General features: G+C 39.5%; 1 protein-coding gene across 1 annotated transcript; it reads right to left on the bottom strand.

The window, feature by feature from the left end:
• Positions 1-21,825: 21,825 nt before the first annotated feature.
• NOX3 (NADPH oxidase 3) lies at positions 21,826-79,630 on the bottom strand (the record flags this gene model as incomplete). The annotated part of the gene is made up of 13 exons (XM_082855477.1): positions 79,541-79,630; positions 78,828-78,923; positions 78,601-78,711; positions 77,516-77,600; positions 69,114-69,259; positions 66,464-66,645; positions 62,830-62,959; positions 57,623-57,715; positions 55,457-55,710; positions 49,025-49,187; positions 37,671-37,817; positions 32,805-32,929; positions 21,826-21,952 (listed from the first exon to the last, which is right to left on the bottom strand). The coding sequence occupies exons 1-13, from the start codon at positions 79,586-79,588 to the stop codon at positions 21,826-21,828; spliced, it is 1,707 nt and encodes a 568-aa protein (XP_082711603.1). The 5' UTR covers positions 79,589-79,630.
• Between the last annotated feature and the right edge of the window lie 49,752 nt (positions 79,631-129,382).

Here is a 129,382-nt window from a genome sequence, read left to right as displayed (position 1 = left end):
AGAAAATTGAGGTATAGTTGATTTATAGTACTATACTAGTTTCAGGTGTACAACATAGTGATTCAAAAATTTTATAGATTATACTTCATTTATAGTTATTATAAGATAGTGGCTATATTCCTGTGCTGTACATCATTTTAGCTTATTTATTGTATTCTTCATAAAATATACCTCTGAATTCCCTACCCCTATCTTGCTTTGATCATTTCTTTGAATTAGTTTGGCCCTTCTTAAGGCAGGACTGAAAATGCACAGAGCACTCTAGCTGTGGATATACAGTTCTTTTTGAGAGTGTAATATTGGTTTCTGCATAATTTTTCATCTTTTAGTTGAATCAGTACATTGTCTTTAAGGTACAGTCTGTAATGATGGCATGCTCCATGTTCTAGGCGGTGACTAAAACCTTGGAATCCATCACTTTTCTAGGATAATTGGTCTTACACTTCCCTAAATGTATTCTCTTATACTTGCCTATAAGGAATTTCATCTGCCAGTTTTCTGCTCCCATATGCAGTCTTGTGAAAATTTCACAGCTTCCTCTGCATAAGTGGCATAATATTTCATTATTAAAAAGAACTTAGTGTCATGTGCAGACCTGAGGATTTTATTGTAAACAGTCTCTTGTTAAGATCTTAGCATCCATTTGTGAGTTGGCACAATTTAAAAAATATTTTTCCTTTCCCTTCTCTCCTTTTTGGGAGCCAGTGTCAGTTCTCTTCTAAGATAAAACAGTTAATTAAATTCTGTGTTTGGTCCCAAATAATATATGGCAAAATATCAACAGTGGATATCTCTGGTTAGCTAGATTATGGATGATTTTAATTGAACTCATTTTGCTTCTCTGTGTTTTCCACATTTTCTACAAAGAATAAATATTGCTTTTGTAATTAAAACTATCAAATATGCATAATTTCTCATGGACTCGTATCCCACCCAGGCCTACTGAGTATTTAAATGAAGGACATTTATTGCATGCTTCCGTCAGAATATTAGGGAGGTGTAATATCCCTTTCAGAAGCTATCTTGCCTTACTCTGCAGACCATCTTATTCTTAAATGCACAGGGAATCATACCCTTTGGTCCTTACTCGTGAATGCTCGTCACATTAGCAGCTCCATTAAATTGATCTGTCTACACAAGTTTCGGTGGATCCCAAATTTCACCCTTGAAATGTCTTCTAAACTCTTGGGTAGAGCCCATTTATTTCCAGTGATTACTCAAGTTTGGGAAAGAAAATTGTGACAAAATGCATTATTGATTCAGCCAAGACATCTAGTTTATTTATTGCTATTTGATTTTGTATCTGTCACTGATCTGCTTCAAAAGTTAATTTAGGGGCTTCCCTGGTGGCGCAGTGGCTGGGAGTCCGCCTGCCCATGCAGGGGACCCGGGTTCATGTCCCGGTCCGGGAAGATCCCACATGCCGCGGAGCGGCTGGGCCTGTGAGCCATGGCCGCCGGGCCTGCACGTCCGGAGCCTGTGCTCCGCAACGGGAGAGGCCACAACAGTGAGAGGCCTGCGTACCGCAAAAACAAACAAACAAAAAAGTTAATTTAGGAGTGAGACTGTCACTAATGCTTTCCTTTATAAGATGATTCATTCTGCTATCTCATTTTCAGACCTGCACGGACTTCTCATTTTGTGATCATCACTCAGTTGGTCTCATTGATTCTCTTGCTATCTTTCTGGCTCCCCTGTTTCTAACAAGTATTTTAATACTGGGGTTGGTTCCTCAGACCTGTGTCCTGATTCTTTTTTTAGCTTAAAAATTTTTTTATTTGCATCTTTTCTGCTATGTATGACATCACTGATATTTTTCTACTCAGGCACATTTATTTTTAATATGATGCCTTTAAAACAATACATTTCCTTTTAATTTATTTATTTTTATTTATTTATTTATTTTTGCGGTACACGGGCCTCTCACTGTTGTGGCCTCTCCCGTTGCGGAGCGCAGGCTCAGTGGCCATGGCTCACGGGCCCAGCTGCTCCGCAGCATGTGGGATCTTCCTGGACCAGGGTATGAACCTGCGTCCCCTGCATCGTCAGGCGGACTCTCAATCACTGCGCCACCAGGGAAGCCCTACATTTCCTTTTTAAACTTCACTTAGATTGCAGGTTATGAGGAAATAAGCTGTAGGCTGGATTTGGCCTATAGGCTGTTGTCTGCCAAACTCTGATCTAGATATTTAAGTATGGCACTTTCTATCCCCAGTGATTCTATCATATTTCCTTTGCTCATAAAGTTCTGCAACTTGTCTTTGTTTAAGAGGCCCTAAAATACAAAGCCATATCCCCTCCCGTGTGCTTACACCATATTCTTCCTATACGGAGTTTTTGTTTGGCAGCAAGAGGTTATCTGGTTCCTTACTTGCTAATTATATCACAGCCCTCATTTGTTACCATGTATTTCCATCTGGCCATTTGGTCTGATAAGTCTTTAATGTTTATGTGAAGCAGTTATGCACACTACATTGGTCTTTCACCACTTCTCCCATCTATTAGTTCTTAGGTTGCAGCATCCTTATTTTATTATCCTTATTTTGCTCAGATATGTTCTGCACTTCCTCCTTGATTGCTTTATTTGAATCTTGGATAATTCAGATATTATGTTTCCAGCCATTTTTCTCCCCATTTCTTAATCTTAAACTTTCTGAAGTTTGAAAAGTAACCCTAACAGTCTGGTGCTTTTATCTCAGATGATAGCCTACTTTTTTTTTTTTCTTTTCTGTATGGACTCTAATTTTCCAAAAGATATCCTGGTTCTTGGTGAAATCTATAAATCTCTTCCTTTTACCATCATCTTCTCTACATATTCAGACACTGGGAATCTGCTCTCTTAAAAATTTATCATAGAATCTACCTTACTTCAGGAGGTTGGACTGAAGCTGTTTGCCTTGTAACTTAAATTTGACCCAGGCATGATTCAAATTAAGTCCCTATAATTGTTAATTGTTTATTGTCCCCAGGGACTGCAGCTTGTTTTACGAAGGGCACCATAGGTGTTATGATGGGCATTTCAGTACATGGATCATGGCCAACACAGTCTATTTTCGAGCCAGTTGTCCAATCAACTAATGAAACTAGCTCCTATCCAAAACTAGCATCCTTCATCTTGGAGAAGTTTGGTCAGGCAAGAGGACTCTGGAAATGTCTTAGGAGTTGGATTCTAACTAAAGACCAATTTCTTTCCTCACTATTTAGGTATTTTTATTTGGTGTGAGGGAAATAGCTTGAAATAAGATTCAAGAGATGGGAATTTTTATTCTAGTTACATGAACTTAACTGAGTTAAACTAGTCTGGACCAAAGTTTCCTCAACTGAAAAATGAAGAATTTGTTGTAGTTGGCTTCCAATTCTGTCTCCAACATTCTGAGGTTCTGTAACAAACTGTGTATTAAGAATAATGATGTGCCCAAGTGGTATATAAGAATTGACATCTAGAGATGCGATTTTCAGGACCATGACACTTTCATATGAAGTAAAGTCAAGATTTAACTGCTTAATTCTTTAATGGAAGATTTTTTTCAGTGATTATGAAAATGACTATGTCTGTCAGGACTTCAACTCTGAACTCTGAAACTTGAAAATTACTGCCTTGACTAAGAATATGAAGAATCTGAGGCACAGAAAGGCAGACTCTTCCCAAAATGAGAAACAATTAATTCTTCTGGGACCCAGAATTAATTACAAAGTTTTATATACAGTAATATCAGTTTGAAAAATACATTATTATTAGTTCCTGAACACTGTTTCTAATTATGGCTTCATGATATTCAGTGTGTGCTATTTCAGGGCCAAAGGTCAAATTGGTTTTGACTTCTTATTCCCAGCATCACTTTTCCTAAGAGAAACAACTATCCAAGACAAAAGATCCCTCTTTCCTCTCGGTCCTAAGACCTGGGTTTTTGTTTCTTAATATAAAGCAAGGTGTTTAAATAGAAGAAGTAACACTTGAATTAAGTGAGATTCCATTCAGCTTTTGGATTTGGTATCTTCTGTTGGTAGAAATGAGACGATTAAGGAATATGATTTAGTTTAATTTAATATTAAACAATAAAAGTAGAGAGAATATAGAATATTTTCTTAATATGTCTTATACACTGGACACATTTTGCTGGTAAAGGGCACCCTCTGACACACGTGATGCCTTGCTGTACTCCAGCGGAGCTACTGAAAATGCACAGTGGATCTTCCTTCAGTTGAGACTTCTTTGTCTGTGATGTTGCCTGTTGACATCTTTTGTTGACGGCTTTGTCTCCAGACTCCTGACTGCTTATTTTTACTCTCTGAGTCTGGCTTTGGTCGCCCCTCTTTTTGGTGTCTGCTGCGCATGACCCAGGCTGATACCACGTTGAGGAGGCTTCCAGAGATTGGTACAGACAAATTGGAGAGTGTTTTGATCTTACAAATTTAACTTTGAACAAAGAAAACAGGCTATGGCACAGAGGCCTTATTTGACATGGTGATGGCTAAATGCAAAAGTCAAGTGGAAAGAGGTGGTCTTCTGAATGTAAAATTGCCTGGCTTATGTGTTGGTACAATTGCTGGGTGGGTTATTGGGCAAATACCCATGGCCAAGTGTACATAAGTGATGGGCAGAACACAGGAAGGAAGCCACGTAAAAATAATTGTCTTTAGTCACAAAAAGACAAATACTGTATGATTCCACCTATAGGAGGTGCCGAGAATGGTCAAATTCATAAAGACAGAAAGTAGAATGGTGGTTGCCAGGGGTTGGGGGGATGGGAGGGAATGAGAAGTCATTTACTTGGTACAGCGTTTCAGTTTTGCAGGATGAAAGAGTTCTGGAGACGGATGGTGGTGACGGTTGCACAATAATGTGAATGTACTTAATAACCCTGATCTACCCTTAAAAAATAGCTAAGTTGATACATCTTATGTATATTTTACCACATTTAAAATTGTATCACAAATCATTGTCTTTAGTTTATTTGGCTTACGTGTAGGTGTTTTCTGCTCATATCAAAATCCATTGTATCAGTTGTTTTACCTTAAGAATTTGGTGACGTATCCTCCTAGGAAATATATCTCCTGATAGTTGAAATAATTAGGCAAGGAAGAGCAAGTTGAGATGGTTCCTGGAAGGGCATCCAGTATTTCAACTTCAAGATTAACTTTAGTTGGACTTCCCGGGTGGCGCAGTGGTTAAGAATCCACCTGCCAATGCAGGGGACACGGGTTTGAGCCCTGGTCAGGGAAGATTCCACAGGCCGCGGAGCAACTAAGCCCGTGCGCCACAACTACTGAGCCTGCGCTCTAGAACCCGCAAGCCACAACTACTGAAGCCCGCGCGCCTAGAGCCTGTGCTCCGCAACGAGAAGCCACCGCAATGAGAAGCCCACGCAACGCAACGAAGAGCAGCCCCTGCTCACCACAACTGGAGAAAACCCGCGTGCAGCAATGAAGACCCAATGCAGCCAAAAAATTAATAAGTAAAAAAAAAAAAGATTAACTTTAGCATTTAACTCAGACCATAGAAAAAGTAATTACTAAAGGACTTACTAATTCTATACTTGTAGCATATGGATCTTTGTTCTCTTCCTCTTTCTAATTTGAAACATTAGAATATCTAGGAGAACTAATAGCAATCTCATATTTCACTCAGCTTCACTCAGAATGTTCTCCAACTTGAAAATTTCTTATAATTCATATAAAACCCATTTGCCCAGCCCTTTAAGTTTGATAACTAGTAATCCCTAGTATATTGAGCTTAGTTAAAACGCATAGAACAGAAATCCCAGATCAACTGTGTTTTCTTAATATGCAGGCATTACCGGGCATATCTGCATGCCTTAGAGTGTAGAGTGTGCATCTAGGATCTGGGAAAGAACTTACCTCAGTAGGAAAATTAGGAGCTCACGTGTTCAGCGCAGGATGTTGGGTTTGAGAAAATGGACATATAGCGCTCCTTTTCTCTTCCATGTGCTTTGAAACTAAACAATAAAGTGGAATAAGGAGCTGGAGGAGGAAATAGCAGTTTTTTGGGTGTTTTATTGCTCATTTTTTTATAATACTGAAGAACATGGCTTTAGAGTGGCGACGTGGACTTCCATCTTGAATCTCAGGATTGGACAAATATCCTCCCAATCACAGGTGACACTGCAGGCTCCTCCTGTAGGCACAGAGCCTTTGCCAGCAAGCCTTGGCATGTGGAAAGCCTAACACATAATGTGTCCTGCACAGGCAGAGGCTGAGCTGTCCATGCCTAAGTGCTTGCTCCTGAATTTGCCAGTAAGATAAAACAATCCTCCTTGTTGGAGAAGAGTGAGCGAGGAAGAGGAGTATATCAAAATTCACTGGTGTCCCTTCATGGTGAAGATGAAGCCTGGGCCGGGACCCTTCCTTCCTCCAACCCGCACCACCTCCAACACAGCTGGCTCATCAGTATCTTCATAGCTGTTGTCTGAATAGAGCCCAGGACCCACCACACAGACTCTTCTCTGGTCCAGTTTCCAGGGAACAGGATGCATTAAGAATGACCAAAATCTAAAAAACAACAACAGCATGCGTGTTATTGAGAGCACAGGCCTCAGCAACACTGGTTTTCATGCTTAGACAGGGACTGGAGACAGCAGTCCACACTGACACCAGTGCTCTGGGCTTTGGGGGGCAGCGGCCTTCATGGTAATGTTGGCAGGCATTGGTAGCAGCACTGACAACTGGAAATAATAAAAACAATAATCGTAGTAAAAGCCAATATTAGTAAGCATTTACGGAGTGCCAGGAATTCTGTTGAACAATTCACATGCATCATATCATCCTTTAAAATTTTCTTTTTTATAAAAACTTACATGCTAAAAAGTAGAAAGTCAAAATTAAAATTATCCATAAACCCATCATCTACATTTATTTTTAAAATTTATTTATTTGGTTGCGCTAGGTCTTAATTGCGGCTCCTTAGTTGTGGCACGCAAGCTCCTTAGTTGTGGCATGTGGGATCCAGTTCTCTGACCAGGGATTGAACCCCGGCCCCCTGCATTGGGAGCACGGGGTCTTAACCGCTGTGCCACCAGGGAAGTCCTCATCACCTATATTTAATAGTTATTCATACTTTTCTGCACTGGTGTCTTTTTTTATTTTGGTGGAAGTACTTCACGACGTTACACTCTTAAGTATTTCAGTATGCACCTCCAAAATGTAAGGACATTTTCTACATAACCATAACATTATTATCATCCTTGACAATTCTCCAATATCTAAAACTCAGTGTATATTCAAATTTCCCCAATTCTTCTCCACATATGTCTTTATAGCTCTTTTGTTTGAACCAGAATTAAATTGTCACATCTATTATGTATCTTTAAATACCTCTTGATCTAGAAAATCCTCCCTTTCATTTTTTTTTACAGTACAACATTGCTCTCTCTTTTTTTTTAAAATCATGACTTAGGCTTGAAGAGAGCAGGTCTTTTATCTTTAAAATGTCCCTCCTTCTGTATTTGTCTGATTGTTTTCTGTGGTGTCATCTAACCCATTCCTCTGTCCCCTGTATTGAAAAGCCCAATTAGATTTAGGTTGAACATTCCGGCAAGAATGCTTCACAGGCGTTGCTGTGTATTTCATTTTACGTTACATTGGGAGGTACCTAATTTCTGGCTGTCGCACCATTAGTGACACTAAAATTTATCACCGGGTTAAAGTGGTAACCGTCTGATCTTCCTATGGTGGCATTTATCATCTGAGTCTCACAACTGTGGTTATTTTACACATGTGACTGGCATGTGACCCCAGATTCTATGTGCTTAACCCCTCTCCTGTCTCCTGTCAACGGTGTCTTTAACTCAGGTCCGAGGCATGGCCGACCTTTTGTGAGTAATACATGTCACCACAGTGAGCTGATGCAAGAAGAGAGGAAAATGGCAGGGAACTCTTCTGAGTATTCCAGACCCATCTGATAGAAATTTATGAGCGCAAAATCAGAAAAAAAGTTTGTGTAAACTGGTATCATAAGTTTAAAATTTTTGTTTACTTTCTTACTCGTAAGTTATTTTGGCCTGAAAAAACATGGGTAGACAAAACCAAGTGTGTTAGTAATCAGTTTCCTTCCCCCTCATGGTACAGATGTGGGAGTGAGTGGGTTAGTAGCTGCTGCCAGAGAAAGGGTGCTGGGGCTGTGTGAGCGTGAGGCGTGCTCAGGGAAACCATTTGCACAAGCATTCCGTTCTCTTAATCACATCCTACCTTGGGCCATTTGTTCTCAGCTTGTACATGCTAAGTGTTGTTTCCCTATTTGATGGTAAGCCCTTTGAGGTCAGGCTTAGACCTTCTGTTTTTCAGCAACAATGCTTATGTGGAAAGAAGCTGGCCTTTGGAGTCAGACCTAATTAGTCTTAAATATGGGTAATTGTATCCACGTGTTGTGTGACCAGGTGCAGATGGTTCAATCTTTGAGTTGAAGTTTCATCATCAGTAAGATGAGGTAATGATACAAGTCACAGAGTTTGCTATAAAGATTCATTCATTCAACAGGTATTTACTGAGCATGTTCTATCTGCCAAGACCAGCTCTAGGTAGAGGGGATACAGTTTTGATTATATGACGAGGCCCCTGCTCTTGTTGAAATTCCATGAATCAGATGTGATAACAGGTGAAACCTTTAGCATCATTCCATGGTTCTAGCACAGAGTGAAGCTCGGAGCTGATTGTTTTCTTTGCCCTCCTCTTAGCCTTACTTCGCCTTCAGCACCATGCGGGGTGTGGGTGGGGGTGGGGGTGGGCACAGCCGGTGGCGGGGGCATCAATTACAACTTGAATTGACAAGGAAAACATCTAGAGACTCCTTTATGCTGCTGAGAGTGGGATGTGAAGACAAAGTCTTCCACTCTCACTTCTGTGGTCCGGAGTGTACCTCTGACATGGAGAAAGTCTTAGAAATAAGGAAACAGAGACTTCCTAATTGAGTGTGTTAGGATAAAAAGGTAAAAACATGTATCATCTATGTAAATAAAATGTTAATATATAGGTGTATATGTGTAGATATACACACATACTCACAGACATTCTGGAGAGAGTGGATAAATTCCTAGAATACTCCCCTTAGAATTTGGGTCATTTGAGCAATTCATTTGAAACCCACGCCCACCCCGCAATTCTAATTCCCTCTCTATCTGTGTTTGTTTTGCCTGCTGAATTGGACTGTAAGCTCCTTGCAGACAGTACTGCTGCCTTGCACATTATTTTGCCCAACTCATCAGCTGTGGGTATAATTCGTGCTCAAGGAGCACTTACGCCCAAGTCACAATACAGGATTAACTATTCTGAGGATGCCAGGGTCTGGCCAGCATTGCACTGTTTCCAGTGGACATGTGACTTTCATGCAAACCTGCATAGTTCTTTGAGACTCTGCATTTCGGCCACTGTTACTATTCCACACCTCCAAGCATTTTCTGCTACAGAAGCTGACTGAGCAAACCCATGGAGATATTTTTCATTTCCTCTGATGGAGCATAGTGCTTTCGTATATAAACACAATAACACAGTCATCACATATGCACTTACATTATTGTAGCGGCTGTGTACTCAGCAACACTCCCGTCCAGGCAAGGAGCCCAGTTGTTCTATTTTCCATTCTGATCTAAATTATGTTCATAATAAAAGAGTTTTCAATCAAGGTAAATACAATTTCCTCCCAGCATAACATCTACATTCCTGCTCTCTCTGTCTCTCTTTTTCCCCCCCCTTTTTTCCTTTTATTCTAGGTCACTCACCCTGCTATGCAGGAGATTCTCCTCTGGTAGGGATAAAACCTGGCTCCTCAATGAACTATAACAACGGCTCTAAATGCATCTCCTATAACATACCTCCGTGATTTGCAAAAGTGGGAATAAATCAAAGCCAGGAAGAGATGCCACGTTAGGCCAGAAGCTAAATGTTACATCATGTAGCGCGAGGCTGGGGGAAGAGAGAACCTGCTTTGTCCTGGCAGCACAGTATCTTTGTGCTTGTTACCTCTGCCACAGCCCCATTAAACAATCTTTCCGAATCTGTGGGACATTGTCACCTCTTTCTTCCCTGCCACAGCAGCTGGTATTGGAGGCTGCAGACATTGCTCATTCCTTTCAAGGTTCTTAACGCACGCGTGAAAAGGAAAATGAAGCTTAATTTGTTAAAAAAGAAAAAAAAAGTGTCAGCTTACCCTCAGGCTCAGTGCAGGCACCAGGGGGAAAAAAAGCAAAGATAAATGCTTCGAGGTGAACTGGCACCAACTCTAATTCTCCACTCACTCTGCTGCTCTCCTGTATGTATCACATTAATCATGCTGGATGGAGCGACATTTCCAAAATGTAAGCAATTTTCAAACCAAGATGCACCATTTCAAACAATACAATAACACGACTTTATTTTGTAACGCTTTCTTTGTACCAGCAGTGAATCTGAACAATGTGCTGCAGATGTTAGTACAAATAATTAATACCTGGGTGGGGACAGGAGGGAGAGGTGGGAGGAAACTGACAAGCGTACGAAGAAGAGGAACAGGCAGCTGCCCTCCCCTTTCTCTTCCTGTGACTTTCCCCAGGTCACAGGAGCTAGGCTGGGTCTTGCCATTCACCGCAAGGCTGAGCTCTGCCCTGGTTCCAGGACCAATTCAAACAACAGATGGGCAGAATTTAAACAGCTCCATCGCTTCATCCCATGGAACTGAATATTCCAGCTTCCCAGACCCCAGAGAGCCCTGTGATGTTCCTGGGCTCCTGTGTGCTCCACTGCTGAGAACTGAGCTCTGTTTCGGTTCTCGCTACCCTGCCATCCTCAGTCAAGTCCAGGCACCTCTGCCTCTGATACCCAGTCCTGCAGCCAGTACTCTGATTCCTGGGTGTGAAGCTTCCTGTTGATGACACTTGCCATCCTCAATCCAATGTGCTACCCATCTGGGATTTCTACTATCCTGGTCTACTTTCCTTCCTGGGACATGCCTGTCTCTTGGAAGTCTTAATGTCCACCGTTGCCCAACCCACAGCCCTTCTTTGGGCACTACACTTTGTCTTCCTGCCCAGCTGCTCTTGCACATAGGTTGGGTCTGTCTCCCGGCCCCCAAACTGCTGTAGTGGGGGGGGTTTGTGCCAGATCCCTTCTCATATTTTCTTTCCATATTGTGTTTTTACCATATTCTGACACTTACTCCAGGGTTTGAAGAAAGTAAATGAATAGAAGCAGAGTGGAGGGCCCTAGAACTCAATACTGTGTGATGGTGGCCAAGACAGGGAGTGTTAGAAAAGGACATCTTTGTGGACTGGAGGATCTTGGTGTGTTGTCCTAAAAATCCAAATCCCACAGTGACTGGGCAAGTGATCATGTGGGTTGGGAGATGGCAGTGGTGGGAGAGGCTAAGACAGCCTGGGTCTCTTTCACCACAGACTTCTGGAAAAGTTCTAGACATCTGTTGTTGAGAGACAAGCCAGGCTTCCTTGACACAGACACAATAATGAATTGAACATGCCTTCCTGGGTTCCAGAAAACCAAGTGTTTTCAAACCCTTATCTTTAATATATGGGATAAGTGCATAAACCCTCAAGAAGGAGGAACTTGGGAACCTCCATCTACTGAGGACAATCCACATGTCCCCTGATAACTTGAGGAGTCATCCCTTGCCTAGCAGAGCAAAGAATCTACCAAGAATGTCTTAATATTATGAAATATATCAGGTGCATACAAAATTACAGCTTAAGTAATACCTATTAAAAAATCCAACTTAAGAAGTAAATATTACAGAAACTATTGAGGTCCTTCATCTTTTTCCTCTTATTAGAAACAAACAGCGTTCTGAATTTGGGGTGCATAATTTAATTTCTGTACACTTACGTGCATGTGATTATGTGTGTGTATGAGTAAATAATATTGTTTCGCATGTTTTATAATCTTATTTGAGTAGTTCCACACAATATCTATTCTTCTACACCTTTTCTTTTCTCAATACGATCTTGAGGCTTATTCATGTCCTTCTAATTCTGGCATCGGCAAACTACGGCCCATGGGCCAAATTTAGCTGGTGGTTTGTTTTTATACACCCCTTGAGCTCAGAATGGTTTTTACATCTGTAAAGGATTGAATAATAAATCAAAACAGTAGACATGACAGAGGTGGACAAAGCCTAAAATATTTATTTTCTTGCCCTTTGTGGGAAAATGTTTGACGATTCTTGTTCTTTAATTTCATCTGGGTTATTCTTATTCCTGTATTCTTCTAAATATTTTTTTTTCAATAAGCTTATCAAGATTCATAAAAAAACCTTTTCAGAATTCTGATTGAAGTTACTTAGAATCTGTGGATTGTTTTGAGGAGAATTGACACATTGATAACATTGCACCTTTCTATCTGTATCCGTTATCCATTGCTGCTGTAACAAATTACCCCAAATTTAGCACCTTGCAACAACATAATGCAAATTTATTATCTTACATATATATATATATATTTAAATTAATTAGTTTAAAAAATTGAAGTATAGTTGATTTACAATATTATATTAGTTTCAGGCGTACAACATAGTGATTCAATTTGTTTGTTTGTTTGTTTGTTTTTGGCTGTGCTGCAAGGCATGTGGGATTTTAATTCCCCAACTAGGTATCAAACCCACGCCCCCTGTGGTGGAAGCACAGAGTCTTAACCACTGGACCGGTGGGGAAGTCCCAGTGATTCATTATTTTTATAGATTATACTCCATTTAAAGTTATTACAAAATAATGGATATATTTCCCTGTTCTATACAATATATCCTTGTTGCTTATCTATTTTATATCAATACATAGCAGTTTGTATCTCTTAATTCCATAACCCTATCTTGCTATCTTAAATTTTTTTAGGTCAAACTCCAACATGAATCTCACTGGATTAAAATCAGGATGTTGGTAGGGCTGTGCTTCCTTCTGAAGGGTCATGGGGAGAATCTGCATCCTTGCCTCTCTCAGCTTCCAGCGGCTGCCTACATCCTTTGGCTTGCAGCCCCTTTCACCTTCAAAGTCATCCATCACATCATTCCAACTTCTGTTTCTTGACTCTGACTTTTCTGCCTCCCTCTTCCATTTCTAAAGTCCCTTTTGATAACATTGGGCCCACCCAGGTAATCTAGGATGACCTTCCCATCTCAAGGGGATCATCTCAAAGCAACCATCATTTCATCTAGAATTTTAATTCCCCTTTGCCAAAGAACCTCACAAGTTCTAGGGATTAGGATGTACGCATCTTCAGAGCCTTATCCTACCTACCACAAGCCATCTACTGAGTTTTTTTTTTTTGGTTATTATATTTTTAAGTTCTAAAACTTGCATTGAGTTCTTTTTGTATCTTCTATGTCTTTGCCGAGACTATTTATTTTTGCATTTGTTTCACAGTGATTGCAGTTGCCTGTTGGAACCTCTTGATGATAGCTGCTTTAAAATTCTTGTTAGATAATTCCAACATTTGTGTCATCTTGGTGTTGGCATCTGTTGATTTTCTTTTCTCATTTGAGTTGAGATTTTCCTAGTTCTTCGTATGACAAAAATTTTGGATTGTGTCCTGCACATTTTGAGTATAATGTTATGACACTCTGGTTCTTATTTAGATCTTCTATTTTAGCTGGCAGTTAACAGGTTTGGGTTCAGAACACACATCCTGGCCCACTTTTGTGGTTTGTGGTTCCAATATCAATTTAGTTTTTAAAGCCTTTGCAATGCTATTCTGGTATGCTTCACTTGTGTGCAGCCCAGAGGCCAATCTGAAAACTGGATAATATTCCTCACCAGAGTACAAGTCTCAAGTCATTTGCTGTTGATTCTGGTTGGTTTTACACACTGGCCTTTTGGGAATTTGCCCAGGACTTTAGATGTAGATTTAAGAATCCTTTTCTTCAGCAATCTTAGTTCTGGGATACCCCCCTCTCCACCCTCTCCCCAGGCCCTTCTTCTCAACATTTTCTAGATATTTGTTTAGTGTAGGGCAAGAACACTTGACAGGTCCCCACCACACAGTCTCAAGGTGGAGGTGGGGCAGCCAAGGGGTAACACCTCTGTTCATGTTAGTGTGATGAGGATATGGTTGATAGAGTTTTATCATTTTCTTTGTAAAGCTTTCATGTATTTTGCCAGAATTATTTATTGGCACCATATATTGTTGATGCTGTTTCTACACACTCCAAACATTAAAAAAATAAAATTGAATTTTGAGTTAAGTTGGCTAGAGATTTGGAGGATGTGGCACAAGATTGTCACATAAAAAATGTAATGGTGATTGTCCTTTCCTTAGTTAGTGGATTATTTAGTTGAACAGTAAATCAAGACTGGATCATTATTGAGCTGTTTTCTTTAAGATCAATCAGGAAGTTTTGTAATAAACTGAAGGTGTTTGGAATTGATAAAGAATTGTTAAAGCAGCTTTTCTTCTGTTCAGTCTGAGGGAGAGAACTGAGAAAAAGCAACTTAGACAGATTCAGAATTTGTATGAAAATTGATAGGGAGAACAATTTAAGAATTCAAGAAAAGAAAAAAGAAAAAGAGGAGAGGAAAAAAATCCAGCATGATAATTGCTGATAGATGTACAAGAAAACACTTTAGATTATTTGGTAATAAGGTGACCTGTGTAGATGAAATGCACAGCTAGGATGTCATCCACCTCTTAGTGAAGGGAAAGACTAGTTAACCTGATGATCAGGCCTTTCTTTGTGCCTATATGTGGATCAGCTTTGCCTATAAGTATGGACAGATTGCCTGAAGTTGGACTATCCATAAGCATTAACCAGGAAGTTTCTATTGTACATATTTGAGGTCACGAAAGCACTACATATGCTTTCCTGAAATGTTTTTAGGAAAAGATGGAGAAATAAGATGATGAAACAGTGGTTTGGGATAGGGATTTGAGGGCATGATGATAAAAAGAGAAGAATTAAAGATGACTCAGATGTATTTAGCATTTTAGCATAGGCATTCCGGTAGAGGACGGTGGCATTAACTGAAACTTAAAAACATGGAAGAGCAGGATTATGAGGAGAAAAATAAAGAGTTTGGTTTTGGATATGTAAAATTTGAGAGGCTTGTTATACTTCCAATGGTGGAACAGGCAGTTGGATATATCAGACTGGAATCCAAAGAAGAAGTCTATAATGGAGTTTTAAATTGGGAACTCATCAGCAAACAGTGTTCAAAGCCATGGCAATGCATGCGATCAGTCAACGGTAGAGGGGAGACAGAACGCGGCAAGAACTATGATCAAGTCCTAGGAGACTCCAACATTTTAAAGTTGGACAGAGGACCCTGAGAAGAAAACTAAGGGGCTACTATATCACCAGAGTCAGAAGAAGGGAGAAGTAGTCAACTGTTTCAGTTGCTGCTAACAACAAAAAAGAGATGAATTTCACATTCTGCAGGTATGTCTCTTGAAAATAGTTATAGCTGTGGAGATAAACAATCCAATTGGAGTGCGTTAAGAGAGACCATTGTGGACGTTCAACCACAGAGAGTAGATTGATATTGCCACAGTCACACACACATTCACCCATAGACAAAATAAAGGGCAAATCTAATCTAATAAATTTTAAAAACTTGTGCATAAGACAAGACACAGAGGATTCCGGAGCAGAAAGGAGACCAACAGTATGACTTGGATTCTACCTCACTCTACTCCTCTGAAGCTTCACTCCTGAGTCACTAATACTCTTATTTCTGGAAAGAAGTGAAGAGAAAGGGTATTCTTATCTTTTTCCTCTTCCACTAGGAAGCTATGAATGGAGAGGGAAAGAAATCAATAGAGCTGACTTTCCCTGTTGGAAGAGACAGATCCAAGCTTCACACTTAACTCCCCCAAAATGGTCTGAAGCCTGGGAGTATCTCCCCATGGAAATACACTACACCCTCCCTCACCCAGTTAGTTGGAGTAAACCAAGATACAAGACAGACAGTATACTCTTAGAAGATAAAATGGAGCCCAGGAAATCTAAGATAGTCTGTACACCACTCAAGCTGAGCTTCCCTCCTCTCTTACACTGTGCTCCAACCCAGCTGCTGTTCTCTCAGATGACAGAAAAGTGGATAAAACATGAAATACTCAGGCTAAACCAAACTCTGGAGGAGAAAACATGATTCACACAAAAATCTGCACATGAATATAGTGTACATTCTGAACAGTGACTGCTAATTGACATGGGTTTTCTTTTGTAATGGTAAAACTGCTGTAAAATTGATTGTGGTGATGCTTGCCCAACTCTGTTAATATACAAAACAACTGAAGAGTACACTTTAAGTGGGTTAATTTTATGGTTGTGAATTATACCTCAATAAAGGTGTTACAGTAGAGAGAGAGAGAGAGAGAGAGAGAGAGAGAGAGAGAAAGGTGGTTTTAGAGATGGCATGGAAAAAGAAAACCCAAGAAAGTATTCATAATATGGAAGAATCAATAAAATAACTGGACAGAGTCAACTAACATGAACAAGGTAAAAAAAAAAATACAAGGAGCATAGCAACTTTGCAGACATACTACAGGAAAAAAGAGAAAACAACCATAAGAATGAATTAACCAAATCTAGTAGAAATGATAACTCAGGTAATTCCTCAATATTCCTTCATGTAATGGAGAACTTAATGAGCACATTAATTTAATAAGAAAGAGAAAAAAGACAGAATTATAAAACAACAAAATGAAATCAACAGAGATACTGCAGGTCTAAAGTAACAAAGGGCTCCAAACAGCTTCTTTACAGAACTAATTAAAAAATTGTCAACAGTAAGATTTATTGCTGAAAGCATATTCCAAGCCCATAATCTCTCCCTAAGCTGAACTTTCAAAATTTTAAAAATGAAGAATTTTAGAGGGTTTTTCTTGGTCACCTACTTGGCAGCATAACCTATCCTGAACAGATATGAAGTTACTTATGATCTTTATTTATCCCACTTAATTTGAATATTCATATTTATACTTTTCATTGAAAAACATTAAAGCTTTTGAGTGCTGGGTGCTGCCCCTGATTCTCCTGGGAGTTTATGCAATATATGAAATATACATTTATTTTCTACAATACAAAATAATTTTGAATTCCAAAACATATATGGCTCTAAGCATTTCAGAAAGAGATTGTGGACCAGTAAGAAGACAGGAGAAGCCACAAGTAAATTAAAGAGACAGTGAGATTAATTAGAAAAATTCACGTACAAGAAAAAAGATCCAGTACAGGGATAAATGAAGTCTCTGAAATAAGAAGACAAAGGAAATAGAAGTGTATCCAAAGACCTAATGCAAGAAAATTCTCCTGAAATGAAGAAAAAATATTCAGAAAAGCACACTGTAATACAGGAAAAATCAGTATGAAGTATTCAATACCAAAAAGTTATGAACTTCAAAGATAAAGAAGAATTATTTAGACATCTAGGCAAAAAAGGGAATTTATTTTCAAAGGGAAAAGAATGTAATTGGCCTCATACTTCACCACAGCAATATTAGATGACAGAAAACACCAGAGTAATACTGCAAACTTCTGAGGGGAAAAGAATATGGTCTAAGAGCACTAGATGCAACCAACTGTCAGCTGAGTGAAAAAGCAACAGACTGATATTCTCAAATATGAACTAAGGGAATATAACACTCATGAGTCCTTCTTAAAACATATTGCTTGACAATTAATTCAACAAATTAGTCATTTAGGCTGAATAAAAACTCAAGAATAGAGAAATTATATTACAAGGAATGGTGGTGAGCAGGGAATCCATTTCAGGTTATCCCTTTTAAAGTTATTTATAGAACTTAATAAAAGGCTACATTTAGTCAATATTTCTTGGATACTCCCGAACAATTCTATATGGACCTTAGAATCCCTCAATTCTAGTGTCATCTTCCCATTTTCCATATTATCGTTATCCAGTATTTTAGTTTTGTTTTTTAAAAGCATTCCTTCTGAAATAATCATTTATTTATTTTACAGCCAATGCTTAGAGAGTTTGACAAAATATTTCTCACTGTCTTTGCTCATCACTGCTTTTTGTATCTCATTAACTGAATTTCCTCCTTCCTTAAATCTATCCTTTTGTAGTTGTTTCAGTGAGGGAGATAAATTACAGGATTTTCTTTTGTTTGAAAATATCTGTATTTTGACTTCACTTTTTTTTTAAATTAATTAATTAATTTTTGGCTGCGTTGGGTCTTTGTTGCTGCATGCGGGCTTTCTCTAGTTGCGGTGAGTGGGGGCTGCTCTTCGTTGCGGTGCGCGGGCTTCTCATTGCGGTGGCTTCCCTTGTCGCGGAGCACGGGCTCTAGGCGCACAGGTTTCAGTAGTTGTGGCACGCAGGCTTCAGTAGTTGTGGCATGCAGGCTTCGGTAGTTGTGGCTCGCGGGCTCTCGAGGGCAGGCTCAGTAGTTGTGGTGTATGGGCTCAGTTGCTCCACAACATGTGGGATCTTCCCGGACCAGGGCTCAAACCCGTGTCCCCTGCATTGGCAGGCGGATTCTTAACCACTGTGCCACCAGGGAAGCCCTTGCCTTCACTTTTGAACAATAATTTCACTGAACACAAAATTCTCAATTGTTTTCTTCAGCACTTTGAAGATATTACTTCAGTATCATCTGGTCTCTGCTGATGCTTCTGAAAGGCAGCTGTCCAATTTATTGTTGTTTATTTGTAAATAACAGCGTTTTCTCTCCGGTTACTTTACAGTCTTCTGTTTTACAGTGATGCTCTGGATGTTGAATTTTCTTTTCCCTTCTCTTCCTTCTCTTCCCTTCCTTTCTGTTCTGTTCTTTTTTTTCTCTCCTCTCCTTTTTTCTTTTCTTCCCTTTGCTTGCTCTTTTCTTTCTCACATGGTTTTGCTTCTCTGTTGCTTATATATTTTCCTAGGTAAACTTTAGCATATCTACCATTTCAAAAAGTTTTAAAGAGAATTTAAATTTCGATTGTAATTTTATTTAACCTATTAATTAATTTGGAACAAATCAATATTTTTGGTATGTTTAATATTCCTATTTAGGAACATGCTATTTCTACCCATTTAAAAATCTCTCTCTGTAAATATTTGCTCATTATCAAGTCATCTTGCATAATTCTTGTTAAATAAATTTATGTTTGCTACATTTTTGTTTCTACTTTGAATGTCATACAGAGTGAAGTAAGTCAGAAAGAGAAAGACAAATACTGTATGCTAACACATATATATGGAATCTAAGAAAAAAGATGTCATGAAGAACCTAGGGGTAAGACAGGAATAAAGACACAGACCTACTAGAGAATGGACTTGAGGATATGGGGAGGGGGAAGGGTAAGCTGTGACAAAGCGAGAGAGAGGCATGGACATATATACACTACCAAACGTAAGGTAGATAGCTAGTGGGAACAGCCGCATAGCACAGGGAGATCAGCTCGGTGCTTTGTGACCGCCTGGAGGGGTGGGATAGGGAGGGTGGGAGGGAGGGAGATGCAAGAGGGAAGAGATATGGGAACATATGTATATGTATAACTGATTCACTTTGTTATAAAGCAGAAACTAACACACCATTGTAAAGCAAAAAAAAAAAAAAATCCACATTTCCTATTTGATTATTGCTGCATTAAAGAAATCTACTGACTTTTTTTGTAATTTTTCTATCTAGATAGGTCAGATTCTACATAGTATGTAGAGAAGTAACCTAAAGCTCAAAACTAAAAAGCGATGCAAACAGCAAAGATTTTAAAAAATGCAGAAAAATCTTTTTTTTTTAAAGTTTATTTTTTGAACAGTTTTAGGTTTATAACAAAATTAGGAGACATGTACAGAGATTGAAATCTATTTTTAATGACAAGTATACTTATTAGACAAAATTAGGTGACCAGAGAGAGCATTTTATTTACAAATAGACAGGGAAAGAAAAGTAATAACTGAATATGATCAAGAGAAAATCTTTTAATATATTTAATTTTCCTGCTAAAGATTTTAGATATATACATTTGACTGCAGAAATTCCTAGTTGTAAAGCCTGAATCAAGTTTAAATGGAGAAATAAATAGAAAGATTAGGTATATTAAAATTAGTGGAGTTTGAATAATATTCACCAAGGAATACTTAAAGATACTAATAAATTCCAGTGCAAAATTAGTAGAAATAATTTTTGAGACATCAGGGAATATACCCAACTTTTTTCCTAGAATATAGTTAAGTATATACCCTAGAAATTATAGAATCAACATTAATATCTGAGGATAAAGTAAAAGAAATGATCAATTTATAATTTAGAAATACCTGAAAGAGCTTACGTGGTTGCCTAACTTTGTAAAAACAAATCATGTCATACCAATTTAATTCTGTTCTATGGAAAAATGGCAGTCTACAAAGATAAGAAGCATTTGTAAAACAGTCTATTTTCATTTCAATAAATGCTTTTGTTTCATTGTATATGACACGTTATTGTTAAGCTAAGAAAGTATAGGGTGACGTGCCATTCTCAATGGCTAGTTATTACTAACATATTCCCAAGTGGGTGCTCACATTAACAGGCAGTTACAAGAATTCATGATGGAGTTCTTTGGATTTGATCCCTTGAATCTAAACAAAAGAATCTAAACTTGAACATCTAAACAAAAGGTTTGAGATATCACTAATTAAATCTATAGATATTACTGAGCTAAATACCAGTATTAGTCACTGGTGCTAGACTTGAAAACAATCTCGAAATATTAGAAAGAAAAGTTCTAAAAAAATAATTGATAATAGTAGAGAAAACCATACGATATGAGGATTATTTTGTGAACACTTGGGGGTAAAAGAGCTGCATGGCATGGAAAGACTGGCTCAGTGTGAGTATATAAAAAAAAAAAAATCCCAGTATGTTTGTGGGGCAGAAGTTGAGTTGGGGTATAAGTGTCAAGATGATCATAGATCAAGATGTGATAGTAATGAAAAGTATTTGTTAAAAGAGAGTGAGAAAGAATGTGGAATCAAGGAAAGAAGGAAGGAAAAAAGGAGAGGCAAACAGAATTTAGTCGTATTGAAAAGCATACGTCACACAAGCTCTAAAAAGAATCACACTTCTAGCCACTACTAGTCATGCTTAGATTAGAACGTTGTCTCATTTTAGTCAACACATTTTAAAAGGATGTGAAGAAATGAAAATGGATTTGAAGAAGGGCAACAAGAATGATTGAAGTGCTAGCGTATATATCTTAGGCTGAAAAGTTAAGAGTTCAGTATTGTTTGGACTAGAAAAGGGATAGGTAAAGGATGATTTTATTATCATTTTCAAGTATAGAAAGGATTTTTGTGAAAGATAACCTCCATTGGTGATTTCTCAGATCTATAGAGGATGAAAAAAAGCACAAAGGAGCTTAAGTTTAAAGCAGAAAAGATCAGGTTTGGATACAAGACAGATGTCTCTGCCATCAGGGAGATGAAATTTGAAATGACTTCTAAAGGAGGCTTCGAGCCAAGCAGCCATGCTGGTCTCCACTTGGACATATTGTTAAGCATGAAAACAAGCTTGGGAAAGATGACCTATATCAGGGCTCAGCAAACTACCTCCTACAGGCCGAATCTGGCCCACCGTTTTTTGGACAGCCCATGAACCAAGAATGACTTTCACATTTTTAAATTGTTGAAAACGAATCAAAAGAAGAATATTTCATGACAGAAGAAACTACTGTGAAATTTGATTTCAGTGTCCATAAATAAAATTTTGCTGGAACACAGCCATGCCCATTTGTTGAGGTCCTGGGGCTACTTTGGTGCTTGTAATGGCAGAGTTGAGTAGTTGCCACTGAGACCATGTAGTCCACGGAATCTGAAATAATTATTACTTGGCCCTTTATGGGGAAGTTTCCCGACTCTTGACCTATATGATTGCAGCCACTTACACAACAGGTGGATTTTTTTCCTCCAAAGTCTAGAAGCTTTCTCTGTTATAATGAAAATGAATGCCCCTGGGGTCAGCTGATGAATATAAGCGGCACATTCTTTGAATTATCTTTGAGAGAGCTTTGGGTCCACAGAAGAACACTCCAATGTTACTGCTGCAATAGAGGTAAGACAAGGGTAGAATGTGTTACACAGGGCACGGCCAGCCAGGAGCCAAGACAGAACGATACAGTCAGTGAGTAGCTGCGGTTGTGACTTTATGTATTTGTTTTTCTCCACCCACTTCCTTTTTTCTTAGACTCTTTTCTCCTACTTTCAGTACCACATTCTCCCACAGGTTCCCAGAGTCCTGTTATGCCCTGCATCACACAGGTAGGTGAGACCAAGAAGATTGAGGCTGGCAGGGGCCATGAGGGCAGGTGAGCGCGTTTCAATATAGAGGTGATAACGCCTGGAGTTCTGGTCCACCTCTTGGATTGGTGATTAGAATGTTAAGCTCCCTGAGAGCAGGCATCTGGTCTGTTTTACTCATCACTGTAATCCTACCACTCAGAACAGTATCCAGCATACAGTAGACACTCAATACATGTTTGTTGAAGGAATGAATGAAGGGCTCTGCTCACTATTATCTGCGTGGTCTTGAGTAAGACTCGAAACCTCAATCTCCGCATGATTAAAGCCAAGATAATAACGGCTACGTGGTATGTTTTATCCCAAGCAAAATGAGATGATGCATTCCAAAAGGTTTTAAAAGTGTTAGTTATTACTATTGTTCAACCCTGCCTTTTCATAGTTGATAACATTTACACAAAAGTTCTAGCAACTTAGTTTATTTCTCCCTTTGGAATTACTTTACTTTTCAAGGAAGGTCAAAAAGAAGAGGTGGAAAGGAAAATCACATTCCTGAAAATGGAGTCACCCCAAAGTTGTCATCTCTAATTATGGCATTTCAGAAAACAGTGTTGAAGAGGTGTTTCTGCATATAGTGACTATCCCAGGGTTGCTCAACTCCCTTGTAAACACAACTGACAGCTCTCGTTATATATAAACAGTGAGTCAGCACCAGGATTCAAGTTGTCTCTGGGAATCGGGAGGGGCCGGTCTCTACAGGGACTTGTAGAGACCACGTTTTCCCCTTATCTTGCATTGAACTATTCCTTGTAGTATTTTTGCAATCTCTGGCACAAGCTTAATTAGTTGCTCTAGTCTGGATCAAAAGTTCTCATACTTTGCTGTGCAAAAAGTTATCTAGGCAGACTATTAAAACATAGAGTCCCAGGCTTGAATTCAAGGAATGCATTTTTAGCAAGGCCCCCAGGTGACATTAAAGCACATGGCACTATGAGCTACACTTTGAGAAACACTGTCTTAGAGAAATTCCTCGGACTCCGGGACCAGCTCACTGCACCACCTTTACGTCCTCAGACCGTTTTTGTTGGGAAATGCCTCTACAGTCTCATTCTTCTTAGCTTGTATATTAATATGGTTCCGTGCCATGTATTGAATCCACATTTAATTATGTGTTCCAGGACCATAATATCCACGGTAGAAATTGATGGTTCAATTACATTTCAAACTCTAGCTTCAAAGGAACTTATCAAGTGGATTCATTTGTAAATGACAGTATGTTTAAAATGTATGAGTATTATTTTTAAAGACATCATTCCCATGGCTAAATTCGAGAAAATACTTTTTCAGAAAGTATTGCCCACTGGAAAAATTATGTGTATGACTTAATGAAGCACTTTCAAGGTGTTTATGGAAATATCACCCAACGGTTAAGAGTGCTACTGGTTCCACCACTTCGTTGCTGGGAAACTTAGGGCATATTAATTCATCTCTTAAAAGCCCCCCTTTCTTTATCTCTCCATGGGGACAGTTCTATGCCAAACTCCTAGTGCCTCCGTGAGGGTTAGATCAGACTTAGCACACGGTGAGCTCTTGGGAACCGCTGTCTTACGTTATGACCCACACGATGTCTGCCTGCTCCGCAAGGCTGACCACAAGGTGCGATGTGGGCTGTTAACCCAGCAGTGATTACAGATTTCCTGGAATCAGCACTCTTGCACTAGGTTTTTTGAGCTCTGGACTGCAACATTTTGAATGATACATGGGTCAGGCAAAACGCTTCCCAGTGGGCAGTCTGCTGCCCTGAGGCATCCTTGCATCTATATTCAAAGACATTGTTATGGGTGGTGATATTTTTCCATTAGTGTAGGTGTTACCAAAGAGATTGCCCACTGGCCCATTCCCAACAGGCTAAGATTGCCCTTTCGTTTGCAGCCATGGTGACTGTTTGCAGATCGTGAAGATGCTCTTTGATGCTCTGCCTTTAAGACTCCATTTCAAAGGATTCTGATTGCTGGCTGCCAGGTGTACCACTGATGTCTGCAGCAGTTCACAGTCACCCTGCCTCTTGTGAAGTTGTGGCTACTACATTACATAGCTGAGTACACACGTTTCTGTATTTATGTAACTGTCATGGTTACGCAATGACCAAAAAGTCTCACAAAGGCCATTCATCATCTGCCTTCCACTAAGGCAGAAAGGCCGGTGGTTCACTAGCTCTCCCTGCATCACTGTCCCCACACATGGCATTCTTTTGCTTGTCTTGCTTCCCCTCCTTGGCGTTTGTGGTTTCAAGTACGGAGCTTTCTCATCACGAAGGCTTACTGTGAAGCGTGGAGCCGAGAAGCCCCACAAAGTGGTTAAGGCACAGATGCGGCAGCATTTTTTTCTTTTATGAGGCAACGGACAACTGCAACAGAACCCTAATGGGGTTGGTAAAGAAAAAATTCTTCCTTAATTATCCACGATTGCTCAGAATGAAAAAAAAAAAGATTCTCTCTAAAAGAAGTATAAAAACACAAGGCATTATTCTTCAGTTTACAGCCTGCAAGCTGCAGAGTTTGCACACCCGGGAGGCACTGGATTAGGGACAACATTAGCGGCATCGATCAGTTTGGGCTGCTGACTTTCATGGGAAAAAGACAAATTTTACACAAGCTGCAAAGATGGTTAACATTAACAGCATTATTTTTAGCTCTGATAAACAATAAGGAAAATCCTCCTGTCCCCCCTTATTTGCTAAATAACTATTGTGCTCTTTTTTTGTGGGCTTGATGCATTTTTCAAAACAGTTCAGCTATGCCATGCCTGAAAGGCAGCCAAAATGTCACCTCCCAGGAGATTTCCGCCCAGCAGATATACGGGAGGGTGGGTGTGCTTGGGAATAATCCCACCATCTTGCCGGCTTCCCAGGTTCTGCTGCCTTGAGCCCTGCTCTCTTTAAATTGTATGTTTGTTTTTCTGTGTTGGCTTTTATGCTTGGTAAGTTATAACCCTGTAGGGGCAGACCCTAAACCCCATTTAAAAAAAATCAAATTACTTTATGCCCTGAGTGCATTCTGCAAATAAAATCGATAAACAGAAGCTTCCCATGGATTTAGGGAGGCTTAGAAAGGAGACAACAAGAGCTACAAGCTCGGTATCAGACAATGGACACAACTTCTGGTTAATCTTTCCTAGAGAATGTTTTTCATTAGAAATGCCTCCAAAAGATTCAACACATAATTATATTTTGTACAACACCTTCTTTTTCATAACCACAGATGATAATTGTGTTGGCCTTTTTTTTTTTTTAAACCCATCTCCCAACTGATTTGTAGCAGCCTGCTCTACTACTTTTTCTGCATCCTAATTATTCAGTTGTTGATTAGGGGCTACAGGCGTCCCTAATGGTGCTTTGCTCACGGCTGAGGCACTTCTCTAGCTCTTCCCACCAACTCCATCTTCTTTGGCGAGTCAGCACTCCTGTCCTAGCTTCCTCATCCCTCTTGGGGTCCCTTCACTTGCTGAAGCTGGTTACTGTGCTTGGCTCTGAGGAGCACAGATAAAGTTGCTGCCCTTGAGGATGTCACAGTTAAAGAGGGGAGAGAAATGAAAGCAGTTGACTCGTAGTATTGGATCCCTGGGAATGGTAGAGCCATGTTTCTGCCAATCTTGTCCCCTCCCCTTCTGATAAAACACTAAAAAATATACACCTTCACACTGATATACTTCACTCAGAAATATCCAAATATTTTTGCCATATCTAATGATTTGACAGATAATATCACCAAAGAAAATTTGCAGAATAGTGATAAATCCACCCTGTGCTCACCCACCTCCCTAATCCCACCTGCCACAAATGGAATAGTGCCAGTAATTTTCGTTGAATCTTCACTTGATTATAACTGGAGGGCTGGATGCCCTCTGGTGCAAAGGTATATTTACGTATGCTAATAATATCCAGTCATAAGTTTATGGTGGCTTTCTTTTTCTTATGAAGCTATAATTTATTTTGTGTGGGATTTCCACTTAAGTCTATTTCTTTGAATATTCTGAACAATTTAGTCATGTAAGGAATGTTTAGGATATCCTTTTAGATAGGCAGACTTGTGTGCTATAATCAGAATGTTAATTTCTTAAAAATATCATTTGAAAACATTTTGCACATATGCACGTACAAATGAGAATTGGAGGGTGTGCACACAAGCAAATGTGGTTCCAGATGGACACATTTACTCGATTTAGTATAAAGGTATTTTTACATTTCTGAAAACAATGGGTGGTCTAAAATACATTCATGCAGCATGGATTAGAAGCTCCCAATCTTATGGTAAATTGGCACCTTCCTCCTTCACAGTTGGGCTGGGTTGTGCTGTTCTAACAAATGGTAGTATTCTTCTTTATTTTTTCCTTCAAGAGAAAAGAAACGCTTCTGCTGAAGTTATGAAGAAAATGGCCAAACCTTCAAAGTTTTTATGGTAATTAGTTGCATAAAGTTTTATGCCTAAAAGGCATGGTGAAGTTATTAGTAGATAAGTCGAAAGTGGCAAACTATAAATATTATGTGAAATGTAAGGTCGAAGATTGAAGTCTTATGGAATCATTTTATTCAATTAATTAAAAACAACTGATCTACAAATCCAGAAGGTTGGGTACACGCATAATGTGTGTTTATCAAAAAAGTAGCTAGATGTGATCAAGATGTATTTATTTGCATTCTGTCTACCTTCTTGGAAACGATTTCCTGATTTTCTGAACATTTGCCAAAAGCTTGGGAACATATTGAGAACATCTACAAAAAATGAAATATAACTTCTATTTTTGTATAAGATGCACATTTCTAAAGATTAATAAGACATAGGTATCAGGGTATGTATTATATGTATTTAATTAACCTATTTATTTTAATTAAGACAATAATTTCCATTGTTTTTGTGTTTAGAGTAATTTTCTGTGCTTGTCTAACTTAAGCAATACACAACAATTGTCATATGTGTGTGAGTTTGGCCGTATCAGTAAAAGACTTACATTTTACATATCCACTTGCTATTTATTGATCTTCTTTTAAAAATATACTTGTGTTTTTGTAATACAGCTGATACAATTACGAAAATTAATTGCACATAAAAACAACAGAATATACTTTCCTATTTTCTACTCTTGGTCTTTGATCTCTTTTTAATTTTTTCTTTCCCTTTCCTTATTTGTTTTCATTTTGATGCCCATCAATTTGTTTCTCTATTACTGTTATTATTGCAATTTTCTGCTTCCTTTATAGCGTGCACTGTTCTCTTTGATCTGCTTCCCTTCAAGCTTTATTTTTGGTGCTGTTTTTCATGTTCTGTAAAAAAAACATTTTTGCCCCTCTTCCCTTTATTCTTTTGATTCAACTCCTTCTTCTTATAACAAGAACAGAGTCCAGCTTTAAGTGAACAGGTAAATGTTTCTAAAAGAGTAAGCCCTAAGAATCCTTGGCTTCATGCTGATGAGTAGAAATGGTTGAGAGCCTATTTCAAAGACCCTCAAGAACAAAGAACCTTTTCTGAGGCCACGAACAAATACACCAATTCTTTATGGCCCATCTTTGCCAAAAGATCTGAGCTAATGACAGGACAGACCTGTCTTATAAGAGTAGCCAAGAAGGCTTGGGAGGGAACAAACATCTCCTTGACATAATCAGGGGAAAACATACCGTTTATCTCTTTAATAACCATCTTGAGGAAAATTAATGTGACCTTGTCCTTTGTGCAGAACAATAATTGAATTGTGTGTTTTATTTATATCTGGACAAAGGCCAGGATATTGAAATACTTCTCAATATTAGATTTTCTTTTTAAAAAATTAGATTCTATTGGCATTCTCTTTCTGAGATTTCTTCATTAAAAGCTTCATTAAACATAAATCTTCTTTACACAGCAGAAAACAAAATTTTAAGGAGGACATTTAAAAGGTCTTTTGGAAGAGTAGCGCTAAGTGTTTTACTGGTGACTTGTCTCTTCCCAGGGATCCGGCATTCCATGGATAAAATGATAATTGATCTTTGCCTACACATGTCTGATATTAGTTACATTGAAAGTTGAAGCTATATAACAAGTTGCAGTGTTCTAGAGTCTAAACCTATTACACTATTTTTAGAATTTGGGGCTAGGGAGTATGATATAGAGGCTTAATTCAGTGACATCCAAATCTTGGGGCCTCCTTCTACTCTGGAAGGGATGAAGTCATCCATTAGGAAGAGAGAGATTCCACAAGTTTTCAGCTGTGCTGAAAGATTCAGCTGGGCTTTAGGTACATATATGTACTACACTTTGATTATGGCTTTTGAAAAGGAATGAACACACTCCTCACAAGGGCAACGAGAAAAGTGAGAGCTATATAGTTTTCCCACCTTCAAACTCTTCTGTACCCATCACTCCCTGCAAAATCAGGCAGACTCACTTTTCAGCATGATGCAATATAATTTTGGAGACAGCGTGTGTGCAAACTCAGTTCCACTCTTGGTCTCTTGATGCTGTGTTTCTGGTTCACACCTTTCTGAGGGAAGGGAGGTAGTTACATGGTTTGATCTGAAAGGCCTTCCCACTGGGCTGAAAACTTCATGTGTAACACAAATACAAATGTGAGCAGTCAATGAGGGACAATCATAGCAAAGAGCAGTCTCATCTATAAAAACTTAAAAACCAAGATCTATGTGTCCGTGTCAAAAGCCTGCAACGTGGGAACATTCACCCCATGATAATTGAAAACTGAGGGTAAAACATTTATCAGATGAATAGATTTGTTTTCCAAAAGGAGAAAATACCAATGTGATTGTAACATAGAAGCTTGTAACATTTTGTTAGTTTTCGACCTATAATTTTTAAAGGAAACTGCAGATATAATAATCCAGTCTCTGCCTCTGGACGAGAAGTACTGGATGGGTGTGAGATGAAGGGTGACTTTCAGGGCTCAGAGGAGGCTGGGAGTCTAGGAGCCAGGACTGGGTGTTGAGTAAGGAGCACAGAGGAACTGGATTCTGAGGCTCCAGAAGCCGGGATGGGTTCAAAGCACCACATTTGGACGGATGGAGGGCGAGAATTGGATTCTAGACCAAATGTCAGCAAGAGTCAAGGCAAGAGGTGAAATGAAGCAGCTGGGTGTCAGGAGTGGTGCCTGCAGAGTCCCAAGGCCACCTTCATGGGGCTTGGCCAGCCTTATAGGGTATCTGAAGCTGAGCCCGAGGTGAGGAAGAGGTAGTGCAGCTGGTCCACTCGTTCCTTCCCTTAATCCTGAAGCCAAAGGTTAAGCTTTTCTTGGCTTTTCCCTTTGGAAGTCTTTTATTCTCAGGACAATTCAAGACCAGGAGTAAGTCCCCACAAGCACTCCTTCCGTCTCTTCCCCGGGCTGACACTGGCATGGTGTGGTCAGGGGTTCAGAGTGTCCGCAGTGAACACTGTTTGGGGTCCAGGGTTTCTCCCAAAGGCTGCCTGGGCACAGGGTGCAGAAGGGTTGGCTGGGGGCCTCACAGCGCACGACAGTTTAGGTCAGAGTGAATTCACACAAAGGAAGCCATTGGAATTGGATAGGTTATGAACCTTGGGCAGCCATCTGGTCCCTCTTGCACACCTCCCTCCTCACCAAACCTCCTTCAAATAGCTGGTCCAGGGAAGTCTAACAGATTCAGTTCAATTAATTTTTTTTTAAAAAAGTAGAATAGTTCTGGCACAAAGAGAATATAAGAAAAAGGATAAAACAGCATCCAATTTGACCAAAAGAGGAATAATATTCACCAGAAAAGTATTCCAGAGAGCAGAAAAGTGCTAGGGAACTACAAAAAGTTTAATGAAGCAATAACCTCTGTGAAGGAAGGCCACAAAGCATCAATGCCAGAACTGGGGGGAAAGATGTGAAGACAACAGGGAAATCACAGGAAATGAGAAATTAGTCAGAAATACCTTAGATTTTTGTTTTACTGTTACTGGTTCAATACTGATAAAATGGATAGAAAATAGGTTCTACAGAAGACCTAAACAACATGATTAAATAAAATAGTGATGAATAATATATATTGAACTCCATAACCTGCAAATAGACAATATAATTCCCTATCCTCCAAATACTGTGGTTTTTGGAGCTCTCATCAATCCATATTTGCGTCTTTCTCCATCTCATCTAGTTTCATGGCCCCAAACACAATTTATATGCTCACACCTTCCAAGCATGTATCTCCAATCTGAACTTCTCCCGTGAACTCCTGACTCATATTCATCTGCCTACTCAACATCCCTGCCTGGATGTATAACAGGCAACTTAAAGCTAAACATGTTGAGAAACTGGACTCCTGACATCCCATGCCTGCCAACCACTCCTTACAGCTGTCCTCATCTCGGCTGTTGGGAACTCCATTCTAGCTTGGGCCATGTTTCCTATCCAACCCATTAGCAAGCCATGCTGGCTCTACCTTCAAAAAATATCCAGAATCCAAAGGCTTCTCAGTACCTCCACTGTGGCCCCCCCTATCCAGGCCACCTCCTCACTGGCCTCTCCATTTCCGTCCAAGGCCCCTTACAATCTCATCTCTTATAGCAGCCAGAGGGATCCAATTAAACATAAAATGGATGGATTATTTCACTCTTCTGCTCAATCCTTCAAGTAGCTTCCCCTCTCAGAGTAAAATCCAAATAAAATGACCTGTACTATTCCCTAGTTGTCTCTCCTAAATGCCTTCTCCTGCTACTCTTTCATTCAGCCGCTGTGTTCCGCAACCTCACTGGTCTCTTGGATCATGCCAGGAACAGTGTATCCTGCCTCAGGGCCTTGGCACGTGCTGCCCTTTTGCTCTTTCCCAGTTGTTCATGTGGCACACTCCCTTGCTCCCTCCAGGACTTTCCTCAAATGTGGAAACTATTCTTTAAACAAAGACCATATTAGGACAGGCTACTTTCAAGATTTTTAGATGATTGGGTTCAAAACAAAGACTGATTTAGGCGATATATAGTAACAACAACTATTTATATTAGTGCTTGGCCCTTTACGAAGCTCTTCAACATACTATGCACCTTTAAGATATGAAAATAACACTGTGGATGCATAGAATCATTCATGTTTTATAATGAGGCCTTGTCTAAGGTCACATAGCCAGTATCTTCTAGAATCTTCTAGAATCAGCCTTCACTCCTGCCTTATAGTCCCAGAGCAAATGCTCTTCTTCCTCTACATATAATGGTCATAATAGTAATAATTAAAATAATAATATTAATGATAGCAGCTAACATTTACTGAACTCAAAGCACTGTTTTAGGCTCTTTATAAGTATTCTCACATTTAATCCTCACAGAAGCCTAGGAGGTAAACAGTTTTATTATTTGCAGTTTACGGAGACGGGGACTAAGTCAGTGCCAGGTTAAATAACCTGTTCATGGTAAATTGGTGGTAATGGCAGAGGTAGGATTTATACCCAGGCACTAGGACTCCAGTTCCTGGGTACCTACTACCACCCCAAATCCCTGCTTGGTTGTAGAGTAGTTTTGTCTGCTTTGCTAGATATGCTAGATACAGTTTACAGTCTGGCATAAGTGAGTTCTCCAGTTGAGTAATTAGAGGTCAACTGTGTTCACCCAAGATTTCTTGAAGGCATAGGGAGTTTAAGAAATAACATCTTGGGCTTCCCTGGTGGCAGAGTGGTTAAGAATCCACCTGCCTGTGCAGGGGACATGGGTTTGATTGCTGGTCCGGGAAGATCTCACATGCTATGGAGCAACTAAGCCTGTGTGCCACAGCTACTGAGCCTGTGCTCTAGAGCCCACAAGCCACAACTACTGAGCCCGCGTGCCTAGAGCCTGTGCTCCACAACAAGAGAAGCCACTGCAATAAGAAGCCCGTGCACTGCAACGAACAGTAGCCCCGAGTACCCGCAACTAGAGAAAGCCCGTGTGCAACAATGAAGACCCAACACAGCCAAAAATAAATTAATTAATTAAAAAAAAAAAGAAAAAGAAATACCATCTTCTGGACCTGGAGATGATCATACTAAGCGAAGTAAGTCAGAAAGAGAAAGACAAATACCATATGATATCACTTATACGTGGAATCTAAAATACAACACAGATGAACATATCTATGAAACAGAAACAGACTTACAGACATAGAGAACAGATGTGTGGTTGTCAAGGGGGAGGGAGGGTGGGGAACGGAAGGACTGGGAATTTGGGATGAGTAGATGCAAACTCCTATACGTAGGATGGATAAACAACAAGGTCCTACTGTACAGCACAGGGAACTATGTTCAATATCCTGTAATAAACCATAATGGAAAATAAACCATAATGGAAAAGAATATAAAAAAGAATATATATATGTATAACTGAGACACTTTGCTGTACAGCAAAAACTAACAACATTGTAAATCAACTCTACTTCAATAAAATTAAAGAAATACCATCTTCGATTGGGTTTAAGTGTGAAAAATTTCAATGGAATTGATAATTGTCAGATGTTGTAATCTGCTTAAGCAGAGGTTTGTAGTTCCTGAAACATCCCATGACCACCTTTTCTAAGGTGGATGTTTTATCTCTAAACAAGATGCCCACTGCTGCAGATTAACCAGTTGGTGCCCGAGAGCTTTCCATTCCAGCAGCAATGGAGGCATTGTCTCTCCACGGAGGCTCCCAACAGGCAGAGGAGAGAGAGCTGCCTTACCTGGGGTGACTGTAGGCTACCTGCCGGAACTCGTGATTCCAGTTCGGTCTTCCATAGAAGGTTTTCTGCCTTAATCCCGTAATCACGTCAGTATTTTCATCCCAGTGTAAAGCTATGTGAAAGGCCTAAAGTAAAAATTGTGGTATCAGATGACATTTAGAGGGAAAAGAAAAGGAACCTCTAATAAATGAAGGATGAAGTAATTATGCTCATTTGCAGATTTAATACACAACTTTTTATAGGAAATTCTTTGTAGTCTACCTTGGGCACTATTGAAACAAAGTGCTTTCTATGTGGTTGATGTGCAGAAACGTGAGCCTGGAAAGAAGATTTTTCTTGAAAGGATGAGAGTAATACGGTAAAAAGGGGTAAAGGAAAGCAAGCACTAAGCTACTTCCTTTTTTTTTTTTCTGCCCAATTTCTCAAAAAGTAATCTCTAGCTCTGTCCCCATTCACTTCACAATAAATCCTGGGGATGTGAGAAGGGCCCTGACAGATTAAAGTGATAGAAAAAGCCCAGGGTGAAGCTGGATTTTATGGTGAGATCTGCCTACTGGAGTGAAACGGTCTGTGTCCAGGTTCAAGTGCTGGGAGGATGTTGAGTCTGGCAGGCAGAGAGGTGGCCAGAACTAGCAAGGGGCATAGCTGGAGCTCTGTGGCCAACGGCTTGCCTTCAAATTACACGAAAGCACCCAGGCATCAAGTGGTCGATAAATAAGAGTCTGGGGAATAGCCATGCCTAGTGATGATATTTTAAGTTGCTATGATTTGTTTCAGCCCACGCTGAACTCTGGTAGGTAAGAAGGATTCTTGCTTCTTACCTCCTGGGATATGTGTCTGCTCTGCTCAGATCCCGCCACAGCTCTTGAGCTCATGGGTTTTTACCCTTTGGTGCTTCATTTGCTTACATCCTCTGAGCAGTATGGGTAACAACCCTGCTGGGCCCAACTCTTACCCCACGATCCTGCTGCAAGACTGGCTTCCCCGGCTGGCCTTCACATCAGTCTAGGAAAGCAGCCAGGGGTAGGCAGGCTGCACCCTAACAGGCAGTAGATGGTGGCAGACTTTGGTGGAGTCTCAGATATCCAGGCTGCAGGAAGTTGGCACCAGGCAAGTCTGAGCCTAGGTAGCAGGGCTACTACAGGAACTGAATTTGGGAAGAGGACTCCAGGCAAGAGAGGGAAAACTGGCAAGAGTGGGGCAGGACCCCCTTCTTAGGCAAGTTTTTCAAAGCACGAAATATGAGACAAGAGTTCAGGGATAAGAACGGAGGTGGTAGTTGAGGACAGAGCCTTGAAAACTGGCGGAAGCCGCATTATCAGAACTGGAACTCAGGGTCAGAGTTGTATCGGCCTCCGGATTAGAATGGCAGTGTTGCATTTGTTGTAGGCTTTTGCTTAACAGTAGGATGGATTGGTGCTCTAGAGGAAGCTGGTTCCAGCAGTGGGCAGAATAAGAAGGCAGAGACAGTTGACTCCCTTTTGACTAAGTGCCAAATCTAATGACCAACTCATTAGATTTTCCTTGGCTTCTCCACCATGTGGTTGAACATTGCTTCTTCTTGATTCTATTTGCATTACAAAATCCTAGTTCTTCTATTTCTCTCTGATTCAAGAAAGAAACAGTAGTTGTTATTTTCTTATCATATTCTCCTGTCTTGATATGTAGCTGCCTTCTCAGTCTCTAACTCAGCTCTCTGCATCTCTTTCAGACCACTACTCCCCAAAGAGCTTCCATTTTCACAATCCAATTAGCATAATCTACAAAGATGAATTCAAACTTTCTCTCCCAAGCCTTCCTCTTCCTGCTTGAGTAGAATTCTGCATCTCAAACTCCCCAAACATATTGTTATGGAGAATTCTTTCTGTTCTTTCAAATTGACCATCATAGCTAAAAATGAATCATCTCACTTTCCAAATAATTTGTGACTTCAAGTTACTTCCACGTACAACTGTTAAGTGATTTCCATAGGCAGGCAGAGTGCTATGAATCGAATGGAACAAAGAAGACAGACAGAAGGTCTCTGCTCTGTGAGGCACTGGTCATTGGAGGGAGAGGCAGACCATGTGCACAATTTCTATGCCCTGATTCAGACCACCACCCTTCTTTACCAGAGACAGAAGCGAAGTGCTCTGGAGAAGTAAGCATGTTACTCTGGTGAAGCCCCAAGTAATTTTGCCTAAGAGAACTGGGCAAGGCCTTAGTGGGGACTGGTCTTGAAAGGATGATTCCATGCAGTAGTGCAGCAGGTGGGACAGAGGGCACTGAGTGACATGTCAGGGAAAGGAAACAGGATGAGGGGAGATGGAATTAAGAAAGTCCTTGGTGTGATTGGAGAACATGTATTGTTTGGTGGCTCTGGTGCCAGGGGAAAATGATGGGAATTCTATAGAACAAGTGGGTTTTGCCGTCAGGTCAGGAGGGGCCTGGAAATATCTGCTAAGAAGTTTGGGCATTATTCAGTAGAAAAAAGAGTTTTTCCCACTTCCGCCCATGGTACCTTCCAGCTACCAATCACTGATGTTCAAACATTTGGAATTATGTTTGCTCCATATTTCTCAGCCCAGTGTTCAATTAATTCTCCAAACCCTGTTGATTTGCCCTTCATAATAATAATAATTTGCCCTTTTCCATCTGTCCCTTCTGTTCTTGTCATTCTGCCACTTTGAGGTTGTTGAATTCAGTTTAGCAATTGGCTGTTTCTAAAACAGCCTCTTGATTCCTGACTGACAGCATGTACCAATTATTTTGTCCTGAAATTTAAGCATCTCAAGAATTTCCAACATGTCATGGCAAAAATTTAAGAACATGTCTATTTTAATTTGCTCGTATTCAGAAGAAAACTATCTCTTAACAGCGTACTTTTGGAAGTGGCAGGGATGGGATGGGGTAGAGCTGTGTTGTCACAAAATCAAACAGAGCCTCGGTCTTGCAACTTCCAAGTGACTGGGGTTGCTTAAGTGGACACTCAGGATCGATTCACTTTAGAAGCAGAAGAGCCAGCACAGGACCAGAAAGCAGAAGACAAAGGCTTGTTTGTACTTCACCAAGTGGATCATTAGTCAAAAATCCCATTGAATATGAAAAAAGTATTTGTTTGGAAAATATAATTAACACTATTTAATTCATGAAGATGTTTCAAGCCTAATTCCCAGGAAACCTCTATTTCAGAGTATCCCAGAGGAATAAATATGTAAGGCCGACTGCAAATAAGACCCTAAAAAATTGTTTAGCTACTGAATTTCAAGCAAGTCTTATTCATTTGCAGAAGCACAGAGTCAAATTACAGTGATGTTCTATAGGGCCAATTTGTGTGTGTGTGTGTGTGAGAGAGAGAGAGAGAGAGAGAGAGAGAGAGAGAGAGAGAGGCTCTCAGGAGTGCATTCATTTGTAAATTTAGTAACTAATGCAAATCTCTGGTTCAAACACACTTTCCTTAAATATCTATAGTAGCTGTCACAGAAGTGCTGATTAGGACATAAATGTCATAACCTAGTAATCACTTCATTGTTAGCTTCCATATTTGAGGAGTTAAAAAAGATTGGAAATGTAATAGTTATCATTCAATACCATCAACACTGAAATAGTACCATAGTGCAATATTTTGATATGCATTATTTTTGGTAAACTCAACCTTAATATGTCATTAATACATATTAATGGACACAGCAGAACGCCTGCCCCAACAGAAGATCATTTTGATCTTAGGTGAATAAACATACGTGCACACAATTTCTAAGAATGCCTTAAGAAAAATAAATCTCTAGATAAATCATGTATTCATAATAATTATTTTCTGTAGGAACTCACATGGTTTACAATACAAAATGCTGAATGTCAACACCTGTCAGTTTTTTCTGTTTAACTCTGAACAGCTCAAAACATAGAATTAGAACCAATTCGGAGCTCAACGAGACAATATAGCCAATCCATAATGTTTGCTTGATGTTACTAAATTTCAAATGCAGCTTTTAAAAAAAATTTATTTATTCTATTTATTTTTTATTTTTGGCTGCATTGGGTTTTCGTTGCAGGGTGTGGGCTTTCTCAGTTGCAGTGAGCGGGGGCTACTCTTCATTGCAGTGCGCGGGCTTCTCATTGCGGTGGCTTCTCTTGTTGCAGAGCACGGGCTCTAGGCATGCGGACTCAGTAGCTGTGGCACACAAGCTCAGTAGTTGTGGCTCACAGGCTCTAGAGCACAGGCTCAGTAGCTGTGGCACACAGGCTTAATTGCTCCGTGGCACGTGGGATCTTCCCGGACCAGGGCTCAAACACGTGTCCCCTGCATTGGCAGGCGGATTCTCAACCACTGCGCCACCAGGGAAGCCCCAAATGCAACTTTTAATGACATAATTTCTCTTGGATTTCCAAACTTGGGGTTTTCTCCCTTTAACCAACCTCTCTTTCCAATCTTCTTTTCTATTCCTCAGCAAATTAACTGTAGCTTTTTTTTTTTTTTTTTTTTTTTTTTGCGGTACGCAGGCCTCTCACTGCTGTGGCCTCTCCCGTTGCGGAGCACAGGCTCCAGACGCGCAGGCTCAGCGGCCATGGCTCACAGGCCCAGCCGCTCCATGGCATGTGGGATCTTCCCGGACCGGGGCACGAACCCGTGTCCCCTGCATCGGCAGGCGGACTCTCAACCACTGCGCCACCAGGGAAGCCCAACTGTAGCTTTTATTGCTACAATTGAATAGCTCTTTCTTATCTGTTTTTATTTTATTCTCTTTTTCTTTTAAAGAACATAAAAACAATACTTCCATGCTGCTAGATAACCATGTAGCTCATTATTGAAATTATTCCTCTTCTCTTTGCTCTATCATGACACAAGTTAGATAATATTGCTCATTCTCAAAGTCTTATCTATACCTGATTTTCATCCCAGCCAGTAAGAAATATATGATAACTCAGGAAGTGAGTTTTCCCTTGCTCACTCATCCTTGTTTCCAGCGAGAGTAAGAGATCGGCAAACCACTCAAAGGCTCCTGGATCTCGGCAGATCCAGTAGAAGTACACCTGTTAAGAGAGAAGGCAAGAAAACAGATCTGTCCCTCTTTTCATAATGTGCTGATAATCGCAGACTACTTTATCTCCACTAAATTATTTGAGCCCAAATGGGCACTTCTGCAAAATAACACGCTTCCCTCTGCCAGAGAACAACTAGTCACACTGTGATTTCTTTTGAAAAAATTCACATTGTGTTTGAAAGGGCCCAGAATGAATTCAGAGTCAGGAGCCTGTGGGCTGTTGCCAGTTTCACTGGATGAGGATCAATTTACCCCATTCCTGGCTGTGTTTCTTCTGAATGAGGTTAATAATCATAACTAGCTGTGCCTTTCACTCTTCCCAAAGGGGGATAAACTGTTAGACCAACGCCCTTCATCTTCACTTATGACCTAAGCTCTGGATTTGAACCTTCTCCAGAGACCCAAAGGCTTGTTCACTAATCCACTTCACCAGCCATGCCCTCCGGAGGGTGGAGATTATGGTAATTGCAGAATCAAGCCACACAGGCCAGAAGTTTCCCATCAGCCAGACATATCAGTGTCCAAGGAAGCTGGTGGGTGGTGGCAGAGGTTGTGTGTCAACTGCTATAATGAAATTACATTGAGGAACATTTCTTTTTTTCTTTTCTTTCTTTTTTTTTTTTTTTAAACTCTCTGTGTTTAGCAAATGGCATGTGATGAGAAGTAGTTTGGCTTTGCTAAAATAAAGGCTTAGATTTTGTGCTTTGAGTTTCAGATAATTGTATCTAGAAGAAACCACGGGAGATAGGTCTATTAATTCTCCTCTTTTTCTCACACTCCTACCCCCTACTGCCCACTGCTCTTTCCTGCACCCCCTCCCAAGAGAGATGCTGATTAACAGGATAGAGGAGGGGGCCGGCCTTGATCTCCACCAGGAAATATCGTCTCCAATAGCCAGTGTTCTCACCCTCCCCTCCCCCGCCAGGCTGCAAGCTCACCATCATCATATAATGAAATTTACAGGCGAGATTTAATTAACAGATCATATTCATGAGGAAAAAGAAATCACAGAACGTGTTTCCAGGCTAAGTATCTTGCCTATTCTCTCCAGGTTTGTGCAGGAATTTATGAAATTAATACTCAAGAAGAACAAAAGCTTAGAGCCTACATATTTGTTGGACAGTTGCTGCTTGGAAGGGTTCTTGGAATATTAATCTCAGGACTACTAATAATCCCCAGGTATTTTAGCTCCCCTACCCCAAAAGGAGCTTCTTCTCAGCTGTAAAACTGAGTCAGTGGGGCCCTCCTGACAATCGTGTTCATCCTTGTTGATTCAAAGAATTGAATTGAATGTACTGAACATTCTGAATCCTCACTCCATGTTAAGACTGTTTTCAGCTCTGGAGCTAGAAGAGCAAACAAAGGAGACAAAAATTCCCTGTCTTCATGGCGTCTGCATTTTAGAGGGAGAAGAAAGATGATAAACTAACAACTAAAATATAGACTATGTCAGAGGGTGATTGGTACTCTGAAAAAAAAAAAAAAAAAAGGCAGGCTGGAAAGTCCTGCAATATTAAGTCAAATGGACAAGGAAAGAGGACATTGAAGCCAAGACGTGGAGAGAGTTGAATGGTTAGAGGAGAGGCCCGGGGTGGGAGCTGTCAGAGGGGAGCCAGGAGCTGGTGGAGTGGAGCGTGGGGTGGGGGGTGGGCAGCGAGAGGTGAGGTCTGAGGGGAAGGCGGAGAGGTGCAGATGGGGGCTGTGAGGCCGTCCTGACTTTTACTCTGAGTGAGGTGGGGAGACACTGCAGGGTGCCCAGCAGGGGAATGACGTCATCTGAGGAAGGATCCTGGGCCCGACCATTCTGGCAGCATTTTTATAGACTGGGCGGTGAATCGGGGAGGGGGAGGGGAAGGAAGGAAGAATGGAGGCCAGAGGCTGATTTTATATGCTGTGTAGGTGATGAATACTGCTATCCTCTTTCTTTCCACCTTGTATAGTGCCTCATTTAAATTACTTTCAAAACCTCAGCCCTGCCTCTAACTCGCTTTGCTCCCTGTAGAAATCAAAACCAACTAACTGAATTTAATGCCCTTCTCACCTATGCTCCTCCCCTCGTTCCTGCCCCTAGTAGCTTGTTTGATAGAATATTAACGGTGCATTTGGTATAAAACAAACAACATTGACTTATTTTCTATTATTTTCACTCTTTAAGAAACATGCTAAAAATACATTCATCTGAAACAACAAACCAAAAAATCGTTTTTTTTAAACATGTCAATTTCAAATCCAGTCCCAATCACCCTTACTTGAAAAACAGTCACATCTTAGCTTTCCTCCACTTACTGACCCTTATTCTTTCAAACAGAAATCATTCCTGTCCTTACTTTCCTGTGGCTTAGCTGTGTGTCAGTGTTCTGAGGGTTCGCCAAGCCTTTTATACGTTCTGCTTCCTTGTAATGGCTTTGTGTGTTTTTCCCTCTGTAACTGACTCACAGGTGACACTGGGCAGCTTTGGTGCAAGAGGCAATGGAGGGGCACTGAATGGGCTCTGGTGAAGTGCCTCGGGCAGAAAGAGAAGAAAATGGACTTTGAAGAGAGGAAAAAGCACATTTACTTTGACTCCCTTTCATCTTTCTAATAGTGAGGGACGCTCACTATGAAGGGACAGAGGCTTCCCACCTCTGTGTTTCCTCCAGTAGGAAGGGTCTGGTCAATGGTAGAACAAACGTCCCAAACAATAGGCTACACGTCTGTGATCTGTGCTTCCCAACTCTCGCCCCGCCTCAGTCTCCAAAAATAAAACCACCCTAAAATCGGTTACCTGTATAAAGCATGGCTTTCAGAAATCTATAGTAGATAACAGAGGCCTAAAATACCTCAGGTAACTTTAAAAGGTTTTGTTACACAGAAAGTCATCCTCAGTAAAATGATGAAAGTTCTGAACTTCTGTAGTAATGAAGTTTTCTTTTACAGGACTCAGCCCACACATTTTTGTAGATCTAATGGATCCCCAGATGTTGCAGGGCACCGCTCCAGGACGTTGTTATGGGGTTAGGGAGTTCTGTATGCATGTGGCCTATCACAGGCCTTCGCTGCCACATCGTTCCTAGCACGAACCACGAGATAAACTCAGCCAGAGCCAATCTCAGGGGGGGCCTGGGTCTCAGCTCCAGCTCATCCCCACCTTTCCCACAGCCTGGGCTTCTCTTTAAGAGAGTGTGGACCAGGTCATCTGGGCCCAGTAGGAAATGTCCCCGTGCTATTTTTGGATAAACAATTCCAGGAAATGAAATAAGAAAAGCTACTTATCTATTTTACTACCAGAGCACCAGACTCTTCCATCAGACATTCCCGTGCCATGGCCTGGATAGGTACCCACAAACACAGCAGGGGACACATCCTCAAATACAACCTGCATTTCTTTAGACCCAAAATCAATTTCCTGAGGGTGGAATGGGGACAAAAATTACCTATCTATCTATCTATCTATCTATCTATCGCCGAGAGCACCCAAGGGGCTTTTTCCTTTCTAAGGAAGGAAATTGCACATGAGGGTGCAGGTTGAAGGTGTAATATAACATAGTAGTTAACCATTGTGAGCATGGAGTCCTGCAACCTGTCCTAGTCTCCTGGCTTCACCACCTTCAAGCTGTGTAACTGCGAGCAGGTTATGTAATTTGAGTCTAGATTATCACACATTGAAATGGCAAAAAAAACCCAGAACAAAAACAAAAACACAGAACAATAATCCATGAGATTATTTTGAAGATGAAAGGATAGGTTTCATGGAAGCATTTAGCTCAAAGTCTAAAGATGCAGTAAGTGCTCTGAGATGTTAGCTGAGATATTGCTACTACCTCACTGTCATCTGGAGGAGCTTACAGAATGAATGCCACATGTTTATATTAGAGAGCAAAGAGGGACACTTGCCTTACTTGGGGGTCTGTGTCCACCATCACTCCTGAACTATAGAGACGGTGGTTATTGACAGGAGGTGAAACCAAAATCTCTAGCACCAGTCTCGAAACCTCAGCATTGGTCATAAAGATGTAGTTCTGAAAGAGGAACCCATTCACTAGTGAAAGGTACTCTAAGATCCATGTTGGGTGCCAGGGTTGACCTTGACCTTGAACAACAGCTCCCTCTAGGAGGCCAGTGGGATTGCACTGTGACCTTGCCTCCTCCTGGGCAGCATCCTATGTTCCCCACTGTTATGGTATGAATGCATCCCCCCTAAATTTGTGTGTTGAAATCTTAACCGCCAATGTGATGATTTGGAAATGGGGCCTTTAAGAGATGGTTAGATTTAGATGAGGTCATGAGGGTGGGCCCCCATGATGGGATTAGTGCCCTTATAGGAAGAGGAAGAGACCAGAGCTCCCTCTCTCGTCATGTGAAGACACAGCAAGAAGGTAGCCATCTGCAAGTCAGGAAGAGTCCTCTCCAGAACACAATCATCCTGGCACCCTGATTTCAGACTTCCAGCCTCCAGACCTATGAGAAAGGTTTGTTGTTTTAAGCCACTCAGCCTTGGTATTTTGTTATAGTAGCCTGAGCTAAGATTCCACGCTCCCTATACAATGTAACAGAACTGATAGAAGCTTCAATCAGGGAGGGTGATGGTGACTTTCCATGGAGGGACTCATGAATATTTTCTAAAAAGAGAACTTTTCTCTTTGAAAAGATAAAGACTGAGACTGATATTTAGAAAACATAATACCTCCTCAATAAATGGTAACTATTATTGTCCTGGTTTTTATTTTGTGGTTGCTGTTACGAAGGTCATCGTGGGTGAAGACAATAGCAAACAGATTTTGAAGCAACTAGTTTTGAGAAGCTTCCCTAACATGGCTTCCACATCTGGTTTTAAAGAAATAAAATTATAAAACTATTTTTCCCATTATCCATTGTAATACTAAGACCAGCCTTTGTCAATCACTTTTAGTCCTTAAGACTATTGTTTAAAGCCATTATCCTTAATGTTAACTATTTCATGGCTATGCTGCTGCTTTGCCCTTTGACTGGGGCCTTAAGTTTATTGTGCCTCAGTTTGCTCAAATTATAGTTGTTGGACAACTGGAATGTTCATTAATAAAAGAATGATAAAATCAATTGTGAGATAGTCATACTACAGAATTCACTGAAGGCACTAAATAAAATAAAGTCAATAAATAGGCAGTGACACTTGAAGGAGCGCCAGGCCATGTTAGAATGAAAAACAAAAACACAAACTGCACACCTTTCTTTCTCTCCCTCCTTCCGCATCCCCATATCCCTATTTATGTAAAAATAAAATAACACCTTGCATATGTGTGTAGGTGCGTATGTGTACACAAAAGTGCAGGAAAGGAATGGAATAAGATGTGCTCAACCGTTTCAGGTGAGAACCCTGGAGGGCCAAGTGGTGGCGGTGGTTAATTTGGGAAGGGAGGTGAATAAAGGGAATTTTTTTTTCAAACTGCTAAATCAATTTATTTCTAAACAGAAATGAGGTTTAAAAAAAAACACAGCTAAATGAAGTCTTGATGTCTTTCATTGCAAGGGTCCCCAGAACAGTGCACTTTGCTCTCTGTAATGCCATGCTTCCACATTCTTTTTTTTTTTTAATTGAAGTATAGTTGATTTACAAAGTTGTGCTCATTTCTGCTGTACAGCAAAGTCACTCAGTTGTACATACATATATATACATTCTTTTTCAGATTCTTTTCCATTATGGTTTATCTCAGGATATTGAATACAGTTCCCTGTGCTCTACAGTAGGACCTTGTTTATCCATTCTAAATGTAATAATTTGCATCTACCAACCCCAAACTCCCAGTCCATCCCTCGCCACCGCCCCCCACCCCACCCCCAGCAACCACAAGTCTGTTCTGATTGAGATTTTTGACTGAGTATTTTATTTGACTCTTTTACAAGGACCCTGTAGTCATGTACGGCTTGTGTGGTTAATAAACCAAGATATTAAAAATATTAATACTGGTCATTTCCCCACAGGGCAATGGGGAGACCTCCTGGGGGACTGGAGTCTTTTGAGGCTGTCTAGTGAAAGGTGAGAAGCACGTGAGTCTCCTGGAGATGCAAGCTGGCCTCATGTTCCCTGGTTCAATTTATCAGGACACTCTCAGCGGCTACCAGAGATGATCAGTTCCAGGAGTAGCCAGAGCAGCAGGGTGAGGGAAAGTGAAAGTAAATAATTCCTCAAAACAAATTAAACTAAATGCATTTTTCATTCATTAGAAAAGAGAGCAGGCCCTCCTTTGTTTTATTAATATATTTAAGGAGAGTATGGATTTTTGCCTTTCTTGGCCTCTTTGCCTTGTTCCCACTGGCCCATGCTGTCTTTTTATTTGAATTATCTGTTTATTATATTAGGTTAAGAACCCAAAGGCCATTTTGCGCGGGACACACTATAAATACTCATTATCACGGTTATGTATTATTGAGCTGATGAAGGAAGACCATTTATGAAGAAATTAGGTTATCTCAGTTTTTCTAGAATCTATTTTATTATCATCTGAAGATTACATATGCAGTTAAGAAAATGAACCAAATCATCCAGTTGGCCGTCCTCTCGGGTCTGACTGCACGGCTGTGATATTAGGGAACTAAAATGTGGAGGCCAATACATTTATGTCAGCAATCTGCCCCCTCCCCACCCCTGGTTTGTACACACCTATTTCCATTCATCATTTTGACAGTTTGCACAAGCAAACTGTCCTAACTTTTTTCAAGAGCTCTTTTCACAAATTGAGTGTGATGTAGAATTAATCATCTCCGTTAGGCAGGAGCTGGGGGGACATTCATCCCCAAGGGGCATTTTAACCCTCGGCTTCCTCCATACTGTATCACAGGGATGTCCCAGCCGCTCACACCCCCTTCCTTCATCCCAAAAGAGCACTGGGTTCTCATGTGCCTCCAACTAAGTGAAGTGTGGCTCTTACTCTTGGGTTGGAAATATCCCTCTAATATATTACAACTTTTTCCCATTTTCTTCACAGCAGGGCATCATTATCTTTATTGTTATTTTGCCTTCTTGGGAAGTGTCCTCCTAACCACTTCTCTCTCTTCCTCTGCCGCTCCTCACCACTATCTTTAGTAATAACACATAGCTAGAAAAAACGCTAGCGTCAAACAGAAAGTGCTACATATGACCCCAAAGAAGATGCAGGAGTCCTATTGGATATCCTTTTGCATTTTACTTAGAAGTGTTCTAGAATAATGTGGCAGAGGAGAAGGAGGAAGAGATGTAGTTTGCAATGGTCACAACTAAGAAAACTTTGGTGCAAATTTTTTACTCTAGACTTGCAGTATAAGCCTTGTTCATAAAACGACTGCCTTTATGCCAACTTTTACACAGGAGGGAGAAAATCCGAACCAATTGCAGTTAACTATTTAAACTTAAAATTCCAGCTCTGAACCTCTATGCTGTTTTTTCCCCTTTCCTTGTTGCAGAAAAGAACACTCTGAAAACTATAGCCCAGATCTATAATTGTGAAGATGCTGTTAGATAAGAATGTACTGCTTTGCTCTCCCGCACTTAAAAAATTATAGAGATGCTGACAGTTTAGTGGAAGGAGTAGTATTTATATCTCAAAAGCATGTGGGCGGCCCTGACAAATATTAGTTACATAAGCCTAATGTTAGCTGTACTCAAATAAACACAGAATTGCTTTAAAACAGAAATTTCCTAAGCTTTTTCTCAAGCATGCAGATTCTGAGGAAGTGGATGTCAAGTGTGATTTTCAGCCTGAACTTTCTGTAGCGTGAAACCTCACTTCTTTCATAAAAGCGCTTTGAAACCAGAAACACAGGCTCCTGTCCTGAATCAGTGGCTAGCCAGATAGGGACTTTGGACCAATCACTTCCCACTGTAAGTATTGTCCTATGCAAAACTGGAAGGTCAAGCCCCTTCGATTTTGTGATTTCATGCTTTTAGCTTCTTTTCTCCCATATACTATAACTCCTGCCTTTAATTTTCAGTTGAGGGTTGTCTCAATATTACCCCCAATTTTTATAAGTCATTAAAACAGTGTGTTTTATTTCCAATTCTATGATCTCTGTTTTTTGGACTAGAGATCAAAGCCCCTGTTTTATACTTTTGTGGTAAATCCTTAGCCCTCCCACTGAAACAGCTTTGAGAAAGCCCATAAACAGCCTGGGAATAACACTGAAATGGTGAGAGAGAAGGTGGTATTAATATTCTGTGGGTTCCAATATGGACTTTAAGATTTTGTGGATTCTTAGAAGAATTTTCCTATTTGTGATAAAATAATTGGAATGTATTATTTTAATTATAAAGTTGCTGAACTAATAGCCTTTTGTTTAAATTAAAAAAAATTAATCTTAGTAACCTAGAATTTTACAGAAAATTGTGCAGAAGCCATTTGTTAATTCTTTTGGCCAAGTGGACATTTATTCACTCATTGATTTATTCAAAATTTATAGTGTGTGTGCATATATAAATATATATCTCTCTAATAATGGAGATATCGAGAAAAGCCACGCTTAAGGAGCTCAGAATCTGTTAAGGGAAATAAAGTACTTTGTGAACGTTAAAATAAAAAAGAAGGATAAATGATATAAAAGGAGAACAGCACAGGGGTAATGGATGTTGAGAGAAGGGTCAGGTACTGTGAGTCTGGTGAGAGGAGAGTGATAGGCTTTTCAGCCAGTACGAGTGGGGCTTGGCACATAGTAGGTGCTGCATACTCATTGAGTGAATAAGTGAATGAAAGTGAGACACACAATTCCATCACCATCTCCATGTGAAGCATAATGTGACCTTTTGTACAGTGAGAACCATGAAGCAATGAGCCGCTGCTATAAGTGGGTCTGACTTGGTAGACAGCAAGAGGAAAGAGCTTACAGAGATGGAGAAATCAACATAAACCATAACAAAGCTTTGCCGTGGAGTCCAAATGTATGAAACAGTGTCTGTTTTGCTTGCTTTGTGCCCTAGACTGAATGTTTGTGCCCCCGCCCCAAATTCATATGTTGAAATCTAATCCCCAGTGTGATGGTATTTGGAGGTGAGGAGTTTGGAAGGTGATTAGGTCATAAGGGTGGAGCCCTCTTGAATTGGATTAGTGCCCATCAGTGTCCAAAAAACTTGCCCTCTTTTGCAGTGGAAAGTTAGAGCTAGAAGATGACCGTCCATAAACCAGGAAGTGGGCTCTCATCAGACACCAAGTCTGATGCTGGTGCATTGATCTTGGACTTCCCAGCCTCCAGAACTGTAGGAGAAATACATTTCTGTTGTATGTATGGTATACCACCCCATCTATGGTATTTTGCTATAGCAGCCCGAACAGACTAAAACACTTGGTTAATCTTATTGTGGTATAAAGGAAAGAAGATGGGATTTAGCTTAAGAAGAACCCGGGTTCAAACTCTCATTCTGATATTTATTAGCTCTCTGTGCTTCTGTTTCCTCACTGGTAATCTGAGGATACTACTTATCTGAAAGAGGTATTATAACAATTCAATGATATGATTCTATCATTCCTATTAGCTTTGTGATCCAGCTTCAGTTTTCTCATCTGTAAAATGGGAAAGTGGTAAGTAAAGATGATGTGAGATAGTGTGTGTAAAATGCCTAACTCCCTGCCTTCTAGGTAGTCAATGATTGATTAATCTAGGGCATTAGTATTAGTACTAGTAATTTATATCTTTGGCAGATATAATTAATTTAATTATAATCTTATACACATTTAATATAATCATATACACATTTATACAGTAATGTTTCTACATTATTTATTTGTCTTATTTGGTATTAAAACTCCCTGATGGATACGGACTCTTATTTCTCCATCGTGTATATCAGGAAACCTAGCTCCGAGAGGTGAACTGATGCACTCAGGGTGATGCTTCTAGTGAGGGTGGAATCAGGCTGAGGTAGATTCTCTGACCAGGAATCCCACAATCTTCCTACAATACAGTAGGTGGAAGCCATGTCTACCATGTGTTGGTTATGTCAAACCAGAGAGCCAAATGCACCTGAGTTCAAACCCTGATTTTGCCCTTCATTAACAGTGTATTTCCAAGAAAGTGACTTTAGTGTCTCTAAAGCTTCAGAGGCCTTATTTGGAGAACAGAGCTTGTGCTATCTACTTTCTAAGGTTGTTGGGAAGATTATAAAAATAAAATGAAAAAACATATGTCAAGCGCCTGTCACTTGGAAACTCATGAAATGATAGCTAATTTTACTCTAATTTCTTGGTTGAGAAAGCCCCACCTGTAGAGATCTTCCCTTCTGGCCTTGCCCCAGTGCTTCGCAAAGTGCCATTTCTTAAAGAATGATAGATGAAGAAAGTTTCCATGGCTAAATATGCTTGGGAAGGGTGGGTGAAATGAAACTGAATGAGTTTCTTTTCTGCAGAATTTATTTAATAGGCTAATAGAAGATGTGAATCTTCTAAAGGGGGATCTGTGACAGCATTTCTGAAATCATTTCACTACACAATTCTCTTTAGTGGACCTTCTCATATGACTAACGTCCCATAGACATGCTGACTTAATCAAGCATCTTCCTGGGATAGACGAGGAAACTGCAGCCAAAGTGTCAGTCAGAGAAGCGGCAGAACCAGGACCAGAACCAAGTTTGCCCGATGTCCTTGGCCCTCCTGAGTTGACACCATTTAGTGTTAGCATGGCTCCCTTTCTCCTGCTGCTCTAGTGTCTGCTGCTGATCCTAAAAGGGTTAAAACATGGGATACACAAAGGGAGCAAGGGAACCATGGAGGCAGCTAGTCAGAGAACATACAAGAAATGACAAAAAGGAGATTTGGAGCTGGATGGCAACACCAGGCAAGCAGACAAATGAATCCCAACTGTGGCATTTTTGCTTCTCAGTTAAGACCCCGAGTCCATGAGATGAAGATATTGAATAGTACACTTGCAACCACAGTATCAAGCTCGAGTCTAAGGCTGCCTGTTAATAGTACTCACTGCAGCGCAGTCACATAGCCATTTGCAGCCTGTCCATATTTTACTGACATGAGCAATTACATGTCCTGTAATGGCAACGAAGCAATAAAATTTATGTCTTGTCATCTTTAACAAGATTAGACATAACCCTTCTCATAAATGTAATACTGAATGGAGATTTTTAAGAACATAAGTATAGTTAAGGATCCTTGAGTTTATCCCTCATAGTTAATTAAAACCCTCCCCAGGAATCGGCAGATGATAGATGGAAGGATGTTGAACCTTTGAATTCATGGAAGGGTAAGCTGATGATATTTTCCATACCTTGCTCAGCTTCCACTGGGTTTGTGACTCACAGCATTGGTACCAGATAGATTTCAGAAGAGCGGCAAAGGGAGTGACCCCTATTCCCGTGGCAATGCACATGCTCACTGGATAGTGAAACACATCTGTCAGTGCAGCTCCGAACGGCCCGTCCACCGCCAGCCTGCAATCACAAAGTGTGCCGTTTGACATTCAGAACACTCCGCTCTTGAAAACAAAGCCATCCTAAACGAGTGCTTTGTATAGAATGTGTTAGCAAATGTGTGCAGGGAAGTTGGCTCTGTGCTTGAGAATGCCCTATTTGGACACACATAGTGTAGGGCTGTGGTGGCCGGCCTTATGGCACAGCTCTTTTTTACAGTTCTTAAGAGTTTGTTTTGCCTTCAAGCATCATGAGGATTGGTAGAAGATGCCTTTTCTTTTCCTTTTTTTCCCCATCTGCCCTCAGAGGGAAAAAACAGAATCATCAAGGTGGCTTAGAAGGCTTATCTGTCCTTTTGCTAATATGATTCTCCCCATTCCCACCTCTTCGTATGTTTATATAATTTTAGTCTAATGGAAGCCATTCATTTGGAATAAACATAATTTTGGAATAATTTGTCAGTTGTGTGGAATTTCTAAAACTCATTATTTTAGATTATGTGAACTCAAAAATCTGTGATAATTAGGCCAGGGGTTGCACTGATGTTTCGTCTTTGCTTAGCAAATTTTTCTTTATAAGGATAATGCATATTCATTGAATAAGTGCAACTGTCTTTAACTTGGTCCTAAATGGACTGACCCCGGATTCTGCTCCATCTCTCATGGCCAGTTCTCCACACTGGCTTTTCTTTTGTTTCTTAACGTACGCAGGACCCTCTTTGGCTAAGGGGCCTTTGCACATGATTATCCAACTAGTCACTTGGAATGCTCTGCCCCAAGTTCTCTCCTATCCTCCTATTTGGTTCATAGTTACCCTTCCATTAGGTCTCATCCCAATTATCATTTCTCTGGGGAAGTCTTCATGGATTTCTTAGACTAGGTTAAATCCCCTCTTAGATAATTTATAACACCATGCATCTCTCCTCTCTAGTCCTTATCACAGTTGTAATTTTATAGTTGTTTTGGGTGGTGTGTGTGTGTGTGTGTGCATGACTTAATTTGTGTCTGTTTGGTCACTAGACTCTCAGGTCTGCAGAGGTAGGGACCATGTCTGTCTTTGCCCATCACTGTATCCCAGCACCTTACATGGAGCTGTTCAATAACAATTTATTGAATAAATTGTAAAGGGAATGTTTAAAATATTTCAGTCAACGGAATGTATTAAATAACCTCAACTATTCCAAAAGCACACATTTACATAGGAACAAAGATATGCTAATTAAGAAGCTTCTAAGTTATTCATAACCATTCCCTAAGGAGTGTCTGTTGAAGGCACCCGAGGTTGCCCCTTTTGGGCTTACTATGTGTTCATGAAAGTTCAATTGGGTTTATTTAAAAATATTCCATATGCCAGACCTCCTAACAATTCAAATTAACTCTCCTCAAGTTATCTTAATTAATAAGGCTTTATTACATATTGATATATGGAAATAGAAGAATAAAAATAAAAGGTCACTAATCAGAAAGGGTTAGTATCTCAGCCCACGGTAGATTCTTTTATAAATAATTAGATAAGGGGAATTGAGAGAAAGAGAATAAATATGAAACGGTCCACGATTAAAGTGTCTTATTGTTAATTGTTTTTATAATTAGTTGTATTTGGGATTTATTTGACACTGATTTTAAACTGTAACAATTAAACCCAAAGAAGAATTGTGTCATATAATTCATAGAAGTGCATAATAAACAAATTTCTACATAATTAAAATTGAGAACCTAAGCTGGAAGCAGCAGGAGGAAATATTGAGTCCTACCTCCTGGTTCATACAGAGATTCCCTCCTTTCACATCCCTGATCACTAATCACTTTCCCACGTGAAATTGTAGGGCCCCTTGTTCCATAGAGGGGCAGGGAGGGCTAAGTATTAGACAGGTTTTCCTCATGTCTCACTGGGATCTGTCTTCTGTCAACTCATGCCTTTTGCCTGCCTGAGAAACAAACCAGGTGTTTTCCCTTTCCTGCCTCTCAACCCTTAAACTAGTTGATCTAGCTATCATGACACCCCAATTGTTCTTTTTTGGACCAAAATATCTCCATCTCTCACAATGTTGAATTGGCTTCCTTTGCACAAATTCTCATTTGTCAAGTTCACTCAGTTACTTCCTGTCTGATGTGGATACAGTTTCTAATAAAGCAGCTTAGAAGGGAGTCCCCTTTCCAGCAGCCACATCACCTGGCCCTTGCTGCTCCTGTCAGCAGCACCACCCACCACCTCATCAACCTCCCGTCTTGTCTCTCTGAACCCATGAACTTTATTCATCCACGTTGTCCCTCCTGTGTCACAGCACTTTCACTGTCGACTCTGTGGTAGATGACCTTTCTTATTTTGCCAATGACAATAGTAGCTAACTTTTTTGTTTTTACTATGCATTATGCTAAGGGCTTCATATGGACTGTCATATTTAATCCTAAACAGAACCTATGTACTATTATTGTCATCTTCATTTTACAGATGAGGAAACTGAGGCAGATGTTACATACATCCTCCAAGATCCCATGCAAAATTGGGCTTTGAACCCAGGCTGTCAGACGCTGGAACCCTTGGCTCTGGGCAGTAGATTAAATCGCTAAAAACGCTAACACAGACTCTGAGAAATTCCTCCATTTTACTTCAGAAGGTGAGGTCTTTTATTTTATTTATTTATTTTTATTGAAGTATAGTTGATTTACATTGTTTCAGGTGTACAGCAAAGTGATTCAGTGATACATACATATATATCTATTCTTTTTCAGATTCTTTTCCATTATAGGTTATTGTAAGGTATTGAATACTGTTCCCTGTGCTATACAGTGGGTCCTTGTTGTTTGTCTCTTTTATATACAGTAGTGTGTATCTGTTAATGCGAAGTCTTTTAAAAGAGCTTCATTGTCCTTTTCCCTGAGTTCAGAGGAAGAGCTTCCCTGCTCTTCACTAAGCTTTGCATGTCCTCTTGGGGTCCTCAGTCACTGCTTGTCTCACAGGTTCCTGGGACTGGATTAAATCCTTTCTGGGTGCAAAGCAGTGAAAAATTATGGTACTCTCCCTAAACTGTTCCATTTAATCCAAAATTAAAACAATGTTGAGAGGTAAAATCATTGAAGGAAGTTCAATAAGATTCTGATTTGTCATGTGCTGAAGATTTAAACAAATTCTAGGTTTTGGGGGGTTTCTTATGCCTACACATATATAGAGGCAGAGGTCAAACGAAGTTAACAAATGAAGGGAAGCTGCACTGTGTACAACGACTCATTTTTATTCACCTGGTAAATATTTATTGAGTGCCAGCTGAGAGTTAGGGCCTGTTCTGGTCACTGGGGACAACAAAGTGAATCAAAGAGATAAAGTCCCCATTCTCGTGTGGGGAGATAAATGGTAAACAAATAAACAACCAGGTATTTAGTGTGTCAGGTGGAGAGGAAGAAAGTAAGGCGCGGGGCACAGTGACCACGACGAGTGTGGAGTGTCTGTCGGGGTTGCTGGATCACAGGAAACGGGAAGGGAAGGCCTCATTAGGAGACATTAGAGCAGAGACCTGGGGGCAGTGAGGGGGCGGCCAAGCAGAGACCGGGGGAAGAGTGTGCCAGGGAGAGGGAGCTGCAGCGGCAAAGGCCCTGAGGCGAGTGTGCTTGGTGTGGGAGGGAAGCAAGAGGCTGGAAGAGTGGCTGAGTGACCGAGGGAGCAGGTGGTGCAGCAGGGGTGCCCAGGGAGGTCTGGGGGCCAGATCATGTCAGGCCTTGCGCTGAAGATGCACTCTGGAGATAAAAGCATGCTAAGTATCATACGATATTATGTGGAACCCTAAGAAAAAGATACAAATGAACTTATATACAAAACACAAATAGACCCACAGGCATAGAAAACATACATATGGTTACCAAAGGGGAAAGTGGGGGAGGGATAAATTAGGAGGTTGGGATTGACATGTACACACTACTGTATATAAAATAGATAACCAACAAGGACCTACTGTATAGCACAGGGAACTATACACAGTATTTTGTAATAATCTCTAAGGGGAAAGAATCTAAAAGAAATAGATATATGTATATATGTAAAATGGAATCACTTTGCTGTACACCTGAAACTAACACAACATTGTAAATCAACTCTACTTCAATAAAACAAAAAGAAAGAAAGCATACCGACTACGGAGAAACACTTCCCGAGCTCTTGTTGGGGGACTGGCTGAAATGAGAGCTGGTTTGTGAAGAGGAAGGCTGGTCGACAGGCCGGACAACTGTATACACTCAGAGCAGAAACCAGGCTAGCAAATAGGTTGAAGGTATCCACCTTGGCAATGCCAAGGGAGGGCTGGGACCTGTGTGTGTGCATGCATGTGTGTGTGCGTATGTGTGTTTACTTTCATTCCTGATTTTAAGCATTCACACTACACTCTGAACCTCAGAATTCTGTTACATGGCTTCCTTTCCATGATAAAAAGGATAAGGTCTTAATGGAATAGTCAGATGTTGTCTTGTGACTTGGGGCTCTCGTCTGAATAGATGATGCTTGTACTTGGTTTATCATCACACTGCTCTTTAGTACCAGTGTTTGAAATGAAGACTGTGGCTCTTCCCACCCACTCAACACAAGCAAGCCCAGTGCTACATAGTCACAGTTCAGTGTCCCATGGGAAGACAGAGGAGGGACAATAAGCTGAGTAGATTCTGTGCCTTAAATTTATTCTGGTGCCTAGTTTACCACCGGTAAATATTTGTTAAATTAAATGAGTTGAAGCGTCCATCTTGGGTCCAGGTATTCATTCCTCATCAAATATTTACTCTGTATCCACTACGTGTCAGACACTGTTCTAGGCATGGGACGTATAGAGGAGGACAACCTCTTGCCCTTAGGAAGTTCCATTCTAAGTGTGTCCTTACTGGGTTCACCACCTGAAGTCTTGTAGCTGTGGTCACCTGCTTGGCAGTTCCTGATACCCTCCAAGGATGGCAGAAGAGGGGATGTCTTGACGCTTCTTTTGAAATATCCAATTCCTTCACAAAGTTTTTCTCAACATTTTTGTGTGTGTGTCCCTGTTTTTCTGGGTCCTTATTGTGTAATCCTGCAGCAAGAGTGGGAATCAATTCTAAGCCATTGTTTACTAAAAGGAGCCAAGGACACTGGGACTTCTGTCGCATGCCCACGCTTTTCTGAATAGGATGTTGTTTTGGATTCAATTGTTTAGTCCAGTTGATATGCTGAAATCCTATCTTCCGATGTGACCTTATTTGGAAATAGGATTGTTGCAGATGTAATCAAGTTAAGATGAGGTCATCCAGGAAGATGGGCCCTTAATCCAGTGTGACTGGTGTCTTTGCAAGAAGGGACCACAGAAACACAGAGACACAGACACAAGAGGGGAGGACAACATGTAATGACAGATGCAGAGACTGGACTGTCACAGCCGCAGCCTCGGAACGCCGAGGATGGCTGGCAAACCACCAGGAGCTGGGAGGAGCTAAGGAAGAATCCTTCCTACAGTTTTCAGAGGGAGCATGGCCCTGCTGACACCGAGATTTCAGACCTGCAGTCTCCAGAACTGTGAGAGAATACACTTCTGTTGTTTTAAGGCCCTTGGTTCATGGTACTTTGTTACGACAACTCCAGGAAACTACGTATGGTATCAGTGTTATTCCACTTTCTCAGGTCTACCCATCGTCCTTGTAGCAAAATTAAATCATTTGTTTACACACCAGTGTTGATTTCAGAAATCCTAGAGAATGGAGGCAATGTTTTGCCATCTTTGTACTTCTGGCACACAGTGGAGGTTAATTAATACTTTTTGCAATCACACATGTGGGACTGACAATGTACACCACCACTAACTTTCTTGATTCTCAGATTATTTTGTCATTTTCTGAGCTTTAGTCTAATCGTTTAGCTCTTTCTCCAGTGTATGGAGGCTGCCAGGTTAATTTGGACTGTAAAGCATCCTTTTTACGAAGACCAAACTTTACAAATACAATTGAAAAACCTCGGACCGTGACAGCAAAAAGTTCACCGGGCTGCCTTACTCATCACAAGCTGCTTATAATTTGCCAAAGTGATGTTTTGGACCTGGGAAAGCAAAATGTTTCCTCTCCCTGGATCATCACCTGTCTTGAACATTTGTTTTTTAAAGAAATGTACTTGCTCCAAATGGAAATCTGCTGAGTTATATTTTTTTAATAGAGAGTCTCAAATTACATAAATGGATTCAAATTTACCATACAGAATAAGATATTGCAGAAGTTGTTAGCATGTTGATGCACTAAAGGACCTTATTTTTTATAATATTCTAACTTACACATAAAAAAGAAATGGCCTCCCACCTTGGCAGGCTCCAGGGCTCCTTCAGGGCCTGTCCGTCTGCCCCAAAGGCCTTGCATAAAGCTTCTGTCCAGTCTCCTGCTGCCCGGATGTGCACACTGAAGAAGTCCTCCTGGGGAGCGGAGGTGAGGGTGAAGGGGTGCCACTCTAGCGAGGATATGGACGGGCACTGGATCAAGACGTACTGCCCCGGTGCCATTTTAAAGTCACGCTTTTTCATGTGAAGTTCCAGCACTCCAGATGGATGGCTTACCACCTAAATCACAGCAAGAGAGGTGCTGGTTCTTTCACTCAGGTTAAATACGAAGACAATGGCCTTCATTCCATCAAAGGTTTTAAAATTTTTATATCAACTTTTCTGAGGTAGGATTGACGTAGACCATGCATTATGAGTTTTCAAGAATCGTTCCAACCCGGACATGAAAGTGATGGCAACTCCAGCACGAACGGCATTGACCTCCTTCAGCGTGCTAGGTAGGAAATTTGGGTAGCTGCATCCAGGGGCAAAGAGGTGTCCAGCACGTGACTGTTTGTCCCAAGTGGCCACTATTTCGATAGCGCAGTTAATTTCAGGCCCAAGAGAATATAAACTAGCATATCATCCACAGCACTTAATCATGCTTAAAGTTATCAAAATAGCCACAGAATCAACTCCGTGTTTTAAAATATAGGTCCAGTTTGTTACTATTTTCAATGATGTGCATCTTTTCCTGCTTCTTTGTGAACTAACCCTGGTATTTCTCCATTCTGAGTAAAAAACAGCCTTCGTACTCTGAAATGTTTCATTCATTTGGTTTGGTTTTAGCGAAGTCTCGTCCAATCTCCTACCTAGGCTCTGAGTCTTAGATGTAAGAAAGCGTGATGCAAAGGCTATTGCTTTTTAAAGAGCTCTATAACTTGCTACTTATCAGAGACAATGAACTAATTTCCCTTCTTAGACTTCCCTCTTGTTTCCAGGCCCCCAGGTCTTCTTTTGTGGCAGGAGGTATAAGGGGGCAGAATCTAGTGTCTAGATACTGTGACAGTATTTTTCCATTCAGAAGAGAATTTCACAGCATTTTAATCATTAGTGTCTCCTCTCCCTACTGATACTCGTTCTGATTCTGCTGTTAAATGGTCTCCCTAGTAACAGCTCGAGTAGATTTCCAGAAGTTTTACTGTCTGGCTCTTGATACAGCTTGATATCCTTTGGTGCTTAACTTAAAAACAGCAACAGGGAAGCAGTTTAAAACAGAAATATGAAGCAATTTCTGTGCATCTGCTTTCATGAAGACAGTTAAAGAGACAGAGTATTCGTTAACATTGTATTCGCAAAGCTGCATGGGTTTGGTTAGCAGAGAGTTTCTTTTAAGAGATTGAAACAACTAGGGGGAGAGTCTGGGGTAGGCTTTCGGTCTCCTTGGCATTTCTTCTTTTTTAAAAAATTTTTTGGCTGCACTGCACAGCATGCCTGATCCTGGTCCCCAACCAGGGATTGAACCCCTGCAGTGGAAGCATGGAGTCTTAACCACTGGACCGTCAGGGAAGTCCTCCTAGGCATGTATTCTTGATCTATCTGCTGAGGTCTTCCTCCAGCACGAGGTAAAAATTGGAGAGCGGTGAGGAGGGAGGGCAAGATTGGAAAATATTACCACCGTGCCTTCATTCCTTAGGGCAGGGCCCTTCCTCTCCATTTTGAACACCCCCAGTGCCCTTTCTCCCTTTGAACCTGAGGGTGACTGTTCCCGCATCTTCTGTTGAGTGGTTCCAAGTGAGAGTGTGTATATTTGAAAATATGTGAACATTATTTGCGTGTTTGCAACGTTCGTATTTTTATACTGTGGAGGAAGTGATTATACTCTAAGTCACTATGACCCATGTAAAGCGTACTCAGCCCTCCTGCGTTTTCCCCCTAGAGACACACCGAAATAAAGAGAAATACAGATGATTCCAGGGCTGTACCATAACCCTTATCAGAATTCTGTGTACCAGTCAGAGCCCTGCTCCCTGTCTTCAGTAAAATTAGTCTCACTAAAAGATGCACAGGATACAAGAAATTATTAGAACAGAAAATGAGCCTCTAAATTACGGATGGTTCTGCAATAAAAATGGCAAATTAAAAACTTGGGCTAATAAAAAATTTTCATCTACACTCAGGTTTTTATCCAGACATAAACCTGCATGCATACCTTGGTAATGACAACTTCTTGTTGAAATCGCCAGAACCTAAGTATTCTTTCACACGCATACAAGACCACAGGGCCTAAAACCCATTTCCAAGCCTGCAGAGAGAGAGGAAAAGGAAATGAAAATAGAATCCAAATATTTCCAATTTGAACCAATCAATATGTAACATGACGGAGTTCAGACATTTTCCTTTAAGTTTGGGCCAGTTATCAACAACAAAGATATTTCCTTGTATTAAATGCTACAACATTCAATTATTCCTTGAAGTCTACAAGCTTATTTAAGAGACTAAACTCTTCTGTATTGGTTTTTAGGCTTACTTGATCAATGATGCTTTTATGTAATTAGAAATAATTGCATTTGCAAAGAAATAGAAAGCAGATTGATGTTTATGTCATATATGATAGGGTCATAAATGCTCCCAAACTCAGCCAAAGTCAAAGGCTTACAAACTACATTACTGAGTTAATAGGACATGAAAATTCAATAAAAAATGTTTCGAACAGTAATTTTGGGGGCCAAGAATGCATCACAACTTGGGGGATCTGCCTAGAGCAACTCACACACCCACCCTCCCACTCCCACTCACACACATGCGTGCAGCCAATGTTATATGGAATAAAACAAACTTAGTTTCTCAGCACTTTATTTTTTTTAAAGTCTTTCTTTATTGAATTTGTTACAATATTGCTTCTGTTTTATGTTTTGGTTTTTTTGGCCACGAGGCATGTGGGATCACAGCTCCCCGACCAAGGATCGAACCCACACCCCCTGCATTGGAAAGCGAAGTCTTAACCACTGGAATGCCAGGGAAGTCCCCAGTTTTCAACACTTTAAATCTAGGTTTACAGAATCAGAGCAAAAGCCTCAACACTTGTCTGGAGAATTTTGACAGGGAACTTCCCCATTCTGTGTTAACCTTTTATGAATATAATCTGCCTTACTGAGGGTCAGTTTACCAGCAGGCCACTCTTGTACCATGGGTTGGGTTACAGCATTAGGTGTGTGCTTCCCCTAAAAGGCAAGGAATGGCAACTTAAAATTTTTGAAGATTTGATATCTAGGTTTGGTATCAAACAACCTTCTGAGGCATATGATATTCTCTTTATTTTGCAGAAAAGGAAACTAAGGCTCAGCAAGATGAAACAAATTGTCCAGGGTCACAAAGGTGATAAACAAGGTGCACAGTGAAGACATGAACTGGTCTTGACCACCCAGCCTGTGTTCTTCCCATGTCATCATGCTTCCTTCTGTCCAATGCTGACATTAGAAAGGGTACGTATTTTACAAACTATTAGAGACTCATTAATTCATTGAATTTTAGGAGGATAAGGGTTCTTGGATATCTAGTCTAGTTCTTCTTTTAAAGAAGAAATAACATAACGTTCTGGGAATGAGTATGAGTTGCCTAGGGACACAGAAGGCGGTCCCAAGAGAGCCAGGACTAGAACCCAAGCCTTCTCCTAACTTCCCCGAATTCCCTCCTTGGAATTCTAAATCCACCGACCTTACTCTTAGAATCCGATCTCAGGAACAGAAAGGGTGTCCCCTTCTCTTGAACTCAGATATTCACTAAAAACCTCACCGACTGACTCATCACCTTCCTTGTTCATTACTCCCCTATCTATTATCCTTCTCTGTCTTTTCTGTTGACATGACGACACAAGCCCTTCAGCATCATTTTTGCTTTTGCTATCTTTCCTGTTTCTTCTAAATCTCTTTTGTTTATTTCTAGGTCTGTTTGCACTGCACTTTTTCTCACCTACATCAACCTTCTGTGCTTTTTCCCTGGGAGCCTCTTGTTTGCCTGACAAAGGCTCGATTTATGTAGGCAACACAAAGCAATTTGACCCACTTATTCTTTTCTGCCTCAGTGGGGTTCAGCAATGTGTGCAGAATAGCAGAGAGAATAAAACCTTCTGTCCACCTATGCTGTGGGTGAGGTAAGGATGATGATCAGAGTAAGGGATGAGGCAGGAAGGGGTAGACATGAAGGATGCGGTTGGACCAAAGCAGTGAATCCTTAGGTCTCTTATGCTCGAATGAACCAAAAAATATTTTGAGAGTTGGCTTGGATATTTACAGAAATGATAACAAGGATGCAATTCTTTCTATATGAGCTTAGAGAGAGATTTGCAAAAACACTCCCATAGTTTCTATGTAATTTTACAAGGAATCTTCCACACCCATTTTAGAAAGTTTGCAACATCATACACTTCATTTTGTTGGTGTCAAGTCAGTCATGCTCTCTGCTTTTTCCATGTTGACAAAATGGAACGGATTATTTTTCTTTGTACGGTTAGTCAGGGAGGAGAATGTAAGCTATTAATCCTTGGCTCTATCTCTATCTAGTATATAAATTGCTCCAGGAGGAGAAAGCCCAGTTTAGTTACACTGTGATACTCCTGGGGCCCCTGGAAGGTAGGAATGGAGGGAGAGGATGGCCAGAGATGAATATTCAAAGATAAATATCCCGGCAGTGATGACCAGGATAGGCAAGAGCAAGTAGAAACAAGAAGGAGACACGGCCCAGAGTGGGAGGGGCAAGGTAGAACTTGGACTGGGTCCCAGAAGACCTGGCTTCTGGTCTTGGGGTAACCATCCCTCACCCTATGCCTTTAGGAAAATCTTGGGTATCTTTATGTTCAAATTTTCTGCTTTATAAAATGGGAGAATTGAAGGAAATTATTATTTGGGTTCCCTCCAAGCTCTTATATGTTTAGTTCTACTCACAGAGATAAACACAATGTCGGGGTCATAGAGCTGTAGATAGCAGCAGAGAGCTGACAAAATGAGGAGTGGAAGGAGGCCAGAGATTCAGAATGAATGTCAAAGAGTACAGAGGTGAAAGTTCATGGCCACAGAGTTAGGAGCTCTGGCTCCTTGATGTGATTTTGCTAGGAATGCCCTTTGTGACCATAGGTAAGAAATAAAAGCTCCTTGGACCTCGATTTCTCCATCTATTAAATAAAGGGTCAGGTCTATTTAGTATCTAAGTTTCTTTAATGTTAAAAGACCTGTGGATTTTTAGCTTTATTTTTCCTTTTCTAAAAATACTCAAAAAGTCATGGTACAGTGAGTATTTTATGATAGAAATAAAACCATGTTGATTTAAAAGCTGCAGTAATGAAACTTGTTTCCTCCACTTTCACTCCTGGTTTCTCATTCCTACCAGAAATAAGAACATGCTGGCTTTGATTTTATTTTATGTATGTGTTTATGAATGGCCTCTATTTCTAGACAATAAGATTTCCAGGAGTGGAAACCACATCCCTGAATCCTGCGTCTACTGCGATGCCAAGAATATAATAACCACTCAGCAAAAGTTTACCTCAGTTAAAGCTTTTTCCTATACCATTGACATCACTCCCTAGTAATTTAAAAAGTGCCAGTCTTATTACTATTATTATTTGTTAATGTTGCAGTTAAATGAAATAAGGTGCTTCTTTGGCTAAGGAAGGCCAAGGCATCTTTTGGGATGGATTTTGCATGAGGAATTCTATAGAGTCTGGAGTCTTGCATGTGTCTGTGAGTTTGGGTAGAGAGGGGGAGTGAGACAAGTGGGGGAAAAGGGGATTGCAAAGTATAACTGTTTCCTTTGATCAGTTCAGTTTATATGAAGTGATGTACAAAGCATCCTTAGCTCTACCGTGGGAGTAGTACACCCCTAAAGGTGAACTGATAAATATTCTATTGAGAAAAGCACCGTGAAAATGCACCGAGTTAAGAGAGGCAAAGAGGAAGAGATGGATTCCTGCAAAGACGGGGTAGGTGCGGTGCAGTGAAGCGAGGGCACTTGTCCTTGGGATGCCTTTTGGATTCAGCGTCTCTAAGACATCAGAGAGAATATCGTACAGCTCAGCCAAGCGGTAATTGCAGAACCCACACACGCTTTGAATCAGGATCCATTAAAAATAATGGGAAAGAGTGACAACCTGAGTTTGGGTGTGCAAGGAAGTATAGCAGGGGAGAGGGAACAGAGAGGTGGGTACGTTCCCCCCTTTTCATGATAGTTAACGTCAGCATACGCTTCTGGGAGCAGGCTCTAGTCTGTATTCATGAGGTGTGGGAGAGTATTGATTTTTTTATGGAGACACTGTAGCTGAACATTTTAGTGAGGCATTCATGTTCCTCATTAATATGCAGGCTGGGTAGTGGCTCCCGATGGTTGGGTTTAAGACAGAGACAATCTATACCGGCCATTAAAAGAACCACAGTCTAATGGACACATCCATTCCACTTCTCTTGGTTTTAAACCTTCTTCCTAGCTGTTTCCACTCTTAAAATCCAGCGCTTAATTTAATAGTTAGGGATTTTCGAAAAAGTCAATCATTATATTCTTCATATGCTGATGACATAATTTCCCGAATCCTCACCATTTATATACTGAAGACTATCTTCCCATTGTTTAATGATACATATTTTTTGGTACTTGTTTCCTCCTTGTTTTAATCTGCTGGCTTTATTTACTTTCCTTCATGCATTACTCAGCTGCCCCAAGGTTTGCATTGTTCTAAGACCTGTGAGGATACCAAAGAGAATTACTATTTCTATTTATCTATGCCACCAAGTGTCATGCTTACAGCATACCCTGGAAATCTTACTTTTGAGATCTTGTGGACATTATCGTCTACTCTAGTTAAGTCTATTTGGGGCTAATATTCTCATTATTTCAGTAGTAAAAGCTTAATTAGAACAGGAAGTAAATGCGTGTAAACTCAATTTTTTCCATCTCGAAAGTTGTGGAAAGAAAGAAGGCAAGCTTATAAAGAGGGCATGATTCTCATTTGGTCGTCACCTAATGTTCATTTGGGAAGGGATGCTATTAATTCTCAGAGTGGAGAGGGCAGTTGTTCAGGGGGTAGGGAGCTGAGTGCAGAGGGAGGTGAGCCAAACAGCTTTCTGACTCCTCTGGAGACAGGACTGTGCTTTCGGGCGCGGGGGGGGGGGGGGGGCTCTGAATTCCCACCCTCTCAGCCATCCATATTTAACTGTAAGTGGAAGAACACATTTCAAAATGAACAAAGTGCTTTTGGCAGGCAACCTCTCGTAAAATGATCCATAACTCGAGTTCCCCATTAGCACACTTAATAAAGAGTTGGCTTTGTCTCATGGTGACATGCGCTGTTCTTTTTTCAAGCATATAAAAGCTCTAGCTATTTCGACTGTGGCGACAGCTATTTTTAAAAGCTCCTGGGCTCATTCTTACCGAAGGTTCCTTGCCAGAAAATTGAGGCACGGGGCACCGGGCAGCTGTCTGCCACTCCGCGAGGTGTTCTCTACAGAAGGTGACGTTGTGTAGCAGAAGACTCTCAGCAGTTTGCCCTCGAACAATCCGACTTGCCATTAAAAACAAAACAAAACAAAACCGCCAAATTTGAAACTGATTTTGTGCAGTGTTGGGATGCCACAGATACATAGTCTACGACGGACTCTGCAATAACATTTCCACTGTCTTGAAATCTGGGTTGGGGTGTATTTCCCTGAGGATCTTTAAAAATAGGAATTTAAGAAGCTTCGAGTAACTCTGAAGATACCAGAAAAGAAGTGCCCCTCGGTGGTATCCTGTGTTAAACTGAAAGCGTCTGTAGTAGAGAATTCATAATGAAGGGAAACTGTGGGAACACATCCTTTTGTAGACTGTTGACTTTAATTAGGTTACGTCTTGTCCTGAGTGCTGATTTGGGCTAATTGGCTACCTTTGTACTATTTGGAAATTTTGCAAATTTATTGAACTTCTACCCTTCCTGTTTTGTTTCTGGAGTTTCTGAAGCACCTAGAAGTTATCAAGTGAAGAAGTCAAAAGAAGTGCCCTGAATAATGGTATTTTTCCCGCCAGTGACCGATAGCAGGCGTAGTATTTGACAGGGTAAAAATAGGTCAGTGTGAAATGTGTCTTCAAGACGATATTGTTGAATTGGAGAGTGAAAAAGGAAGCTGGCCTTCGTGAATGGAGCACTGGATCAAGAGTCCTGTGGTACTGCTATATATATATATATATATATATTTTTTTTTTTTTTTTCATTGTTTGGCCGTGCCATGCAGCATGTGGGATCTTAGTTCCGTGACCAGGGATCGAACCCATGCCCCCTATAGTGGAAGCACGGAGTCTTAACCACTGGACTGCCAGGGAAGTTCTGATCCTGCTATATTATATTTGCTACAGATGCAGTACCCATTGACCCTGGACAATTTGCTTAGGTACAAATTCCTCCCTTTACCCACTGGTGCACAGGCTGTGAAGCATGTGATGCTGAGGTCATGTAATCCAGGTGTTGCTCAATTCCTAGCAGTTTATGAGTAAAATACATGGATTAACTTTTGAGGAACATGATCCTCACAGAGAAAATTTAGCATGACACAGCTCAGGTCCTGGGTAGCCTGTGGAGTAACATGTCTCCTTTTGCATCGTAGGGCCTGGGAGGAGGGCACGGCAATGCCCTTGGAAACAGCCTGGAGAACCGCCATCCTGGCCTTTGTCCCAGTCTGTTTTATGGAAGTCATCCAACTTGATAACATCCCACTGAGTTAGATGAGCAAAACTATCTGTGAATCTCCCATGAGCAAATGATGCCCAGACAGAGGAAGGGTGAATAAAAAATAGGAGCCAGAGGAAAAGAATCTGTCAATTTTAACACCTTCGTTCTCAGGCCTTGGACAACATTTCTTATTTTACCTAAAGGAACCTCAGAACACTTCTCAAATGCAGTAGGTATCTTTTTAAAAATGTTTAAACTTTTTATGTCTTCATCTATGCCATCCCAAAATAAGAAGATTAGTGGGCTTTAACACATTCCAATAATCCTACTTGGCATTTTTGTACAGAATTTGCAAATTACTTTTTGCTGTAAACAGTAGCTGTAGAATACTTCACGCTGAGAAGATTAAATGAGGCCCTTATCCCAAAATAAGCCTTCCAACTAAGTTAAAATGACTAAAAAAAATTTCATCTTATGAAATGTTATTTGGATATTAAAAAATATCTCCAATGAAACACTGCCCATTGAAATCCTCTTGCGCTTCTACAATGGACCAGGGTGTGAATGCTGGGGAGGAAGGATCAGGGCGAGGCACGTGTCATTTTTGTGAAGAGTTCCTCTAGACACATGTGAATTACGAAGAGCCTCTCAAGTGAACTACAGGGGTTAACACCCTGGCACCGGCGGAAGAGGCCACAGAGAAAGGAAGGCCTGACAGTCTTTGGGGTGGAAGGCTTAGGGACCATCCACCCCACCCTCCAAATACAAAAAGTCAGGGTGAGGGATGGCACATTCAGAAGAGTCAACTGCAGGTATTTTAAAGTTAAAAGAGGCTAGAAAGCCCTTAGCCAGGCAGCAGCATCAATATGAACATTGACTGACTAGGTTTCTAAAGATTAGCAGAGGGATGGCCAATTTTTTAGGGTAAAATACACCCCTGGGGCAATTCTTCCTCCTACAATGTCTGTGTCAGACAAGCTGACAGATGATGGGGGAGCTCTTAACTGGGCAGAGGCAGTGGCAGCCGTTCGGAGCCCCTTCAAGAAGTGGAGGGCTGAGATGAGGGGTGCTTCTAGTGTGGGAGGGAGACTGGAGGACGCAGTTGACTTGCTGGGAGGTGCTGATTGAGAAGAGCTCCCAGAGGGCCCCGCGTGGGATCCACAGTCACCGCGTGGTGTGTGACTTGCTTGGCCATCCAGCCTCTTGGGCCGTGTGTTTGCCCTTCCAGGTCTGGGCAGAAACAGAGCCCACCTCTGAGACTCGGCCCCCCTGCACTCAGCAGCTGCCGTGGTGGGAGAACAAGGTGCAGGATATTGTATCATGTCAGTGTGGGTAGCAGATGAAGAACTTCTGGCAAGCCATACAGGGCTTTGCAATATCACCAGGCACGGTCTTGCAAGTGTCGAGGAATGGTTTATTCACGAAAGTAGAGACCCAATCTTCAGGGCTTGTTACGAGTAAAGGTTTGGTTGCCTGAAGACCGGTGTCTTGGGTCTGACTGCCATTTATTTGTCCTGGGATCTTGAGCGAATCACTTAACCCTTTGAACATCTGTTTCCTCCTTATGAAATGGGGAATAACAGCACCGTCTCTATTGGACAGGACGGTTTTCAAGGTCAAATTGATCATGCATATACATAAATGTACTTTAAAAATTTAACATGGGAAAAAAGGGCATCAATTTATGAAATAATTAATATGGGACAACCTAGTTTACAGACATCAATTGGTTAATTGGTCTAGAGCCATTTTGGTAATATTTAAAGCATTGAAAACATTATCTTTGAAGGTGCTATACTTCAGATGCTGCTGCTCTAGCTTCCTGATGAAGGAATTAAGAGTTATCAGGTGGGTGTTGAATGCCAGCACAGCATTTTATTGGATGTTTGAGGAAAAAGGATTCCTAGAGGTCAGACGGGGAAACTGAGATTCAGGGAATTGAAAGCCTTGCACATGGTCACTCTGAAGACCAGTGGCAGAGCCTAGGTCAGATTGGCCATCTCACACACTGTCCCCTCCCTGACACTGGGATGATTTTGGTCAAGCAGAAGTAAACTCTGGGTGTCAAAAATATATATCCCAACGAATCCCATATAAATTGGATCGTGAAAATAGGTTCTGAATGAAACAGAGATCTATTGTTACTCAGCATTCATTAAAATTCTTATATACATATCAAGACTCTCCAACAGAGTTAGCTAAGAAAAGTATAATCCTTCACCACCTATGTTGCCTATTTTCAGTATTATTAAAAAGGTGTTTGGCACAGAGAATGTGCTTTTTTCATACATTCTATGTGTCCATTAGTCTTGCATGTCATGTTTTTCCATCTAAAAGACTTTCTAAGACGCCGTAAGGACTCACCCTGCCCCGTGGATAGCCAGACCGATAAAGAAGATGATAAAAACATGGTGTGTGTACCAGAACAACTCATAGGACGCCTGCCGGATGAACTCGGTGGAAGAGGTCATGATCAAGATCAAAGCCAGAGAGATCAACAGGCCAGTAACACCCGCGACTGTCCTTAGCAACTCAGTGATTGTGTTCTAAAAGAAACAAGCACCATGACATTAATGTCTCAGTCCTGTTTTTCCATTTTAGGATCAATATTTGAGAGTCTAAGCAGGTAGCAATTCACAATGTTCTCATCAGAAGCATATTAGCCTCGAAAAGCATCCCCATACACTTCAAGAGGGAACTTCCTTGCCCTCTCCTCTACTCCACCTGAGGGTAGAAATTCACTCTGCTCAAATTTTGCCCAATGCCATTTTGTTAACTACATTTATTGTTCCATCTGTATAAATCAATTGTCAAGTCAAAATTATTATGTTGAATTGAAATTAGGACAACATATGAAAATGCATTTTAAGATACAATACTGCAAAATAAAGCCGAGTTTCAAGTTTTTAATTTTTAAAATAAGAATGTCCATGCTTAATTGCATCTTAACATTAATAAACACCTTTTTGGAGAGGTCCCTCAGGGGCATTCCTAACAAAGCAGCTGCACACTCTGTTCCCCTGGCGGTTATTCCTTGCTCTCGCTTTTTAATTGGAAGGACCATGACTTGCATTTCTTTCATGTTACCTCAGGAGGCTTGGAATAAGGCTTTGTAAATCCCAGGTGATCAATAAAGATACAGCTCCCCTTATCAGATAGACCCTGCCAAAAGGCCAGAATTCTGCCCTGTGAAAGTAGAGGTTGATTAAATAGCTTTCTAGAATGTGAATCACAAAGCATTTTGTTTTTATTGTGAGTTTCCCATATTCTGGCCAAGTCATTAGTATTCACACATTGTGTTACTATCTTTGAGACAACAATGAGCTCAGTGAACTCACACTATATCTTTTGTCAGTAAAATCTCATTAATTTGGGCTGCTTTGAGATCTTAAGGTAATTTGGACAGGGACTTCTCTGTTGTTTATTTCTTCTTCATAGAGCAAACAGTGGAAATAAAATTGAAAGGGGTATGTGTAAAACAGTTAAAAGACTTTTTTCAAGTGTACCCAGGCATTTTAGAAATCCATTTACATCATATGATGTGCTAATTACAAATCATTCTTCTTTGCTTATTAAAGCAAATCCCCACTTCCCTCTTGTCACGACATAGACTGGTTTCAGTTGCAATGATTTGTCTTAAACAATTCCACCGTGTCTCTTTAGAAATACTCTGTAATGTACACACTGTGTTACTGATACCCATCTTTCTCTAAATATCCCAAATTAGAGGGTTTCCTGAACTTAATTAGTACTTAAATAGTATATTGCTTCTAAAATTACAAAATAACCATATAGGGAGTAGCTTAATCATCTTGTTAAATTGCTTTAAAAATATTTATAATAAGTGCTATTTATTACATAGTCTCTTCAAAATGTTGAGATTTATTCTCGGGTGTGTATTGCAATGAATTTTCCAGAGCCTTAGTGGGGAAAAGAGTTAACCCCAGTAGGTGCCCAGACAAATCCTGCAGCTCAAATGAGTACACCAAAGGCATTCCATTCCCACAAGCTTAGGGCATCTGTAGCTTCTAATTGCTGTCAGCTAAGAAAATGTAGCTCTACTTGATCAGTGGCCTGGTTTTCAAAATCATCTTAGGATAATTAGAGGACATGACATGGAAGAATTTCCCCAAAAAGAGACTTTGAATTTTGCTTCTTCAAATCAGGCTGCGTGGGCAAAAGGGTCACTTAAAGGGATGGCCCAGATGGTAGTGGAGAAATTTCCATTCTGGAGAGTATTGTCTTAGGGCTCTCCTTGGGCAGTACAGATTTTTGAGCTTCGTCAACTTGCTGGATACATGTTCCAATATAGTAGGTAGTACATGGCAAAAGTTTAAATCAATCAGGAAAAGAGAGGTAGAGGGTGGATTAAAGGAGAGAAATGTCTTAGTCTTTACAGATGGCTTTCTGTGGCTACATGTTGGGTATTCTTTTTTGTTTCCCACATGGGCACACAGCTAATTAGCATTAATGATGTCACTGGCCATGCGGGTCTTATTCTGGAATTAGCTGCTTTGCCCAGCATCAGATTTGCCAAACTAGCTAGTCACCTGTGTGCCAAAAATGACACAGAAGGGATCCAGAAAACAATCTGCAAACTGAAAATGAAGACATCCAATTCCTCCTCCCTGAATTTAGATGGTACTTCACATTCTTTATGATTCTAACATAGGCAAAAAAATATCTAATCATGAGCTACTTAAAAAAATTTAAATGTTAGGGTTTTAACAGGTTATTGCATTTCTTGTTTAGGTGTATTTACTATTTTTTGCTATAAACTAATTAAGTGGCATCGGTTTTTCTTCTTGTTCATAACTTCTCAGCAACATTGATGGCTGATGGCAGAAGAAAATAACTTTTTTAAAAGGTGAAATTGATGTTAGCATTTGGCATAAAAACCTCTCTAGCTTTTTGTTTCATTAAAAGCTTTTGACATACAGTATTCCTGATAAAGGGATCAGAAAAGGAAGAATCTGGGGGATGAGCAGCCAGGTGGCATGCAAGGAGAACTCACTGTGTGGAAGGTCCGGATGGGGTTGAGGTAGGTCTCATCTGGGGCGTTGCCAAGTTTGGAAAGTGCGGCTACAAGTCCCTCTGCTTCCGGCGACTGGCTCCAGTGGTAGTACTCCAGGTTACACAAATGCGCCAAGATGTGGATGGCTACGGGCCAGGGATGATACGGGACATGCACCATGTGGATTTCTTCCTTGGTAGTTACTCAGAAACTCAGTGCCTATCTGTTCAAGTTTCTCTGTGCTGGTTTTTGTAATATCTAAGGAAGAGTAATTTGTGCATCTTTCCCAAGTGTCTTGAATGGAGTGAATCAAATACTTCTGAAGATATTGTATGATTCACAGCATTCATTTTAATTATATTCACATAAATTAAATTTCAATTCACCATAATTTAATTATAAACATATAATCATTCTGGACCTGGAATAGATATTATGATATACAAGCTAATTTTATATATATATATATATATATATATATATATATATATGTATTCCATCCTATACATATATATAAGATACATACACACACACACATACACACACACCTTCTTTCCCGAGAAATAAGAAAGCATTGTCTAGAATACTGTACGTCATGCACACTAATATATATGCACACGACATACGTTATGGATACCAGAGGAGACAGTGTTTTTGTTCTCTTTCAGACTTTATATTTTTTATTCTTACTTTATACATTTTAGTGTACATGTATATATATACCTACATGTACACATACACACATATACTTGCATGTGTTATTCCTAGTGGACTGAAATAAGCCAGTATTTATGGAACTAAGCCTCTTGGTATATTCTTAAGAAGAAAATTCAGCTTTCTAATTCTGGGAATTGGTGATGTCTAAATTCCAAATGAAGAGAATAAGCTCAGAACACAGCATCATCCAGCCTACGAAGTCTGTGCCCGATGCTATCTTCCCGGTCTTCTGAAATCTGTGGGGAAGCCAGCAGTCACAACGTCCAGACAAAGACATCCTGAGTCTTTTCCTACCAATGGAAGCCCTGCTGGGTGGCCAGTTGATACTTGCCATTGGGATCAGATTCAAGTGTGAAATGAGAATTCATTACCCAGAGTACAGATAATTTCCCAGTTGATATGTTTTTCTTTTTTTTCCTGCACCCACAGTGAAAAGCAGCAGAGGCTACTACTATTATAAATCTCTACAGTTGTGGGTGAATTCTGGGGTCCTCCACGGCTCTAAGTTCTGGCTGGAGGTATGGGGAGTGAGGGAAAAAGGAACAGCAGAAAGTTCTGTGAGTATCGGTGGCATTTGATTCCTGTGGTCCCAGTATCAGATACATCTTGAAATGACATCTTCTATTTAGCCTCTTCTCTCTGCCACCTGAGTTTCTTTTAACAGAGCCATTCCCTCTTCTGCGCTGCAAAGCAGTCCTCACGCTTTAAGACCCAATTCAAAAGCTGTCTTCTCAAGCATTCTTCGATTCCACAAGCACGAATGTCATACCTTGATGACATTTCCCAGATACTATGGTTCTGAGTATTTATTTATACCTGCGTTTCTTGATGGACTTTGACGCCTCAAGACTCGTTCATCTTGAAACCTAAACACCTGGCACATGCTTAGCACCAGCCTGTCCTTAGTAATGATCTGCAGAGTGACCATAAGATTACAGAAAGGGAGAAAGGTCCAGGGAGTCAATCTGTGTGCAACATTGTTGGAGTAGTTTTCCCTGCTAATACGTGTTTTAACACATTTTTCTACAGCCTTTTAGTTAGAAATCAGTTCAAATATACTTTTGGTTGAAGCTCACTTAAGAAGGCAAAGCACATTATAGTGTTTCTGAGTCTGTGCTGTTGACTATCTCCTTACGGGTTTGGTGAGGTTAGCACCAAAGGGGCGGTGTCTTTCCTCCTTAAGTTCCATTTGTTACTATATGCGGCCACATCTACGAAGGGGCTGCCTTGTTTGGTCTTAGCGTCCACAGAGCTAGAAAAGCTTACCCGGCAGCAGTCTCTTGCAATATGCTGTATATAAAATAGGAACTATTTGCTAAATTGAACATAAACATTGTCCAGTATTTTTTTTTTTTTTTTTTTGCATTACACGAGCCTCTCACTGCTGTGCCTCTCCCGTTGCGGAGCACAGGCTCCGGACGCGCAGGCTCAGCGGCCATGGCCCACGGGCCCAGCCGCTCCGCGGCATGTGGGATCTTCCCGGACCGGGGCACGAACCCGTGTCCTCTGCATCAGCAGGCGGACTCTCAACCACTGTGCCACCAGGGAAGCCCCTGTCCAGTATTTTTAATTACTGTTTTCTGGTAAGTATCTTAAAGTTTTGAAAAAAACAGGTAATATTTTTCATAGCTAACAGATACTGAATACTTATTATACCGCAAACACTGTTATAAATTCTTTAGGCATATGATCTCATGTAATCCTCAAGTATTAATCTTATTCCCACTTTACAGACCAGTATATAACAAGTTAAGAGACCTGTAGTCCATTAATGGCAAAGGTAGGATAAAACCCTGTTTGCTTGATTCCAGGGGCCCATCTTTTGACCTTTAAGTTATACTGCTTCTTTTCACTAATCAATAATTGTTATACCCTTACAGTTTACTGAAAATGAATTTCTCCTAAGGGCTTAGCTAGACTCTTTGAATGGCTCAGTTGGTGTCTTTAATCTAGAGTCAAATAGCTCCTAAGACTTATGACCTTTGGAGTCCTCTTTGTAGGTGGGTGTAAATACTCCTTTTACATTATATCCCTTTACCCTCACTCCTCTGCTCCTAGCTTTCTTCAATTCTCCCTTTGTGGACTAAAGCACACCAGACAGAGAGGAGCTGTTCCCATTTTACAGAAATAGATACTGAGCTTCAAGCAAAAATTTAAGTGATGTATTTACCATTACATAATCCACTTGTGATGGTCAGAAACGGAACACAGGATAAATTCTAGGTCTTTAATAGTCTACATTCTGTAACATCTTTCTCCCATGTAATGAGTTGTTGATCACAATCTATTTTCTGTTAGGTTGATTTCCACATGAGAATTTGACACTGATAAACTAAATTTAAGTACATTTATTGAATGAGCAAAGATATTGAACTGTTTATTTATTCTTCTTGCCAGGTTTCCCATAACAGAGCTGAAGAAACTAATGAAGTAGTATAAGAAAACCCAAGGTGCTTTGCAAAAGGTAGCTCCTGAGGGAATATATTGAAAATTATTCTTTCCAGTTTTTTTATGTACTTTGAAATTCATGTCTTAAATGTTCCTTTGCTCCAGCTACCTCTATTTTGTTTTCTTTTCACAGGTAGAAAATAAAAAGTAGAATATCTTATTTTACTTATCTCAGGAATTCTCAGAGAGGATACTGCTTGTGCCCATTTTGTTTGTCTAAATGTTTTATTTCCTCTTAGATCAGACCCTAATTTTACTGTGATCTTGGCTTGGAACCAAAGGTATCCCAGCTACCAAATCCAGGACTGTTGGGACTTGATAGATACCAGGAGAGATACTGATTTTGTTCTTTTTCAGACATTATATTTCCTATTCTTCCCTTTATACATTTTAGTTATTTTAATATGAATAGCCATGCTATATTTACAGTGACGGTTGCTTCAAGTATGTGATAAAATAGAGATATGGTTTTATTTTCCTCTTTCTTAGTCATCAAAATCATATCATGTTACTAGATTTGATATGAGCATGTAGGAGAAACAATACTGAAGAGGATACTTCTCAGTTACTTAACTTCTTTCAGTCCCTGTTTTCTCATCTGTAAAATGTGTGGACTGGACTAAACCTTGATGTCTAGGCTCCCTTCCAGCTGTCTGGCTCCTGTGTCTCCGTCTGAAGCTAATTGGGAGTATCTGTCAATCTAAAAGGGAGCTGGAGTCCCATACGAGAGCAATGCAAACATGAAACTTATGTTTCAATATGTTTTCAGAGTCAACACTGTCTCAAAGGGGTTTCTTAAGTGTTACGGCAAATCCAGTGTCACCAACTACACAGGTTCCTTCTTCCTGGTGCCTCTGGGGACTTTCTGCCAAAGCCCTTGGAAGAGCCCTAGGTACGCATTTCCAGATCCCACCTTAATGCCAGACGAAAAGATGCTGTGACTGGGTCTTCCCACAATTTTATTTTCTTACCAAAGTACTTTTACAGTTAAAAGAGAGCCACAATCTTAGACACACTACAAATGCACATTTAATTGGTGTCTGAACTTCTGAGCTCACATAAGGAGATTTTATTGAAGAGTGAACAAAAAACCCATAAAGGCTACAATTAGAGCCAGCTGCCCTGAGAAAGTTCCTTTCCCTTCTTTCTTTCCTTCTTTTTCTTTTGCAGGAGATCAAAGGGAGTGTAATTGAGGGAGAATCTTGGAAGTGTGGTCAGTTCTTGCTATCTTTCTGCCTGCCTGTCAGTGATAACAGTCATTCTGAAGTTAGTCACCTCCTAATTAAGCAGCTTTTAGAAAGAAGGATGCTGGGACAAATCCTGGCTGCGTTTCTTGATTCTGCATTTCAGAATCTGGCCCCAAACTTTCAAGTGTGTGGTCTGATTTCTGCAAGAACACACATATTCTCTGGCATCCTGTGCATGCCACTCGTTTGTAAATCCCATTAAATCATGTTATAGGCAGGACAGGGTAGAGAGCCTCCTTGGACCTCCCCGTGCCTCAAGCAGAACTAGTAGCCATTCCTTTGGGATCAAGTCTTGAAGAGTTTGGGCCTCTGGGACTGTTCTCTGTGGTGAGTCCTCCAAATCACTTTTTCTTAGCACCCCGATTCTGAGGTCGTTTCTCTCAACCTGTCTGTGTTGTGTTTCTTGAGGTTTAATCAGCAACTCATCAAGAGCTACACGTGGGTCACTGTCCGCCCTGGAACCTAGCGGATGCAAGCTGCAGAATTTGCCAGAGAGAGCTGCCTTGGTCTCTATTCACAGACCTCTTGAAGGAAGCTCGGGCTCAAAGTACTACTATTCCATTGGAAGCGTCTTCAAGGTCTACTGTGGACCAGAGAGCCCAGAAAGACCTGCATTAATAAGAACGGAGAAGCTGCGAAACTATGATTTTAATACCAGTGAGGTTAGAGGGCTCTGAAAATGATTTATTAGTGGCTGAAGAAGGCTCCAGCAGCTCTTATCATAGGCAGGCATGCAGGAAGGCAGGAAGCCAAAGGAAGAAGAGTTCCTGTCACTGCATTTTCGGTGATGCCCTTGATTATGGATACCATTGTCTGCCTCTTCCCTCCTCCACCCCAGCCTACTTTCACAAGGCTCTAATTACATCCTTTAATGATTTGACCAATTAAAGCCTGCAGTTCAACTTACAGGGGAATGGATGAGAAATTAGAGGCTGGCACGCAAACCTCGATGTGGACGCACTTCTTCCAAGGTTACACACCTCTATTAAGCCAGTCGGCTATTTGAAAAGCAGCATCATGGGCAATGCTAATAAAATAAGCACGGGGACATTTTCAGCTGCTCCCAAGTGAATACACCGGAAGGACAAAATGTGAAAAGCAAAGGTATATCTATGAAACCAGGGCTTAGCTTTTTTTTTTCTTCTAAAAGCACCGTTGCCAGCCACATTTTGTAGTTAATGTGAAATGTAGTAATTGCTTTGTCAGGGTCTGGGAGAAGCAGAGAGAGATCTCCCCACCTTCCCGCCTTTGCCTGGAATGGAAACAACCGAAGCGCCGCTGGTTGCCATGGAGGTGGGAGAAGAGGGGCGCTCTGCTCTCAAAAGCAGTCAGACCCTGCTGGCACAGCCCCGGGAGATGTTTGGGAGCTTGGCAAACAGTGGGGACTCAAGCAGAAGAGGGCCAGAGAGAATACCTGATTCTCTCCAGGGATCTGTGAGGGAAAGACGGAGGAGAAAGAGCTGCCTGCTTCGTCTTGTCATAGCAGAATGCGAACTGATTACCTTGGATGACTGACGTCATTCTGAACCTCTTCACTGCCCACTCTATCTTTCGTCCACCCCAAACTGCTCCCGGTTCCCTGGGAACTCCCGCACTCTCATATCTTGTCTCTTTTTCCAGGAATTCTCTTGATCTCTTTTGCCTGCTAGCTGACTTCTCTACTCATCCTCAGGTTTGACCGAATTTGTTCAGGACCTATTGTGTGCCGGGACCAGGAAAGCCAAGAGGCATAAGGCACAGTCGCAAATTTTAAGTGATGAGAGTCTGAGGAATAGTACTATAGGGCAGGAGGTGCGGCTGGACCCGCAGGTGAGGAGGGCCAACAGCCCAGACCTGGAGGCTCAGAGGAAAGCTGGCCAGGCAACGAGTCCTGGGTACAGCAACCACTTACCCAACGAAGAAGGAGAGGATAAGCATTTTGGACAAAGGGAATACCAAGAGCAAAGGCACAGACTGCTCAGGGACCGCCGGGAGCTAGGAAAAAGCTAGGTGAGAGGTGAGGGGAAGCACCAGTGGGCAGGGCTTGACGAGCGGAGCCTGCTGGCCCTGTTAAACCTGGACCTGATTCTCTTTGCAATAGCCACAGTGAATGACCTTGAAGTCTGTCGGTTTCCTAGAGGTCCACTCCTGACAAGTGGTCTGCGCATCTTATAAGGATGGATAGATTGGATTATTGTTCTTTTAATTCCACAGAGGAGGACATAAGGAACTTATCTGAGATCACACAACCCATCACTAGCAGGGGTATAAAATAACTTGGTTATCTGATTCTAGTCAACTGCTGTCCCTATGAATTATACTCCATCCTGAAAACATTACTGACTGTACCAGTTTCAGACGGTTACAGCTCCTATCGGGGTATCTTGCACATGGGCGGGAGATATTCAGTACACCTCACTGATGCAGGTATACTATTGATATATGATTCCAGATGAAGAAATATACATACGCAAAGGTTTAAGGAGAAACCTATTGTATAATACATATTTTCCTTTATTCTTTGATTTCTTTTTTGATTGTTTTGATGCTGTGGGTTTTTTTGTTCCTTCTCTCTGTAATATCTTTGTAACTTTCTCTTAGAGTCCAATTCTGCCTTAAAGCTATTGCAGAGTGATCATATTCTTCCTGCCATTGTACTGTGTTTTATCTCCTCTTTTAATACAGAATTAAAGATTCTTAAGATTTTAAAGGAAGCCTAGAGATTCCTTGAATTCCTTCTCTGAAGTGCTTTTCAAGGAGCAATTTGGATTCCACTAGGCACCTCCCCCAACAGGGAACTCAGCACTCTCAGGGGACCCTCGTTCTAATTTTAGATAATTTTCAAGGTCTGGCAAAGACTTGCATTTCTGAGCTGAAATCTGCTTCCCTGAGTCTTCATCCCTTCCCGCATTCACAAAGATTATTGGCACTTACATATACTCAGCGCTATTGCAGGCCTTGGAACACAAACATGAATTAGCCCTGTTCCTTGTCCTCCATCCCTTCGCTAGTGTTCTCTAAGACATGATGTATTTTTACGCTTAAGTCTTAACAAACTCCAAAGACCTTTTGCAAACGTTTCCGGGGTTGGTTTAGTCTGGCATTGAAGACAGCCGGTAGGGAACTCTCCCCACACATCTCAGCGCACACCCGAAGTTGCGCTAATTGGCACTGGGGCACCGTCTGTCATGTCTTGTTGCTTAATTAAACCCGCATTTGTTTTGAGTGTTCTTTTTACTCTGCTATTTTTTATGCATGAGGGGATAAAAACAAATGAGAAAAACGGTTTATTGTTAAATTAGTTTGAGGGAAACAGTCCTGAATCATAACTCTTTATTGTTCAGATAGCCTTTTATTTCAATGTCTTTGTTGCCCAACAAAACCACAAGCCAGTTGGTTATTGCCCCTGTTCCTTTCTTCCTCACCAGAGTTTAACCTTAACCTTTGATGCTAATTTCTAGTGCCTGTATCTTGAATTCTCTTGTTTTCTATTCAAGAAATAGTGATAACACTTTATATACCTATAAAGCTTCATATCTTTTCAAGATCCTTTTATATCCGCTAGCTCAATACTGTTCAGAACCTTGTTCACATGATCTTGCTTTTCTTTTTTCTTTTTATTGCCCATGATACCATTTGATAGTCGTTTTCCTACGACTGAATGGGATTTTGAGTATAGGTCAATTTTATTTCTGATGTGAATTATATTGACTAACAAAGTGTTCATTTTTCAAGTGGGTTTTTACCATGGTATTATCAACAAGCTTAGTTATTCACAAATGAAAATGAAGTTTCATAAACTTTTCCTTGACAAATTGAAGGCTTGGTAGGGAAGACTGCATGAGTATAAATCAGAAATTTAAAAATCCATTTATATAAGGTTTGTATGGTCAGATGGAAGGCAAAGATTTCTTTTACCTAAGGGTGAGTCTTTGGCAGGGAGGAAATAGAACTATAAAGTGAATGGGAGGTATTATAAAATTAATCAGGCAATTAATAACAAGCACTTACTTGCATTCATGGCTATCCCATAGGCAACCAGTTTGTGGAATTTGAGATTTTTGTCTAATTGCCTCCTCCATGGTCCTCTGAAGCACTAGAATAACAAAAATTAAAAGTCTTATTCAGGGAAAATCATAGCAATAACAGTGTCATAAGAGTTAAGAAAGCAAGACTCAGGCCCTGTCTCTAAATTACTGAAGGTGAGGCGACATGACACAAAAATTAGTGGCCATTAATTAAACAAGCAAAATCAAATCATTATTACTGGCTTTGCTGAAATTTCAACTCAATAAAAGTGACTGAGTTAGTAGTTGCCTGGCTATAAGCCAAAACTCTAGAATAAACCTGCTAATAATCATGCCTCAGCTAATTTAGAAAATGAAGATTATAAACATATCCTCAGTGACATGGTTTAAGTAGTCTATAAATTATTCCTTACTACACCAAGAAAGGCTCTATATGCATCTACAACTAAATATTCATAAAATTATGAAGATGATTATATAACAAATTCTGTAGTCTAGAAGGGTTATTGAAGGTCTTATTTTTCTGTACAGTGCATTATTCTGTTTGGCAGGAAACACAGGTAAGCACCCAACACGGTGACATCTACATAATTAGGAAATACCCCAATATGTCTGGTAGGGGCTAAAATTTACATACTAAAATCTATGTACAGTGACTGTGTGTTCCTGGGCTGAAAACTCAGAGAGATGCTTCTTTAGTGCATTTGGCTCATCTACTTATTTAGCTCCTTTTAATCAGAAATTGTAGTAATTCAAGCTGTTATAATACTTCCATCTTCACGAGTCAGGTCAATCTTATTAGCTCTTCTTTTCCAATGAAGCAAATGCATCAGGGGAAGGTTGAGCAATGAGTCCAATGTCATGTAGGGAGTCAATGGCAAAAGCAAAAGACAAATCAGATGTTCCAATTTCAGACGTTCAGTTTTAGTCCTTGTGTTCTCACTACAGAGAAGCAGACCTCAATCTAACCAGGATTATTGGGAATTTCATAGTGAAGTACGTCTTTGTTTTCAATGACACACATTAGATCATAACAACTGAAAGTATTTCAGATAATTTAGTACTTACATTACTTGTCCCTCTCATGAGTGAAAGGAGGTTTCGACTGATTGGTAACAGAATTAGCATGCAGTTAAAATTCAGGCACACTGCAGATGCTCGCGCCCAAGCCAGTGTTGACTGTCCATACATAAACACACAAGAAAGAGATACAGTGAAAACAAGGAAGCCGGGGAAAATAGAATGCATTTTCTTTCTGAAATGATAATTAATGTGTAGTCCCCAAATCTACTTACACCCAGAATAACTCGTGTATAAAGGAAAGACTCTTCCTCTTCGTACCAACAGAACGTGTCAATAAACAGATATAAATTTACTCCCAGCCATGAGAGCTAGAGTAGAATGAAAAAAGAACCAATCAATACTGTCTTCAACCTTTTCTTCTCTTCAAAATCACTTGGGGTTCTTGGGGTTCTTCTTTTAAAGTGAAATGAAAAGCTTCTCAATATCAACCACAATATACAGTACTTATTTCTCATAGATCAGTTTTTTGACAGTGATCGTACTGGTAAGAAATTGTTAACTTTATAAAAAAAGACTTTAAACATATATGGGTGTATTTTAAGGAAATTAATGAAAAGTACAAAACCATCCTAATCAACACTGCTATAACATTTTAAGTCAATAATGTCAAGAAGGAGGAAATCTTTAAAAACAACTCAGAAAGTACTCTGGAAAAATTCCAATTTCATAGTCTAATTCAAAGCCTTCATTCGATTTAGAGAAACATTCATACATGATGCAAAAGCAAACTACTTGACTTTAAAAGTCATGACTTACATGATTCTGCAAGGGTAAATTAAATATATCTATTGAATGTTTTCTAACAAGTTTTAGTCCTTTAACCAGAGCGATACTTGAAGTTATTTCATATCGCTCTATAAGTTATCCTAAGAATCAAGACATTCAATGTATATATTTAAAGTTAAATAACAAAAATGATACTTACTACTAATATGATGGAGAGACTTTCATTCAAAATCCAGCAACCCATCATGACAGCTTTGCTCTTTTGCTGTCAGCAAATTGTTTCTTTCATTCACCTGAACCTGGACGTTGTAACCTTACCCTTAGTAAGGGCTTCCCTGCTAAGTTATTTTGTCTTTTCCTCTTAGGAAGCACCTACTGGGAGCAGCTCCCGAGGAATTTCTAATTAAGGACTTCTCGCCAAGGGCACATCTCCAAGTTGACATGCCTCCTGACCCTGGTGAAAACAAGGCAAGTCTCTGTCTAATGATTCCTTTCTTCAAAGATTTCACAAGCAAAGAAAGCTCGTTTTATTAAATTAGCCTCATGTACTTTGTACCCCATTCGTTTTCTACATGATTGCAGTCAAGATGATAATAAATCCTTATGTAAATTTGAAGAATAACCTAGCTGCTGATGGCTGGATACAGCAAAACATTTTTATAGAGTTTTCTCTATTTAGCTTCTTTACTTCCTTTCTCCCTCTTTGAAAAAAGCTTTTTATAGAAGACATAGAAGAGCGGGTAAATAAATATAAGTTAAACAATCTTTCAGAAGATGGTGAAGAAAAAAGAAAAGGATCTTAAAAAAACACACATGGAAGAATTTTCATAAATTTAACATGTGGCTATGAAGAATAAAGGAGACATTTTTGTGGGATTGATGGAATAAACCCTATTTTCTTCCTAATCCCACTTGGTGCACCCATGAGGTCAGTGAGAATACTCTTTCATACCTCAGTGATCCCAGGAGTGGCTACGCGTAGGCCTGGTCCATTCTCTGATTTTGTTTAAGTTATAGTTATTAAACAGTGGCTATGGTTGCTCTGGTAGGCAAACTTGGCCCACCTGAAGCAAATTTTTGGCTAGTTTTGACTCAAATATTTCATTAAAAATTTTCAGACAATTAAGATGAAAACAGGAGGAGATTTGAATCATTTGAATAATTGCTTAAGCTTTCTGCATCTTCATACGGTGAATCTATTTAGTTATCCTAAAAAAATTAAAACTTTGAAAAAACCTGTCGAGAATAATAATTATGAGTATTCATTGACCTAAATAATAAGAGTAATTCTAAATCCTAAATCAATATCCAGGCACCAGGTTAAGGACTTTTCCAGTATTGTCCAATTAAATCATACACTGACTCACTCTATGAGGTAGGTTATGATAAGCCCCCTTACACAAAAGTGGAAACAGGCCCAATGAAGTAACTTGCAGTAGGGGCAGCTGGGACCTCAATCCAGTTCTCTCTGATTTTAGCATCTTCATTTTTAACCATTACCCTAAACATTTCTTTTTTCCCCACAAATACACAATTTTATTTGCTATTTTCAGGGGAAACTTAGGCATGAACTGTAAGCCGATAAAATATGGATACTTAAAGAAGTACAAAAGTAAAAATATCCACTTAGAATAAATTTTAGTGAATTAAGTCTTGATATCTTTAAATTAAAAAAAAAAGCCACAAGCCTATGTATTATGTCAAGATCACAGCAGCGCCCCACGGGCCAAGAAGGGGCCGCCCACGCCTGCGGGCTCCGGGGAAGGCGCGTCAGCAGGGTTAAGTGTGCCCTATAGAAAGGTTGCTATAAACCAATGAAGCCAAACATTTAGCAACATACAACAGACCTTACAAAAAGGAAGAGGCAAGTCCTAGGTGCTGCAGAACTTGGTTCATCAGGTAATATTGGCAAATGAGAAGAGGGCACAGGCGAGAAGCCTCTGGAAGCGTTTGGAGCCAGACCTGCCTAGAAGCCCAAGGTCAGGTAGCAGAGCTGCCCTCCGACCCAGGCCCCCCCGGACTGACAGGCCGCACGACCAGCCGAGGAAGGTTTCAAAGGAATCCTAGCAGCGCCAACGTCATGTCGGGGAGCAGGGCCCGTGCAGGCTGTGTCACCAACGCCCCAGATACATCAGGGAGACGTGCATAGTTACACAAGAGGACTAGAGGGCCCGTGGGAAAGAGATATTTGCGATGTGCTGTAAACGTCCGCTTTGCAACGTGACCTGGAGTTTCGGCTCCAGAAACTGCACAGACACCCCGCCCTGACCTCCATCCCAGGCCAGACCAAGGCAGGAATGGGCGCCAGGTCCCCCGAGGCCCCGGGTGGGTCCGACAAGGCAAAACCTGTACCTCCTTTTAACTGACTTAACAGATCAGCCCCAAAGGCAGCAGGACTTTCAGGCATATCTAAGAAGTAAAAGAAGGAAAAGCGTCCACACAGGGAAAGAAAGGATGCACAGGGCTCTCGCCTGGAAATGACCAATGGAGAAGCCTCGATTGTTCCGGGCCGGGTCGGAAGGAGGCCCGGGAAGCACTGAACACGCGGAGGCCAGGAGAAACCACCAACCCAGCTCATCGAGGAGGCAGCGCGGACCCCCTGCCCCGAGGACCAGGGCCTGGTGCTGCCAGGGTGAGCAGCGGGCACCCAGAGCCCGGGGCCGGGGCGCTGCGGCCACTGCCCACCAGGGAGGCCCAGGCTCCGTTACAGTCTGTTTATGTAGCACCAAGAACGCTGTCCTTTCAGCTATCTTCGGTGATTAAAAGGGTCAGTCAGGAGCGCCCTGCCTCAGGCCTGAGCGGCCCTTGGCGAAACCAAGCGCAAGTCCCTATGGGGACGCCCACCCGGGCCTCCTGGGTGGGGACGCCCGGCCTCGGACAGCTGGCCCCGTCCTCACCGCCCACCTCGGGGGCCCAGGAGTCACACCCAGACCTCTCTCGAGAAATTGTACAAAGCAGGTTTCTACTCACAGCCAGTCTTCCTCGACATGGCGGATCATTGCATCTTGGGAAAAGGTAAAACATTTCTAAAGCTGTGGATACTGTCTTCCTCACATCCTTCCTTGAACCCCGTGCTTACAAAATGGTGGCCTTCTCGCAGGGCTCCCTGCGTGAGCCGTCGGGGGAGTCGAGCAACTCCTGGGAAACCCCGCAGAGGAACCCACCTGTTCTGCACCCCTGTCGTTGCAGGAAGAGCCGATGCTGCTGCTCGGACCTCCCGCCATCGGCCTGGTGGGCCCGGTCTGCGGGAGCTCCGCCCCTGGAACCTGGAGCCCTCGGTGCACATGCGTCACCCGCAGCTGTGATGTTTTGCTGTCTCCTTCTCTAATTCTGTCCTTTGCAAGTTTTACTAGCGAGGTGATATTGTAAAATTCCGCTCCCTCTGCAAGGTCTTTGTGAATGACCAGTGTCTCGGGGAGTGCACCACGGGCCGAACTAGGTGCGGTCTCTGACCATGAAAGAGACACCTGTTTCATGCTTGTCCGAGTCCGGGTCCAGGTGGGCCTGGCACAGACGGTGCAGGAAGGATTTCGGATCCCCGTCACAAGGCCTGAGGAGCGGCGCCTCGGCCGTTGAGCAGGACACGCTCCGGGGCGGTGCCGCGCTGAGGCGCAGAGCCCCTCCCCGAGGCCACCCCAGCCCCGCCCCTGCCCGCCCCCAACCCCGCCCCGAGGCCAACCCCCAACCCCAGGAGCTCGCAGCGATTCTCCTCCAAGATGGCGGCAAACCCCAGCACAGGTCCCTAAACATCTCCTTTTATGAAGTACTAATAAATGGATTTGTGCATCAAACACACTTAACATACAGTATAAATTGCATTATTGTAATCGGACACATTTATGTCATAGGAATTAATTTAATTTAGTTAATAATTAATTGTGAATAAACACAGTCCTCCCTCAGTAAATGCAGGGGATTGGTTCGAAGACGCCCTCGCATACCAAAATCTGCGAATGCTCAAGTCCCTTATATAAAATGGTGTAGTCTTTGCATATAACGTATACTCATCACCCTGTATACTTTAAATCATCTCTAGAGTACTTATAATACCTAATACAATGAAAATGCTAGTAAATAGTTGCCAGAGTGCATCAACTTCAAGTTTGCCTTTTGGAACTTTCTGAAATGGAAAAAAAAATTTTTTTTTTCAGTCCGTGGTTGTTGAATCCGTGGATGTGGAGCCTGCAGGTACAGAGCACTAACTGTATGCTGTTATATGTGATTAAGTATGCCATCTATTTCTACATAATGCCGATAGGTTATAGAGAAATGAATATATGCTATCCTATTTTATTAACCATTTTCTTTTTAATTTTCTATATAGGAAGATGTCTTTGACATGTTGGAGACTTGCAGACTTAGGGGAGGAACTGTACCTTCCAGGGTTGGCTAATTCCTAGCGATAGAAAGCAGCCTGCAGAGAACAGCCTTTGATATGCAAACCAATCAATCTAGAGCCCATTCCCCAAACGTCTCCTGGATCAAACTCTCACACACCAATCTAATGTTCTTTTTTCCCTAAGTCACCTGAGGGCCAGATACTGGACAACTAGGCACCACTTTTCCATCCCAGAGCCTATTGGAATTATTCAATCTACCCAATCCTAAACTTGTTCAGTTTGCCCCCCCTGTCTCACCCATTCATTCCCACAAAAACCTCAATAAAGGCTCTGGCTCATGCTCATCCCCTTTCTCCTGCCTCCTGACTGACCCTGGTGCTTCCCTATGTGGCCCTGTGTGGTGTGTGTGTCCCCTCCTCTTGGGAACTCTAGGTAAGAAACTCTTCTTTCAAGGCAGACGTCTCCATGTCTGTCATCTTACCATACTTGGCTGGAACAAATCCCGGGTACCTTTTAAAACACCCATATTTCTAACCATTTTGAACTTCGGTATCAGAAGTTAAGCATTTTGATGGTTGGGTGAGCTTTCTCCTTGTCACCCAGACCTGGCTGTGTTACCTCTTTTGAGCCTCAATTTATACATTTGCTTAGAGAGGCTAATTGTAATATCTACCTCATGAATTCAACCTCATTCCTCCTCCACTTCCAGTTCACATACACCCACACAGTTATAAAATACTCACACTTACGTGAGATAATGCTTCTTTGGGAGAAGTTTTAGAGTAGCCACAAAAAATTAGCAAATTTGCTTCTCTTTAGAAAAAGATATCATTTTTGTAAGGAACCTTCCCCTCTAGAAATAGATAAAAATACATGTATTTTGGCAGCATTAACCTGAGGTAAGCGTGCAGCTAGTGAAATATCCTCAGTAGCTTTTTTAACAGTGAGAAATAACAAAGGTGTAAAGTCTTCATATTCATTTCTTTAAGCCAATAATCTTCCATGATGAGATGATTTGTTATTTCTGAAGTGTTTAGGATTTACATGTCTTAGAGGCATTATTCAGTTGGGTTATAAAAATTAATTCAGAGAGACTACCTCCAGAATTTTATACTATCTTGTCTATTTTAGATTCAGTGAGTGTCAGGAAGAGTTGGGCTTTTCTAGCCTTCTGTATTCTTCACACAGTGTTACAAATGAGAGGCATATATTGCTGAATAATAATTGTGATCACATTTTTGTTGTTAATTGCTTAGACTATTTCTAGTGCTACAATAAAAATATAAAGGTTTAGGTTTAAAAACACATCTTTGCATGCTCCATTCTTATTTCTAAAATGTGATGTGTTTGTTCCTCATTTTGAATATGTAAAGATACTTTGTGTTAAAGTGAAGCTATTATTCATTTATAGCGTAAAAAAATGGCTCATAGTTGTATTATGAAAGTATAAATCATGATTTAACTTCAGCACTTTTCTTTATAGATTTTATTTTTGTAGAACTTGCATGATATTTAGTTTACTCATGTTAAAAAATATGTGACTTCCAAATTATATTCAATTCACTCGGAACTCAACACTTGTTCAATTGATGGACATACCTTTTCTTCTCATCTTCTCTATATTCACACATAAGAATAATCTGTTGACATCAGTGGTTGGTTTACAATGTTGGAATCAGATTTTATAAAACACAAGATATCATACCTTATATCACACACCCACATACAACTCAGTTCAGCCTCTGGGCTCCTCAGAAGCTCTCAGTTTTGATAACTAAGATATTGTGGCTGCGCTCTTTATTTTTAATTTACCTGGTGAAGTTCGAGGATGCCTATCATGCCCCAAAATGTCTGCCACAGTTTTTACTTCAGTGAAGAAATCTGTACAGATCAGAATTTAAATCAGAACTATCTGAATCATCTCCCAAGAATTGGGGCCAAGTGAATGGAGTTGCACCTAAGCAGAGGAAATTGTACGAAATCTACTAAAATGATATAAATGCTCAGAATTTGATCTAGTCTCATCTAATTGTTTTCCGTTGCTAATACGTTGTGTCCATTTCATTTTCAGACTTTTCTCAGAACAAATGAAGTGAAATCTGCATTGTGTGTTTCTAAGGCAGATACAGTCTTTCTAATTAAATGGATATACTTGTTGGTTCTTCCAGCTCACTACACAAAAGATGTGGGTTTTTTCCCTTGTAAAGATCACCAACAACAAACTTTCTATAATGGAACAAGTAGGAGGGAAACCAAACAAATACGTTTACAAAGGCAGGTTAATTGCTTGTATGTATGACACAAACTCCGTGCTGCCCACAATACATTCCTGGACTGGATTTGCTGCATTATATTTTTAGTTCTTTTTAGTTTCTTAGTTGAACAGTTGACCAAAGAAAAACTTTGATCCTCAAGGGCAAGATTGATCATCTAGTAGCTTTTGCTGCTGCATACTAAAATCTAAGTTTCCTGTAGATATAGCAGAGTTCACAGAGCATAAAAATAGCATTGCCAAATTTCCTCTTCTAAGCATTGAACATGTTTTTGCCCCTTTTCCTAAAAGCATTTATAAGCAACTAAATATTAAAGTGAAAAGAGGTGAAAAAAAATTTAAAAATACAAACACACATATCTCAGGTCTTTACATAGTTATTTTGAAGAACATTTGTTGTGAAAATTATGAAATTCTGTTAGATAAATCATATGTTGAATAAATTCAACTTTTTAAAAAGAAAGTAGAATAAAAGAAAAAAGGCCATGCATTGAAATATATCTGATTTTAAAATAAAATTTAATTAAATATATCACCAATACCCTACCTTTTCTTGTATTTTTGTTTTAGGAAATATTGTGCTCTCTTAATGTCATGTAAAAATGGCTTGTTTCACAAACTTTGTTAACATTATCCAGTTCAAGCCTTTTTTTTTTTCCCACCTAGGCATAATTCTTTCATTTATCCAAGTTTCATAATTTCAAATGAATACTTACTGAGACCGCTGCACACATCTCATGATGCTAGGCACACAGGGTCTTAGAGTCTGGTGAATAGTGAATAGTCCCCTATTTAGAAGCTTACAGTGTAGCAGGGAACATGTGCAGCAACTAAAGAATCATTTAAAAGTGAGTACATCCTGGAGTGGTAGAGATTGTCCACCTGAGGGTCACTGAAGCACAAAGAGATCTAGCTGAAGGATTTACTGTAGGGAGAATTCTCTCTAGATGGGGATCAATCTGGGTTTTGCCAAAAATTATAGGGGCTTCCCTGGTGGTGCAGTGGTTGGGAGTCCGCCTGCTGATGCAGGGGACGCGGGTTCGTGCCCCGGTCCGGGAGGATCCCACATGCCGCGGAGCAGCTGGGCCCGTGAGCCATGGCCGCTGGGCCTGCGCGTCCGGATCCGCAACGGGAGAGGCCACAACAGTGAGAGGCCCGCACACCGCAAAAAAAAATTACATAACGTGAAGAAGAGAAGGAGGCAAATAAGTTTGAATTTCTATGTCTCTCAAAGGGTCAATTTGAAAAGCTCCCAAAACATCAAACAGCAAAAGCAAAAATTACTCCTGCTTCTAGTCCTTTCTGTGGTTACCTCTGATCCGGTTGCTAAGCCCAGAGGGCTTTGTGCTTTGTTGGCCTTCATCTTCCCTATCGCTCACATATGTTTGCAGCACGTTTCATCTTTACATTTACTGAGTCACCTAAAATATTTCTGAGAGTCATTTGGAGAGCTACTTCTTATAGGGAACGGATGCTGGGTAGCCTCAGGATCATAGTTCAAAAGCAAGCAGAGTGACTAACTCATCATTTCTTACCCCCAAACTAAGTGGAACAACAGTTCAAAGCCTCCTGTTTTGCCAGTTTTAACTTTTTGGTTTAGGAATCCGGTGAACGTCAGAATTATCATGCTTTTTATGTGTTTTATATCGTACCTAGCATACACTGCAACTTAATAAATGTTAAATAATAAACACAGAACCACATTCATTTCTCTTCTTCCTAAAACATAAGACAATTCTGTACAAATCCCTACACAGATACAACTGCAGGATTTTCGAGCAACGTTTTTCCTTAAAGTTTAAAAGTGAGAGGAAAGTTCTCCTGTCTAGGTAGTGAATTATTTAACTTCTAGTTCAGGAAAATTTAAAGTTTAAGAAGGCTAGTCTAGAAATCCCTTCTTTGCATATCCAAGCTGTTCATCTCTCAAAAGTCAAAGTGGATGCCAGAATTCCATAGATTTCATTTTTCAAGATGAACATTCATATTTGAACATATTTCAAGCCAGATGGTTTACAGTTCATGTATTTGTTGCTGTTTTCCTGCCACAACAACTAAATATTGAAGACACATATTTGTGATGAGGAGAGCACTTCCAAACCATCTCTCCTGCTGCTCTTTCACATTGCATGCTTCCTAATCCCCTGTGTGCTGCAGGGAAAGTTTCTGAGGCATCAAGCAGTGGATTACATCCATTTGATTTAATAGACAGGGGAGGGGTGAAGCAACATAAAACAAGCTTCCAAAAAATAAATATTTTTTTGTAACAGCCATGAATTTTCTGGTAGCAAATAAAAAAGCAAATGAACACCTATTGAAATATTCTGTTTTCATGATCCATTTAGACAAGCTGGAGAGTTTACTTTTAAGCCAAACTGTGGGACTGTTTGATCAGAGTTCAGAAAAGAACAGAAAGATGAAACAAAGTTTTGTATTTTTTTTTTTTAAATAAAGCCATCAGATAAGAAAGTATTAGCTGGAGAAAGCATTGTACGTTTGTTCTGAAGGATGCCAATGTCACTCAACAAGCTCAACGGTATCTCTCTTCTAGGATGAAATGATTTGCTGCTCATTCGTCATCTCATGTGCAATTTGTTATTATTCTGCTCAGCTATCAATATTTGTATTATTACAACATTAAAGATTCATTTTGTTGACAAAGGACTCAGTTAGGAAGCTGAACCATAATAATACAAAAATTAAAAAAATGGATAATAGAAGAAAGAATTGTAAGCACAGAAAAGAGGTATGTTTGCTTGGTAGCTTAACAAAATTTCTATGAATATTCAATAAACACTAAACTAGAAACTGGCAAAAAGGGACAAACCTGTCCACAGTCATCACCACAACCACCATCCAACAACACAGGACATGCACACACAAAAGACTCAGTAATAACTTCTTTTTTTGGCCATGCTGTGCAGCATGCAAGATCCCCACCAGGGATCGAACCCATGCCCCCTACAGTGGAAGTGAAGAGTCTTAACCATTGGACTGCCAGAGAAGTCCCAAGTAAAATTTTTTTTTTTTTTTTGAGGTACGTGAGCCTCTCACTGTTGTGGCCTCTCCCGTTGTGGAGCACAGGCTCCGGACGCGCAGGCTCAGCAGCCATGGCTCATGGGCCCAGCCGCTCTGCGGCATGCGGGATCTTCCTGGACCGGGGCACGCACCCGCGTCCCCTGCATCGAAAGGCGGACTCTCAACCACTGCACCACCAGGGAAGCCCCCAAGTAAAAGTTTTTAAAAGATGGTCTTCAGAACTTCATACTTAGAATCAAAATTGTCTAGACTCATCTGGGGGCTAGCCCTACTACCAGCACCTCACAGCAGCTGTGGTCAGGTTCTGTAGCCATTCCAGGGGCCAGCCTTGCCCACCAGCATGCCATAACAGCCATGGCCAGGCTCTGCAGCTGGTCTAGGGGCAGCCTTGCCTATGCATCATCGAAAATATAAAATGTGAGGGAGGGGGAATTAAAAGATGAAGCTTTGGCATTTAATTTTTTTAAAGTTTATAAAAATGGCAATAAATACATACATATCGATAATTACTTTGAAAGTAAATGAACTAAATTTGCCAATCAAAAAACAGAATGGCTGAATGGATTTTTAAAAAAAAGCTATCTATATTCTTTCTACAAGAGACTCACTTCAGTAGAAAGGACATACACAGACTGAAAGTGAGGGGATGGAAAGAGCTATTTCAAGCAAATGGTAATGAAAAGAGACATGGAGTAGCTATTCATATCAGACAAAATAGACTTTGAAACAAAGACTGTAATAAAAGACATAGAAGGGCATTACGTAATGACAAAGGGGTCAATCCAGCAAGAAGATATAACATTTATAAAAGTATATGTATCCAACAGATGAGCACCAAGATATGTAAGCAAATATTAATAGACTTAAAGGGGAAAATTGAAAGCAATACAACAATAGTAGGGGCCTTTAACACCTTACTTACATCAATGGATCATCCAGACAGAAAATCAATAAGAAAACATTGTATTTAAACACCACATTAAAGCAGATGAACTTAATAGATATACATAGAACATTCATCCAAAAGGAGCAGAATATACATTCTTCTCAAATTGACATGGAATATTCTCCAGGACAGATAACATGTTAGGTCACAAAACAAGTCTCAATAAATTGAGAAGATTGAAATCATATCAAACATCTTCTCTGATCACAAAGGCATGAAACTAGAAATCAATCACAAAAAAGGGAAATGCCACAAAAAATATGGAGATTAAACAACATGCTACTGTAAAATCAATGGGTTATCAAAGAAATCAAAGAATTTAAAAAATACCTAGAGACAAATGAAAAGAGAAATATAGCATACCAAAAACTATGGGATGCAGCAAAAATGATTCTAAGAAGGCAGCTCATAACAATATCAGCCTACCTCAAGAAACAAGAAAAATCTCAAATAAGCAGTTTAACATTATACCAGAAGGAAGTAGAAAAGGAAGAACAAATGAAGCCCAAAATTAGGAGAAGGGAGGAAATAATATAGATCAGAGCAGAAATAACTGAAATAGAGACAGATAAAACAATAGAAAGATCAGTGAAACTAAGAGCTGGTTCTTTGAAAAGATAAATGAAATTGATAAGCCTTTAGCTAGACTAATTAACAAAAAAAGAGAGAGAGAGGACTCAAATAAATAAAACCAGAGATGAAAGAAGAGACGTTATGACAGATAACACAGAAATACAAAGGATCATAAGAGGCTATAAGAACTATTATATACCAACAAGTTGGACAACAATAAGAAAAGAAATGGGTAAGTTCCTAGAGACATACAATCTTCCAAGACTGTATGATGAAGAAACAGAAAATTTGGATAGACAAATTATTACTAAGGAGATTGAAACAGTAATCAAAGATCTCCCAAGAAAGAAAAGCCCAGGACCAGACAGCTTCATTGGCAAATTCTACAAAATAATCAAAGAAGATTTAATACCCATCCTTATCAAACTCTTCCAAAATATAGCAGAGGAAAGAAACCTTCCAAACACATTTTACAAAACTAGCATTACTCTGATACCAAAACCAGACAAGGATACCACAAAAGAAGAAATTACAGTCCAATATCCTTGATAAACATAGATGCAAAAATCTTCAACAAAATGTTAGCAAACCAGATCCAACAATACAGTAAAGGGATCATATACCATGATCAGGTGGGATGTATTCCAGGTTTACAAGCGTGGTTCAACATCTGCAAATCAATCAGTGTGATACTCACATTATAAAATGAAGAATAAAAATTATATGAACATCTCAATAGATGCAGAAAAAGCATTTGACAAAATCCAACATCCATTTTGATAAAGCTTCTCAATGAAAAAGAAAGAGGACTTAAATAAAAAGAGAGAAGACTCATAATAAAAGTCATATATGACAAACCCACAGCTACTCAAGGGTGAAAAGCTCAAAGCTTTTCCTCTAAGATCAGAAAAAAGAAAAGGAGGCCAATTCTTACCACTTTTATTCAACATAGTATTGGAACTCCTAGCCACAGCAATTAGGCAAGAAGAAAATGAAAAGCATCCAAATCAGATAGGAAGAAGTAAAACTGTCACTATTTGCAGATGGCAGGATACTATATATAGAAAACCTAAAGACTCCATCGAAAAACTTAGAACTAATAAACAAATTCAGTAATGTTGCAGAATACAAAATCAATATACAGAAATCTGTGGCATTTCTATGCACTAATAAGGAAATATCAGAAAGAGAAATTAAGAAAATATTTCCATTTACAATTGTATCAAAAAGGAATAAAATACCTAGGAATAAATTTAACCAAGGATGGGAAAGACCTGTATATGGAAAACTATGACACTCATGAAAGAAATTGAAGAAGACACAAATAAAGGGAAAGATATTCCATGTTCATGGATTGGAAGAATTGATATTAAAATGTCCATAATGCCCAAACTAATCTAGAGTCAATGCAGTTGTTATCAAAATGTCAATGGCATATTTCACAGAACAAGAACAAATAATTCTAAAATTTGTATGGAGACATGAAAGATCCCAAATAGTCAAAAGAATCTGCAGAGATTCTAAAGAACAGATGGAGATATCATGCTCCCTGATTTCAAAATATGTTACAAAGCTATAGTAATCAAAACCATATTTTACTGGCATAAAAACAGACACAGATCAATGGAACAGAATTGAGAGCCCAGAAGTAAATCCCCATATATATGAACAGTTAATTTACAACTGAGTAGCAAAGAACATACAAAGGAAAGAGGATAGTCTCATCAATAAATGGTGTTGAGAAAACTGGATAGCCACACATGCAAAAGAATGAAACTAGACCCCCATCTTACACTTTACACAAAAATTAACTTAACATGGATTTAAAACTTGTATGTAAGACCTGAAACCATAAAATTCCTAGAAGAAAACATAGGCAGTAACCTCATTGACGTCTGTCTTAGAGGTATTATTATGGATCTGAATCCAAAGGCAAGGAAACAAAAGCAAAAGTAAACAAATGGAACTATATCAAACTAAAATCTCTGCAACATATCAAAATGAAGAGGCAACTTAATGGAATTGAAGAAATATTTACAAATCATATAACCAATAAAGGGTTAATATACAAATATATAAAGAAGGCATACAAGTGAACAACAATAAAACACACAACCAGATTAAAAAATGGGCAGAGGATCTGAATAGACATTTTTCCAAAGAAGACATACAGATGGCTTACAGGTACATGAAAAGATGTTCAACATTTCTAATTATTAGGGAAACTAGGTCAAAACCACAATGAGATACGACCTCATGCTGACAGGAGTGAGTCTTATTGAAAAGACAAAAATAACAGATGTTGGAGAGGATGTAGAGAAAAGGAAATCCTGTACTGTTGGTAGCACTGTAAACTGGAAAACAGTATGCAGATTCCTCGAAAAATTAAGAATAGAACTACCATATGACCCAGTAATACCACTTCTGGGTATTCATCTGAAGAACAGGGAAACACTAATTAGAAAAAATATATGCACCCCTATGTTCATAGAAGCATTATTTACAATAGCTATAATGTGGAAACAACCTAAGTGTTCACTGATAGGTGAATAGATAAGGAAGATGTGGCACATACATATAATGGAAGACTACTCGGCTATAAAAAAGAATGAAATCCTGCCATTTGTGACAACACAGATGGACCTTAAAGGTATTTGACTAAGTCAAGTAAGTGAGAGATAAAGACAAATACTGTGATTTCATTCATACATGGAATCTAAAAAAAAAAAAAAAATGAATGAGCAAACAAGATAAAACATAAACCAACTCATATATACAGAGAACTGACTAGTGGTTACCAGAGTGGAAGTGTGTTGGGGGCAGGGTAATGGGTGATGGGAGTCAGCTGTGTGGTGATGGGTGGTTACTAGACTTGTGGTGGTATGCACCTGTAGTGCATACAGGTGTCGTATTATAATGCTGTACACCCAAAACTTATACAATAAAAAAATTGCCTAGAATCATAATACTCAAGAACTGAGGGAAACCTAGGGATCATGTAGATCAACATTCTCACTTTACAAAGAAGAAAACAGAGACAGGGAGCTTAAGGGACTAGTTTAAAGTAATATTGCAGGTTAATAGTAAAAAAGGACAAGAGTCCAGCTGTTCATGTCTACCGGCTATTCCATTGTATCACTCACTACACCTCTGTTTTCATATCTTTGCAGTCTACAGTATACAGAGGTGAAATAATTAGCGAAAAGCATCAAAGGGCTCATTCCAGGAGCCTGGGTCCTACACAATGGATGGGGCCTGGAAGTGCTAATAGGGAGAATGTATTTACTCTCCAGAAGCCTGGAGTGTGGACATTTCCAGAGAGCCTCCCAGGTGCCAGGCATTTCATATATTATGAAACTTAATCCTGCAGATCTATGAGGGTGGTATAAGGCATTTTTTACAGATAAAGAGGATATAGCGATGCAAAGAGGCTCAGAAGTCATCCTAAGATCTCCTAGTTAGTAAATATAGCTGAGCTGCACGTGCCTGACCCCTGGTCCTGTGGGCTGCCTGTTACTCTAAAGACGGATGCACAGATGCACTTATGCACTTCCCAAACTACCAATGACAACTTCCCCTATGCGCATGGAGGCTTCTGTTTGACTGGTGTCCAGAGCTAGATGCATTTTACAATGGCCTGGCTAATTAACTTGAACCAATAAAGAAAAAGTATTATTCAGAATGACTAGAACCATTAAGCTGTGTTTTTGGCGCATGTAAAGATGGGATCAGTCATCTAGCGCTCCTCTGGCCTCACTCACATCATAGCTCTTGCGGATTTTATGTCAAAGTTTAAAAGTTGATACTTAAAACCTAAATTTTCCTGGGAAAAGTACAGCTTAATAGGACAATAGTCCTGAAGAAGTGCTTTGTTACTTGTAGATAATTTAAAAATAAAATTTACTTTTCCCATTGCCATATTTTTAGCAATTCTTTTGGCCGAGGGTGGGGGGGAAAACAAAATTGCTCAGAATCCATGTTAGAGTGTTTTTAGAAGATGGATATTCATTAAGAAAAATGAGCTCCTATAAGTATGTTGAAAATCAGTATTTTGGTCTATTGCACTTTTGATATCTGGTTCTCCTCCTCTCTGTGTGGCCTCAATCATCCCAGCTGATTTGTGTCAACTGAAGCTGCAGGTGCTACAATGCTACAGTCTCCTTCTATAACTATTCCTTTTTCAGTTTAAAGTCACTTCCAGGAGGTGAGACCAATGGATCCAAAATCCTGGCTGCACATCATTTGACTGATTGACGCTGGTTGTGAATAAACCCATCTGTTCTTTGTACTTTATCCTTTTTGTAATATAACTTCAATATTCCCTCCTTACCCCATCTTGTGTTAGTGGTACAATCTCTTCAGATACCTTCCCACTTATTTCTCCAGGTGGAGCTAGCTTAGCCATATATATTCCACCTATAATTAATACTTTCTTAATTTGCAAGCACTTTTATTGGTGTGATATTATTGTCCTAAGAAAGGATTTGTTGTCAAGGTGACCAATATGGTACAAAGTACAATTTGGGTTTTCTCAAAACTGATTGGTCACACTCTGACTCTGTTCAGGTGATTTTGTCAGATGACTGCAAAATACCCAATGGTATCTTGACATCGTCCTAATTTTCTTCCTGTCCACATTGTACAGGTAGGCCTTGACTACCTATACATTTTCCCGTAAGTTTGCTAACACAATATTTTTTCTAACCAACCTTGACTCCACTTCCCTAAACTAGATCTCCTCACTGATCACCATATCCTCATACTCATCAATCACATCTCATACATTCATGGCTCCAAATGATACAAAGGAAAACTGGAGGATGGAAAAAGGGAAGAGATTAGAGGTAAGGCTCAAGGGGGAAGAAGTTTTGTGCAAAGTTAAATCCACGCTGTTCCTGATTATTTTTAGATGATACAGATTTTGAGGATGGGCAAGAAGTAGAACTTTAAAAAGGCACTGAAAGGGAAAAGAATGGATATGCTGAGGTATCAATAGAAGCATCAAGGCTGTCTTTAAACCTTTCTTCATTCTTCTCCTGTATATTCTTCCATTTATCCCTCATTTAACAAGTTATTGCATGCTGTGTCCCATGAATCCTGGGTGGGCTCTGGGGGACCAAGAGGAATAAGACATAAGCTTGACTTCAAGAAGTTACAGTGCAGCACGCCAGCCATCCCATTCATTTTACTTGCATTTTTGCAACAGTCCATAATTGATATCTGTCTGTAGTTATTCTGCTTCCATCTTGATATTGCAATCAAAGTAGCTACCTTTCTAAAGGACAGAACAGATCAGCTGATTGGATGAGGCCCACCTGTATTGTGGAGGCTAATCTGCTTTACTCACAGTCTACTGATTTTTTTTTTGAGGTTTATTTATATATTTTTTTAATAGATGGATTTTTTTCTTTTTTTTTTTTTTCTGCATTGGGTCTTTGTTGCTGCGTGTAGGCTTTCTCTAGTTGCAGTGAGCGGGGCTACTTTTTGTTGTGGTGCATGGGCTCCTCATTGTGATGGCTTCTCTTATTGCAGAACACAGGCCCTAGAGCATGCAGACCTCAGTAGTTGCAGCGCATGGGCTCAGTAGTTGTGGCTCGCAGGCTCTAGAGCGCAGGCTCAGTAGTTGTGGCGCATGGGCTTAGTTGCTCTGTGGCATGTGGGATCTTCCTGGACCAGGGCTCGAACCTGTGTCCCCTGCATTGGCAGGCGGATTCTTAACCACTGTGACACCAGCTAAGTCCCAAAGTCTACTGATTTAAATATTAAATACATCTAAAAAAATACCTTCACAGTAGCATGTAGATTGGTGTTTGACCAAACAACATTGTCACAGCTTAGTCATAGCTTAGTCAAGTTGACACATAAAATTAACCATCACATGCCTCATAATCTTCACCGCCATCAAGGATTAGTTCAAATATGAACACCTCTGGAAGCTTTCTTACCCTGGCATGCTTTCAGCCTAGTGTGGCGAGTACTAAAAGGTGTTGTAGGTCAAGGAACATTGTTACCACTAGGGGGCAGCAGTCTGCTCATTTTCCCAGCTAAGGAAGAGGGGTTCTCCAAGGAGTTTGCCCTCTGATAAGAGCCTTAAAGTGAAGTGAAATTCAACCAGGAAGAAAGAGATGTAAGAGTTTTCCAGGCAGGGGGAGCAGCAGGTGCAAAAACAGAATCACAGAACCACATGGCTGTGAGGGAAAGGCAAGCATGTACAGGGGCAGAGACTGGAGAGGTAGACCAGGGCCAGATCACAGAGGGACTTTGTTAGTTTCCTAGGGCTGCGGTAACAAATTACCACCAGCTGGAAGCTTAAAACAACAGAAAGTTGTTGTCCTGCACTGCTGGTGGCTGCCAACACCCTTGGCTCTCCTTGGCTTGGGACTGTGTAATTCCAATCTCTGCCTCCGTCTTCACTTGGCCTTCTGCTCTCTGTGTGTCTCTGTCTTCTCCTTTTCTGTCTCCTATGACGACAGCCCATCATCATATTTAAGGCCTTTCCTGATCCAAGATAATCTCATCTCAGATACTTACCTTTATTATATCTGCAAAGACCCTTATTCTATATGAAGTCATATTCTGACATTCCAGGTGGACCTATCTTTTGGGGGCAACAATTTAATCCACTACAGCCTTGTAGGAAAAAAATAACAGATTTGGATCTGAGCCTGCTTTCAGGGACCACAGATTCAGATTCCAGGTGGTTAATGTCAGTGAGCTGGGGCCCAAGTTGCCTGCTGTGACCGACCTCATCTGAGAGGAGCAGCCTTACTCAGCTCCTGAAGGAACGTGGGCCAGCATTATTATATCTTTTCAAGTTTTGAAGAAAAGTCAGATTTCTAGAATTTTACATAAAATCTCCTTATTTTAAAATTTGGGAACAAATTTAAATGAAAATTAAACCAAGGCTTATATTACAGTATGAGCCCAAGAAATGAATTTGTTGATTGGGAATGGCTCATGGACCCTTGGTTGAGAACCAAGGGGTGATCAGCCCTGTAAAAATGTGAAACACAGGGTACCAACCCCAGATTGCAACATCAGAAGATGATCTTGGTGTCAGGGTGGAGGATGGATCTGAGGGAGTGAGCCTAGAAGCCAGAAGGCAAAGTAGAAGGTCATTGCATTAGGCTGGGAGAGAGCACATTCAGTTAATTCAAGGAGTGGCAGCCCTAACGCATCACCGAGCCCCTGTGAACACTTACTGAATGATACAGGAATTAACAGGCATTTAAAAAACTAGGACATATGAAATAATAAAACCTAAGGAGACAAACATTTTTTCCTGTAGAATTAAAATATCAAAGAATTCTTTTTTCTCTTTTTAAAAAACTGGATCAACGAACATTCTGCTTTCATTTTCAAATGAAAAATGTAACCATATGCACAACTAATTAAATTAATATAGCTTATTATGACAAAAATAATTTTCTTTTAACTTTGTGGACAGCACCACATTTTATATTAAGCTGCTAATACTCATAACCATATGATTTCAAAATCAGCCAAGCTTGAAAAATTATTGTCTGTGACATTCCCTATGATCAAAGCAACCCCAATTATAATATTATATTAACCAAGCTAAAAAATAGTATTACAATTTCTAACCTTTCTGAATGGTAATTAGTCATCTAACTATGTATCCACACTTATTTGATATATTTGCATAGTTAATTAATTATGATTTATTTAAAAGTATTCCATTTGTAAAACTTTGCTCTCCTTACCCTACAAATCAAATTGCCGAGGGATAAATTTAATTTTAAAATATCTTAAAAAAATCATGTTAAGATAGGTTTAAGACATAAAAGAAGAAAGTGCTGAAAACATGTGGTTCTTTCTCTTCTGAAAAATTAAACTTTTAAGAAGAGATGGGGGCTAAGTTTGAGGAACCTAATAACATATGCAAATGAGACACTTGGGGAGCCCTGAAGTCTCCTTCAGAACAACAATTGACTAAATAAGGAACTGGAAAAGATAATACCCCTAAACTGTGCCGGGTGCACACTCAGAGAAAAAGCTTTCAAACTTGTAGGATCTATTAGCCTGTAGTGCAACAGTGCATCAGTTATAGTCACACGATCTAGAAGGCAGAGTCCCCATTGAATCACTGAGAGTGTAAGTATCAAGTTCAAGGTCAAATTATTGCAAGACGTAGATTAAAAGGTTAAAAACTGTCTAAAATGAGTACCAGAAATTAAACTGGATATATATCTACATGAACTCAAGTGTCCAGGTGAAAAATTCAATTATTCAGATGTTTACAAATATCAAAATATCTGGATGAAGAAAGCTTCCAGATTTCACCTGGATTTTCTGGACTGTGTGAACATATCTGTACAAGTTTAATTTCTGACACTTCGGATCAAGGCTGTGGTGTTCATAGATGCAGGGAACTCCACTACTACTTAAAGTACACAGAAATTGCCACCTAAATTATTTTTAAATATTAAGAAACCAAGTTTATGAGAAAACTCCAGGTAGCAAAATGAAGAGGGCACAGTATGCAGAGAAGCAGTGGTGAGAGGTGGGTTCCAGTGTGGAAACTCACCTCAGGACTTACAGGTCAGGAAAGATGCCCCACGCATACTCAAGAGGTGATACAGGCTACCTACCCAATGGAAGAAGCTGTGACATCACTGTCCTGTCTGTCAATAAGAACTGAAAGATCTTTGCTTATAATCCTGGAAGACAGGAGTTCATACCATACTGTGGGAGGAGACAATTGCCTTGAGAGTTGGAACCCTGAATTTGTGCTAAAAGGCAATAAACATAGAGCCATGAATTAATGTAAAAATGGTTCATAACCAGCAAAACTTTTAAGGTCTTGGCAGAGACACTGGAAATGTCGCATGGAAAGTAGCACTCAACTACTGGGCTTCCTTTAAGATTGAGAGATAAACTTACATAGGGAAATTTTTAGTACATTTAAGGTTCGGTACACAGCAAGACAGTCCATAGACAGTAAATTAGATAATTATCATCTAAATTATTAGGAATAAAGGAGCAATAACTACATAAAAAAGAATTATTCCAACTGATTTTTAAAAGTAATTGAACTACATTTGAGGTATAAACTGTAAGGACTAAAAGAACTAAAGTATACTTTTATTGGTAATATTACTGTAAGACTGTTGTGTGTATTGAAGGATAAAGGAAATGAATATTTTTGTGTCATTGAGAACCAAGGTTTTCAATGTGGGGAAAAATGATACATATGTGAGCTTAATGAGGATAAATGGAAACTCTATAATTATGGATTTGAACTAGAAATATCAGTATAACATCATGATATATTTATCTAAAAGATTATTTTCTAGTTATGTTAATAAAAAAGGCCAGTGGTGGGAACAGGGAGGGGACCAAGTGACAAAGGGGCAATGAACATCTCTTGGCTCAGGTTGTGGTTTCTAAATACCATTTGCCAATAAAAGCAACCACAAATCCATGGAGAAGTGGCTGAGTTCTGGAGCAGGAAATTTACAAGAGCCTGGACTACCTTGTCATGCCAGAAAACAAGGGAACTATCAAAGACTCCAAGTAACATGTCAATGAGACTTCAGAGCCAAACTGAGAAAGTTCCCACAGGCCAGAGATGGAACAATTTGAGGACCAAGAAAGACAGCACATATCAAATATAGTTAAAGGCATGAGTTCATAAAGATATTAAAAGGAAGCACCTCCTTCATCACCTTTCAAAGCTGTTGGGACACCAGCTCATTTGAAACCTGTTAAAAGGAAAGAGTCAACCATTTTTACATTTTTATCCTTTCTGCTTGAACTGTCCCTAGGGTAACCAAATAATTGATGAAGAAAAATTCTCTTTCTAGAATCTAAAAATTCTCTTTCTAGATTTCAAGCTTATGACTGCAAAAGGAATAATAAAATTTTAGAATTACCATTTGGAAATGCAACTTGAATGAACTTAGGCAACTTTTATCGCTAGTCGATAGCATCAAAAAAAGAAATTCAACCAGGCATTATGAATCTCTTCATGGTCCATAACATTATAAAGTATTTTTGCCGAGCAAAATATTGAATATGATCAAGTTTCTAGATCTAACCACCAATTTTCAGGGAATAGTGGGTATAGAAGAGTATAAAATACTCTATTATTTAAAATAATACCTGGAGACATTTAGCAAATTCCAGACTAAGAGGTGCTCTGTAGGACAACCTATTCAGTTTCTTCAGACAACAACATGAAAGTTAGAGGAAATCTATATATCAAAATAGATTTAAGACACATTAGCCAGTTACAGTGCATGGACCTTAATAAAAAACTGAAAATAAAACTATAAAAAATTATGAGACTGTAAAGAAAATTGAACACTGAGTGGATCTGGTGATATCAAATATATATATATATATATATTTAATCTTTAGGTATGACAATGTTATGGTGATTACATTTAAAAAAGAGTCTTTATCATTTAGAGATATATATTAAAATATGTGTGGATGCAAAGATATAATGTCTGAGATTTGTTTAAAAATAATCAAGGGGTAGGAGAAAGTGGATGGGGGGTAACAAATGAATAAAGACTGGCTGAGAGTTTATTATTTTTGAATCTAGGACAAGTACATGCGGGTTCATAATATTACCCTCTCTAATATTTAACAAAATAAAGAGTTCTAGAAAAAGAAATAATAGAAAAATGTGAAAGAGACTTTAAAATAAATGTTTAAAATAGAGAGTTAAGAGAGGAAGATGATCATTAAATAATAGCATGAAATAATGAAAGATAAGTAAAACAAAATAGTAAAGACAAAACTGAAACAATGAACCCAACAACACAGATTTTTTTAAAGCATCAGTGTATACTATGAATAACTCTAAAATTTTGAAAAAATAGATAAAACATATGACTTTCAAGAAAAATATACATTAGTGCAATGTACTCAAGGAGAAATAGAAGACCTGAGTAGAAAAGTAATTATTAAAGAAATTAATTAATAGTCAAAATCCTACCCTGTCCTTTCCCAAAGCAGTGATAGGACAAAGGGCCCGGGAAGTTTTAGAAGAAAGTTTTATGGAACCTTTACAAGAGATGTCTCTGTTGTAAAAACAATTCTATGCTAGTATAATCTTGATAGCCAAACTAGATAAAGTACAAGAAAAGAAAATTATAGACAAATTTTGATGTAAAATTCCTAAGTAAGATATTAGCAAATTGACTATAAGTGTATAGAGAAAAAATTGTTAGGACAAACTACTGTTTATTTAAGGAATTCAAGAATGTTTCTTAAAAAAATTAGACATCTCTAAATATTATTCACTGTATTAACAAATTCAGATCAAAATCAATAGAACTGTCTCAATGGTTGGAGAAAAATATTCTATAAAAGTCAATATTCATTTATGATGAAAGCTCTTATTAGACTATGAGATAGAGTTCTTAAACTAAAGAAGGGCATCTAACAAAAAGTTATAATGAACCTCAGACTTAATGATAAAGCTTAAAAGCATTTTCCATTAGTGTACTTTATAAAACAAAGATGCTCGTTATAGTCATCCAAACTTGTTCTCGAGGACCTAACCAAGAAGATAATACAAGAAATAGAACTACAATTTATACAATTATAAAGAAAAAGGCAGACTGCAAATGATTATCTACATATGTGGTCCAAGAGAATCAGAAATTATAGTAACTAAAAGATTTTAGGAAAGTTGGTATATAAAAGATTAACATACACAGTTAATAGATTTTCTATTTCTAAAATACAATCGATAAAATCCTATTCACAATGGCAATAAAATTTATGTGGTAGCCAGGAACAAATTTAGCAAAACATATGTTATATTGTTATGGAAAAAATTACAAAACTTTGAAATGTAAACATTGAAATCAGCTTAAAGTAATAAACAATGTATCATTATCATGAATGAGAAGACTCACAATAATGAAGATGCCATTTCCCCACCAAATCAATTTTTAAATTCAATGCAATTACATTAAAATCTCATAACTAAGTTTTTGGAATTTGAGAAAGAGATTCAAAAATTAAAATGGAAAAATAAAAAATTGAAAAATAAGATAATTCTAAAAGCAAAATTAAGCAAAGGTAATAGGCACAAAGAAAGGACAATTATTCTAAGTACCAAGATAATATAAAGCTTAATTAAAAATATGATACAATATAAAATGATGTAGTTTTGGAATAAGAACAAATTATTGAATGGAACAGAATATAACGTCTAGTAGAGGATTTATCTTATGTGGGATCTTATATGAGAGGTGCTGTTACAACTCAGTGGGCAGAAGATGGACTGCTTAATACGTGATAAGGAGATAAATGGCTTTCAATATGGAAAAAATAGAATTGGTTCCCTTTCTCACTCTATCTATACAAATGAATTCTGTGTGGATTAAATGCGTAAAGATGAAAACCAAAAATTTGAAACTATTAGAAGAAAATACAGGAGATAGATTTATCACCTGGGAATAAAAAAGGATGTCTTAAACAAGGTACAAAAAACGAGATTTATAAATTTGACCACACCAAAATTAAAGCTTTAATTTATACAATAACAAACATAATATGTAGTTAAAGGAGTGTGAAAACTGAGAGAAAATGTTAACATATATTAATGCTATATAATTAATACCTTTAATATAAAGATAGAAGGTAATCCTAGAAATCCATAAGAAAGAGACAGAAAACGCTCTAGAAAACTAAACACATGAATCTGGACAGCAATGAGAAGAGGAAATCAAATTGGTCAACACACCTATAAATGGAAATTTAACTTTATTAATAATTTGAGAAATACAAACTGAAGAAACAAAGAACCCTTTCTGACACATTCGATTGGCAAAAATTAAAATGCCAGAGTATATTGAGTTGGCAGGGATTAAGGAAAAGGAATTCCCCCAACCATTTAACTGTTAAAACCACTCTGGAAAGGCTTTGAGTAGTATGTAGCTGTCTGGAATATTTGTACACCCTACCACCTAGCAACTCTGCTAGGTACCTGCCTTAAAGAAGCTTCACACATGTATCCAGGGAGATATGTACAAGAAGTTTGCTGCTTTTTTGTTTGTTTTTGTTTGTTTTTTGCGGTACGCGGGCCTCTCACTGTTGTGGTCTCTCCCGTTGTGGAGCACAGGCTCCAGACGTGCAGGCTCAGCGGTCATGGCTCACGGGCCCAGCCTCTCCACGGCATGTGCGATCTTCCCGGACCGGGGCATGAACCCGTGTCCCCTGCATCGGCAGGCGGACTCAACCACTGCGCCACTAGGGGAGCCCTTGTTGCATTTTGTTAAAGAAATAAATTTGAAACCACCTCATGTCTACAACTAGGAGAACGTATAAAAGGCACTCGATTCTGAAGTTTGTTGGCTATTATGATTCTTAGTATTACCTTTATCACTCAATCAAATTTGTCTCTTGCCCTGTGTTTTGTCGTGGATTTGGGGTACAAAATTATGTGACCTCCCCATCCTCAGTGATTTTCCGTGATTGCATTTCTCTATGTTTTTATGGATCCTTAACTAGGAAAAAATATTGACCAGAAATTAAAAATCACAAAGTATTGGTTTTGGAGGATGGCCCTCAGTAGCAAACAAAGACTCAAGAGAAAGAAGAAATGTATGGGGTGGAGGGAGGAGGATTTGACTGGAGAAACATTTGGGATGGAGAATGACTGGGAGCTCAGTGGGAGCTGGGGAATATGGAGGGATGTGTGAACTGATTTGAAAACCAGAGGCAGCATCCTTCCGGTACTAAGTTCTAGGTCAAATTTTTAAATTTTCTGTTTGAAATTTAAAAAAAAGATTGAGAAAATATTTTATAAAATACCGTATTATCTTCATTAAAAATATTTTTTAAAAACATATATAGCCTTTTAAATACAGTCCTGTTGTTGACTTTGGGGCACAGATGCTGTGAGACTATTTTCTTCTTTTATGATTATATGTTAATTACATATTCTGATTACATTACATAGTGATTACATTCCCTTGCTTCAGTCTTTCCAAAGGCAGCATTTTAGACAATCTTGAAATAGTCTTTCATAAATTATCTTTTAATAAAAGAAAAGAAGCATAACCAATTATAATTAAGTGTTCAAGAGGTGACAATTTTTTTTTCTTTGCAAAAATAAGTTCTGGGCAATTTGTGCAGCCTTGTGTTCTGAGAGGCTAAAAAACCCTATAGCAACTGAAAAATGACATTGTTAAATAAATGAGGTGCAAAATTTGATTTACCTTAATATTGTTATAGTCTGGTGGGGAAAATCCACAATATTCTTCATCCTGTCACTTGCAAATTAAAAAAGTATCCATTGTTTACTTAGCCCCTAAAATGCTGTGGCTGTCAGTGTGACCGTAGATGCTGTGATTGACCTAAGCTCTTCCATGTTAGGGAACATGTGAATACTGCACACATACACACACGTGCTAACATATTTATGTCTACTCCTTGAGGACAGGTGTGATTTGTATGTGCGTGTGCCACGAAATGAATTTTAGTTACAATGAGTTACAATTTAGGGCGGCTGGTGATACCCTTCCACTCACTTGTCTTGAATAATTTATAAACTTTCACTTACGTGCAAATTTAGGACTCTCTGTCATGCAGATCATTTAGGAGAACATTTTTAACTTCTGGTAATTGCTCTACTAAATCATTATTTAAGTTTATGTCATCACATCCATTCGGTTTGGGGTCACTTAGGAAGGTAGAATAGAAGTGCCGTTCAGGTCCAGTGTTAGTTTAAGCAAAATTAATTATCTGTCTAGTGGTTTATCTGGATTGTGTTGGACCTGCTAATTAAATTTCTGCAGTCTAGAGTTAGCCAAGTCAATGATGTAGGGATAACTTTGGAAATTAACAGCATAGTACTTCTGAATGTTCTAGTAGAACCTACAATAGAGTTGGTTTGTGTTGTTAGTCTTAAATTTTCACTTCTGGTTTTTTGCTTTTGTCTGTATAGTCACAGTTATTCTGTGTTGTCAACAACAGTGCTTTTGTGGTGGGATTGAGCAGGTTAGGCATACAGGAAACTGGAATCAACAGACTGGGTTCCTGTGAAACCTGGCTCTGCTCTTACCAGCTGGCTAACGTTGGCTAAAGTCCTAACCTTCCTGAGCCTCAGTTTCCACAGCCATATAATGGGGATGATTATCATACTCATACTCACAGGGTGATGGTAAGGATACATTAAGATGGTGTACATCAACTCCTGAGCACAGTGCAGCATAAACACATAAAACATATTAGTTATTATTACTCAAAGTCCCTGCCACGCAACAGGATTCTACCCATTTCTTTCATGAGATAGCCAGAAGGCTTGTGATTCGTTTCTTCCTTGTTGTCTGTGACAATGGTCCTTAAACCTGGCTGCAAATTCGAATCACTTTTGAAGCTTTAAAACAATATGAATGTCAGATCTATTTCAAAATCAACTGGATAAGAATTTAGACACAGTGTCATTATTTCTTAAACTATCTTGAAGTGATTCTAGTTAGCAGGCAGGTTTGAAAGCTCCTGGCAAATGAAATCTTTCTTTAAAGAATATTCTGCTCTTGGCTGTGTGGAGATGCAGGGGTGGGCATAGAGGGATGTATCTCTTTCATTTCACCAAGAAGCACCTAAGAATATAGCCCATAACCTTGCTTTCATTGTTTCACCTGCCATTCTCTTTTCTAGCTGTTGCAGGTAGGTTTCTACCCTTGCCAGGGCACACATTACTGATGGCTTTCTCATTGCAGGGTCTACTTACCTATGTCGTTGACTGCTCTCTCCTTCCTTTCTTCCTCCTCCTTGACTCTTGTCAGCCTCATATGTTCCCATTGTATTTCTCCCAATTGTTCCTTCTAATTTCCTTCATGAACTCTTCTTTGTCTATCCTGATCAACATCACATCAAATGTTGGTTATCTCAAAGGTTTTATTCTTGACCCTTTTTTCTTCTCAAGCTTCATGTTCTCCATCAGCAATTTCAACCAGCCCCATAGTTTCACCCTAATGATGATGAACCCCAAACTATTTCTAGTCCAGAACTTCATCTTGAGCTCTAGACTTTGAATTACCAGGTTTGTAGCTGTTTTTGTTTGCACATCTAGGATAGTTCCTGGCACATAAGAGGTGCTTACTTATTTTTAAAATGAAACTAATCTACCAATGAATGAATGGCCTACAAGGCTAGTACCAGACTAAGCGGTTTGAATTTCATCCTGGATGCAAAGAGAAATCACTGTAAGTTTTTATTTCTTTTTTAATTAAAACATTTTTTTATTCTTATTGATTTATGTTTTTAACATCTTTATTGGAGCATAATTGCTTTACTTTGTTGTATTAGTTGTTGCTGTATAACAAAGTGAATCAGCTATACGTATACATATGTCCCCCATATCACCTCCCTTTTGCGTCTCCCTCCCTCCCAACCTCCCTATCCCACCCCTCCAGGCAGTCACAAAGCACCGAGCTGATCTCCCTGTGCTATGGGGCTGCTTCCCACTAGCTATCTATTTTAATTTGGTCGGGTATATATGTAAATGCCAATCTCTCACTTTGTTCCAGCTTCCCCTTCCCCTTCCCTGTGTCCTCAAGTCCATTCTCTATATCTGGGTCTTTATTACTGTCCTGCCCATAGGTTCTTCAGAACCTTTTTTTTAGATTCCATATATATGTGTTAGCATACGGTATTTGTTTTTCTCTTTCTGACTTACTTCACTCTGTATGACAGACTCTAGGTCCATCCACCTCACTACAAATAACTCAGTTTCATTTCTTTTTATGGCTGAGTGATATTTCATTGTATATATGTGCCACGTCTTCTTTATCCATTCATCTGTCGATGGACACTTAGGTTGCTTCCATGTCCTGGCTATTGTAAATAGTGCTGCAATGAACATTGTGGTACATAACTCTTTTAGAATTATGGTTTTCTCTGGATATATGCCCAGGAGTGGGATTGCTGGGTCATATGGTAGTTCTATTTTTAGTTTTTTAAGGAACCTCCATACTGTTCTCCATAGTGGCTGTGTCAATTTACACTCCCACCAACAGTGCAAGAGGGTTCCCTTTTCTCCACACCCTCTCCAGGATTTATTGTTTCTAGATTTTTTGATGGTGGCCATTCTGACTGGTATGAGGTGATATCTCATTGTAGTTTTGATTTGCATTTCTCTAATGATCAGTGAGGTTGAGCATCCTTTCATGTGTTTGTTGGCAATCTGTATATCTTCTTGGGAGAAATGTCTATTTAGGTCTTCTGCCCATTTTTGGATTGGGTTGTTTTTTTTTGATACTGAGCTGCATGAGCTGCTTGTATATTTTGGAGAGTAATCCTTTGTTAGTTGCTTCATTTGCAAATATTTTCTCCCATTCTGAGGGTTGTCTTTTTGTCTTGTTTGTGGTTTCCTTTGCTGTGCAAAAGCTTTTCAGTTTCATTAGGTCCCATTTGTTCATTTTTGTTTTTATTTCCATTTCTCTAGGAGGTGGGTCACAAAGGATATTGCTGTGATTTATGTCAGAGTGCGTTCTTTCTATGCTTTCCTCTAAGAGTTTTATAGTGTCTGGCCTTAAAGTAAGGTCTTTAATCCATTTTGAGTTTATTTTTGTGTATGGTGTTAGGGAGTGTTCTGATTTCATTCTTTTACATGTGGCTGTCCAGTTTTCCCAGCACCACTTATTGAAGAGGCTGTCTTTTCTCCATTGTATATTCTTGCCTCTTTTATCAAAGAAAAGGTGACCATATGTGCGTGGGTTTATCTCTGGGCTTTCTATCCTGTTCCATTGATCTATATTTCTGTTTTTGTGCCAGTACCATACTGTCTTGAGCACTACAAGCTACAGCTTGTAGTATAGTCTGAAATGAGGGAGGCTGATTCCTCCAGCTCCATTTTTGTTTCTCAGGATTGCTTTGTCTATTTGGGGTCTTTTGTGTTTCCATACAAATTGTGAAATTTTTTGTTCTAGTTCTGTGAAAAATGCCAGTGGTAGTTTGATAGGGATTGCATTGAATCTGTAGATTGCTTTGGGTAGCAGAGTCATTTTCACAACGTTGATTCTTCCAATCCAAGAACGTGGTATATCTCCATTGGTTTGTATCATCTTTAATTTCTTTCATCAGTGTCTTATAGTTTTCTGCATATAGGTCTTTTGTCTCCTTAGGTAGGTTTATTCCTAGGTATATTTTTCTTTTTGTTGCAGTGGTAAATGAGAGTGTTTCCTTAATTTCTCTTTCAGATTTTTCATCATTAGTGTATAGGAATGCAAGAGATTTCTGTGTACAAGTTTTGTATCCTGTTACTTTACCAAGTTCATTGATTAGCTCTAGTAGTTTTCTGGTAACATCTTTAGGATTCTCTATGTATAGTATCATGTCATCTGCAAACAGTGACAGTTTTACTTCTTTTTTTCCAATTTGGATTCCTCTTGTTTCTTTTACATCTCTGATTGCTGTGGCTAAAACTTCCAAAACTATGTTGACTAATAGTGCTGAGAGTGGGCAACCTTGACTTGTTTCTGATCTTAGTGGAAACGGTTTCAGATTTTCACCATTGAGAAAGATGTTGGCTGTGGGTTTGTCATATGTGTCCTTCATTATGTCGAGGTAAGTTTCCTCTATGCCTACTTTTCTGGAGAGTTTTTATGATAAATGGGTGCTGATTTTTGTCGAAAGCTTTTTCTGCATCTATTGTTCTGTGTTCTGGTGGATGAGGCTGGATCTTGTCTTTCTGGTAGGCAGGACCACGTCTGGTGGTGTGTTTTGGGGTGTCTGTGAACTTAGTCTGATTTTAGGCAGCCTCTCTGCTAATGGATGGGGTTGTGTTCCTTGCTAGTTGTTTGGCATGTGGGGTCCAGCACTGGAGCTTGCTGGTCATTGATTGGAACTGGGTCTTAGTGTTGAGACGGAGATCTCTGGGAGAGCTCTCGTCGAGTGATATTACATGGGGCCATTAGGTCTCTGGTGGTCCAATGTCCTAAGCTTGGCTCTCCCACCTCAGAGACATAGGCTTGACACCTGGCCAGAGCACCAAGACACTGTCAGCCACATGGCAAGTACGTGGGTAGTGCCTTGTCTTTTGGGAAGTCTGAGGTCTTCTACCAGCGTTCAGTAGGTGTTCTGTAGGAGTTGTTCCACATGTAGAGGTATTTTTGATGTATTTGTGGGGAGGAAGGTGATCTCCATGTCTTACTTCTCCACCATTTTGAAGGTCCTCTCACTGGAAAATTTTAAAGCAGCAAACTGAAATGATGCGATGTGCATTTAGGGAAACATTAACTCTAGCAGTATTTTAGGAGATAGGTAACAGAGGAGACATTATAAAAAGATGAGATAAGAATATGGCAAAACTAATATTTATTGAGTTCATACTATGTGCCAGGTAAATAGTACTGAGCTATGTACTTTACATGTATTGTTTTATTCAATGCACATACTAGCCTTGAAACAGGTTTTATTCTCCTATTCACTTCTCTAATAGGAAAACTTAGGATTAGAGAGAGATTTAATACTTTGCATGAAAGTAAGTTATGTTGGAGCACAAATCTGAGGAAGAAATTGTGTAGTTGGGAACTAAGGTTTTGTTGGTGGACGTGGAAAGGAGAAAACTGATTCAAAAGCTAAGTGAACAGTCTTGGTGTCATTAAGAAAGGGCTGATGGAGGAGGGGAGGATGGTGGTTCATTAGTTTTAGGTTGCCATCTTGAGCATATCCATTGGTCTTGGTAGACTCATAGCCAAAAAGCGTCCATCCCATTAAATTATCTGCTCCTAGACAGATCTCATCATTTCACATAAATTTGCATTGACATTTTTGGATTTACTATTCCACACTTTCACTTTGATATTACCAGTTCTTTCTTCTATTTATTCAAATAATATAAATCATGCCCACACTTCAGGACCTGTATCTCAAGTTTTGTCTATTCCATGAAACTTAAAAAAAATTAATTTTAGCCAAAACAGAATCTCTATTCCTTAGAGTATATTGTCTACTTCCAAAAATTTAGGCAGGTGACCAAAGACAGTAGAGCATAATGGTTAAGTGCATGAATTTCGGAGCCAGAAAGACCATTGGTTCAAATTAATTGGCAAATTATTTAAATGCTTTGGGCTGAGACTTCTCAGCTATAAAATGGGTATTTCAATGACATGAGTATAAAGTACTGTAAACATTAAATAAAGTAATGCATGTATAATGGTTGACACCTTGACTGACACATAGTAAGCACTTACTAAACGTTGGCTAATACTACCTTTATCATTAAATGCTTATATTTATGCCAGTGTTCTCAGTGTCCTATTTTACACTTGCAGGCCTTGGTTTCCCAGGAACAATGTAATTATCTCAAGGGCAGGGAAAGTGTTCAACACATCTGGCAAATTACTAAATAATAAATGCTGAATGAATGGATGATTGCACAACTTCTTTTGCTTTTCTTTCAGTGGATAGCATAATATCAGACTTGTGCTAGACACTTAATAAACACTACTTGAGTATTTTAAAATTATGCAGACATAGAGAATGGACTTGAGGATGTGGGGCAGGGGAGGGGGAAGTGAGAGAAACATCAACGTATATACACTACCAAATGAAAAATAGACGGCTAGTGGGAAGCAGCAGCATAGCACAGAGAGATCAGCTCTGTGCTTTGTGACCACCTAGAGGGGTGGGATAGGGAGGGTGGGAGGGAGGCTCAAGAGGGAGGGGATATGGGGATATATGTATTCATATGGCCGATTCACTTTGCTGTACAACAGTAACTAACACAGCATTGTGAAGCAATTATACTCCAATAAAGATGTATAAAAAGAAAAAAAAAAAACAATGATCAGTATGATCTCATGCTTGATTAACCTAATTAAATAGAACTCCAAGCACACTGTAACCAGAGGAATTTTCTCTAAGTTTCATAGCAGCAGAACATTGTGCTGATGTCTTTTGTTGGTATCAATTGTATCTGTGTGATATCTTCATCTAGAATTCACATTTCCTTCATATGTATGTCATTGCTAGGACTACAAGGATGGAGTCTGTTAGTTTAAGAAGAGGATGCAGCAGAATTCATTCCTCCTTCCTTCCTTCCTTCCTCTCTTCCTTCTTTCCTTCCTCCCCTCCCTCTCTCCCTCCCTTCCATCACTCTTCCCCTCTCTCCCTCTTTTTTTCCTTTCTTCACTCCACAAATGGATGTCACATGCCTACTGTGTTCAAGGTAATGTGCCTGTATTGAAAATCCAAAGAGGAACATGCAGATTCAAAGAGGAAGAAGACACAGTCATCATCTCAAGGAACTTATAATTTAGGGGGAGATAGGCCCCCTAAATTAGTAAATAGACAATTACAGAACAATGAGACATAAGAAAACACAGAGTTATGGGGCAAACATGAGGATCACAAACTTAAGATTCATTACACCATTTTCTGTCATCTTGAAGGTATCCAAGATGTAATTGTTTGAGCAAACTAAGTGAATGTGAAAACACATCATTGTGACCTTCAGTCTAGAAGACATAGGGTAAAATTAGGCTGGAGCATTTTTTCTCTTCTGGCATTATACTTCTGATTTCACTGATATATAGTGCACAATTACTCGAAACAAGTGCCCATAGAAGTCCATAAAACCAAGTGACCTTTCAAGACATAACAAAGGTAAAAGGTTACTGTCATCACTCCCTGTGAATCACTTCATTATCAATATTTTAGACTTTGAAGTAAAATAATGACATAAGATAATTAAGCCATTCTTTGGTATTTAATACCAATATTTCAGAAATAGGACTCCGAAGTATTTCCAGATATCATTCTTCCCTTCATAACTACGTTGATAGAAATAGTTGTCTTCACAGGAGGATTAATTGTGGTGACATTTGTCACTCAGACATTAACTAAAAACAGGGCACAAATGGATAAGTATAGAGGTAGCAAGGCAAAAATGACAAAATGTATAACAACATTTTATTTGTATGCTGCAGTTCATTGTTTATCATATTTACTTCTTATTTAATGTTTTAATTTGTTCCATTAAGTAAATGTCCCCATACATTCATAAATATATTTCATAATGTTATTGCTAGGGAATACCCACAATGTATCTGACTTGTTAAAAATGAACAGCTATATATGACTTGTGCTGTCATCCATGTGACAAGCTACAAACTTGGTATCACTATGGTAGCCATTTATGGGAAATAGAATAATTACGCCACTGCTGTAAATTATAGGAAGAGTTCTCATTGGAACCATAGACTGTTAATAAAGGTTGCATTCATTACAGATTTATTAGGTTTACATTTCTGCTTTGAGCTTGCATTTACATATCTGTAAATTCATTTGCATAAGAAATTGAAAGCAATTGATGAGGCTATTGGAAAAAGAGCTTTCAAATCTCATGAAGTTGTTATCTGCATAGTAGAAGATAGACTGGTCCTAAATCTGCTCCAAGTGAAGTTCTTAATAAGTTTCCATTGGATTCCTTCTGTGCAAAGGCTCTGGAACCAGATTGCCAGGATCTGAACGTTGACGTATCTTTGGTTAGCAATATGATCTTTCTTTTCTTTAATTTTTTTTTTTTTTTTAGCAGAGAAAGATTTATTGCAGGGCCAAGCAAGAATTGGTGGCTCGGGGGCTTCCCTGGTGGCGCAGTGGTTGAGGATCCGCCTGCCGATGCAGGGGACATGGGTTCGTGCCCCGGTCCGGGAAGATCCCACATGCCGCGGAGCGGCTGGGCGCGTGAGCCATGGCCGCTGAGCCTGCGCGTCCGGAGCCTGTGCTCCTCGACGGGAGAGGCCGCAACAGTGAGAGGCCTGCATACCGCAAAAAACAAACAAACAAAAAAAGGAATTGGTGGCTCATACTCAAAAACCCCGAACTCCCGATCAATATGATCGATCAAGTTCTCTTTGACCTTCTTTTTCTTCAACTGCATACTGGAGCAGTAGTGCTATCCACCTTGTAGTTTTGTGCTGAGAATTAAATGAAAAAAAAAAATATATATATATATGGCCCTTCACAAGGGCTTGGCACACAATAGATACTCAATAAATTTTAACTATTGCTACACATATATATTTTAATTTTTAAAAATTGAGATATAATTGACATATAATATTTTATTAGTTTTAGGTGTACAACCTAATGATTTTATATACATATATATCGGGAAATGATTACCACAATAATTTTTAGTTAACATTCATCATGAGACATAGTTACAAATTTTTTCTTTCTTGTGATAAGAACTTTTAAGATCTCTCTTAGCAACTTTCAAATATGCAATACAGTATTGTTAACTATACTTACCATGCTGTACCCTACGTCCTCAGGACTTGTCATATAACTGGGAGTTTGTACCTTTGACCGCCTTCACCCATTTTGTCCAACCCTGAACTCCTGCCTCTGGCAATCACTAATCTGTTCTCTGTATCTCTGAATTCAGTTTTCTTAAGATTCCACATATCAGTGAAGTCATACAAGGATTTGTCTTTCTCTGACTGACTTATTTCACATAGCATAATGTTTCAAGTTCCATCCATATTGTCACAAATAGCAGAATTTCCTTCTTTTTATGGTTGAATATATATATATATATATATATATGTATGTATTTTCTTTGTCCATTTATCTGTCAGTGGCCTCTTAGGTTGTTTCCATGTCTTGGCTATTGTACATAATGCAGCATTTAACATGGGAGTGCAGATATCTCTTTGAGATAATGATTTTATTTCCTTCAGATAAATATCCAAAAGTAGAACTACTGGATCATATGGTAGTTCTATTTTTAATTTTTGGAGGAACCTCCGTACTCTTTTTCATAGTGGCTGCACCAATTTACATTTCTGCTAACGTGCAACATGTCAACAGTGTAACAGTGCAATCTTAAATACTGATATAAGTACAACAATTAGATTTGTCCTCTTGGTTCTCATTCTGGTGGTCTTAATCACATTTTAGGCTTAGTATGAAAATGTGTATGTCTAATGGAGTAATTTGATGGTATAGATGTAATAGCTCTTAATAGCTTTGTCACAATGCCTCAGATATTCCTTTTCAAATCTTAACAAAGTATTCACAATTACTGAACCCTATGTGAAAACAACAAAGATCAGAAAACAACGCTTTCTAAAAGATAGTTTCAAGGTTAGAGAAACAGTAAAAATAAGTTCCATGAACCACCAGTAAAAATAAAACAATAAAAATAGAAAAAAAAGGTGGCTGGTATTGTATGTAACACCCAAGAACAATTTGGTTTTTACCTAGTTTTATTTTTTAAAATATTATAGTAATCATGGAGTCCTTCAAATTGTCATTCAAGGATGGCAAAAAATTTCACATACACTCTACCACTTTGCTTTTCTACGGTCATGTAGACATGAGATGGTCTGGTGTAAACAATATTGTCGTAGAAGACAGAGTCCTGTATTCTTACATAATCTTTTCCTTCAAACAGCTGTGTGATAATCCACTTATCCACTCAGATATGTCCGGTGTAAAATAAGGGTGCAAGACTAGATCATCTTTCACAGTCCCTTTGGTCTCTGATGTCTTGTAAGCTAAGAAATTTGTTAGAAAGTCCACGTAGATCTGTAGTTGCAGAAAGCCTGTATCTGCGGAAGCTTTCTTTTCTACGGTGTAATGGTGTGTTTGCACTAACTGGTTTTTGTTCACATATTTTCAGCATTGCTTATTTCAGAGGGGTTGAGAAAATCTGTCACACTAGAAATATTCAAAATTACAGCCTATTTAAAACAATTAAATAGTAGTTCTGTGTTTTGCCATTGTGTTTGCATTTAGGATAAAATACCTGCTTAATCTGTATAACAATTTGAAACTAATGATGGTTAAATCACCTAATACTCCTTGATATCAATGCAAATTAATCTGAAATTTAACTCCATTTGTTGGAGCCCTAGCATTTCCAGGCACTTGTATTAGATCTCCTCTAGGAAATGATTTAAAAACATTCTGACATCAAATCCTTCTTGACTCTGGGGACTGCATCTCAAAGTACAAAAGTTTTTCATATTGGATCATAAATCTACTCCACAGGAATTTGATCTCCTTAGATTTCAGCTTTTGGTTTATGACTCTAAAAACAATTATACTAATAAAAAATGTCTAAGCAGGGGATGAACGGAAGTAGCAAGTATATTAGAAGTCAAAACAGGATTTTCTTTTTGTAATCGGAGAAGGAGAGACACATCTTTGGCATTCACCATTATAAAACACAAGATTAATGCAGTTCTCAATAAGAAGGTTAAGTGCATAAAATAAAAGAGCACAGCCATTATCCATCTCAATGGATATGCCTCCAACTTACGAATCCCAACAATACATGAAAAATACATGATGTTATTAGGTGGTGGAAGCTGGCAATATATTGTCCATAACTTATTTATATAAGGCTGTCCTGAGAAGCAGTGTTTAACTCTGCTGGCTGGGCCGATAGAACGGGGACCTGGGCCTCTATTAACTGAGAGTCAGAGCGGAGCTGACAAACACTCCTTGAAAACAAATGAAACGTGGGGCATCTTAACACTTCTTTCGTTATTCTGGACCAGTTCTGTTTTCCTCTAAGCTTCTGCTGATCTCACAAAACAGGGGTCATCTCCTTGTTTTGTCTAAACGTTGCACTCGGTTATTTACCTCATTAGTGGATTTATTAAACTAATAAGTGCGAGTAAACTTAGGAACTGGTGGTTGTAGTCAATCACGGAGTTATCTCAAGGGATGGCCACTACCCCAGCTAACATACTGGAGCTTGGTTTGCATTTCCATGGGACAAGGGCTGCTTGGATGTCAGGGGTCTCCGGAGAGGGAGCTTCTCTACAACAGGTCGTATGTCATGTAGGGAGGTCCACTGATTTTGATATGAAATTTAATAGAAACAAGGTTCAGCCATAGGAAAGGAACTCCTGAATCTGGATGTTCAGGGATCCTGGGCCCCTGACAGACAGAAAGCACGTGGTGAGGCCATGGCCACTTGTGGGAGGTGGACGCATTCGAGCGTTATGACAATTCATGGTGACAGCTACTGTTTCCTGCATCTATATACTGAAAATTGTGTCTCCATGACTACCTTTAAAGTTTGTCTAGAGACAAACCACTTCACCTTTTATTTTTCCAAAACAGAACATTTATTACTTTTAAAATAAAGATTTTAATCAAGGACTGACTTTAATTTTTATTTAAGTAATCAAAACAATGAGTGGGTGAGACCAAAATAGTGTTTATAAAAATTGCTAAATGTTTCTCCAGAGAACCAAACTCAGAGCTGGCTCTCAGTGTTCATCCCTCGTTTTGTGGAGACTCAAAGTTGCCCATTAGGACATAAGAGTCTGTCATCGAACTTGAACCGTGAAAGTGGGCTCCCAGTATATTTGGTAGGGATGGCACATGACTTTTAAGGTCATCAATTTACAGGGAAGTTAGATCATCCTTTTGCCTGGAATACTACACAATTGATTTCTCAAAGGTCACCCATGAACTCCTTCAAGTGAATTGAATTGAAAATTTAGTTTAGCCTTAAAGGGCATTGCAGTTCAATGGTCTAAATCAGGGATTAACAATTAAAATTCTGAAGCCTGCTTTTCTGGTGTATTAGTGACAGGAAAGGTTTCATGGATGCCCGTCGTTAGCAATGGGCTGAAAGCTCTTGCTCCTGTTCATGTGTCCTTTCCTTGTACACGATGTGGGATATATTTATATATATGTAAATAAGTCTTGAGAATTGTAAGGTTATTGGATTTCATAACTTAATATAACTTATAGTAATCAGTTAATTAGGATGCTGTTTCCCTGCTGAGTTTGACTCCACTAGGGCAGGCAATCTTAACCAAGGGCGCTTAGATGCATCATCTATTTATGAATCAGTTGGTGTAGACCCCATCCAGAGATACTCTAATTTGATAGGTCAGAGTTAAGACACTGGAAAGTATATGTACGTACACGTGTATGTATATATTTTTTTATTTTAACTTTATTTTATTGAAGTATAGCTGATTTACAGTGTTGTGTTAATTTCTGCTGTACAGCAAAGTAATTCAGTTATACATGTATATACATTCTTTTCATATTCTTTTCCATTATGATTTATCACAGGATGTTGGATATCGTTCCCTGTGCTAGACAGTAGGACCTTGTTGTTTCTACATCCGACGTATAACAATTTGCATCTGCTAATCCCAAACTCTCAAATCATCCCCTCACTCTCATTGGCAATTACAAGTCTGTCCTCTCTATCTGTGAGTCTGTTTCTGTTTTGTAGATAAGTTCATTTGTGTCATATTTTAGATTCCACATATAAGTGATATCATATGATATTTGCTTTCTTTTTCTGATTTACTTCACTTGGTATGATAATCTCTAGGTTCATCCATATTGCTGCAAATGGCACTATTTCATTCTTTTTTATGCCTGACTAGTGTGGAAAGTATATTTTTGACAAAGTTCCCTGGTGATTAAAAGAAAACAAACAATAGCAACACACACACATATATAGGTACATATGTACATATATATACATATATGTATTTACACACATACATAAATGCATATTTTTTTCACTTAACAATAAACTATGGAAATCTTACAGTATCAATAATGTGTACAGTATGTACAAATTGTCAGCTTATTATTTTTAATGGCTGCACTGTCTCATTAAATTGACGAATATTTTAAGAGCTAGTTTCTTTGCTTCTTTGTGTCTTTGTGTAAAGTGGGGATAATAGGACCTGCCCCATAGTGTTTTGAGGATTAAATGTGCTAATATACGTAAAGGGCTTAGAAGTATATTTGGAAGCTAAGAGGCATGATAAAGGAGTTTAATATTATTATCATCATCATTATTATTTTTAACCACAATTTGACAGTATTCCCAAGAGATATTTAAATATCTATGCAGTTTGTTGTGTTTTCCCATAATGGCAATTGCATAAGGATAGGATAATTTTCCCCAAACTTTTGTATGAGGTGCATTTTGAATTGAATTTTAAATGGACTAGAAGATGAATTAGGTGGACAGTGGGAGGATCACAAACCCTGCAGGAGGTGGGAGAACTCCATTCTCGTTTCCTTCTGCTGCTGAGAGCGTGTGACCTCGGACAAGTCAGAGAGAAATCCTGGGACTAAAGTTTTCCATGTAGAAAATGAAGGTGTTGGAAGAAGTGATCTCTTAGGTTTCAACAGTTTTAACTGTGCCTTGGTGTTGTGAAAACAAAGAGAGGGTGAGTCTGCGTAATGTAAAGTTTCCCCCAGAGTGTAAGCTCTGTGAGGAAGGCACCCCAATGCCTCATCCAGCGTGAAAGTCACAAGGTCTAGAGTGACTTTTTGCCCAGAGTAGGCGCTTAATAAAATTCTGTTGAAAAAACTGTTTACTAAAGGGTGATCAAAATGCAAAATGAATATCAGGCACACAATGGGTCTTCATAGCCTTTTCTTTTTTTAAAATTCTTGTTTTGGAATATGTATATATATTTGAGAATGTATATATATATATATATATATATACTTACATATATATGTATTATATATATGTATAAAACTGAATCACTTTGCTGTATACCTGAAACACTGTAAATCAACTAAACTTCAATTTAAAAACAGAATTCATACCTATTTCTTCTTTAACTGATTATCTGAGTTCCTCTGTAGGAACCTCTCTAGAAATTTGACCGAATCGCTTATCTTATTTTTCAACATCAGAAAAAAAATTTAAATAGATTTCATTTTATTCTTAGCATGTCAATGCATATCTATTTCTATTGCTACATTAAAATAGTCTAATTGAACCACTTCAACAGTTGCAAAATACTCTGTCTAGAATTCTTTGTTAAACTAAAGGAATGGAAGACGCATGAAAAAAATGCCACGTGCACTTAGCATGTACAAAGAGAACGCCATCTGAAAAGTAGAACTCTTCTTAGGGAAAGGATTTAAATGCAGTAACAAAGGCCCTATGGATTATTAATTAGAGTGATTCTTTTCATGGTGATGAATGAGGATGAATTTTTATAAAGCAGCACGATTAGATGCAGTTACATTATACTTTCATAACATTAGCATTTGTTATGTGATTGGAGAAGAGCCCAAAGATGTTGGAGGGTAAAAAATGGGCCCCTTGAATCCGTTAGTCTTACTTTCCATTTGATGATCTGCAGTTACTACTTCCAGAGACTCCGAGGCATGTGTGTACCCTGTGCTTAGAAGCCTCTGAAATAGAATTAATTTTTTCATGCCGCAGTATAGATTTTTAAAATGCCAAGTTTCATTTAATTAAACAATGAAACCAAACCACACTTCTTCTTAATCAGAAGTATTGTGGGGAAAAAAGTTTGGAAAGCCAATAAATTATAATAAATAATGGTGAGTTTTAATATAAAACTCACTGAAAGATGCAACAGGTCAACCAATCTATGAACCTCTGGAGGGTAACAAGACAGTAAACTTGACACTGCACAGTATTTGACATACTGTGGTATTTGACATACAGTGAATCATTATTTACATTTTATCCAAAAACATTTACCTGAGAAAAGGTCATGACGTTAAATTTGGAGACATTTACAGCAATTGCTAAATGTTTACTATCTACATGAATGTCATGCTTCTCAGTCAAAAGCAGGTTGATGTGCTAAATGTCAATTATTTCAACTTGTTTGAAGGTAGCACAGTTTGCCAAGCAACATAAAAAGAGGTTTAATAAATAATATATACACTGCTAACCATTCATCTCGCCTAGCGGAGGCTAGAGTTTTACATATAGAGGATTTATGACAAGCAACAGCTCAGGACATTAAAACTCAGTTACTGCAGTCCTGGACTGCGGCACTGTCATTAGCTTCTGCAAGCTGCACCTTGTTTCTTCTGCTTCTGCTGTCATTTTCGAGAAGGCATTGAGGAGAATGGAATTACTTCAGGAAATAGCACTTTGATGTTTTCTTTGTGTTTTCTGGTCCTTTCCAGAATTAGCAGCAAAGGAGGATTACCCAGAGTTATGTTGGTGGGAAATTGAATTGTTCCATTTTTCTCAGTGATTACAAGACACAATGTTATTCTGCAACAACTCCAAGGACTTTAAGAGAGCAACGCAGGAATACTAAAAGGAAAGCAAGAGCACCAATGGAATGCAACATTGTGATGGAGCCAGCAATGAATGAAACACAAAAGAGTTTCCAGGGTGGTTTATCAGTACTAAAACTTGGTGGGAGTGAGTGATGAGCTTTTTTCATTGTCTTCTAATAGCAAAATATATAAATAACATAGGACTCAGTGATACAACCACAAAAATGCCTTGGATCAAGTGCCCAAGGTCAATATTCTAAAAAGCTGGTCTTGGGCCTAAAATGAACATGTATATGTGTCATTTATATATCTCTTCTTTCTTATGTCTTTTTCATTGGAATTTGAGTTTATGAATAAACTCAGGTTAATGGCTTTAGCTTGATGCCATCTGATACGCACTTACTGAGCACCAATGGATTCAAACACAGTACTAGGTGCTGGTGTAAGACATTAGTATAGGCAGGTAGGAAGATGATAAAATAGTGCAAGTTAGGCTATTTGTAAGTACCACAAAAAAGTAATAAAGCCAATCCCCTGAGAGTTTAGAAGGAAATGTTATGAGCAATATCAAAGAACCCTTGATGGAAGCATTAGTGTTAGATTCTGAAGGGCAGCAGAACGTATCCCTTTGGGAACAAGTAGCAAAGGAAGTTCCAGGCAGAAAGGACATCAAGGGCTGGTGTGAAAGGGTCTGTGTTTATGGGCGGTGATCCCAATGGTTAGCTCTGCCTAAGAGGATTTGTGAAGGGAATATGGGAGGTCAGCCCAGAAAGGTGGGAAGAGGCTCACTCATGAAGAATCTGGAATGCCTGGTTAGACTTTGGTTTTTACTCTGGAAGCAAATGGAATGTCTGGAGTTCTTTGAGGTCAGAGCTGGCCCAGCAAAGATGAATCTGTCAGGACCAGAAGGGTGAAAAATGCCTTCATGGGGAGAGTAGGAAAAGGCAGGGAGGCTCAGAGGGTTTGGAATCAGGGTGGGAGGGGCAGGGCGACATACAGGCATATTTACGTGCCACACTGACAAAGGTAACCACAGGAGTCAGTGGCATTTGCTTCCTGGGAAACCTTTAACTTCTCATCAGTCAGAGAAGGTGCAGGAGTGCTGCCTTGGTAGAGAAACAGCTAAGCTAATGGGTCTCTCTGTCCATAGAATGAAGGGATTTCTAGAAATGAGGGTAAAGATATAGTCAAGACCTTTCTTCTCTTGAATATATGACTAATCAAGGGAGAATGCTTTTGGTAAGCTTCTTACTTCCCAGATGCAAATGCAATTCAGCTGAGCTGATTTGCAGCTTACGCTGGAAGTGTTGAGTCATCTCCCCAAACAAAAAAACATAAGCAATTCTTTAACGTTGACATGGAGGTTTATTCAAGAATCTGAAACACATTACTGTTACTCTCCAGCACTGAGCCCTAGGCTAGACAAACAATGTACTTTTAAAAGGGTCAAAATTACTTTCCAGAGCTCAGGGTCTCACCCCTTTGAAACTATTAGGTCATCTGGTGTTTGCACTATCCTGTATTTATTAGTGTTAAATATTGATGGTCTCTCATAAAGTGATGTTGTCAGAGAAAGCTAAGTCATTCTGTCCTGGTCACTTAGTCGTCCAAATTCACATGTTAGATTTTTAACCAATTACGTAGTAGGGACTTAAGGAAAATACAGGTAAATGATGGGGGAAAAGGTAAAAGTAAAGGCTCTCCAGGGAGAACAAGCAGGACACTGACCAAAAAAAGACATGGGGAGGGTGGAAATTCCATAAATAGCACTTGGATGCTTTCTTTGTGTTTTTTCCAGTCAAGCTAATGAGTAAGTAGGTAGACAATTTGCTTACTTCATAGTTAAATTTAATGTACGCCCTTACTATCTGACCTTAGCTAGAGTCTTGGAGATAGTCAATGAGCTCGAAACTTGTTTTCAATACTTGATCAGCTGCATGTGTAAAGAATAGACTCTTGTTTAGTGCTAAGAGCATGGAACAATAGTTGGAAGCCACAGATTTTTTTTTTCCCCACTAGAACAAAAAAACACACAGAAAAACCATATCCACTGTCCAAAGAAAGAGTTGCTTCACAAGGTACCGAGTTACCTGAGGGCTGAGTAGCCATTTGGGGTTCTTTTTATTGGTCTTCTGGGTGAATGGGATTTAGATATCAATTAGGTGGCTGGACTAAGGTGATCTTTAAAATTTCTCCCAGCTTTGAGATCATCTGCCAGAAAAGTGCTAGGGACGATAAAGAGACCATGTTAAGGATTTAAGCCTGAGAAAGGTGGCTAAGATAACTCACTATGCTTTATACGTCTTAACTAAGTGATGAATTGGAGAGATGCAATAACTCTTGACTGCTAGCTACAGGGTAAGAAGAAGGGTAGGATTATATATAGTGCCAAGAGGAAGTATAACAAGAAATAATACTGTGAAATTTACTAAAGGAAACTGGAGGATCTGAATTAGAAACATTTTTTCAAATTAGAGCTTCAAAATCTAATGTATTTTGGCGCTGTCTCCCAAGGGCAGCCACAGAAGCCCCTTTGAAGAGCTCTGCACAGCCTTGGTTGGAACAATTTAAGCATCATGCCCTTTAGAAAATAAAAAGCCTTTTCTGGAGGACAGGGAGGGAAGGATTGTACAATTTCTTTTCAACACCGAGTATTCCAACGTGAGGATTTCTTCTTAGGTTTATCCCTAAGATAAACTATCCCTAAGATAAACCTAAGACAGACCATTTCTTCTGTCAACAGGCTGCAGGCAGATCCAGGCTTACTTGTATCTGACATACATAGGCTGCATATTAAGGAACGTTGGCCTGGAACACCTGAAACGGGTCTGCAAACCTGTTCCCCCGTGGTCGTGGGAGCAGCTACCTCTTGGGAAAGCCTTCTGCCATCTTTCCTTTTAGAAAATGGTTTTGGGAAGCCCAGGCAGCTCTGCCTAGCTCTTCCCTCGTGTTTCCCCTAAGCTAGCACTTCAGACTTTTGTCTGGGGACCCTCAGCCTAGCAGAGGTGTGGGGAGGGGAAGCACACTATTTCCCCTCCTGGTTGGGGTTTGTATTGTACTTTCTGAATATTGCAGCCTACTTACCTTACTTATTTTCTTCCGTTTCTCCTAGGACTGAATCTGCTCATTACTCCTTGGGCAAATCTACCCTCCATCCTTACCTCCTTTTTCTCAATCAGAAATAACACACTTTTTTAAAAAAATAGATCTTTATTGGAGTATACTAGCTTCACAATACTGTGTTAGTTCTGTTGTACAGCAAGGTGAATCAGCCATATGCATACACATGTCCCCATATCCCCTCCCTCTTGAGCCTCCCTCCCACCCTCCCTATCTTACCCCTCTAGGTCATTGCAAAGCACCGAGCTGATCTCCCTGTGCTATGCTGCTTCTTCCCACCAGCCAACTATGTTACATTCAGTAATATATATATGTTGATACCACTCTCACTTTGCCCCAGCTTTGCCCTCCCACCCCATGTCATCAAGTTCATTCTCTATGTCTACCTCTTTATTCCTGCCTTGCAACTAGGTTCATCAGTACCTTTTTTTTTTTTTAAGATTCCACATGTATGCGTTAGCATACGGTATTTGTTTTTCTCTTTCTGACTTACTTCACTCTGTATGACAGACTCTAGGTCCACCCACCTCACTACAAATAACTCAGTTTCATTTTTTTAATGGCTGAGTAATATTCCATTGCACATATGTGCCACATCTTTATCCATTCATCTGCTGATGGACAGAAATGACACACTTTCATTTACATTTAAAATAGGAAGGTTCTAGCTTTGAATATCTGAATAATATCAGGTACAAATAGCCCCAAGTCTTTGTCAGAGCCATGGGATTTTTCTGGTTGTATAACCTAGTTGTATAATCTTAGGCAAAATCACTGAAACTCTTTAAAGCTCAGATCCTTCATTTGTAAATTGGGGTGACCTATTTTCCTCACAGGCTACCATAAGGATGAAAAGTGATGATATAGGTATATGTATATTATGGTGGCTGGCAAAGTTTGATGTTAATTAGTGTTATTAACAGTAAACTAGACAAATCTTTCTTCTGTCCATTGTATATACAATGATCTCTTCTAGTATAACTATGTCTGTCCTAACAAGGTTTAAGTTCTGAAAGAGGGAAAGAATATTTATTACACACTACTTTAAACATATGGAAATCTTCAGATGGCTATGAGCATGCTCTATAGGCTGGAGAAATAAGGAAGAAGCTGGGAGATTTTATCTGTTCTTTGGTAGACTAGGATGGGAAGAAATCCAGATCCTACACAGCTGGTGGTGGCCATGGAAAGGGAAGTGGGAAGTACAGGTACGGAGACAGGTGAAACAAAGAAAGGGAAAATATAGGGGCTGGTTTTACACTTAAGTGTTTCTGGGTTTTCTCTGAGAGAAGGTATTATAGGCTGACTTGTATTCAAATTCATACGTTGAAGTCCTAACCCCCAGTACCTCAGAATGTGACTATTTGTAGACAGGGTCTTTAAATGATTAAATTAGACTGAGGTCATTAAGGTGGGCTCTAATCTAATATGACTGGTGCCTGTTGACGTGCTTGATCTTGGACATCCAGACTCCAGGATTGTGAGAAAATAAATTTCTGTTGTTTAAGCCTCCCAGTCTGTGGCAACAGCCCTAGCAAACTAATCCAGAAGGCTTGGGCAGTTGTAGCTCCCCATTCTCTGGCTGCATGAACCCAGCTCCCTCCTCAGGAGTCAGTCATCACTGAAGGTATAGAATCGGCAGTCTATCTTCCTCTTGGTCAGCTGAATGCCTGATACAGATGTGATTCTGATACTTTAGGTTGTAATAATGAAAAAGATTTCTCTTTGAACTAGCACCCTCTGCCCATGCTGTTTAGTTAAACAGGTCTGTAATGACAGCACTGTGTTCTAGGTACATCATGATAGACCAGGAGTTGACTACATACTGCTTGCTGCCCAAATCTGATCTGCTACCTACTTTTATAAACGAAGTTTTATTGGAACACAGGCACACTCATTTGTTTACGTTTTGTCTGTGTCTGCTTTTGTGCTACAATGGTGGAACTGAGTAGCTGTAACAGAGGACAGATAGCCCGAAACGTATTTACTATCTGATCCTTTTTAGAATAAAAATGTTGACACTGCTATTGACTGAAGAGGCTCCTTGTGCCTATGCCCCCCCCCCCCACCTTTATGGATGTCTGGGTTTCTGGAGGTGGAAAAAAAATGTAAAAGCCACAGCATTTGTTATACAGCCAAAGATCATTTGTAAGTCAAGGACTGCATCTTTTGTCTTCAGCAACCACTCCTGGGGTGACTTTCTCCAATATCTTTTGGCATATTATCTTCATTTCCTCGTTCGTGATCATTGGATCATTCAGCTCCCACAATAGGTAATAAATTAACTTTCAGTAAAAGTTATTTATTCAATGCTTACAAATTAACTTTCTGTGGAGTATCTTATACTCTAACAGGGTGCTGTGGGAGATTCAAAGTCAACAGAAAAGAGAATTTGCAGCTTTAAAGAACTTTTACACATAACAAGTCAAACTGCCTGGTCAGTAGGCACAGTGACAGTTAATTCACGGGACTGATTGTAAAACACATTAACAAAAGAAACAAATTAACAAAAGGAGTGCAAACCACAAAACAGAAGACTTAGTATTGTTAAAACACAATACTTCCCCAACTGATCTTCTGATTCAACACAATCTCTGTCAAAATCCTAGCTGCTTTTTCTTTGGTTGTGGTAGGAATTGATAAAGTGATTCTAAAATCCATATGGAATCTGAAGGGGCCCAGAATAGCAAAAACTATCTTGAAAAAGAAAAAGCTAAAGGACTCATGCTTCCCAATTTTGAAACTTACTGCAAAGCTACAGTAATCAAGGTAGTGTGGTACTTGCAAAAAAATAAATATGTAGATCAATGAAATAGAATTCAAGGTTGAGAAATAAACCCATACATTTGTGGTTTTTGACAAGGGTGTCAAGACAATTCAATAGAGAAACAAATAGTTTTTTCAGCAAATACCATCAAGAAAATGAAAAGACAACCCACAGAATGGGAGAAAATATTTGAAAATCATGTATCTGATAAAATATTTGTATCCAGAATATATTAAGAACTGTTACAACTCAATAATAGAAAAGTTAAATAACCCAATTAACATATAGGCAAACTATTTGAATAGACAGTTATCCAAATAAGATATATAAGTGGTTAATTAGCACATGAAAAGTTGATTGTGGATCAACTAGAATGGCAGTAAGAAAAAAGACACAAGACAAATCACAAGTGTGGAGAGGATGTGTAGGACATTGCTGGTAGGAATGTAACACTGTGCAGCCACTTTGGGAAAAAATTTGGTGGTTCCTCAAAATGTTAACCACATCATATGATCCATCATTCCACTCTTAGTACGTATCTAAGAGAAATGAAAACATACATCTGCACAAAAACTTGTGTGACAAATGAATGATTAAAGCAGCATTATTCATAATGACCAAAAAGTGGAAATAACCCAAATGTCCATCAACTGATAAATGGGTAAATAAAATGCTATATATTCATAGAGTGGAATATTATCTAGCCATAAAAAGGAATGATGAACTGATATATACCACAGTGTGGATAAACCTTGAAACATTGGGCTAAGTGAAAAAAAAACAGTCTTACAGATATGATTCCATATATTTATTGAATGTCCAAAACAAGCACATCTACAGATACAAAAAGCAGATTAGTGGTTGCCAGTGGCTGGGGGAAGAAAGAATGCTGGGAAGACTTTTAATGGGATTCCTTCTGGAGTGATGGAAATGTTCTAAACAGACTGGGATGATGGCTGTACAACTCTAAATACACTAAAACCACTTTAAAAACTCTTTAAGTGGGTGAATTTTTGGTATGTGAATTATAGCTCAATAACTTTGTTAAATAGGAGATAGGAAGAATCAGACCATGGTAGGTACTTAATAAATATTGACTGAAAGATTTTTCAAGAAGAAGCAGACTTCAACAGCTGAGTTATATATGACAATAAATGTTCCAAAAATTCTATATCAATATGAGTTGCCATAGGACACTGGGAAATTCCCCTTTCTAGAGAACTTTTTCAAACCAGGAAATTTTATCCACTTGAGATGGTATTGTCCTTCTTAAGAAGAGGACATATTACATAGTAAGCTCCACTTTGAGTTTGCCCTTTACAGATGTCCGGGTACAATTTAAAAAATAAATGTTGACTCAATAAGGAGAATTTCCCCTCAATTTTTCTGATACTCCTTTACTGGAGACCATACATTGTAAGTGAGATATGGTGTATTCTTATTATCAAAGTGGAAGTCCTCCTGGCAGGGGTTTAATGCTCTCTACCACGTTCTGCAGTGCAGAACATTTTCTAGGGAGGTACCAGCATCTTTTTCTATTCTAGTTTTGTTGTTGATGGCAGAAGACAGAAAATAGAATCTTCTGCTTCTGAGATTTATGTTTGGAAGGAGGTAATTGGTAATCTATTATTATTAGCTAACGTACCTTAATATTAAATGAAAGGATGGGGAGAAACCATGTGAAGAGTTAAGACCTCGTTAGTGATACTGAAAAGCATTCCCTCCTCTGGAGTATTGACTCAGAGTTACCACATAAATTATCGTGATCTTTCCAAACCGTTCACTGTATCCTAGAGAGACCACTCCTTCCTTTTCCATTCTTTACTACTATTCTTGTGTTGTTAATAAAAATAATCTTGCTGTGAGTTAACTAATGATCAGCTATATAACCATCTCCCCAAAGTTACAACACTCCAATTCTACTGTTTAGATTGTCAAGGAATTTTATTCTCAAAGTTAGCTTCCTTAGTCCAAAGGAACGAGAAAGATCCTTTTAGAAGGACTGCATCTTGATGCAAATACTAACATATGTGCTTCACTAACCTACAGCGACCTCACATGCAATGCCTAAAAGAATAATTCAAAAGAAGTTTTCCAATCTTCACTGTCAGCATGGTAGCCTTGACATTGTGGTCACAGTGTAAGAGTTAAATAAATTCAGGAGAGAAATATTTATTTAAACTCTCTGGGAATGATACTGTTATTCTCTTTTGTTACTGAATAATTGAAAAGGTATCAAATAGCAAAGTTTCAATTATTCACCAAGTTATTTCATTTACTAGACAAATGTCTGTAGGCAAATAAATGACACTGGAATTAAAAACTGGTACCATCTCCATAGGTTTGCTTATCGTGTCATCTCTGCTTGAATCCTCAAATATAAAAGCTTCAGACAAATTGTCCCTCAGCGGTTACAGAGGGAGTTTAGTGTTGTATTAGTTTCTATTTCTGCCATAACAAGTTACCACAAATTTAGCACTTAAAACAACACCCATTTATTATCACACAGTTCTATAGGTCAGAATTTCCGGGTATAGCTTAGCTTAGCTGGGACTTCTGCTTAAAGGATTGTAAGGCAGACTTCAATGTGATGGCAGCGTTACACTGCTTTCTGAAGCTCTGGGATGAATCCACTTCTAAGGTCATTCTGGTCATTGGCTGAATTCAGTTCCATGAAGTTGTAGGAGGTCTGAGGTCTCCCTTTCCTTGCTGATGGTCAGCAAAGGTCTTGCCCCTAGCTGGTCTTTGCTCCTAGAGGCTGCCCACATTCCTTCTCATGCATTCCATGTGGTGCCCCTCCAGCAACAACTAGTCGAGTCCCTCTCATGCTTCAAATCTCCCCGACTTTCCCACTGCTGCATCTTTACTGGCTCTAGCTGGAAAAAAGTTCTCTGCTTTCAGGAATTTGCCTGACTAGATTGGTCCACCCAAACAAGGCAGAATAATCTCCGCATTTGCAACTTTGTAACCTTGAT

Source organism: Leucopleurus acutus, assembly GCF_964270905.1.
Source record: "Leucopleurus acutus genome assembly, chromosome: 15".
In the NCBI taxonomy this organism is placed as follows: Eukaryota; Metazoa; Chordata; class Mammalia; order Artiodactyla; family Delphinidae; genus Leucopleurus; species Leucopleurus acutus.
The sequence above is the reverse complement of the archived record's forward strand: the minus strand, read 5'-3'. Positions and strand labels throughout refer to the sequence as shown.